The following is a 144,179-nucleotide window of genomic DNA, read 5'->3' as shown; positions in this document are numbered from 1 at the left end:
AGGGTGTTGAAAATGTAAAACTTAAGAGTAGAAAAAATGTTAAGATGAGGGTAAAACACTTGAGGGATAATAAACGAAGGCTCGTATCTACAGATTACGAGATGGCTGGATTATTAAATTATGTTTTGTTTTCAGTTTTTATTGATGAAGAATTAAGCAGTGCATTTGGACAGTTGATAGTTAGAAATAATGTCGAAGAAGTTGACTGAATTAATTCTGAGCTGGTTAAAAAACATTTGTTAAGTTTAAAGAACGACAAGGCTTCTGGGCCAGATAATATTTCGCCAAGAGTTTTTAAGGGGGTCGAAGATTGGTTATGTGAACCACTTGCTACTATCTTTTGCAAGTCCTTGAATAGTGGGTAGGAACCAGATAATTGAAAGTTAATTAATACCACTTTTCTTTTAAATGAAGGGGATAAATTTTTTTTTCAGTAACTATAGGCTCATTTAGTCTTACATGAGCTGTCGGAAAAGTTTTAGAAAGTCTGATAAAAGATGCATTGTAAAGTCCTTTAACAAAGTTTAGAATTTTATTGGACAGTGAACATGGTTTCGCCAAGGGAAAGCCTTGGCTTACAATTTTTTTGACATTCTTTGAAAAGGTTACTGCTTATATAGATTACGGTAAGGGTGTAGATATGGTCTATTTGAATTATCAGAATGCATTTTGCAAGGTATCACATGAAAAGCTTGTAAAATAATAATCTCTAGAGTTGTGAGGAATGAGTTAGTAAATTGGATAAAAGAATGACTGAATGGAAGAAAATAGAGTTGTTACAAATAGAGTTCAGTTAAACTGGATTAATGTTGTATGTGAAGTACCTCAGGGCTCATTTTTAGGACCTTTGCTCTTTTTCGTGATCATGAGAAACCCACTTAAAGTAAAAAAATATCTTAAAACGGCTGGCATGTGTATTAAAACATTTATTAAATAAAGTAGAGAACAACGTTTCGACCTTCTTAATTCATCTGGAGTAGGTACATCCTGTTTAGACACTATCGACCACCTGATATGTGACCAGCTAGATAAGCAGCTATTTCAAGATGCTGCACAAGAGCAGTTTGCATTAGAGGGATTTTTTTGTCCTGTTCCATTATTCACTGGGCAAGTGCAGCTTTACATTATCACAGTTAGACATTTTACCAATGTAAAATAATTTCTTGTGATATTTTTGAAAGGCTTGCAAATGCTGTGATCATATCAGAGTACGCCTTCCACGTCTTAAATTAAGTTTTCTTTTGTCATTCAGGGAAGACTGACATGGTAATGAAGCACATAAAGGTGTAAAGAAGATAAGAGCCTTGAGTGTACTTGGAATAAAACAATGTATCTGGTAACTCCAAAAGTCATCTATAACTCCTGGATGTGTAACTTGTGCACAAGAACAATTACCAAAATTACAACATTACTGTCCATTTCAATTTATACGTGTGAGAGAAAGTACACCAAAATAGCCTTTCTGAAGTAATTCACTGGTGTTTGCTACCTCGTAAATTTAAAATATAATTCAGATATATAAGTTAGAGCTTTCAAACAGTATTATCATTTTGAATTAAGAAACAATCACATAAATGAAACTTAAAAAATAATTAGAAAACATGTTTTCAATTTTAACCACACGTTTGTTGTCTTCCACTTGATTTTCAGGTGCAGTAGCAAACTAATATTGGATAGCAGCTGTTTTATAATAATAATGACACCCCATAGTAACTCTGCGGCATGTCTTTAAATTTCCAACGCTAAAAACCGGGTTTCGATACCCGTGGTGGGTAGAGCACAGATAGCCCATTGTGTAGCTTTGTGATTAATTCAATACAGCAATAAAAATGGCTTATATATTTAGTTACATGTTACAAACAAACCGATTACAAAATACAACAAGTGTTTAAACATTTAGATAACATTTATATGAACATTTAGAGCAAACAGATATTCTCTTTCTTTATGGTGGCCATGGGGAAATCCTAGGTGTTGTTTAGGGCGTGATCTACTATACATTATATCTTTAAATGAATCTCCATATGAAAAGTATACACCTATGCCAATTGCAGATATTTAGATGATATTTATCTATACATTAAAAGCATATAGTTTGAATAATTCTGGTTGCTGATAGTGGCTTTATTGAAATTCAAGATAGTGGCCGGTGAGGGCAAAGTACACAACGGATTTTGCTTTCATATGGAGTTTCATATAAATAAAATGCATGTATGCCAGTGTTTATGTTTTCTTCGTAATGTGAATAATTTGTATAATTTTGGGTACTTAGCCACTGAATTATTTATGGAAAGGAGTTAATCAACGACATCCACCTCCATTTCTTGGGCTACTGTAATTGAATGGTGGGATTTTACCATTACTCCTTTAACATACCTACAGTTTCAATTTGTGGACGATTTTGCAGCTACGAGAGGCGAAACATAGACTCTTGAATTCACAATCGAATACGCTAAATGCTACATCACGACCTACCCAAAATAGAACAAAAAGTTGGCAGGTATTTTGTTGGAACGAAAGGCTCCAGTTGAAAAACTGTTGATCTACTTTGAATTTAAACAGTGTAAAAAGTTAAAATATGAATAATAAACTTTTATTTCACACGGCTGGTGGATAGGTAAAAATATTACACAAAGCTTACACTTAATCTAGTATTGTTTGAAGAGAGCAAGGTCTAAATCTAGACACTGCTACACCCCATAAACTAAATAAAATTCAGAAATCATAGAAGAAGTGTTTATTTGTTTGTTTATTTTTAAAGTTTGCATTAAGCTACACAAGGGCTATCTGCGCTAGCCGTTCCTAATTTAGGCGTGTAAGACTAGAGAGAAGGCAGCTAGTCATCGCCACGGCTAGAAGGATGAGCATGTTTTGGTGCGACAGGGATTCGAACCCGCGACTCTCGGATTAGTATTCGAAGGTGTTAACCACGGTGGGAAAAGAGGGACTATATGGGAGAAGGTACAATTATATTTTGAACTTTACTGAAGGATTTCCCACTTAATGAAATAAAGCTGTATTTGAATGATTGAATGCTGTACTTTCTGTAATTATTCAAAAAGGTGAAAGAAAATACGAATTACACAGTTTTAGATTTTTTTTATTGTTTAGAAGACAGGCAGTACAGTTTGGTCTCAGAACCATATCACATCAACAAACAAACAAAAATAATCTTTTGTTTAAAATTCCTAAGAGTAAACTGTAAATGGTTATGTGCGAATACTCTTCATACCGTTAATGTTCACTTTATAAATCAAAATGGGGAATAGAATACGCTTACTATGCTTCCAAACTATATCCTTTTTTTTCTCCTTTGCCTTTAGGTCATCATTGGCCATCCTTCATTTTAAAGTTTGAAATACCTTTAAATAAATTCATATATTAGTCAAGATATCAGTGTAATTTACTCTTGACCCTATAAAACCTTTACATATATCATTAAAACCAATAACATAATTCTAGCCTATCACGTTTTTTTCACTACACTCTGGTTCTTACACGGAAGAAATAGGTGTCCATACGTGAAGAAAACAGACCAATGTTTTGTCGAAGTATGTTGTATGTTCTACCATGAATAAAAAAAATATTGTGCTCATAAGTCGTTGTGTTCTTATCCACTAATATTTTGTGTTATACAACACTGAGGAATGGCTTTGTTCAATGCCCATACACTTGCGTAACCTATCACAGAAGTATATATTCACGACTGTATATTGTCAAGTATTCCACATCTCAAAATTACACGTCGTCACATACGTTAGTTAGTTGCTTTGGATAGAATGCTTCCAGTTCACATATGATTACCATGGTGACTCTCTCGGGAACTCTAACCAGCGGTCTCGAAAGCTTCAGTACCTATACCTTAGTGTGCTGCTATCTATGATACATTAAACTTAACACGTCTTTTTTTTTTTCTGAAATAGAAATGCAACAATCACAAACAGAAATTAGTTAAACTCAGATTTTTGAAGAAAAAAAATCTTTTAGTTGTCACAACAGTGTAAAAGCGTATAAACATACACTGAAACAACATTCTACATAAAAGAGCGTTTTCTCTTAGATAGTTTTCAACATCAACACCAGTAGTTAAACTGTCATGATATTATATTTCCAACTTCGAGACAATCCATTTACTTAAGTTAAGATTAAAAGAAAAAACAAATCCAAGCAAAATCTATTCTGTGTTGAGACAGAACACAGCTTCTTGGATGTACATCAAAAGCTATGCTTACACACTTAAGTGTACTGAAGAGATTCAATGACTAATGCTTCTTTTAAATATTGCATTTTATACCCTTAACAAAACATTTCCCGAATAACTAAATAGATAATTTCAGGCCTCAGTTTGTGCGTTAAAATGTCCTCTTACAAGGAAGACTTATTCATTATTGGCTATTCCAAAATGGTTAAACGAGTTAGGGTAAGCACAGTACCCTAAAATTAACGTGACGTTTGATCGCTTATTAAGTTACGGCTCAGCGTCATTTTACGCAAGTGGACTCGAACTAAAGCTTTTTTTGGGGGAATGGTATTAAGTACCATATGTAATATATCAATCATATTTAAATTTAGCATTAAGTGCTTTAAAATAAGGTAATTTTTTATTCATATAATTACAATTCAAATGTCCTGATGGCCTCCTGAAGTTCATAAGAATCATGATTGTACTTCTATTGTCAAACGGTTTGACATACAGTCATAATATTTGGCATACAACTTCTCTGTGAATAACTCTACGGTTTTAGCATAAGAGATCCAATATGTATTCAACTCTCATATTTCATTTTACCAAATATCTGTTTCGAAGTTCATAATTTTTGGAATACAATGCCTTATTGGCAAATGAACTAACGTTTGTGTAAATTCTTTATATGATAATCATAGATCTGATTGTCTGAATTCGACCAAAACAAAAATCTTCGCCACCAGATGGCATTAATGTGAAAACTTTGTGCGAAAACAATGATTAAAAATCAAACAATCACCATAAGCTTTTAAAAGACCAAGTTCGGGAATACACTGAGCCGAGGGAACTATTAATTTTAACAACAAAATTTGTAAAACATGTATGTAACTAAAGACAGATTTCCTATGGTATGTACTTGTTTCACGTATTTTTCCAAAGCAATGTTTACAATTTTGTTTTTTCTTGTTTCACAATGTCTAAAAATACCGTCATTTGACGAAATTGTAGCGTTTATTAATCACAACTTTTAACATAGGCAGAATGAATAGATAAAAAGAAGTAAATAAACTCCAGGTTATTAACCCTTATCTTTCAGTTTACGCCATTTTTTTTTCCATTAACGTGCCTTGTGGTTAAATCGATAAACTCGAAATCTCCGTGCAGAGGAATGACATCTGTCACCGAACATGTTTACCCTCTCAGCCCTGGAGGCGTTATAATCTAACGGTCAAATGTACTGTTTATTGGTAAAGAGTAGTCCATGAGTTGCAGTGGGCAGGCTTTGGAACGCTGTCCTCCCTCTTGTCTATCACGATATCAAATTAGTAACTAATACCACAAGTTTTTGTTTCCTTCATTGATTAAAAAAAGATTAAAGCATATTTAATATGGCTACATGAGCACTGTACGTATAAATTGTCTTTACTTAGGTTTCAAAAGGTTTGAATATATGAAACGCAGACGTTAAACCTACAGCATATAAGTTAACAGTTTTAAATGTTTGTTTAAACCTACAGCATATAAGTTAACAGTTTTAAATGTTTGTTTATAAAGGAAAGAAAAACTTGTAATTTAAAGATGATTTAAAATCGGCACCTGCATTATAAATTATAATTATTCAAGGGAATTCTTGCTTTTTGTTTGTTATCAAGCACAAAGCTGTAGAATAGGCTGGCTCTTTGTGCTTTGCTTGCCAAGGGTATTGAAACCTGATTTTTAGTGTTCTAAGCCACTAAGCTAACAAGGACATGGGAATAGAATTATTAAAGCATGTACTACGTATAACTATATATTTGATAAATTAGATGTGCTATAATATGATCCCCCGTTGGGACAGCGGTATGTCTACGGATTTACAACTCTAAAATCAGAGGTTTGATTCCCTCGTTTGATACAGTAGATAGCCTGATGTGGCTTTGCTTTTAGAAAAGAATACACATACACATTTGCTATAATATGCAAGTAGAATATTTTGTTAGCAATTCATTGTTTAAATCTCAAAGATTTGTGATAAAACTTACATTAACTGCAAATGTATTTTCACTACTTTTTCACATGCTCATGGTTTTGAATCTGTAATTGACAAATTATGAGAATTAACAGTTAACATTCTTTTGTACACATATCTGACATAAAATATATATATATATCAGTCCTTTTTGTTTTTTAAGTCAGCAGGAAGAAACTAATACAAAAAAGTCGAGATGTCACTAGTGATATTTTGACTTTAGAATATCAAAATTGACAGTCAAAGTGCTAATAGTTGAAGCAAACTTTCGCACAAGTGTTGAGTTTTCTTAAGCGACGCAAATAAAAAAACAATGCATCTCCACCTCGCTCCATAACTTTACGCCTACTGAAAATCTACAGGGAAAGAAAAACTACAGCTTCATATTACGATGCACGTGAATTCCAGATACACATCATCACCGAAAATAACTCTCAGCCAATTCAACCCGAAACAGTGAGTGGTATTTTCGAAAACATTCTGATGTGGAATTGGATTTAAAATATATTACTTGTGGTGTTTCTTCAGATTTGCGGATTTTTTAATCAAACATTAGTTCCAGCCGTCATCTAGAATTTACGTTAATTTATATAATCAGAGCACAATGTAATTTCTTAAGAATATTCAAATACAAAAGATTGCTTCTAACATCTAAATAAGTTTTACAATGTTCATAAACCTAGATTATTATAAAGTCCACTGCTTCTTAGTGGATCAACAGTAAGTTTTGTGAGTTTATAACGTTAAATCAGGTTTTGATATCAATGGTGGGTTTGGCACAAACAGCTCATTGTGTAGCTTTGTGCTTAATTATAAAAACAACAAAAACAACTAAACCAAAAGCATTTTAAACCCTTTCAGTCTGTGTGTAACTATCTGGACAAAAAAATAAAATACGTTTACCAGTTTAGAAAGACTAGAACTATCAATACCAGTCTTCACTGAAGAAAGGTTACTAAGTTAGAAAGGCTAAAACCACCAACATCAATCTTTTCTGAAGAAACGACACTAATCAAGAAAGAATAGAACCTTCAGTACCAGACTTCAGTGTAAAAAAATCACTAATTTAGAACAGCTAAAACGACCAGCATCAATCTTTTCTGAAGAAACGACACTAGTTTAAAAAGGCTACATCTATCAGTTCTAGTTTTCTTTGAATAAAGGTCATTAACTTAGGAGGGCGAGAACCACTACCTTTAATCTTTAGTGAAGAAACGACACTAGTCAAAAAAGACTAGAACCATCAGTACTATTCTTTTCCGAAGAAAGGTCACTAACTTTGAAGGGCTAGACCACCACGATCAATCTTTACTGAAGAAACGACACTAGTCAAAAAAGACTAGAACCATCAATACTGTTCTTTACCGAAGAAAGATCACTAACTTAGAAGGACTAGAAATACCACCATCAATCGTTACTGAAAAAACGACACTAGTAAAGAAAGACTAGAACTATCAGTACCAGACTTCAGTGTAAAAAAATCACTAATTAAGAACAGCTAAAACAGCTAAATCAATTTTTCTGAAGAAACGACACTAGTTTAAAAAGGCTACATCTATCAGTTCTAGTTTTCTTTGAATAAATGTCATTAACTTAGGAGGGCGAAAACCACTACCTTTAATCTTTACTGAAGAAACGACACTAGTCAAAAAAGACTAGAACCATCAGTACTATTCTTTTCTGAAGAAAGGTCACTAACTTAGAAGGGCTAGACCACCACGATCAATCTTTACTGAAGAAACGACACTAGTCAAAAAAGACTAGAACCATCAATACTGTTCTTTACCGAAGAAAGATCACTAACTTAGAAGGACTAGAAATACCACCATCAATCGTTACTGAAAAAACGACACTAGTAAAGAAAGACCAGAACTATCAGTACCAGACTTCACTGAATAAAGGTCACTAAATTATCAGGTCTAGAACCACCACCATCAATCTTTACCCAAAAAAAAACACTGGAAAACAAAGACTACACCTATCAGTACCAGTTTTCACTGAATAAAGATCACTAACTTAGATGGGCTAGAACCACCACCATCAATCTTTACAGAAGAAACGACACTAGTCAAGAAAGACTAGAACCATCAGTACCAGTCTTCCCTGATAAAGGCCACTAAGTTAGAATGGCTAGAATATCCACCATCAATCTTTACTGAAAAAACGACACTAGTCAATAAAGAGTAGAAACATCAGTACCAGTCTTCACTGGAAAAAGGTCACTAATTTAGAACAGCTAAAACGACCATCATCAATCTTTACTGAAGAAACGACACTAGTCAAAAAAGACTAGAACCATCAGTTCCAGTATTTACTGAATGAAGGTAAGTAAATTAGAAGGGCTAGAATCACCACCATTAATTTTTACTGCAGAAACGAAACTAGTCAGGAAAGAATAGAACCATTGGTACTGTTCTTTACCGTAGAATGGTCACTAACTTAGAAGAGCTAAAACCACCACCATCAATCTTTACTGAAGAAACGACACAAGTCAAAATAGACAAGAACCATCAAAACCAGACTTCACTGAATAAAGGTCACTAATTTCTCATGGGCTAGAATTACTACCATCAATTTTTACTGAAGTAACGACACTAGTCAAGAAAGACTAGAACCATCAGTACCAGTCTTCCCTGATAAAGGCCACTAAGTTAGAATGGCTAGAATATCCACCATCAATCTTTACTGAAAAAACGACACTAGTCAATAAAGAGTAGAAACATCAGTACCAGTCTTCACTGGAAAAAGGTCACTAATTTAGAACAGCTAAAACGACCATCATCAATCTTTACTGAAGAAACGACACTAGTCAAAAAAGACTAGAACCATCAGTTCCAGTATTTACTGAATGAAGGTCAGTAAATTAGAAGGGCTAGAATCACCACCATTAATTTTTACTGCAGAAACGAAACTAGTCAGGAAAGAATAGAACCATTAGTACTGTTCTTTACCGTAGAATGGTCACTAACTTAGAAGAGCTAAAACCACCACCATCAATCTTTACTGAAGAAACGACACAAGTCAAAATAGACAAGAACCATCAAAACCAGACTTCACTGAATAAAGGTCACTAATTTCTCATGGGCTAGAATTACTACCATCAATTATTACTGAAGTAACGACACTTGACAAGAAAGACAAAAACCATCAATACTGTTCTTTACAGAAGAAAGGTCACTAACTTTGAAAGACTAAAAATGCCACCATCAATCTTTAGTGAAGAAACCACACTTGACATAAAAGACCAGAACTATCAGTACTAGACTTCACTGAATAAAGGTCACTAAATTATCAGGTCTAGAACCACCACCATCAATCTTTACCCAAGAAACGACACTGGAAAACAAAGACTACCCCTATCAGTACCAGTTTTCACTGAATAAAGGTCACTAACTTAGATGGGTTAGAACCACCACCATCAATCTTTACAGAAAAAACGACACTAGTGAAGAAAGACAAGAACCATCAGTACCAGTCTTTTCTGAAAAAGGCCACTAACTTAGAATGGCTAGAACATCCACCATCAATCTTTACTGAAGAAACGACACTAGTCAATAAAGAGTAGAAACATCAGTACCAGTCTTCACTGAATAAAGGTCATTAGCTTAAAAGGGCTAGAACCACCGCCATCAATATTTACTGAAGAAACGACATTAGTCAAGAAAGACAAGTACCATCAGTATTGTTCTTTACCAAAGAAAGGTCAGTAACGCAGAAGGGCTAGAACCACTACCATCAATCTTTACCCAAAAAACGACACTGGAAAACAAAGACTACCCCTATCAGTACCAGTTTTCACTGAATAAAGGTCACTAACTTAGATGGGCTAGAACCACCACCATCAATCTTTACAGAAGAAACGACACTAGTCAAGAAAGACTAGAACCATCAGTACCAGTCTTCCCTGATACAGGCCACTAAGTTAGAATGGCTAGAATATCCACCATCAATCTTTACTGAAGAAACGACACTAGTCAATAAAGAGTAGAAACATCAGTACCAGTCTTCACTGAATAAAGGTCATTAGCTTAAAAGGGCTAGAACCACCGCCATCAATATTTACTGAAGAAACGACATTAGTCAAGAAAGACAAGTACCATCAGTATTGTTCTTTACCAAAGAAAGGTCAGTAACGCAGAAGGGCTAGAACCACTACCATCAATCTTTACCCAAAAAACGACACTGGAAAACAAAGACTACACCTATCAGTACCAGTTTTCACTGAATAAAGATCACTAACTTAGATGGGCTAGAACCACCACCATCAATCTTTACAGAAGAAACGACACTAGTCAAGAAAGACTAGAACCATCAGTACCAGTCTTCCCTGATACAGGCCACTAAGTTAGAATGGCTAGAATATCCACCATCAATCTTTACTGAAGAAACGACACTAGTCAATAAAGAGTAGAAACATCAGTACCAGTCTTCACTGAAAAAAGGTCACTAACTTAGAAGGGCTAGAGCCACCACCATTAATCTTCAGTGAAGAAACGACAGTAGTCAAGAAAGACTAGAACCATCAATACCGTTCTTTACCGAAGAAAGATCACTAACTTAGAAGGACTAAAAATACCACAATCAATCGTTACTGAAAAAACGACACTAGTCAAAAAGACTAGAACTATCAATACCAGACTTTACTGAATAAAGGTCACTAAATTATCAGGTCTAGAACAAACACCATCAATCTTTACTGAAGAAACGTCACAAATCAAGAAAGACGAGAACCATCACTACTGTCTTTACTTAAGAAAGGACACAAACTTAGAAGGGTTAGAACCACCACCATCAATCCTTACTGAAGAAACGACACTAGTCAAGAAAGAATAGAACCATCAGTACCAGACTTCACTGAATGAAGGTCACTAATTTCTCAGGGCTAGAACCACTACCATCAATGTTTACTGAGGATACGACACTTAACAAGAAAGACAAAAACAATCAATACTGTTCTTTACCGAAGAAAGGCCACTAACTTTGAAGAGATAGAGCCACAACCATTAATCTTTACTGAAGAAACGACACTAGTCAATAAAGAGTAAAACCATCAGTACCAGACTTCACTGAAAAGAGTTTGGTAACTTAGAATGGCTAGAATCGTCACCATTATTCTTTACTGAAAACACGACACTGGTCAAGAAAGACTATAACCATCAGTGCCAGTCTTCACTGAATAAAGGTCACTAACGTATAAGAGCTAGAACCACTACCATCAATCTTTACTGAAGAAACGACACTAGTCAAGAAAGACTAGAACCATCAGTACCAGTCTTCCGTGATAAAGGCCACTAAGTTAGAATGGCTAGAATATCCACCATCAATCTTTACTGAAGAAACGACACTAGTCATTAAAGAGTAGAAACATCAGTACCCGTCTTCACTGAAAAAAGGTCACTAACTTAGATGGGCTAGAACCACCACCATCAATCTTTACAGGAGAAACGACACTAGTCAAGAAAGACTAGAACCATCAGTAGCAGTCTTCTCTGACTAAAGGTCATTAGCTTAAAAGGGCTAGAGCCACCGCCATCAATATTTACTGAAGAAACGACATCAGTCAAGAAAGACAAGAACCATCAGTATTGTTCTTTACCAAAGAAAGGTCAGTAACGCAGAAGGGCTAGAACCACTACCATCAATCTTTACTGAAGAAACAACACTAGTAAAGAAAGACTAGAACTATCAGTACCAGACTTCACTGAATAAAGGTCATTAACTTAGATGGGCTAGAACCACCACCATCAATCTTTACTGAAGAAACGACACTAGTCAATAAAGAGTAGAAACATCAGTACCAGGCTTCACTGAAAAAAGGTCACTAACTTAGAAGGGCTAGAACCACCACCATCAATCCTTACTGAAGAAACGACACTAGTCAAGAAAGACTAGAACCATCAGTACCAGACTTCACTGAATGAAGGTCACTAATTTCTCAGGGCTAGAACCACTACCATCAATGTTTACTGAGGATACGACACTTGACAAGAAAGACAAAAACCATCAATACTGTTCTTTACCGAAGAAAGGCCACTAACTTTGAAGGGATAGAGCCACAACCATTAATCTTTACTGAAGAAACGACACTAGTTAATAAAGAGTAAAACCACCAGTACCAGTCTTCACTGAAAAAGGGTCACTGACTTATAAGGAGTAAAGCCACAACCATTAATCTTCACTGAAGAAACGAAAGTAGTCAAGAAAGACTAGAACCATCAGTACCAGTCTTCACTGAATAATGTTTGGTAACTTAGAAGGGCTAGAGTCACCGCCATCAATCTTTACTGAAGAAAAGACACTAGTCAAGAATGACTAGAACCTACAGCCCCAGTCTTCACTGAATAAAGGTCATTAACTTAGAAGGGCTAGAGCCACCGCCATCAATCTTTACTGAAGAAACGACACTAGTCAATTAAGAGTAGAAACATCAGTACCAGTATTCACTGAAAAAAGGTCACTAACTTAGAAGGGGTAGAACCACCATCATCAATCGTTACTGAAGAAACGACACTCGTCAAGAAAGACTAGAACAATCAGTACCAGTCTTCACTGAATAAAGGACATTACTTAGAAGGGCTAGAAATACCACCCTCAATCTTTACTGAAGAAACGACACTAGTCAAGAAAGACAAGAACCATCAAAACTATTCTTTACCGAAGATAGGTAACTAACTTAGAAGAGCTAGAATCACCAATATCAATCTTTCTTGAAAATACGACACTAATCAAGAAAGAATAGAACCTTCAGTACCATTCTTCACTGTAAAAAAATCACTAATTTAGAACAGCTAAAACGACCATCATCAATCTTTACTGAAGACACGACACTAGTCAAAAAAGACTAGAACCATCAGTTCCAGTATTTACTGAATGAAGGTCAGTAAATTAGAAGGGCTAGAATCACCACCATTAATTTTTACTGCAGAAACGAAACTAGTCAGGAAAGAATAGAACCATTAGTACTGTTCTTTACCGTAGAATGGCCACTAACTTAGAAAAGCTAAAACCACCACCATCAATCTTTACTGAAGAAACGACACTAGTCAAAAAAGACTAGAACCATCAGTTCCAGTATTTATTGAATGAAGGTCAGTAAATTAGAAGGGCTAGAATCGCCACCATTATTCTTTACTGAAAACACGACACTGGTCAAGAAAGACTAGAACCATCAGTGCCAGTCTTTACTGAATAAAGGTCATTAGCTTAGAAGGGCTAGAGCCACCGCTATCAATCTTTACTGAAGAAACGACACTAATCAAGAAAGACTAGAACCATCAGTATTGTTTTTTACCGAAGAAAGGTCACTAACGTGGAAGGGCTAGAGCCACCACCATCAATCTTTACTGAAGAAAGAACACTAGTCCAGAAAGACGAGAACCATCAGTTTCACTCTTTACTGATTAAAGGTCACTAAGGCAGAAGGGGTAGAACCACTACCATCAATCTTTACTGAAGAAACGACACAAGTCAAAAAAGACTAGAACCATCAGTACCAGTCTTCACTGAATAAAGGTCGCTATCTTAGAAGAGCTCGAGCCACCACAATCAATCTTTAGTGAAGAAACGACACTAGTCAAGTAAAAGTAAAACCAACAGCCCCAGTTTTCACTGAATAAAGGTTAGTAACTTAGGAGAGCTAGAATAACTACCATCAATCTTTACTGAAGAAACGACACTGGTCAAGAAAGACGAGAACCATCAGTAGTGTCTTTACTTAAGAAATGTCACTAACGCAGAAGGGCTAGTACCACTACCATCAATCTTTACTTAAGAAACGTCGCAAATCAAGAAAGACGAGAACCATCAGTACTGTCTTTACTTAAGAAAGGTCACAAACTTAGAAGGGTTAGAACCACCACCATCAATCCTTACTGAAGAAACGACACTAGTCAAAAAAGACTAGAACCATCAGTACCAGACTTCACTGAATGAAGGTCACTAATTTATCAGGGCTAGAACCACTACTATCAATGTTTACTGAAGATACGACACTTGACAAGAAAGACAAAATCCATCAATACTGTTCTTTACCGAAGAAAGGTCACTAACTTAGAAAGACTAGAAATACCATCATCAATCTTTACTGAAGAAACCACACTTGTCAGTAAAGACTAGAACCATGAGTACTGTACTTTACTGAAGAAAGGTCACTAACTTAAAAGGGCTAGAACCACCATCATCAATCGTTACTGAAGAATCGACACTTATCAAGAAAGACTAGAACCATCAGTACCGTATTCAATGAAAAAAGGTCACAGAATTAAAAATGGCTAAAGCCACCACTATTAATCTTCACTGAAGAAACGAAAGTAGTCAAGAAAGACTAGAACCATCAGTACCAGTCTTCACTGAATAAAGTTTAGTAACTTAGAAGGTCTAGAGCCACCGCCATCAATCTTTACTGAAGAAACGACACTAGTCAAGAATGACTAGAACCAACAGCCCCATTTTTCACTGAATAAAGGTCATTAACTTAGAAGGGCTAGAGTCACTGCCATCAATTTTTACTGAAGAAACAACACTAGTCAATAAAGAATAGAAACATCAGTACCAGTATTCACTGAAAAAAGGCCACTAACTTTGAAGGGATAGAGCCACAACCATTAATCTTTACTGAAGAAACGACACTAGTCAATAAAGAGTAGAACCATCAGTACCAGTATTCACTGAAAAAAGGTCACTGACTTATAAGGGCTAAAGCCACAACCATTAATCTTCACTGAAGAAACGAAAGTAGTCAAGAAAGACTAGAACCATCAGTATCAGTCTTCACTGAATAAAGTTTAGTAACTTAGAAGGGCTAGAACCACCATCATCAATCGTTACTGAAGAAACGACACTCGTCAAGAAAGACTAGAACAATCAGTACCAGTCTTCACTGAATAAAGGTCATTAGTTAGAAGGGCTAGAAATACCACCCTCAATCTTTACTGAAGAAACGACACTAGTCAAGAAAGATTAGAACCATCAGAACTATTCTTTACCGAAGATAGGTAACTAACTTAGAAGCGCTAGAAACATCAATATCAATCTTTCTTGAAGATACGACATTAATCAAGAAAGAATAGAACCTTCAGTACCAGTCTTCACTGTAAAAAAATCACTAATTTAGAACAGCTAAAACGACCATCATCAATCTTTACTGAAGAAGCGACACTAGTCAAAAAAGACTAGAACCATCAGTTCCAGTATTTACTGAACAAAGGTCAATAAATTAAAAGGGCTAGAATCACCACCAATAATTTTTACTGCAGAAACGACACTAGTCAGGAAAGAATAGTACCATTAGTACTGTTCTTTACCGTAGAATGGTCACTAACTTAGGAGAGCTAAAACCACCCCCATCAATCTTTACTGAAGAAACGACACTAGTTAAGAAAGGCTAGATCTATCAGTTCTAGTTTTCTTTGAATAAAGGCCATTAACTTAGGAGGGCGAAAACCACTACCTTTAATCTTTACTGAAGAAACGACACTAGTCAAAAAAGACTAGTACCATCAGTACTATTCTTTTCTGAAGAAAGGTCACTAAATTAGAATGGCTAGAACATCCACCATCAATCTTTACTAAAGAAACGACAGTAGTCAAGAAAGACTAGAACCATCAATACTGTTCTTTACCGAAGAAAGATCACTAACTTAGAAGGACTAGAAATACCACCATCAATCGTTACTGAAAATACGACACTAGTTAAGAAAGACTAGAACTATCAGTATCAGACTTCACTGAATAAAGGTCACTTAATTATCAGATTTAGAACAACCACCATCAATCTTTACTGAAGAAACGACACTTGTCAAGATAGACTAGAACCTTCAGTAGCAGTCTTCACTAAATAATGGTCATTAGCTTAAAAGGGCTAGAGCCACCGCTATCAATATTTACTGAAGAAACGACATTAGTCAAGAAAGACAAGAACCATCAGTATTGTTTTTTACCAAAGAAAGGTCAGTAACGCAGAAGAACTAGAACCACTACCATCAATCTTTACTGAAGAAACAACACTAGTAAAGAAAGACTAGAACTATCAGTACCAGACTTCACTGAATAAAGGTCACTAAATTATCAGGTCTAGAACTACCACCATCAATCTTTACCCAAAAAACGACACTGGAAAACAAAGACTACACCTATCAGTACAATTTTTTACTGAATAAAGGTCACTAACTTAGATGGGCTAGAACCACCACCATCAATCTTTACAGAAGAAACGACACTTGTCAAGAAAGACTAGAACAATCAGTAGCAGTCTTCACTGAATAAAGGTCATTAGCTTAAAAGGGCTAGAGCCACCGCCATCAATATTTACTGAAGAAACGACATTAGTCAAGAAAGACAAGAACCATCAGTATTGTTCTTTACCAAAGAAAGGTCAGTAACGCAGAAGGGCTAGAACCACTAGCATCAATCTTTACCCAAAAAACGACACTGGAAAACAAAGACTACACCTATCAGTACCAGTTTTCACTGAATAAAGGTCACTAACTTAGATGGGCTAGAACCACCACCATCAATCTTTACAGAAGAAACGACACTAGTCAAGAAAGACTAGAACCATCAGTACCAGACTTCACTGAATGAAGGTCACTAATTTCTCAGGGCTAGAACCACTACCATCAATGTTTACTGAGGATACGACACTTGACAAGAAAGACAAAAACCATCAATACTGTTCTTTACCGAAGAAAGGTCACTAACTTAGAAAGACTAGAAATACCACCATCAATCTTTACTGAAGAAACCACACTTGTCAGGGAAGACTAGAACCATGAGTACTGTACTTTATTGAAGAAAGGTCACTAACTTAAAAGGGCTAGAACCACTATCATCAATCGTTACTGAAGAATCGACACTTATCAAGAAAGTCTAGAACCATCAGTACCAGTCTTCAATGAAAAAAGGTCACTGACTTAGAAGGGCTAAAGCCACCACTATTAATCTTCAGTGAAGAAACGAAAGTAGTCAAGAAAGACTAGAACCATCAGTACCAGTCTTGACTGAATAAAGTTTAGTAACTTAGAAGGGCTAGAGCCACCGCCATCAATCTTTACTGAAGAAACGACACTACTCAAGAATGACTAGAACCAACAGCCCCAGTCTTCACTGAATAAAGGTCATTAACTTAGAATGGCTAGAGCCACTGCCATCAATCTTTACTGAAGAAACGACACTAGTCAATTAAGAGTAGAAACATCACTACCAGTATTCACTGAAAAAAGGTCACTAACTTAGAAGGTCTAGAGCCACAACCATTAATCTTTACTGAAGAAACGACACTAGTCAAGAATAACTAAAAACATCACTACTGTTATTTACCGAAGAGAGGTCACTAACTTAGAAGGGGTAGAACCACCATCATCAATCTTTTCTGAAGAAACGACACTCGTCAAGAAAGACTAGAACAATCAGTACCAGTCTTAACTGAATAAAGGTCATTACTTAGAAGGGCTAGAAATACCGCCCTCAATCTTTACTGAAGATATGACACTAATCAAGAAAGAATAGAACCTTCAGTACCAGTCTTAACTGTTAAAAAATCACTAATTTAGAACAGCTAAAACGACCATCATCAATCTTTACTGAAGAAAAGACACTAGTTTATAAGGTATAGAATCATCAGTACGAGTCTTCACTTTATACATGTCAATAAATTAGAAGCGCTAGAACAACAACCATCAATCTTTGCTGTAGAAACGACACTAGTCAAGAAAGACTAGAACCATTTGTCCCATAATTTACTGAATGAAGGTCACTAACGTAGAAGGGCTGGAACCACTACCATCAATCTTTACCGGAGAAACGACACTAGTCAAGAGAGACTAAAAACATCACTACTCTTATTTACCGAAGAAAGATCACTAACTTTGAAGGGCTAGAACCACCATCATCAATCGTTACTGAAGAAACGACACGAGTCAAGAATGGCTAGAAATATCAGTACTGTTCTTTTCAAAGAAAGGTATCTAACTTAGAATGGCTAGAACCACCATCATCAATCGTTACTGAAGAAACGACACGAGTCAAGAATGGCTAGAAATATCAGTACTGTTCTTTTCAAAGAAAGGTATCTAACTTAGAAGGGCTAGAACCACCACCATCAATCTTTATTGAAGAAACGACACTAGGCAAGAAAGACTAGAACCAACAGCACCAGTCTTTACTGAATAAAGGTCACTAACTTGGAAGGGCTAGAACCACTACCATTAATCTTTTCTGAAGAAACGACACTAGTCAAGAAAGACTAGAACCATCAGTACCAGTCTTCACTGAATAAAGGTCAGTAGCTTAGAAGGGCTATAGCCACCACTATGAGTCTTTACTGAAGGAACGCCATTAGTGTAGAAGGGCTAGAACTACCATTATCAATCTTTATTGGCATTGGTTTAAAGAACGAATATTGAAGCTGTTGAAGATTGTTATAGGTCATATAAAATCCTATGTATAATTCTCCTGTTATGAAGCCAGTGGCTCTGAAGAAGAAAAATTAAAATACAACAATAGTGACACACAACCAATGCAACGAATTCACAAGCTACTATATCTGTGAATCCGTTTTAGAAGCCTTTACCATTATTCTCTATACTTCACGGTTGGGTTCTCGGCTCACAGTATTCAGTGTCGCGAGTTCGAATTTACGTTACCGACCTCGGTCGTTTTGACTCTGCTAAATGTAATTATAGATAACGGCATGAAACCAAAATAGAGGCTTATGGTTTGAACAAATAATATCTATAGTATCTCCAGCCTTGTTTCCTTATTATTGTGTAACAGTCTGTAGTTGCAGGTTTTTAAATTCCCATTTTGTTTATTTATCTTATTTACTGGTCTTTTTATGCTCAACTATGTGCAAGGAATTACGTGATGTGGTAGTTAACTTTATACAATAAACGTAGCCTGTAGCTAGCTGTCGCAGTCCATGATAATTTACTGTATCTATTGGCCTCTGATCGCATTACTTCTAGATATAAATCATTAAGCTGCAGCTGAAGACTGTCATGGAGATGTTTTGAGAGTATACTGAGCACTTACAGTTTTTCTGTAACTAACTTATATATATATATATATATATGTATATATATATATTTATATATATAATGCACAGCAATGAGTAACTATGTGCTTGGACTAAGACACAACCTCCACTAAGCGAATATAAAATTCTATCAGTAGAAAAGCAGTTTTTTCTAATAAAACACATATTTCTAAAAATTGCTTTGAATAAACTTCTGTATATTTTAAAGTAATTATTTTATAAATGTGTGTAATAAAATTTAATATTTGTGTGTTGACTTTTTTTACTTTTTCACTTATTCGTAGTGATGAATTACCTCCTTAAATACACCAGTCGTACAATGTACAAAATTGAATATTTACGTGTTACAGTCGTCTAATATTCGTATATTATGAGCTGGGAATTGCTGTACTTAAGCTTTTCGAAGGAATATTAGATATCTGTATGATAGTTTCCATTAATGTTGTCATCAGAATGTTGAATAAAAGTAGAATCACCAGCCTCATCTTAATATAAATTTTACGGTTATATAACAAAAAGAAGTGTTTGTTTTTTAATTTCGCGCAAAGCTACACGAGGGCTATTTGCGTTAGACGTCCTTACTTTAGCAGTGTAAGACTAGAGGGAAGGCGACTAGTCATTACCACACACCGCCAACTCTTGGGCTACTATTTTACCAACGAATAGTGGGATTGACCGTCACATTATAACGCCATCACGGCTGAAAGGATGAGCATGTTTGTTTCGACCAGACATCGAACCCGCGCCCCTCTGATTACGAGTGGAACGCCTGAACCCACCTGGGCATGTCGGGCCAACTAAAAGAAATACGTACTTTAACAGAATGGTTACAATGTATCGAAACTCTAGCTTTTGGACTGATATCGGCCTTTCATTAAAAATAATTGGTCGAATGTTACATAACAAACACCAAGTTTTTATTTTATCATCAATGTTTTTATGGTAAATGCCACTCTTTCCAAGTGCTGTGTTTTTAAAGGAGCAACAATAAAGCATTTTCTTCATGCTCTTTACTGTAACTTATGTAATCTTCAATCGTCAAGTTATTCCCTTTGTGCCTCTGATGAAAAGTCATCATCAGTTTGAAAACTAATGTATAAAACGCATTTTTAGCATAGACTATGTAATACTATAACCAGATAACCCTATGTAATACTATAACCAGATAACCCTATGTAATACTACAATCAGGTAACACTATGTAATACTATAACCAGACAACCCTATGTAATACTACAACCAGACAACCCTATGTAATACTACAATCAGGTAACCCTATGTAATACTATAACCAGATAACCCTATGTAATACGACAACCAGACAACCCTATGTAATACTACAATCAGGTAACCCTATGTAATACTATAACCAGATAACCCTATGTAATACTACAACCAGACAACCCTATGTAATACTATAACCAGATAACCCTATGTAATACTATAACCAGATAACCCTATGTAATACTACAACCAGACAACCCTATGTAATACTACAACCAGACAACCCTATGTAATACTACAATCAGGTAACCATATGAAGTCATACTTTGGAAAATCAACACTCTATATACATAGCATTATGAAGTTATTACAAAATTAACATAAAACTTTCAGAAAACAACAACAGTATCTTTATATTTACTGATTACATCACAATGTGGGCGACTGTCGTTAACTTCAGTGCTCCCAGTTTCACATATTTCTTCAAAATGTTCTTTAACAATACAACGGCATTTCCATAATTTCACATCAAACTTTGAATTCTTAAGAATTACAATGCGTGTTTGCTGACAACGGTTCATTTGAATTCTCTCATGTGCCACCATACGGATTTCCCGTGGATCAAATATATAGGGTCCACGGGAGGCCCAACGAATATCATTTCGCCGAGTATAGGTTTCATTATTTTCTAAATCAGATTTAGTTTGTAACAAAGAAGGAATCAAGATAAAATTATATGTAACCATATCTGAGCTTTTAATGTGTGTTATTCATTCTGCAAGCATGGAACGAAACAAGGACAACTCTTTGCTGTGGCTGTGTTGGATTGGCAAAATAATGTATAGAGAAACCGTTATTGGTTCTTTCACAACATAAACTATAAAAGTAAAAAAAAAAGTATAATTAAATTATGAAATTTAAATAATCCTACAATACCATGTTGAAGCAAAGTACAGCGTTACACTTAAATAACAGCTTCAATAAAAAATATAAAATTCACGAAATATCTACCGCAACTTACTAAAATACTAGATCTAAAGTTCAGCACCATATATCGCGGGTTTGAACCTTAGACTTTCTGATTCACAGCTCTACATGCTAAATGTATAAAGACGCAACGTACTAATGAAGCTCTTTTTGTTCCAGAAGAGCGGCATATGTATGAAAGAATTAACAAGTAAATGTTGATTATTGTAAAGTGTTATAAATTGTTCAAGTTTGTTTTGTTATAAACTAACTTTTCACACATACTTCGTTATATTATTTTGTTTGAACTCTGTTGAAAGCACCAACTAACAGATCAAACAGAAAACGTTTTCTTTTTATAAGTTTACTTTTACTTGTCTTGATTTTCTTGACGAAAACAGTAAGGGTTTTACCTTTTCAGTGACTTATCAAATGTTTTCATTTTTACTAGCTATCTTTTCGCTATCATGAAGAATAATGTATTTTATACTGATAACGATAAGTTTGGTTTGAATTTCGCGCAAAGCTACGTAAGGGCTACCTGCGCTAGCCGTCCCTAACTTAGCAGTGTAAGACTAGAGGGAAGGCTGCTAGTTATCACCACCCACCGCCAACTTTTGAGTTGCTCTTTTACCAACGGATAGTGGGGTTGATCGTCACATTATAACGCTCCCGCGGCTGAAAGGGCGAGCATGTTTGGTGCGACGGGGATTCGAATCCGCGACCCTCGAATTACGAGTCGAGTGCCTTAACCACCTGGCCATGCCGGGCCATAAGGATAAGAAACATCTGTTATGGATTATTTAGAGAGAGTACTGTTTATACTACAATTTCTACTCTATTTTTCCTCTCCTGATGGGATAGTGGTTAGCTTACAGATAGCCTGTTGTGTCCGTCCTTTTTTTAAAACGTACGATTCCCACAGTGGCTCAGTGGTAAGTCCGAAGGCTTATAATACTAAAATCTGACCTTTGAAACCCGTGGTAGACACAACAGAGATGGTTCATTGCAAAGCTTTATGTTTATCATCAAAACAAACTGCCAGAAGTTCACAGAAAGCTGGTAAGAAGACTAATTCGCGCTATACTGTTCGGCAACCGTTCGAATCAACAAACATATTTGCAGCATAGTCAGCGAGCTATAATGCCTTAACCCTGATTGGCTGTCGGCGTCACGTGACTTTCTTTATTGACACAGATAAAGCGCATGGATACAATTTTAGTTCATGTGACTTGAGATTATTTCATAAGTTATCACCTTACGACTGAAACGATGATTATTCCAAGACTAGCGACGTATAAACTACAGTAGTCTTATTTCATCGTGTGTGTCTTGAATAACTTTATGTGTGATTATTGATTTTCGTGAAGTGTGTACAATCCTGAATATACTTGAAATTTTGCATGTGGGACATTGAACCACACAGAGAAGAAAAGAATATCAGAGTAATTTGGAGGTAGAGTTCAGAAAATAGGTGAACCAAGCAATCTCTGGGTTCTCAGGTGTGACTTTGGGTTCTCAGATGTGACTTTGATAGATGGTATTAAAATGCAAGAAATTGTTAAAAACAATAATTTAAAATCAGATTTCGGACATTTACAAACACAGGCTCCTATATTAAATCAAAGAGGGTTTTCTTTAGCTCTAGTGTATGAGGTCCTCCGATTTATATGAAAATTAGCATGAATATGTAAGGGATAGTTATATTTTTAAACTTTTCGTATTAGTGCTAACAAGTGAGATCTCAATGGTGTTTGGGTGACTCTTAGGATTATCTGCAGGGATTCAGCTAAAAATTGACATGATTATGTTCAATGAAAGTATGCTTTGATCAATAAATCAGTTTTACACATTCATTGATTGTTTGTTTGTTTTTGAATTTCGCACAAAGCTACTCGAGGGCTATCTGTGCTAGCCATCCCTAAGTTAGCAGTGTAAGACTAGAGGGAAGGCAGCTAGTCATCACCACCCGCCGCCAACTCTTGGGCTACTCTTTTACCAACGAATAGTGGGATTGACCGTCACATTATAACGCCCCCACGGCTGAAAGGGCGAGCATGTTTCGCGCGATGGGGATGCGAACCCGCGACCCTCAGATTACGAGTCGCACGCCTTAACGCGGTTGGCCATGCCGGGCCTTACACATTAATTTTAATAACTTGGATAAATGGTTATATTTGTTTCTATATCGATGGCATTTTTTACTTCTAATGCAGTTGCGCTATGCAGGTGTACCAATTCTTCTACGATCTGTATTATTGGAGTACTTTTCTTTTTATAAATTGTTGATTATTTGGATTTTGCGACAACACCTGGTTCAAGGTGTCTAATGGTATCTTGTTCCAGCCACCTAAGCCTTACGTTTTTCAGTTAGATGACGTCTTTTTTCCCCAGGGATATTTCAGTATATTTTGATCCTGGGTTAAAACTAGTTAGTAGTGGAACATACTTTGCTAGACGAAGTATGACGTCAACCGAATTTGATAATCGATCCATGCTGTCATGGAGCAGATGTCACGAGGTGACGTTGTTCACTGGACAAAGAAAGCGAGTTGAGGTTTGAAATACAGACGCTGTATTTCTGTCAATTTTATTCTCAGTTTTACAGTGAGACTTTTTAGAGCACTTTCTTGTGAGAAGGGAGACTTCAAGACTAGCTGTTATATAAATCTGAGTGACAGCTGTCGTCACACGTGTTCTGAGTATTCTTTTGTTTATCGAATAAGCTTTACTAAAAGTATGCCCAGCCCGTTCACTTTCACACAGAACGATCACTTTTAATCCCAATAACATTTGTAACTTTTTTCTGATCGGGTTCTGTTGTTATTTCGAATAATTCTATCTGATACTTGTCAGAAAATCAGTTTATAACTACAAAAACAACACAGTTATGTTATGAGTGATGACACTTTGATTTACCTTCAGTTATCAAATATTTAGCTCTCTATGGTCATAACCTCACGCGGACTTTCCTGAAATATGGTGATTGTGTTTTATTAGCACAAACCTCCTCAATAGTATTTGACCTTTAGCTGAAACATGAAATAATGTATTTATTTTATTTCCTTTACGAATCATACACATGAAAGGTTTTACACATAAAAGCGGTTAACCTCATTTTGTATTTTATTTGGATTCGTGCAAATGTAAAATACATACATTCCTATAAGTTTCTCTAGTTTCATCAGTATTAAAAAATTAATAATTATTTTTCACTAACAATTAAAATATTGGTATTTTGTCTGTAAAATAATTACTTTTCTTATAATTCTATCCTCAACTCTACATATCGAATTTTATCTTTCATATCAACAAAAAAAACGTTATAATACAAGGTATGATTAATAATCTATTGCTGGTTACATTATGGTTTTCAAACATTTAATTAAATTGTATGCCCTCTCTGTGGCACAGCAGTATGTCTGCTAACTCACAATGCTAAAATCCAGGTTTCGACACCAGTGGTGGGCATAGCACAGATAGCCCGTTGTGTACTTAATTACAACCAACCAATTCAACCATTCACTTCGTAATGTCCACTTACTGTAAAACAGAGAGTTGACTATGTCCAGCGCACCGCCCCTAGTGGCCCAGTAATGAATTTGAAAAATCATAACGCTAAAAACCGGACTTTGATACCTGTAGGGAGCACAGTACAACCAGTCTTCTGTCTAGCTTTGTGTCTAACAAGAAACATGCAGTATTTATTACATTTAGAATTTATTACATTTACCAAACAGGTAAGTTTCAGACTCTTTTAAGTAAAAAATACACATTAGTAATGGACAGCCCCCCAGTGACACAGCGATACAAACCATAAGTATACAATAATGTTTAATTCCGAACAAACAAATAATGGATATTTGGAGGATTGGTTCTTCGTATTTGAAAATTATGCTTGTACTATATAAGTTATACACAATCTTTAAAAATCATAACTTTCCCACAGTTTTGATTTATACTCATAGGCTGATATAAATATAAGTTAGAGTGGTTACTATGATCATTATGATAAAACCTGAAGCTTGTACAAATATACAGGTCAGCGTACATCTGAAGCCTAGTGAGCTATGTTCATCTAATCAAGGTTGCTTACCTCTAAGAAGAGGTCAAGTGAGTCTATATGAACAACTTGTCCAACTGTTGACAAGGGTGAAATGTGTGAACCTAAACAGCTCATCCTACTTCTGTTAAGAGAATATGTGTCCACACAACAACTAATCCTAATGTTAACGAGGGATGAAATGTGTGAACCTAAACAGCTCATCCTACTTCTGTTAAGAGAATATGTGTCTGCATAACAACTAATCCTAATGTTAACAAGGAATGAAATGTGTGAACCTAAGCAGCTCATCCTACTTCTGTTAAGAGAATATGTGTCTGCATAACAACTAATCCTAATGTTAACAAGGAATGAAATGTGTGAACCTAAGCAGCTCATCCTACTTCTGTTAAGAGAATATGTGTCCACACAACAACTAATCCTAATGTTAACAAGGGATGAAATGTGTGAACCTAAACAGCTCATCCTATTTGTGTTAAGAGAAAATGTGTCTACATAACAACTAATCCTAATGTTGACAAGGAATGAAATGTGTGAACCTAAGCAGCTCATCCTACTTCTGTTAAGAGAATATGTGTCCACACAACAACTAATCCTAATGTTAACGAGGGATGAAATGTGTGAACCTAAGCAGCTCATCCTACTTCTGTTAAGAGAATATGTGTCCACACAACAGCTAATCCTAATGCTAACGAGGGATGAAATGTGTGAACCTAAACAGCTCATCTTACTTTTAATAATGAAATGTGTATCTATTTAATAACTCATCCTGCTGCTTATAAGAAATGGTATCTCTCTTCGTAAGCAACTGATTCTACTTCTGATGAGAACACAGAGTACTAATCCTACCTATAGTAAGGGGTGACGTTGGTGACATAGACAACTTATCCTACCTCTGATAAGGAGTGAAGTGTGTGTACGTATAACATAATAATCTATTTCAAAGTGGTTAGCTTGAATACAAGCCAGCATAGTGACAGCACAAAAGTGAACAGTTCTTTCACTAAAGACAATACAATATCGAGAGATGTGAGTTCTTTTTTGAAATTACTCGTACAAAAGAAGGCTGTATAAAGTTCTATATTTATAAACACTTGTAGAGCTGCATGAAATACGTGTAAGGTTTCACATGAAATAGACACGCAGAAAAATTACATGGTAAATAAAAATATTTTTGAGCACACATATGTATACTTTTTCGAGCGAAGTATAATGTTAATCGTACCTCCTAAACTTTCTGATCGGACACATCGTTTACACATTTTATTACACAATTAAATAGTTCAGTTTTTGATTATACTTCTGCGAAAAGTTTTTGAATTATTAAATAATGCTTTATTTAATTATTTATGTATATTAAATTGGCAAATAAATGAGCATTCTAAATGAGTTATCATGAAATTTGACGAAGTCTTAACATATAAATTTGTGAATTTCTAAACCAAAGAACCAGTAATTCGTTACACACTGGTTGTATTGTTATACTGATTTTACTGATGGTTACTTATGAAAAATAAGTAAATGTTAATTCCTTTAATAAAATTGATATCTTATATTCTGAAATCAAATCATCCTTTAAACTTGAAATGAATAAATAATTATCATCTTTAATAACATCTTTTACAGCGAGAGATATTTCTTCACGCGCATTGAAGTGTACTTTTAAAAATGTAGCTGAAAATGCAAGAAGGAAATAATATCAAGAGATATCTGAAAACACATTAATGTGTTGTAACTGACATTAACTTTGCATATAGACATGTCAGAGATGTATTATTTTAAACAAAGGACGAGCAGCTCAACACAAAAACTACACTGAATAGACATTTTATTATCCATTTCTGGATCATATAGTGAAACAATAAAGTATGAATTTTAGCTAAAGGATGTTTTAAACATAGCAGGACTCTATTATTTCATTCTGTACTAAAATAAAACAACCTTTAAACATGTAACTCAAATCACTCAAAAAACATTAATCTCAGAAACAAACTGAAAAAATGCGGTTACGCGTTTCGTCATGCGAAACGAATGGCTTTGATGTCTTCTCATAAATCACGTTTCACTATCTTTTTTTTTTTTTTTTTTGCAATGGTGTAACATAAAGTTTTGTGAAAATTGCATCAGCTACTTGTTCTTGGTCGGGTTGTTCCAGCAATCCGCTGGAGGTTGTGTTACGGTGCCAAGAATGGTTTGGAACAAGAGTTGAGCTCTTTGATTAGTTTTAAAAGAACTAGGCAGATTGGGTTACAACATACAAATACTCAGTTAAAACGCTATTTGTTTAGGAAGTTTATGTAACAGCTCATCCGGCTTGATATTGATCGAAGGGCCTCATTGAAAATGAGGTAGAATAGATCTTTTATAGAAGGAATGTTATTACCGACTTTACTTACCGGAAAATTAATCCCATGTCTAACCAGTAAAGCATAATGTAGACTAACTTATTATAAGGCTAATGAGATTTAGCTTCACACCTATTAACAGCTAACGAATCGTGTTTTACCACATTAGATGCTATTCGCTAGTTTTAAGGAAAATGACTTTGGAACAAAAGAGAAAATACTATTTCAAGAAATGACACTAATCAAAATGGTATAAAGCAGGTGATTGAAACATAATGCATAAATCATAACGCAACATTTTATTAAGTTAACTCGATATCTTCAGCTCTAAGAGTTTTATTTCTCCACTTGAGGACACCTAGTTAACTTGTTTAAAGGCTGTGTTATACTTAGTTACTCTTTTAGAATTAGTCGGTTTAAACCACTTTTACACTTTCAGCTTTTTCAAATACAAATAGAAAACATTCTAATTATAATTTTATATTATTCTTAGACTTAAATTGTTAAATTATTTTTAATATTACGTCGTAGTTCTATTTTTATTTTAAACGCTGTTTGACTTTTTTTTGGTATTTCTTGTTTACGAAAACTTAAACTGAGTCTCTTGTGTTAGCGATATGTCTGCGGAATTACAACACTAAAATCCGGAGTTTGATGTTAACGAAATTATAATTACGGGGTAATTAAGTTTAAGTTGTATACATTAGAAAATGTTAAAACCAAATCATGAGGGAGACAAGTTTTTAAAAATTGTTCGGGGTGGTTTTCTTCACCAATTGATCAGTGGTCCTACTAGGAATAATGCTATTTCAGTTTCATTGTTAACTTCTAATGTAGAAGTGGTTGATAAGGTTTGGATTGTGAAACAACTACATGTAAGTGAAAGTGGTCATTGCTGAATTAGGTTTGATTACTTGGAGATAAGGAGTAACGAAATGTTTCAAGTTTTAAAAAAGGAATGAGATAAGATTTATCTTGTGAATTGGACAACTAAGTCAACTGGAGGTACCTATCAAGTGTAGAAAACTTGTACAAAATAAGCATGTTCTTCACAGCAAAAAAAAAGAGATGTCTACAAGTAAAATATTCCAGATAAAGAGCAGAAAAGACGAAACTAATAAAAACATGAATTTAAGAACGTTAACTTGACTGCAATGACGAGGGATTTTGAGAATTATAAAAGATTAAGAGAGTTGGTTAAATTGCAAATAAGAAATCGAGAACTACATGAAAAAAGTTGTCTGAAAGCGTGAAAATTAATAGTTATGATTCCTTTACACACGTTAAAGGTAAACAATATGTTAAGATGGTAACAGGCCTTTGAAGAATGATAGAAGAATCAACATACCTTATGATCATGAGATGGCCTGATCTTGAAATTCTACTTTATCGTCAGCTTTTGTTAATGAAGATTTAAAAAAATATTTCTGATCCTGAATAGTTGCTGGATGGAAGCAAGATTCAACAAGATGATCACATGAATTCTGAGCTTATTGAGAAAACAATGGGAAATTTAAGCAATGATACTATTATTTGGACAGATGATATTATTTGGACAGATGATATTTTCCTAAGGGCTTCGAAGGAGGTTAAGCATTAAACATGTGAACCACTTGTTTTCTAAATCCTTGAATAATGGACAGGAAATTGAAAGTTGGCTAATGTTACTCGTTTTTTCAAGGAAGGTGTTAACCTTCTTCCCAGTAATTATAGGCCTGTTACTCTTATGTCGGTGATGGGAAAAAATTGTGAAAGTCAGATATAAGATGCTATGCCGAGCCATTTAACAAAGTTCAAAATTTTGTCGGATACTCGACATGGTTTCAATAGAGAAAAATATTGCTTTACTAATCTTTTTGGCATCCTTTGAAGATATTACTGCTTGTGTAGTTCAGGGTAAGGATGTAGGTTTGATGCAACCGGATTTTCAAAAAACAATATACGAGATGCTGTTTGTAAAAAAAAATGTCTTTGTAGTTGTTGAGGATAAGTTAGTAAATTGGATGGACGGAAGACAGCAAAAGGTTGTAACAAATGGAATTCAGTCAAACTGAATTAATGCTATAAGTGGAGTACGTAAGGGCTTAGAGTTAGGACCTTTGCTCTTATTTGATTTGAATGAATGATATAGATAAAGGAAGAGTCAATGAATTATTTAAATTTCCTGATGATATTAAGGTCTTGAGGATTGGTATATGTGAAGATGCTGCTGCTTTAATAAAAGATATGAATTATTTGATGAGTTGAGCGAATAAATGGCAGATGGCTTTTAATAAAAGGTAATGCATATGGATTATCATAATTTGAATTATAAATATAATTTGTATGGGAATAATTTTAACAGCGTCATGAAAGAAAAATATTTTGGTGTAATAGTTGATCAGTCTCTAAAGCCATCCAAGCAGTTTGTTATTGCTAGTGGTAGAGGAAATAGGATTTCAGGCTGTTTCATCAGGAATATTGAATATAATAGGTTGTTGGTGATATCACATTTGGAGTATCTTTTTCAGTGTTAAGCTCCTTACTTCAGAAAGGACATCGAATTTTGGAAAAGGTTCAGAGGAGGGTTATTAGAATAATACTTGAAAAGAAAAGATTGTCATAATAGAACACGTTAAGATCTTTGAAACCGTTTTCTCTTAAAAACGAATATAAAAATTGGAGGTGATCTGATTGAGGTGTTTAATGGTGTGGATCGAACTGATAGTGTTGAGGAAGAATCTTCCTTCGTATTTAATGGGCGATTATTTGCACATTTGTTATATTGGTGTACAGCAAATATGTAAACAGCTTCACATGATTTACAAGTTAGTCTAGAGCTTATGAAAAAATATTCTCTCTCCAGTAAGATCTGTAATAAGTTTGATATATGTAATATAGCTTTTCCCTCAAATATAACAATTTGGTTTCTTACAAGAAAAATAATTTCATTAGATTTCTTTGTTTAACTTTTCTGATTTAAGACACTGTATGAAATTTTGGTTTATGGTCATTATAGTATGGTTTCCTTATTTTAGCACTTTGCTTTTAAAACTGTATCGAAATTCTTTCCATTTGTTAGTCACAACATAATAGCTTACAGCTCCGTGACTTCTTGACCGATTTAAAATCTAATTGCAGTTTTAGACTCGGCAAGTCAAAGACTTTCATATGATATATTCGATCATGCCACGGTCTCACAGGTTAATTTACTCTATTCCTTCCTAAAATAAGTTCAATTCAAGGGTAGGCTGGTAGAGATCCCGATGAGTAATAAAATTGAAACGGGTATACGTGCACCCCACACTTGGTATTGCTGACGCACAAAAAAATAACTAATAAAAGGAAAAATAAAAGTCTCATAGATTAAGTTACTCTAACCTTACTTAAAGAATGTCAAGTCTCGCAGCTACTGAGGATTCCCTCTTGTTTTTTGAATTGTTTTTTTTTGATATTAATAATATTATTCTCAACTCGAGGATAATGGATAACTAAGTTTATTTGTTTGTTTTGAATTTCGCGCAAAGCTACTCAAGGACTATCTGCGCTAGCCGTCCCTAATTTAGCAGTGTAAGACGAGAGGGAAGACTAGTCATCACCACCCACCGCCAACTCTTGGGCTACTCTTATACCAATGAATTATAGTTGGATTGACCGTCATATTGTAACGCCCCCACGGCTGAAAGGGTGAGCATGGTTGGTGTGACGGTGATTCGAATTCGCAACCCTCAGATTACGAGTCCACTGCCTGAACCCACCTGATCATGCCAGGATAATTATGAAGGGAATAACTTAACCCACCTGGTCGTGCCAGGATGATTAAGAAGGGAATAACTTAACCCACCTGGTCATGCCAGGATAATTAAGAAGGGAATAATTTAACCCACATGGTCATGCCAGGATAATTAAGAAGGGAATAATTTGTTTTTCTTGTATCATCTTTATGATAATTGTTAATGCTCGTTTTAAGTTTAAACCTCTATTTATTAAAATTTCTGGACACTTTGCAATAAGATTTTACTTCAATTATTCCTCGTTGTTGAACCTACGGCTTAGAAACAATTGATAAAATTATTTGAGCTAAACAAAGTGTAATATTTAATTTAGTTTGGACAGGACAATTACTAGAAAAATCTAAATACTATCGTAAATTAGTATGTTTGTAACATAAATTTGTTTATAATCCATATATCAAGAAAAGATAAACCTAAATTAGTCATTTTAAAATTTAAATTAATATCAGGGTTCATTTGATTCAATTTACAAAAAAATGCTTCAATATCAAAGGATTTGGTTATTTAAAAGTATTTTATGATTTTAAATAATTAATAGGACTACCTTCAAAATAATCTAATAACCCATAAACATTTCGATTTCAAAACATCCTATCGCTAAAGTGGCATAAGTTGGAACCCATTTTTGTTCTTAATGACATTGCCCGGCATGCTCAGGTGGTTAGAGGGCTCGACTCCTAATCTGAGGATCGCGGGTTCAAATTCCCTTCACACCAAACATGCTCGCCCTTTCAGCAGTGGGGGTTTTATAACGTTACGGCCAATTCCATTATTTGTTGGTGAAAGAGTAGCCCAAAATTTGGCTATGGATGGTAATGACTATTTGTGTTTCATTTAATCTTTCACTGCTAAATTGGCGACGACTAGTGCAGATAGCCCTCGCGTGGCTTTGTGCGAAATTAAAAAACAAACAAACTGACGGTTAGAAGATTTGTTGATATATATATATATATGCATTTAAAATTTCCCGAAGAAAATATTTAAACCTATGACTATCGGTTGTGGAGTGCCCGAAGCAAATATACATAAGTCAATTAAAAGGAATTTTTGTAATTATTATAATTATTAAGTCTTTGTACATAAATTACAAAAACAAAAATAGCAGTGCAAGCTTACAATATTTAAGAAGCTTAATCAGGCTATAAATCATTCACCACTGGTGTTTGTGAATCTTAAACCTGTTTATGAGCGTTATTGATTCCAACCGTTAGTAAACTGTAAGTGTTAATTACAACGCGCATGCTTGTGATATTAGCACGTGTTTTCAAGTATAGTGGATTTGTTCCTTTTTATTGTTGTTGGTCTAATTTTAGTTTGCCTTTTATTCTTATTCAATAAGGAAAAGAGAAACTGTGAGCTTATTCAATTAAAGAGAGGCCCACAAAGAGGTAAGTGAATGCCACGTGATAACGGAATTCTTTCAATTATATGCGTGTTAATCTATAATTTGATATCACGTTAAGATAACTAACAAAGCTTGTTCTTGTTACTAAGCGGATTAAAAATGAGATTCAAACACTATTGGAGCCTTTTTTGTGAATGTGCTTTCTGTAATGAAGTGGACTTGTTGTTTTGTACAGTATATCCTCTATGTACTCTACAGACAAATAATATATTGGTATACCTAAACATTTTCTTAGAACATATTAGTACGGAAAGAGTTTTTACGAACATTCTGGAATATGGTGCATTTTATTCGAATATTCTGGTGAGTGTTTTTTTTTTCAGAAAAGTTTGATATATCTCACATGTTTCTTCTTAAAACGTATTTGTATCTCTAAATGTTTTCTTAAGAACATACTGGTATAGTAAGAGTTAAAAACAACGTGCAGCATACAGTGTTAGCTTAACATGTATAGATACTATCGTATGTGCTAGCCTTGATGATAGTAACCAGTAATAAACATTTTATTTTTCATTGCGTCAGAAAACGTCAGATTTCGTGTTTTTAACTCATAATATATAAATATAATTATGCTCGATTCGTTTGTTTCGAATTTCGCGCAAAGCTACACGCGGGCTATCTGTACTAGTTGTCCCTAATTTAGCAGTGTAAGACTAGAGGGAAGGTGGCTAGTCATCACCACCCACGTCAACTCTTGGACTACTCTTTCACCAACAAATAGTGGGATTGACCGTACATTATAACGCCCCCACGGCTGAAAGGGCGAACATGTTTGGTCTGACGGGGATTCGAACCAGCGACCCTCGAACAATGTGCTCGACAAAACGTTATAACATATTGGTATACCTAAATGTCTTCTTGCATCTCAAGACGGCTGGTATGGGTATTAATTTTTTTATTAAAATAGAGAACAACGTTTTGACTTCTAAGGTCATCTTCAGGTTAACAAAAAGATTAACTTGAAGATGACCTAAGAAGATCGAAACGTTGTTTCCTTCTTTATTTTAATAAAAGTTTTAATATCCATAGCAGCCGTCTTGAGTCACGTTCTTACTTCAAATGGGTTTTTCGTCATCACGAATGACTGTTTTCTCACACAATTTTGACATATCTAAGTGTTCATTTAGCAGATTGATAAGAATTATTGTTTGCGTTTTCAAAATAAAATTTCATGATTTGTAATATTGCTTACTGTGTTTGTTTTACACCTTATCATTTCTTATATAGTTTTAAAATGGAGGATTTTCTTAAATCATATAAAAGTTGCCAAATTAGGGACGGATAGCGCGTAGCTTTGCGCGAAATCCAAAACATACCACAACAAATCAAAACGTGGAACTGTGAACGACATAATCCACACGAGTGTAGGTTACAAAAACTAGACAAGAACAACACTCACCACCTTTTCGAAAGCATGTTGATGAACAGAGGGAGAACTGGTGACAGCTATGCAAGAGGTATTTGGCGTGTGACAAATTGACGTATCATGTAACACTCGATGAACCATATCGTTACAACTAGTTGCAGGCTATGTCTTTAATAGTTAGTTAAATACCCGTACAGTCAAATAAAGTACATGTTATCAGATTCATGTGTTGCTTCACTAATATCGCAAAGAAATAACAGCATTATATGGACTCGTTCTCAATAATATACTTCCTTCAAGACAAAACATTCACACTATACTATTCGAAGACATATGCCGTTTGCTTCTCAGTCTTTGGTTTGTTCAAACAGGCCCTTGGTGATCTTTTTTGCAAGGTTTGTTTGATTTCGGAAAGCATGTATATAGGTGGAAGACAACGTTAATCTGGATGTATTGCGGAAAAGCCTCATGCCATGCAGAGTGACTGGCATTCTATAACCATGGCTGTCACACAGAATACCATTAGTTGTAGAATGACTTGTGAGGCTTAGGTATACATCCTTGTGCTATTATCATAGACCGTAAACAGTTTTCTGTATTTAATTTCTACAAATAATTTCACTATGTGGAGGAAGAAACGTTATGTAAATGATTATATATTTAAAATGTAATAACGTTGGGCAAGTTTGTTTGTATATTTGTTTTTTGAATTTCGCCAATAGCTACATAAGGGCTATCTGCGCTAACCGTCCATAATTTAGCAGTGTATGACTAAAGGGAAGGCAGCTAGTCATCACCACCCACCGCCAACTCTTGGGCTACTCTTTTACCAACGAATAGTGAAATTGACCGTAAGATTATAACGCCATCACGGCTGAAAGGGCGAGTATGTCTGGTGCGACTGAGATTCGAACCCACGACCCTCATATTACGAGCCGAACGCCTTAACCCACGTGGCAATGTCGGGCTCGTTGGGAAGGAAATCAGGGTTTTGGTAATAAATAGTTACTCCTCAGAGCAGCACAGAAAGTGGGGCCTAATTACTATCTTTTAACATATTTCAATACTCGATGTTACACTTCATTAAAGGTTGTGAGACATGAATGTTGCCAGCTAATTTTCTGAATAAAGAATTTTATTCACGTAAGAGATGAAATTATCTATCAAGATTACTTTTTGCTGAAACGTTGTTTTTTTTAACAAAAACAGCATTGCTTTAAGTATCCATTCCTATAGATGAAGAATAAATAACATAAAGTTAGTGTTTGCTTCAGAGTAACATCACATTAGGCTAGCTATCTGCTGCGTCCGCCGTGGGAAACTGAACCCCGGATTTTAAAGTTGTAAGTCAGTTTAGACCTATTGCTGACCCACTGGGGGGAAAATACTTAAAACCTATAATAATTAATACATACATTTTGTAATAATTAATATATACATTTTGTAATAATTAATTGTACCAAAAGAAAAAAAAATGTAAAAGAATGCATGTTATTATGTATAGTTTCTACGTAAGTTTTTAAAGTAACGTTTTAAATATGTACCTGTACCTAATTTTATTTTCTTGAAAAAGAAAAACGTAATGTTTGAAATAGCTAGTATTCTTCTGTTTGTTTATAGTTAAGCACAAAGCTATACAATGAGCTATCTGTGCTTTGCCAACCACGGTATCGAAACTTGCTTTCTAGCGTTATATGCCCGGCATGGCCAGGTGATTAAGGTACTCGACTCGCAACCCAAGGGTCGCGGGTTCGCATCCCGGTCGCACCAAACATGCTCGCCCTTTCAGCCGTGGGGACATTATAATGTGACGATCAATCCCACTATTCGTTGGTAAAAGGATAGCCCAAGAGTTGGCGGTGGGTGGTGATGACTAGCTGCCTTCCCTCTAGTCTCACACTGCAAAATGAAGGACGGCTAGCGCAGATAGCCCTCGTGTAGTTTTGCGCGAAATTCAAAACAAACCATTCTAGCGTTTTGAGTTCTCAGGCATTACGCTGTGCCTCTGGAGAGGAAAATAACAAGCTTATTTATATCTCAGAACGGCTAGTATGGGTACTAACACTTTTAATGATAAGCAGAGAACAACTTTACCAGATCAGCTTCAGGTTAACAACTAGCTTATTTGTAGTTGCACAATGGGCTAACTGTGTTGTGACCACCACAGTTTAGCAGTAAACAAGTCAGCATGTTTAGAAGGCGATGCTCACTGAGAAATATGTATGTTTATGACCATCGTATCATTACTGTTTTTAACAAGTATGAAAAGCTTACGAAATCCGAAAAATTCAGATCCTTAACAGCCAATAAGGGAAGTGTAACCATACAAGATTTGTTTAATGCAAACAAAATCTAAAAAACAAAAATATCGAGCTAATATGACTAGAATAACAGTGGAACGCGATCGAAAGCTGAATTTCTCCTAGCAACAACAGTAAAACATTATAATATGTTGACTCATTCGGTCATCGTCCTCTATCAGCGAATGCCTTCATTGCACTTTTCTTATCATTATTATGGGAAGGAGTGGGTGAGGGGGGAGAAAGACATAAATTATAGCGTGTCTTCTGATTGGTAGGTTTAAAGCTTTGTCTCAAAATTATAAGTGCATGTGATACAACAGATAATTAGGTCTTGCATATTTGCTTGGATTATATATGAAATTTCTGATTCGGAATGTATAATATTTTATTGCTGATGATCACCTATCTGTTGGGAAATTTTTCAGAACTAACTTGACTTGGGTTTTAAGTTTAACTTTAAAAGCGAAAGGTTGTTTAAAAATGTGATACTAGCACTGCTTTAGTGAGGATTAGTTCTACATATGTGTCTGTTATAGGTTTTCTGTATTCTGCACCATTTAATGAATCTTAACCTCTACGAACTCAGCACACATTGTATAATTCATCGTTTGATTGTTTGTGTTTCAGGAGAAAAATCACACGATGGGCTTCCTGCATTGTGCCCGCCGCGGTTACTTAAACCTGAGAACTCGCGATGTAAGCTCACAAGTTTACGGCTGAACCATTGAGGGGACTGTCTTATAATCCATAACTTTTTATTAAATTCTAAAATTACAAAATCCTGTTTGGTAGAATAATAGATTTAGCTAAAAAAATCAGTAGATGGCCAATGACAGTAGGATATGTATTATATATTTGCGTGTCTTTGTATGTATATAAAAACTCAGTGAAATATAAATGTAACGTGCACATATACAAACAACGAGATGTAGTTGTTGGAATTGTTAATGCACTATAAATCTTTAAAGATTTAACCTTTGATTCAGTTCTCAGGTTCAAAGCCAAGACAAAAAAATGAAATAAGAACAAGTTACCACGTCAAAATATCACACGATTTCGTGTCTGTTTGTTTTTTCTAACTCATGAAGTGTATCTCTGTTAAAGATGTTTTCTCTCAGAGAAACATCCCTATATTATCAGGTTTCAACGGCATTTGTCCATTTTTAGTACATGAATGTAGTGACACTAACAATTCCTTTGCTTTCACTTCTTCTTCGAAGTCTGTATGTGTCAACTTTACTCAGTATTCCACAGCTTAACTGTTTACTTGTACATCGAGCAGACTGTTAGCAAACCAACAGTAGTTGAGGGTCTGTCAATAACCTGGGGTTTGTTGTCCAACGACCTCTCGAATCAATACACGAATGAACACTCGAGGGAAAACTATGGGACTGGGAAGATATTAACACTGAAGGTGGTTCTTCCAAGCCTGATTGCAAGATGAATACAGTTTAATGAATAAGCCTAGAATCTCTTTAATCGTTACTGCGAATCACTAAAAGCACTTCAGAATTGTAAATCTTATGGTGTAAATTGATGCATTCGTTTTGGTACACATTAAAAAAATACAACAAACAAATTTACTTAAGACATTTTTCCTGTAAAAACGAAACATTTTGTTGCACACAAAACTTGTGCTAAATAGGAATTTATCGACAGCTTGTGCTTGTTTTAAGTTATGTTAGGGAAGATTATTTGTTTTAATTTTATCCTAGTTGGCCCGGCATGGCCAGGTGGTTAAGTCACTAGACTCCTAACCTGAGGGTCGGGGGCTCAAATCCCCCTTACACCAAAAATGCTCGTCCTTTCAGTCGTGGGGTATTATAATGTGACGGTTAATCCCACTGTGCATTGGTAAAAGAGTAACCAAGAGTTAGCGGTGGGTGGTGATGACTAGTTGCCTTCCTCTTGTTTTACACTGCTAAATTAGGGACGGCTCGCACAGGTAGTCCTCGTGGACCTTTGCGCGAAATTCAAAACAAATCAATTTATTCTAGCACTGATACTGACTTATATTCTCATTATAATTTTGCAGAATTTATGAAAATCTTCAAGAAGAACACGTATCGTCACCCTTCATGATGAAAAAACACTCAGTCTGCTACTTAGAATATATTTGTTTATTTATTTGTTCCAGATACATAATAGATTATCCATGTTTGTTCTGTGTTGAAACCACGGATTTTAGTGTTTAAGTCTACGAATGTAAACTGACACACCACAGAACAGCAGTTCTTGAGCGCTGTGCACAGTTTTAAATATTTTTTTTTGAAATTCATTAATGTAAAATGACAGACATGTAGATTTCTCTCAGTTTTCATATCACATTCACTTTCCAAATCTTTCTATTTCTTTTTTCATTGTTTAATAAAAATGCCCCTTGTGCATCAGAGGTAAGAATGAGGGCTTATCAGGCTAAAAATCGGGTTTTGATACCTGCAGTAGCCACAGAAGTGATAGTCCATTGTGTAGCCTTGTGCCTAATAACAAATGAACGAACTAAAATAAACAATTTATTTATCTATAATTATAAATTATTGAAAAATGTTTTAATGCATTAAGTTAAGAATTACTTTAATGATTATTATTTTATAAGTTACATTCGAAAAAATTTAAGACAAAGTAATTTTTAGTGAGTAAAATAATGCGTGAAAAATGTTTATCTGAATGTTTACTTAACAATAAAAACGTTAACCAGACTTCTCTGAGGCCCGGCATGGCCAGGTGGTTAAGGTACTCGACTTGTAATCCAAGGGGCGCGGGTTGGAATCCCCGGCGCACCAAATATGCTCGCCCTTTCAGCCGTGAGGGCGGTACAATGTTATGGTCAATCCCACTATTCGTTGGTAAAATAGTATCCAAAGAGTTAGCGGTGGGTGGTGATGACTAGCTGCCTTTCCTCTAAGCTTACACTGCTAAATTAGGGACGGCTAGCGCAGATAGCCCCGGAATAGCTTTGTGCGAAAAACAAACATACTTCTCTGTTTTATTAAATACTAAGTGATAACCTTATAAGCAATAATTTATTTCTTTTGTTAAAAACGCCATGACTAAGTAGCTAACATTATTTTTAACTGAGGTATTAAGTAGTAAAAACTTTACAATTCGCACATGTTCCCATAAAGCAACCTTTGGTAAAAACACTAACAGTGCTTATTTCTCATTATGAAATAACCATAAGGAGCCTTAACACGTTTTTCTCTTCTCGTCAAAATACTACAAACTGAAAGCCTCGTTTTGACATTTCTTCTCTGTTTTTAAAGGGTACTTATTTGATTTTGTTTACTTAGTTTGAAAGAGTCAGTGAAGCAGAGTTGTAGAGTTATTTATTGCATTTTAATATTAAAAAAGACACTAAAGATTGAGAAGTGCTCACGTCAGGCAGTGGATGACGTTCATTTCAGCAACTTTCAAAACTGTCAGTGACAGTTTTCAGTGGGAGCGCACTTTACAAGATGCTATATTTTGGAGGTCAACATTGAAGGTTCTATAATCTTTAGGCAACCCTTTACACTGTGACATGTAACACCCCACCTTTTTATGTTTTAATAAGATCATGTCATAACGCTAAAGATACCCTATTATATAACTCATTTGTACCTTGATAGGTTCAGGTCATAATGTTATAAATTATGTATGATTCGTTTTGACGGTCACTCCTATAACACACCCCCGACAATAAAGAAATGAAAGAGGTTTTACGGCATCGTGCCGTGAATCACGAACTATCGCATTTTTCTAGGTAACATAAAAAATGAAACTAATAAAACGGTATTCATTTAGTTGATATATAAAGATGAGACTCGAACCAGACATATTTCATAGTTTCAGATTAGTTGGTTTTCTTAATAACGTATGGCACATATAAACACAACAACGATAACTTCCACATGTAACCGACAGAACAAAATACTTAACGTAATTGTGTACTATTGAAACAATTAAAAGTTCCTTACGTGGAATAACAGTAAGAGGGTTTTTTACCCCACGGTACTTAGAAGTAATTTAGGGTCTAATGATATAGGTACTTATGCGTATATGATTCACCTACTGAACTATTTAGCTCATAGTTTCATTAGTTGTAGTTTCTTTCTTTCAAGGAACAGTACCACGTTACGCAACGACCAATGAGGCTGTTTATCGTGCGTGAATTTCGCCTAATTGTGTGAGTTTTAAAAAATAAAATAATTAGCGTCATAACCCTAGTTTACACGAAGTATCAAATGAGAGAGAAGGTAGATAGGTCTGATGTCTTACACTTTACACGTGATCTTTTAAATGTGCCTAAGACACCAAAACAAAAATGTCGAATTAAAAATACAAATGGCTCAGCATGGTCAGGTTGTTACGACTCGTTGTCTGAGGGTCGCGGGTTCGAATCTCAGTCACATTAAACATGCTCATCATTTCAGCTGTTGGGGCATTATAATATGATAGTCAATCCCACTCTTCGTCGGTAAAAGAGTAGCCCAAGAGCTGGCGATTGGCGGTGATGACTCGTCTTACAGTGTTAAATTAAGTACGATCAGCACAGTTAGCCCTCGTGTAGCTTTGAGCAAAATTCCAAAACAAAGAAAACATAAGGACATCAAATGAAATTTTCACCTTCTTGAAACAAGTAATACGAAAAATACAAAGATAACTGACATGTTGTATTTAGGCAGAGCTGTCTGCTGCTATCCCTAAGTTTGAATTACTGACCATTAAGTGAAGGGATCACCCTATCGATTACCAATACTCTAACAGACTATCTGTCACTTTAATACTACATCCACAGCTGCAAGAAGAAGAGGAGTATGCAGTCGTATTACATGAATTCCAGACTCGCCATTTCCGAAATTCGGAGCTCCAACCCACATCCCATAAACCTTTTGTGCTAGCATGGTTTTTAAGCGCAAAGTCTCACAATGGGCTATCTGCGCGCTGTCCACCGCATGGATTAAAACCCGAAATTTTAGAGTTGTGGGTCCGTAACTTTACTGCCGATCCACCGATGAACGTGCCCTATAATGACCGGAAATGTCTATTCTGTGTTTAAAATAAATGAATAAATAAAAATAATATTTTTCGTTTGTAATTTCTGTTGTTTTTTTCACTTTGATTCCCCAGACCCTTCATAACAAAACGAGAAATTAAAGAACCACCATTTTCTTAAGATCATCAACTTACCTAATATTTTTATTAGAGGTACATTTTTTCGATACAAGCTCAAGAATACATTAACCTCTGTCGTTGATTTGTTAGATCTTAGCTTTAATCTGCATACATTGTTTTTTTTATAAACTTTGTTTATTCGTTAAAATTATATTTTTAATAATGATATTAAAAAAAAAAAATCCTATGGGTCGCTGACTCCTGAAACAGGCTTAGATCTTGAAAAGTGAAATAATTACCAGCTAGCGATCATCCATAAAGATGTTTATTTGACTACAGTCTTAAATCAATAAATATTATTTTTAACCTTGAACGTATATTACTTAGTCGTGCAAGGCATCCAAGAAAGTGCTCGTGTCTTCTTCTATTGTCGTTGTCATGACGACAGATCCGGGTATTTTCTTCAGTAAGCCTGTTGCTAGACCTGAGGCGTGCGACGCTCGTGTGCAACATTAGAATGCTCAGAGCCTTCGTCGTCGCGAGACGTGACTCATACAATGGTCAAAACGTTAGAGCTTTGAGTCATTAGCTAGCAGACGATTTAAAACAAGAAATTAGTCCTTCTTGAGACTAACATAACTAGTTTTACACAACATTCTTCAACAAAGAATAACTAACTCTCAGTTGTAAACCTTAACGACAAGTTGATTGAGCAAGAGAAGGTAAGGTTTCGTGAAATATTTTTATAAATATTAAATTTGAAAATACACCAAGAACAAAAATGTGAAAAGTGGGAGTGAAGTTAAGTTTTCTTGTAAACTAGAAATACATTATATTTAAAAGTGATAGCTAGAGTAGCATTTCTAAAATTTTGAAGTACTTTTATTTACGTTATTATTATTGTCTTTCAACTGCGTTGTGGACTGATAATTTTATATCACTAATTATTTCACCTCCATTCACGATGGAGTAGGGTATGTTTTATTAATAATGTTTATTATTCGTTTTCACCTGATAACCAGCCAAAAGATGCTTGTAGTGTTATGAATTTCATTATTGTTCATCAGACATTGTTTCATGCATGTATGTGAAAAAAAATTGTATTATCATTTCCCAGCATATTACTTATCAGGTCACGAGGCAAACAAGAGAAGTTTTGGGGCTAGTAAAAAACAATATTTTTAAATGTTTCATTTTGAATGAACAGAAAAATGGGATTTATTAGGTGTGAGAGAGAGCAGGCGTTATTAAAAGCCAAAGAAACATCGAATAATATTACAATGTTCATTTTGAATAGACAATGAGATTTTGGGTTCGTTATTTGATGAGTAAAGTTAACATTATTAAACGTTTCCTTAAAGAAACAGAAAACGGTCAATGTCCGTGAATCATGACGACGAAGATTTTAACTATCAACACATTTACTGAAATTTGAAATACAGATTTCAACACAAATATACATACTTGCGTGTACTAATTCTTTATACTTCAGAAGAGTTAAGCCTTTAATAAATGTTACTTACCATGAACACACAGGAATAATGTAAGAATAATAAGATAAATAACATTTTCTGGATGATAGGCAGCTTTAGAATAGCATTCTCTCGAAGTTAGAGCTCATTTAGACCTCGAAGTTAGAGCTCATTTTGACCTCGAAGTTTAGTTGGGGCTGAAGTAGAGGCATACGTTATAACCACTCTTGTGTGTGGCAGTCAAAGTTAGCTTTCCATTTTCCAATTTAGGCTTATCTTATTCCCAAATTGAATCGAGCACATTTTAAATTTAGCCAAGTCAGAGTAAACGAGACTAGATCCTTTTGTCCAGCAAATGAACTTTTGCTTGAATGTTTTTGTTGTTGTTGTTTTTTTGGCGGGTATGAATGTTTTTCCAGCAAAGCAGGTTCAAAAGTTTTAGTACTTTGTAGAATTTCACCGGTAGATTTATTTTGCTAGCTAAAATAAAGATCTAAATTAAAAACGTATGTGAAAATTTCCTTATGCACATACAAACAAATATGTCTATAAAGATCTAATTTTAATATGCACAGGAAATAATGTTATACACAACAGTGTTTACCTACCTTGATATGTTGCACCTAGGTAGAGGGTAGATGGAGATGAGGAGAGTGCAGGTGGGTGTGATTGTACCTCTTGTAAATTGTATCTACATATTTATAAAACATATGTAAATAATATATATCAAAAGTCACTGTTTTGCTGTTTTTTGGCCACACCAGGACTCGCACTTTAAAAGTGTCTTCTTCTCCGTTGCACATTTCTTCCTATACTTTTGAAGTTTTCATATCAAACAGTCAAGCAAGAAAGAAATGAAAGAACGGGAAAATTATTCTATAGATTAAGAATGGTAAAATATATCGTAGAAAAGGAGGCATCTTAAGGGGTAAAACAAGTATCGACTTTCGTGTTTAATACCTGCCGCCAAGCCTTATTTGGGAAATTAAACTAAAAACTAAACGTTGGGAGAAAACGCGAGTACTGAAACCCACAATTAAACAGACATACTATGCACACAAGATAAACAAAATGGAGAACACATCTGTGTTTAATAACATGGTTTATTTCTCCAAGTGTTATTTTAAACGATGTATTATAAATTTGCACTCTACTAGAAATCTCACAGTTGGAACTAAATCAGAAAACTTTTTATTTTAGCCAACATTTTGTTCCAGATTTATCAACCCTGATGAATATTAAATGGCAAAATATTAGCTGAATTGAAGTATTTTATTATTATCTGGAGAGTAATGGTCGCTCTTTTTTCAAGCAAGATACTCTATACATTCTGAAAAACGGTAAAATACGTCAGGAATGTTTTTTTGAGTTAACTGAAATTATCTTTGGTTTAGTCTGATCATTTTAACATAAAATACTAATAACAAATATAATATCGATTGAAATTAACCAGAATTTCATGATAATTTTAAACTTTTTTCGTGAATTTTGAACAGGTCGTATTTAGTATCTGTTTGGATAAGTATTTTAACAGAAACACTTAATTTGACTAATCATAATTCTTCCCAGCATTGAATATTTGAGTTTTTTGTTAAATGATAGCCACAAGTGACGTGAAATTAATGGATGACCTTCAGCAAGCGTCTTTTTACCTTGAACACTGTCAGCCATTAATCATATAATATCATTTCCTTCTGAAAACGTTACATAGTCTGTCGTTGAAGTTTGTGCTTTGGAACACAACGTGAGAAAAATATTTTTAATGATTAAATCGTTACAATCTAAAAATCCCTTTCAACATAGGTAAGATAAATTAATAACAATTTAATTGTCAAAAACTAAACATTTTCAATACAAATCACGTGAAATTTGATCATGTTTTGCTAACTTAACATTCATAGCAATATGTGTAGTTTTTGTGTAAGATACGAATCGTTGAAGTGTTCATTGAATCAATAAATTCAATTTATATTCATAGTGTTCGTATAAGGTTGGAGTTGTTGATGTTTTCTTGGAATCACGAAATTCAACTGAAGTCACTAAGGTACACAACAATCAATAAAGTTTATGTATATATATATAAGACATTAAATCATGTGAAATGTTATTGTAGTCACGTAAACAGAAATCATGAAGGTATACAGAAGTCACATAAACATGCGGAAGTCATTTAACTTATACGAAACTCAACCGTAGTCAATTAAGTTTTTACTCTTCATTGGAACATACGTAAGGCTCATCAAATTATACAAGAAACTTGAACTAATTGTGTAAGACATTACTTCTTTGTTTTCACTTATCGTAGTCAGTTAGAAAGGCACCATTTGCTATTGTAAGTCGATTTTTTTAAAAAGATGCAACAATTAACAGCGATGGTTGTCACTATACGTACAAAAGCTATACAATATTTTTATTCTAGAACAGGTGGATAGCATCTTCTTTCTGCACTTTTGTTGTCGTTTTTAAACACTGAAAGAAATCAGAAGAAGTTCTTTATTTTCTTTATAAATTATTTCGATGCGTCTTGTAAACATTGTTTAATTTCACAATGTTACAGGTAGGCTCACCTAAGTCTAGTCATGGTTTGTTTTTACTGATTTTCAATAACTTTGTTGATAATCTATCAACGCAGTGTTGTATCGACTAGGAGCCACAAATGGTACATAATGCAAGATTATTAAATATTATTAATTTAAAAAGGGAGGATAGGGATCTTCAAAACTTACCAAAGATAGGAGCAACTAAAGATGCAATTGCAGAAAAAGTAAGCAAACAAACATAAAGTTTGAGACATTGTGTTGACATCATTTCTTCAAGCTACAAATCCCTATCTTGACTCTCCTAAGTGCTACAGTTTTTAGACATGGAGTCAAAATAAGGATATGTAGATTGAGGAAATATCAATACGATGTCTCAAAACTTGTTTGTTTGTTTATTTTTTAGCTATTGCATTTTCACTTTAAGCTATACCTTATCTTGTTTCTGTAATTTTTGAAGATCTCTTGTCTTCCCTTTTAAATTAACAATATTTAATAATCGCATTTATTTAATTTTTTTATGTCCATCATTGACATAAATCTGTATACTAGCAATACTGCCCTAGTTGAAATATTTTGGTTTAATGAAATACGGAGCTGGTGTATGATGCTCTCTAACGACAACCTTTGGATTTGTTTCATGCAGATTGGTTGGCTATTGTCACAACGTTATCATTGATTGTGGTACTGTATGTGTGATCATTTTGATACATGGTATTTATATGCTTATAAGGCATATGTATATAGCTGCTATATCTATACCCTGCAGTTATATAGGGAGTCTGTAAACACTGGATTAGTGAACTATACCAGAATGGTTTGTGAATGGATTTTGTAACCACGTGAGTTTTATACATGCATTCACATGCATTGCATGTTGGCTAGTATTTATATTTATATATACATGCAGGTTTTATAGTTTCTTAAGTTGAAAATCTGTACAGTTGGACAGCCACATGAATTTTCCAACTTGTATAGATGCATACGTATGTATTCGATGCGAATATAAGACAGTATGCCATAATATAACAGTATATGTGTACAAATAAGCATTTTAAATATTTCTTGTGGTTTTTACATATTCTTTTTCCTCTTCCCTCTCACCCTCTTTGGCCACAGTAAGGCCGAACATGGTATTAATATATTTGGTCAGATTTCTTTCTCCGAGTGGCATTCCGCACACTCTATAATGTCTAAAACATGTTACTTAATAATTCATTATATTAATATCCCTTTTCTCCCCTCCAATCTGGATGAAGTTAGGGTCGAGACACTTCTACGACCTTCTTCCACTGTGATGACTCTAAACTCTGATGGCTCATCACTGCTGCACACTGTATCTGAAACTAAATAAAATATATAAATACAAAATTTCTGCCTCATTTTCGCCTAAAATCGCCATCGATTCTTCCCATTCCTCTTCGTCAACTTCAAGGATGGATACTCTATGTGTAATATCTATAAAATTCACAATCATACGTAGTGTTGGCTATAATTCAACGCTTACCATTTGGATGCATAAAGGTGATTGCCGTTCTGATGGCCTGGCTTGGCCAAGCGTGTTAAGGCGTGCGACTCGAAATCTGAGGATCGCGGGTTCGCATCCCCGTCGGGCCAAACATGCTCGCTCTCCTATCCGTGGGGGCGTTATAATGTGACGATAAATCCCACTATTCGTTGGTAAAAGAGTAGCCCAAGAGTTGGCGGTGGGTGGTGATGACTAGCTGCCTTTCCTCTAGTCTTACACTGCTAAATTAGGGACGGCTAGCACAGATAGCCCTCGAGTAGCTTTGTGCGAAATTAAAAAAAAACAAAACGTTCTGATGTTCGAAACTGAACTTGGTGATATATTTTAAAAGACGGTTTAGTTATTTCTGTTGTGGGAGACAGCCTAGACGCTTGGGCAACATCGCTGAAATCAATCATGCAAAGCTAAAAACAAAACAAAAACAAATTGTCACCCTGTTAGCAGCGTCGTGTCCGAAGGGTCAGAAACCCTATATATATAAATAAATGATACCTGACATCAATACACTTATAACAATAAGTTAATAATTGCTATGGTATGTGTCATGCCTGCCATATAAACATTAAATTACACCCACGGCCAACACGCAGCTATATATGTATACATATAGCATATTAACAGGCTCCAGATAAACCAAAGACTACATTAAAACTATTCGGTGTCAACGGTTATACAGCCGTCGTTACTTGCTAGGTAACCAAATAAACTTAAAAACCTACCCTACACAATGCGTAACAAAGCTTTAAGTAATACTGTCGAGGTCTTATTACAATAATCATAGCGATTTTTACTGTAGACTGGCGGAACAATATTAAGTAATAATAAAGACCAAATGGGCGATCCATCTTACTAACGTCTCCCGCTGGTACAGCGGTAAGTATACGGATTTACAACGCCAACATCAGGATTCGATTCCTATGATGGACTCAGTATATAGCCTGATGTGGCTTTGATGTAAGAGAGGCACACATTTGTTATTAACCACTATTCTTGTTCACACTTAAGTTACATTATTTTCAGTAAACAGACTCCCCTCTATATTCCATTGTCAGTTATTTTCACTGATTTAATACACTTGTATTTGTATTATAATATACTCATTAGACTGAAATACAAGATAATATAGATATCATAGACCAATAGAAAATAACGTCATGTTTACTGAAAAATAGCTATTGTGACGAAAATAATAGTAAGTTATCATAAATTTATCTGCCTTAAGTTAAAATGATTTGTAGGATAAATTATGTTTAACTAATTTTTGTAAACACTTATTTCTTGATAGTGCTTTATATTCAGATAATCTAATCAGGTGTTCTCTAGAGTACGTGAACGTGATTGATTATAAGCCTGTGTAATTCATTTGTGATTTATGAACTTTAACAATAGTACTTTTGTTGTATTCTTGTTCTTGGAAATAATGACATAATGTAGCATGTTAGAGTTCGTTAGACAGACGCTGGTGTGTTGGTGGACGTCTATCGGTTCCAAGACATTAGTATTAGGCCTATGGCATACACTATAACAACTGTAGTTTGTTAGTCCTGTTCTGTGAAAGTGAACGATGTAGCTGTTGATTAGAAGTGTTGCTTGATTTATCATTATACGGCGGTAGCTTACCCTTTTTCGCTATAGTTCATTACAATTTTAGTTACGTAGAATATATGTTAATATTTAGAGCTCATCAAATTTTAATTCTACTAGCTCAATAAATTCTAAACTACATTAAAAATTTAGTTACGTAGGATGTACATTAATATTTGGGGCTCATCAAATTTTAATTCTATTAGCTCAATAAATTCTAAACTACATTAAAATTTTAGTTACGTAGGATGTACATTAATATTTGGGGCTCATCAAATTTTAATTCTATTAGCTCAATGAAATCTAAACTACATTATAATTTTGGTGATATAGAATATACATTAATATTTGGGGCTCATCAAATTTTAATTCTATTAGCTCAGTAAATTCTAAACTACATTAAAATTTTATTTACGTAGAATATATATTAATATTTAGGGCTCATCAAATTTTAATTCTATTAGCTTAATAAATTCTAAACTACATTAAAATTTTATTTACAAAAAATATATATTAATATTTGGGGCTCATCAAATTTTAATTCTATTATGTCAATAAATACTAAACTACATTAAAATTTTATTTACGTAGGATATATATTAATATTTAGGGCTCATCAAATTTTAATTCTATTAGCTCAATAAATTCTAAACTACATTAAAATTTTAGTTACGTAGGATGTACATTAATATTTGGGGCTCATCAAATTTTAATTCTATTAGCTCAATAAAATCTAAACTACATTATAATTTTGGTGATATAGAATATACATTAATATTTGGGGCTCATCAAATTTTAATTCTATTAGCTCAGTAAATTCTAAACTACATTAAAATTTTATTTACGTAGGATATATATTAATATTTAGGGCTCATCAAATTTTAATTCTATTAGCTCAATAAATTTTAAACTACATTAAAATTTTATTTACAAAAATATATATTAATATTTGGGGCTCATCAAATTTTAATTCTATTATGTCAATAAATACTAAACTACATTATGATTTTTAGTTACGTAGAATATATATTAATATTTGGGGCTCATCTAATTTAAATTCTATTAACTCAATAAATACTAAACTATATTATAATTTTGATCATGTAGAATGTATATTAATATTTGGAGCTCATCAAATTTTATTTCTATTAGCTTAATAAATTCTAAACTACATTAAAATTTTATTTACGTAGGATATATATTAATATTTAGGGCTCATCAAATTTTAATTCTATTAGCTCAATAAATTCTAAACTACATTAAAATTTTAGTTACGTAGGATGTACATTAATATTTGGGGCTCATCAAATTTTAATTCTATTAGCTCAATAAAATCTAAACTACATTATAATTTTGGTGATATAGAATATACATTAATATTTGGGGCTCAACAAATTTTAATTCTATTATGTCAATAAATACTAAACTACATTATGATTTTTAGTTACGTAGAATATATATTAATATTTGGGGCTCATCTAATTTAAATTCTATTAGCTCAATAAATACTAAACTATATTATAATTTTGATCATGTAGAATGTATATTAATATTTGGAGCTCATCAAATTTTATTTCTATTAGCTTAATAAATTCTAAACTACATTAAAATTTTATTTACGTAGGATATATATTAATATTTAGGGCTCATCAAATTTTAATTCTATTAGCTCAATAAATTCTAAACTACATTAAAATTTTAGTTACGTAGGATGTACATTAATATTTGGGGCTCATCAAATTTTAATTCTATTAGCTCAATGAAATCTAAACTACATTATAATTTTGGTGATATAGAATATACATTAATATTTGGGGCTCATCAAATTTTAATTCTATTAGCTCAGTAAATTCTAAACTACATTAAAATTTTATTTACGTAGGATATATATTAATATTTAGGGCTCATCAAATTTTAATTCTATTAGCTCAATAAATTCTAAACTACATTAAAATTTTAGTTACGTAGGATATATATTAATATTTAGGGCTCATCAAATTTTAATTCTATTAGCTCAGTAAATTTTAAACTACATTAAAATTTTATTTACGTAGGATATATATTAATATTTAGGGCTCATCAAATTTTAATTCTATTAGCTCAGTAAATTCTAAACTACATTAAAATTTTATTTACGTAGGATATATATTAATATTTAGGGCTCATCAAATTTTAATTCTATTAGCTTAATAAATTCTAAACTACATTAAAATTTTATTTACGTAGGATATATATTAATATTTAGGGCTCATCAAATTTTAATTCTGTTAGCTCAATAAATTTTAAACTACATTAAAATTTTATTTACGAAAAATATATATTAATATTTGGGGCTCATCAAATTTTAATTCTATTAGCTTAATAAACTTTAACCTAGGAGTGTAATGAACTGACAATTTTTTTATTTCTGTTATCAATTTTTTATTTAAGTTTCAGACTAGGGCAGCTGTAACTGCGTATTGTAGAGCTTTGCTTATGTTTTGTTTACTTGAATTTATTCCATGGTACCCACAATTTATCTTTTGAAATATTCTTTTCATATTCGGTGATATAAACTTCCCGGTAAGAGAAACATTTTACAATATTGTTGTTTTCAATGGCGTTTACCTTGAAACTAAGTGTCTTTATAAAGATATAACGTCGTTGATAATAACAAGTTATTACACTTTCCAGACGTTCTTACACATTTAATGCGGCAAAATGATCGTAAACTTCAAATGTGTAGGTCGTCAAAAGCTGTGGAGATCTTTTAATAGTTTGAAAATATCGTACGCGCACACAGAAATACTACTTTTATATTTTAATTCAAACGAAAGCGAAAACTCTAAGTGCCGGAGGAAATGTTTTTAGTCGTCGTAAGTTATTTTTTGGTGGTGGTGTTTTCATTTCGTGTACAAATTCTTACGTATTTTATTTGAGACGAAGCAAGTAATATAGTTTTGAGTGGATTATTCTTAACAGGTAGCCTATATATTTAGTTGTTTTTAATCTGTAATTAAGAGAGATGTAGATTAATACCTTTGCAGTTATATGATTGGCTTGTGTGTGCAAATAACTGATCTCCTATTTGAGTGATCTGCGGTATCAACCCTCGTGATGTATGTTCCAAGGTTCCAGTGACCATCAAAACTAGATTAAGCGATTTTTGAATATTTTGGCTGTCGTTCTGATTAATTATTCAAACGATTGAAGTTAACGTCAGATTTATTTGTATATAATTAATTCTGTAATTTCAAATATGTAACCTCTTTGGAAGTGAAGCCATTTTAGTAATCTTGAGATTTCATATTTCTACTTTGTGTTATGTATTTTGATTTCCCATTTCAGTATATTATAAACAAAAACAAAATTATTCATAATTCCAAGTAGATGTTTTGTAGTTTTAAAAGAAATCTACACTATCAACAGTAGATTCAACTGTTTGTGTTTTATGTGATGCTATCCAATCTGCATATTCAGGAGTGATTTATCATTTGAAAGACTTTACAAGAAGTTGTATCAACGAATTCTAAGAAAAAACTGAGATTTAGTTTTGTTTGATTTTAAACAACATTACTTAATGACCACCAAACAGATTTATTCGTCCGAGAAATTCCGTCAGTAGTGATTTACTTCTTACCACTAACAAAAAGTGAGGCAAAAAATAACCAATTAAAATAGTGCTTGGCCAGCAGTAAAAAGGTTAATTTAGATTTTTATCATTTTGTTCTTCCAAACTTATCTCTGGTTAAAAGAATCTTTTGTTGAATAAATGGTAAAATCTTTAAGAATTCGATTGGAGGTAATCTGTTCAACGTGTCTGGCATGGCCTGATGGCCAGGGAGCTCGACTTTGTTTGTTTCAAGTTAAGCACAAAACTGTACAATAGGATATCTGTGTTCCGCCCATTACCGATACCGAAACTCACTTTCTAGCATTGTAAGTCTACAGACATTCCGCTGTGCCACTGGGAGTCTGGGGGTTGCGAATACGAGTCCCTGTCAAGGAGCATGCTCGCGCTTTCAGCCGTGGGGTCGTTATAATGTGACGTTCAATCGCACTGTTCGTTGGTAAAAGAGTAGCCCAAGAGTTGATTGTGAGTGGCGATGACTAGCTTCCTTCCCCCTAGTCTTACAGCCTTCGTGTAAGTTTGCGCGAAATTCAAAACAAAAAGCAAAACTATTTCACGTAAAATGCAATATTTACTGATCCTCGTTGTCTTAGCGGCAAGTCTAAGGGGTTATAATGCTCCAAATCGGGATATCGATAGCCGCAGTGAGCAGAGTACAAATAGCCAATTCTGTTGTTTTGCGCTTATTAATAAAGAAAAAAATAGTTGACTCTCATGATATAAAAATACTAACTCAGAACATAAGTATTTCAAACTTATTGATACAAGCTGTCAAATAAATTTGTAAAGCTTTTAATCATCCAGTTTTTATTGATGTTTAAAACAGTTCTTAATTTAGTTAATAGCATTAGAGTTTAAACTGGAATCTCGAGCCATGAGATTATGTTGGGACGATAAAGTTTTATTTCGATTCTGTTTGGTTTGTTTGTTTTAGAGCAAAGCCACATCGGGTTGTTTGTTGTGTTCACCGCGGGAAATCGGTTCTTACATTTTACCTTTGTAAATCTATATGTTTACCGCTGAGGGACGATTACAGTTTATACCAAAAAATTCCTTAAAACGTTCTCACAGTTCACTGATAATATTTCAAACATTTATGGGTCATTATTATTAATATGAAAAATCATCTTTTTCATTAACTTTTCATACCTCTTCTTCAAAACGATTCCTAATCTTTAAATCACATTAATTATATTACATGCTTACGTTGTTTGATTATGGCTATTTTTTATTGATTTAAATATAACAATTACCGGTTTTGAATTCCTTCATTATTTTTGAATAACAAGACCAACAAACATTCAAAATTTGTTCGTGAATCATTCACTGTAATTTTCCTTATTTTAATAAATTTTGTCTATTAATTTAAATTAATTAATTATAGAAAATATAGTTTAAAAAGGTGAAGCAAGCCTCTTAATACCAATGATTCGTATTATTTACTGTGATTCGTTTTTCAGTTAATACGTGTTTCTGTTTTTTATACTTAATTCGTGCATGGCCAGGTGGGTTAAGGCGTTCGACTTGTAATCTGAGGGTCGCGGGTTTGAATCCCCATTGCTCCAAATATGCTCGCCCTTTTAGCCGTGGGGGCGTTATAATGTAACGGTCAATCTTACTATTCGTTGGTAAAAGAGTCGCCCAAGAGATGGCGGTGGGTAGTGATGACAAGTTGCCTTCCCTCTAGTCTTACACTGCTAAATTAGGGATGGCTAGCGCAGATAGCCCTCGAGTAGCTTTGCGCGAAATTCAAAAACAAACAAAGAAGGCGTTGTTGTTGAGCTAGTTAAAGACACATGAAACTCAAATTTACTAAATATAAAGAAAAATACCTTAAGGAGGTTCAAAAAACAAACAAACGAAACAAAAACAAACTTAATCCGTAATGTAAATAGAGAGCTTTTATTGTAAAATAAATTCTGAAATGTTTACATACCCACAGAAAGTAGGTAATAGAAAATTAGCAAAATAATTCCCACGCAGTTTTGTCGCCCTGTACTGACCATTTAATACGAAAAACAATGTAACTTTAAGTTTCAGAAAGAACTATTTCCAAAAGTCACACAATGATTATTGTATTGGAGGAATTATTTAATTTCCAAGATTCATATGCATCGATTTTAAATAAATTGAATAAGATTATCTTTCCAATGCAATGATAATCTAGACTTATTTTTGGACTTAATGTGGCACAGATTTTATAAGATTCTGGAAGATATCCTGTTACACTGTGGCTCAATCTACTAGGAATGTAGCCTTCATTCGATTTGCAAATACTAGCAGATGATTACAGCGATGAACACGCTTTGAAATCCAAGGTTGCTCGATAGAAATAAGAACCAGCCATTGGAATGGCAAAGTAAAATAGCTTATATTACCGTTATACCTTACAAACCACTGTAAGACAATACAATCATGTTGAATTGTCTTGGAAGAACCGTGGCCTTCAGGAGAGGAGAGAAGCATTATGAGTTGGATAGAATGCATGAAACAACGTCCACACTCATCATGTAGGTGGTATTTACCATTCCAAAGAAGTTAAAGGACTCAATCTCACCCATGGAAATGTTTTCGTACCTTTGTAACAGACCCAACAGCTTGTACTGTCGTATCAAGAGCAATCATGGTCAAGTGTCTCATTTGTTTTCCATGTATTATCATAAAATATATCATTGCTTCTGGGCATTAACTGCCCATAGTTTACTCTGCAGCTAACACTGTTTTCTAGTGTTCTTTCAACGATACATTTAAAGATCGGCCATGTGGTAAAGACAGTCGACTCGTAATCTGAAGGTCGCGGGTTCTAATCCCCGTCAAACCAAATATGATCACCCATCAGCCGTGGGGACGTTATAATGTGAAGGTCAATCTCGCTATCCGTGAGTAACTCAAGATATGGCGGTGGGTGGCGATGACTAGCAGCCTTCCCTCTAGTCTTACACTGCTAAATTAGGAACGGCTAGCGTAGATAGCCCTCATGTAACTTTGCGCGAAATTCAAACCAAACCAAACCGTTTAGAGATATTTGACAACGCATATGTAAACATGCATATATAACTGATACATGTTACACATGCGTATACGCTATAGTATACTTTCATTAAAAGCAGTAGAGAAATGACGGATAGAAGAACTATACGTTATACAGAGAAGAAGGAATGGGCTAGTGTAATACATTGTAAGAATGAAATATTAAAGGGATCACATTTATTTTACTGGATACTTCTCTGAACGTATGATTAAAAGTTTCTGGAAGCAATGTTCTTACGTATTTTATTATGCATTATATTGTTTATCTAGGATTTCTAAAACGCTTCCTTAAAAAGTAACAACGATGAAAAATACATGAGCTCTCAGTCAAGGCGTTGTTATCGTAATCTGAAAGTCGCGGGTTCGAATCCCTATCCCACCAAACATGCTCGCCCTTTTAGCCGTGGGGGCGTTATAATGTAACGGTCAATCTTACTATTTGTTGGTAAAAGAGTAGCCCAAGAGTTGGCGGTGGGTGGTGATGACTAGTTGCCTTCCCTCTAGTCTTACACTGCTAAATTAGGGATGGCTAGTGCAGATAGCCCTCGTGTAGCTTTACGCGAAATTCAAAAACAAACAAAGAAGGCGTTGTTGATGAACTAGTTAAAGACACATGAAACTCAAATTCACTAAATATACATGTAAACAAAATTACTTTAAGGAGGTTCAATTTGCAACGCCGTCTTAGTAACGAAATAAGTAGGTAACCTCGTTAAAAACGAAATTTAAGTATACATCTGAGAATAACGAATGATAAGGTATTCAGGGAACAATTAAACTTATTTGCTTCATGTAAAAAGTAACGAAAACATTTAACCTTAACAGCACAAGACATGAAATGAAGTTACTGAGGAAGATTAGAAACATGAAATGCTGGTATTTGCTATATCCTGTGCCGACTAGGCCTTTCGGCCGGTACTAGGACTTATCAGGCAGTCAAAGATACGACAAACACAGTAGTGGTTGACATGCTGTTTACCTTATCATATGTTCCCTCTTAGTCGGGGGGTGGAATACGATTATGAACTTGTAATGCTAAAATCCAGGGTGCGAATCTGCCGGGTAAACAGCGCACATATAAGAGTCATGTTGCGTTAAAACAAATAAATAACATTATCAAATTGGAAGAGCAGTGAGCCCTGTTGTGTGAATTAATTTAACTGAGTGAAATGTGGGTATTATTATAAATCCTCGGAGTAAAGCAAGTAAATAACATGATCAGATTGTGAGAGCACCAAGTGATATTGTGTGAGTTAAGTTAGTTTAGTGAAATCTAATTATTATTATGAGTCCTCGGATTCTATATCGAATATGTTGACCACTATGCCACGCCTGGTCTCGCACTTGCCATAGTTAAAGCGTCATCAGTAAATTGAATAATATGTTATTTCTTCACTGAAATAACGTATTCACAAAAATTCAGTCTATAAATTTAAAGAATAAGTGAGAAACACTGATAACAAGTATAATTATTTATAAGGCTAGAACACAAGTAAACTATAATAACAAGATAACGTTGTTGTATTTTAACCATATACAAAGTAATTAATGACGACAGCACGTAGCGTTACGTAGCTCGAAGAGAGGTAGGCACAAAGAGCGATATGTGTTATGCAGTGTAGACGAAGCCATTTCGTTCGTCATGGGGAACTTCTAGCTATTTCTAACTTACTTTTCAAGTTCGGCCATAAAACGAAACTGATTTTAATATGTTCTTTAAAAAGTAATTAAAATTTAAATTGTTTTACTTGTGTCTTTGAAGCAATGATTTGAGTTTTGAATAATATTTTTTCTCTCTTTTTTTTTATACTTAATATGATGTCGTAGTTTACACCCAAGCTTATAGAAATGTGTGAGAATAAATGGTGTCATGTTGTACAACCAAGCATGTAGAATTATGTAAGGATAAGTAATGTTCTGGTCTCTATTAAAACATGTATAAACGTTGTTAGATACACATTACTGTTTCATTTAAATTTAATACGAGAGGTATGATTTAGATAGTTATAAAGCGCGAGGGTTAAATTCATTATTTTTAGAAGCGTATTTGTTGCAACTTTGCTTACGAAGCTGTTTAGGAATTGTTTGTTGTTGGTTCAATTGCCGTGAATTGACGTAATGTCATTTGAACCCTCAAGATTTTTTCGTTGTTTTAACGTTTCGTGGTTTGTAGAAAGTTACAGGCCTCAGTGTGGAAATACACATCTATGTAGGCGACCAAGTTAATACAAAGAAGTTGAATTAGTGAAGGTAAAAGTGAAGTTAGACTGCATAATTGTCAGTTTTTTTGTAATGGGCCATTTTTGAAGTGAAATTATCTCAGCTTGTATTGTAACAAGAGAGATAAGAATAATTGGTCTTGTCAAAGGGTGTTCTAAAGTAACTGAATCCGTCTGTTGGACTTTGATGAAAAAGAAACACATATTTAGAACTGTGGATATAACTGTGGTAACCAAAAGTTATAGCGCTGGTTTTAAGTGAGATTCACAGCTTGTATTGTAGCAACAGAGGCGGAAAAGGATTCGTCTTGTCAGTTGGATTCAAAAGTAATTGTACTAGCCTATGTAGACGTTGGACAAAAAAAAAGAGAAAATTATTTAGAGCTATATTTATATATACAACTATGGTAATCCACAGGGTAACGTAAGTAAACTGATCTTTGATTGTATTAAGATAACAGAGGAAAGAAGAAACGATTCCTCTTGTCAGTTGGGTTCTAAAGTAATTGAACTAACCTGCGTGGACTTTCTTCGAAAAAGAGAATTCGTAAAAGCTGTGATAACTAATAGTGTAACGATTTTTTTGTACATAATGACTTGTTCCGAATATATTGTTTTAGAACGAGTGCATTGTGTGCTGTCAGTTTATTGTTGAAATATTTATCGCCAACAAGTCACAGGCATTTACTGTGAGGAGTCTGGCCCAATGCGAAACCCGACAATTGTGTAAGCATCCGGGCATGTAGAATCGTGTAAGAATAATTGGCGTATTAACGTACATCAAAGCATGTAGAGTTTTGTAAGGATGAATTGTTTCTGATGAGTATCCAGAAATGTAGAATCATGTAATAGATAAATGATGTTCTAGTGTATATCAAAACATCTAAAATAATGTAAGGATAAATGGTGTCATAATATACATCCAAAGATATAGAACTGTGTAAGGATAAATGGCGTTATAGAGCACAAACAAGCGTGTAGAGTCATTTGTATAAAATAAAAAGTTATTTTGCACCACCCATATTGTTGTATCAGTTATTTTCATAACTCGAAATAATAGAATTGTGTGTGTGTGTGTGTGTGTGTGTGTGTGTGTGTGTGAGACAAAGAGAGAAAAGAGTTTAGTACTGTCCATCTCTAAAGACAGCCAAGATTACATTTAAGAATGGAAATAAAACTGACTGCATCTTATGAATGTATTTACTAAATAACCAACCAGGTGACACGTGAATGATTTATTACTAAATACCCAACCAGGTGACACGTGAATGATTTATTACTAAATAACCAACCAGGTGACACGTGAATGATTTATTACTAAATAACCAGCCAGGTGACACGTGAACGATTTATTACTAAATAACCAGCCAGGTGACACGTGAACGATTTATTACTAAATAACCAGCCAGGTGACACGTGAACGATTTATTTCTAAATAACCAGGTAACACGTGAACGATTTATTTCTAAATAACCACGTGACACGTGAACGATTTATTTCTAAATAACCACGTGACACGTGAACGATTTATCACAATACTCTGTAACACGTTTTTTATTGTTATTTTCTGTTTCATGCGATACCACAGAACAACCCTCACACTTTAAGCTGTTAATGCATTAAAAAAGTGTCGGTCAATCCTTTAGCGTGAACAGTAGATGGTAACGTGACTGGCTACCCCTGCCCAGTGTTGTCAGTTGTCCAAAATTAGGGACAGCAGCGAATACACTAAGTAGCATTGTCAGAAATACAAATCATTTATAAATGCTTTATTTCTGTTATATACAAATTGTTTCCTGACAACGTGTACCACTGTTCGAAACACGCAGTTGAATATTGCCATAAAATTGAAAAAGTTGACTCGCGAAATAATGATTAGACAATGTTTTAGTCTTCTGAGAATATTATATTGAAACATCATTGCATTTCTCGGTCACTGAGTTAACTGTCCTCCACTTCAACCACAACAGTCACACATAGCCGCTTTTGATAACATTCTAAAATAATTCGAAAAAAAACATGAAATCAAATTAATTGCAAAATGTGTTTCGAAAAAATCCGAAAATAATTTGATTAATTAGTTTGTTTTTGAATTTCGCGCAAAGCTACACGAGGGTTATCTGCGCTAGCCTTCCCTAATTTAGCAGTTTAAAACCAGAGGGAAGGCAGCTAGTCATCACCATCCACTGCCCACTTTTGGGCTACTATTTTATCAAGGAATAGTGGAATTTACCGAAAAATTATAACTTTCCCACGACTGCAAGGGCAAACATGTTTAATGTGACGGAGATTCGAACTCGCGACCATAAGACTAGAAGTCGAACGCCTTAACTACCTGGCCATGCCGGGCCAATTTGGTTAGAAAAACCTTACGATTGTTGTTTCTTTGTAATTAAAACAAAGCTACAGATTGGACTCTTTGCGTTCTGCCTACCAGGGATATCGAAACCTGGTTTCTAGTGTTGTAAATCTGCAGACATGCCGCTGTGCCACTGAGGGGCAACCTTTGCGAAACGCGGAAGCTCTGTTTGTTTGGGCACATTTCTATTTCATTATACTAATACTACGATTTTATTTTGATCTAAAAGTTTTGGCATGTAATAAATCATGTAATTATTAGTTCGTTAAAGAGAATAATCGTTAAAACATTTATCCATTTGCATATCAAACTATTCAGTTCAGAAAATATAAAAGAAATACTGAAAACGAGAAAACACATTCGCTAATACAACCATTGTGAGATTTCATTTTCTAGTTCTTAATTTAAGATTACCGGGTGTTACAGTAATTTCTCGACGTTTTGCAGTTATTGGTTTTTGATAACATATGATGTATGTATTTCATTGCGTCAGGTGTGTGGTACAAAAAGGTGGCTTCTGCTATCGACGTACTTTGTTGGAGTTCTGGAATGAAAGGATTATTCCAAGCCTGGTTAATTGGATTTCGATCTTTCCTAAAAAAAAAAGGGACATTGTCTGGATAAGTTTAAGTTCCAATTAATTTATTGATATAACCAGAATTCAAAATATTTTATCTTTGAGTACTTAGATAATTGGAAGAATGATTAATGATTATTAAGAAATCGATCAAGCTTCAACTCCTACCATGTAATCAGTATTTTACTGATTTTTCTGACATACAGTTAGAAGTATTTTTGATTAAAAAACTAAATTATTCTGCAGATTTAATTTCAACTCATTTATTGTACTGTATTCTCGCGTTTTAGGCTTTAATTTCAATGGATATCCGACTTGCAAACAACAAAATGTAGTGACTGTTCCTTCTACAGAATCAAATTTTTCTTACTCAAAACGACGGGCTTACTATCTGAGGTTCGATTTCTCTCTGTGAGCACAACAGCTAACTCAATGCTCTGGAACAAACTTGCTCAAAATTCTTGCTCTGATTTTTACTAAAATTAGTTAAAAGTATTAAGGTTGACGTAATTACCTCGGAGAGAAAGAACTAATTTTATGTTTTTATTTTTATAATAGAGCTTTGACCTCGGATTTTATATATAGAGAAAAAACTCTTCACGGTTTACATATCGCTTGTGTCAGGCCTTGAATAATAAAATGAAAGTAACATCAGTTCACTGTACCTGTAACTTACAGAAACGATTTATTAAATTATACTAGTTTGCACAAACACTCTTCCCCTTTAGGAATATACGCTCAGTTTTCTTTCTATTGTGTGAAAAATATGAAAATAACACACGCTTTCATATTTGCCTCTTAAGAAAAAAGCTAAGTGTCCCTGGCTATCTGAACCACACTGAGGTTAACCATATGACTACTGATAGCTTTTAATATTGAATTGTTCTGAACTATTTACGCACCAACTCGTATGTATAGGTTACAGAGTCCATTAAGATACTGGATACACTGAAAATGTCTGGATATTCCACCAATATTATGTTTAATCTCAGTTAATGTTGCAAGGGTGTGTGGACCACAGCGGTTGTAAGGGGTATGTAAAACAACTACAACACAACGTGACAATTTGAGTGTCAAGATACTAGTAATGTTGTTCCACAACACAATTGGAAAAGATTATAATAAAATGGTTATATAAATTGGCAAAGGGAGCGTTTATAAGAATTTCACGTCTTTAGGATAACGATTACATATTGTACGTTTTAAACTCTGAATTTAGATAAATGATATATCTTCCTACACAGTTCTGTTTAAATGAGGTGAATTTATTGTGTAATAACGTATTGTCATCTCTGAGTAATTTGGCTTACCATAAAAGGTAGTATTACGTAGTATGAATACTTGCTATTTTATAATTGTAACTATATATATTTTTAATCACAGATGTTTGTATTGTTGTCTCGCCAAGCAGATGTTGGTGTCACTCGATGACCTGGTAGCTTAATAGCTCGAGCTTTCTCAAAAAAAGGAAAACGCAAGTTAGGCAAGAATGGGTTGTTGATTTATCAGCGAGTCAGTTTAAAGCTGTAAATTTAAACTTTGTTTTCAACAAAGTACGAGAGATACAAAAAATGCTGTATGTATTAGGAAATTAGCAAGTAGGTGGAATCACTATTGAAGCATTATTTGTTTGTTTTTTGTTTCTTTGTTTTTGTTATGCACAAAGCTACACAAAGGGCTATCTGTGCTCAGCCCACCACGAGTATCAAAACCCTGTTTTTAATAGTATATGTCCTCAGACATACCACTGTGCCATTGGGGAGCATTTATTTATGAAGTTAGGATTATCGACTGTCAGGTGGAACTTGTATAACTGCGTTCAGTGGACTGAACTTTGAATTATTGATTTTTGCAAATAATATGAAAATAACTCACTAATCACAGTTCTGACACCAATATGTAACTGCTTTAATGTTAAGTGAGTTAAGTGAGTAATTAAAGAGAATCAAGATCAAATTTTAAGATGACACGTGCCCGAAGCGAGAATAAAAGTTTGTTATGAATGATGGAATAGTAAAAAGACAATACAATAACCCCCCGCTAGTACAGCGGTATGTCTCCGGATTTACAACGCTAAAATCAGGGGTTCGATTCCCCTCGGTGGGCTGAGCAGATAGCCCGCTGTGGCTTTGCTATAAGAAACAGACAGACAATACAATAAGTAAAAAAGACAAAGAAGAGAGAAATTAGGATTTAAGGAAGAATTAAAAACACGAGCTAATTTATATAGAAGGACATGAACGTCGAATAAACCATCTGAAAACTGGACTGTGAAAGTTCAAACTAGCCACACAATTCTCTCGATAATTTTAACTTTAAACATCATTAGGCCTAAAAACTGATACAAACTTGTATTAGTTTTAGATGTTTTATTTATTTTTTTACATTTTCTTAGTTTTTCTATTAAAGATTCAAATTTAGAGGGGTGTAAAAACTGTATGACAGTGAGTGTGCAAAATAAAAGTTTGTTTTTGAATTTCGGGCAAAGCTACACAAGGGCTATCTGCGCTAGCCGTCCCTAATTTAGCAGTGTAAGACTAGAGAGAATGCAGATAGTAATCACTACCCACCGCCAACTCTTTGGCTATATTTTTACCAACGAATAGTGGGATTCGACCGTAACATTATAACGCCCGTATGGTTGAAAGGGCGAGAATGTTTGGTGCTATTGGGATTCGAACCCGCGACCCTGAGATTACGAGTCAAACGTCTTAACCACCTGGCCATGTCGGGCCGAAATAAAAGTAAGAGATGAAATGCTATTTTCATACGTTTCCAATTTTGGATTCACAATGGACAAATTAAGAAGAATATGGAAAAATATATATAAAATATACGTGATTTATATCACAGTTTTCAGTCCTATTGGTTTCTAACGCTTCACTAGTTTTTTTTTTGGCTTTTGAAACTCCTTCTGTGCCAGTTCTTTTGGAAATGAGTTAAAAAACAAACATGCGAATAAATTCAGGTAAATAATAAAAATATGGCGAGAAATGGTTTACCTGAATTAATTGAGGAAACATGAGGCGCCCGAGTTATCTCTGGCAAACCACGAAAGGGGTTAAACTGCAACTTTCAAATATCACAAACTATGAAATATGGAGTAGGAAAACTCATGTAGTATGTAGCTGTTACTTACTGTTACACCATTTATGACTCTAGGACCTTCCTGGTGTTTTCCAGTGACTTTGCTACCTCATCAAATTACACACTTTAGAAGGTCAGCTCATCAACGTCACATTATCCAAAAACATATAGGAATATCAAGCACAGTTTGAAATATTTTTCAAAGTGATAGGGTAGAATATTGAACAATAAACTGTTCACATTTAATAACCATCGCACTAAACATACTCGCCCTTTTAGCCTTAAAAGCTTTAGAATGTGATGGCCATTTCAATTATTCGTTGGTAAAAAATAGCTCAAGTGCCTTACGCTGCTAAATTAGGAACGGCTAAAGCAGATAGCTCTCATGTAGCTATGCGTGAAATTCAAAAACGAACAAACAAACAAATATTTAATAAAGCCAACATTAACAACATCAAGAAACGTTCAAATTAAGTGTTGTGACAACCAACAGACTTGGAGTGTCTGTTGTATCATCAGGAAGCTTCCAAAACAAAGCCCCTCGGTGAGGATTCCTGTACGTGGTGAGAGGACCTCCCAGGGAAGGTTCTGTTCTTATAGTTTACCTCCTCTGGGATCTAAACATCCACCCACGTGTTTGCCATGTGTGTCGACCCGTGAAGGAGAAGAGAAGATCCTGGTGGCTGAGGAGTCCAACTCTAACACACCACTTTGGCCTTGAATTCCTGTAAACGGGTGGCCTTGGGGTGGCCTGCTTTGGTCAATCGGCTGGTCCACTTGGGCTAGGGCCAACCAAGTACCAGTGTTGGATGTTCTCAACAGGTGTTGTGGACATTGTATCTGATGCTGGTGTTTGGGTATAGTGCTTACGAAACCCTGGCATTGCTGCAGCATCCTTGTTTGGCATTGTAGTCCGTCCCCTCGTAGGGCTCAACGGTGGGTGGGGTCAGAAATTTCCTTTTTTATTATAAATCCTCCAAATAAAAACTTATATAAAATAGTGAAAAACAGTCCATAGGTAGACGACCACGTCTTGAAGATACTGATCAGCAATCTTTAACATTTGTAACACCTGTTGTACCTCATTTTCTTATACTAGATTTTCTTTCAGACAAACCTTAAGGGTAAATGTCTCCCTTTTTAATTCAAAAGGGACTGGAGGGACTTGCTGGCTCTCCAAAGTCAGTAAAGAAGCTTTGATATGGTGATATGTTAGTGGAAATATCCACATCTCAACCCAATGAACTCCTCTTGCATTCAAAGGCAATTGGGGATATACCTATTGAGGATACACCTCATGCTACTTTGAATTCATCACGAGGAGTTATTGTTGAGAGGGATTTGAAGAACATCTCTGAGTCAGAGATCTTCGCTGGTTTCTCCACTCAAGGAGTTTCTGCAGTGAGACGGATCTCCACTCGCAAAGATGGGAATACGATGCCGACCAACATCCTCATTCTGGCATTTACGTCACCACGTCCAGCATTTATTCTACCACCAGTTCTAAAGTCATATGGGACAAGATTCGAAACGTCATTGGACAATATAATTCTTTCTCCCTCTCGATCTTGCTCTCTGATGGCCAGGAAGTAGCTGATACCCAGAGCATCACCGATACTCCAGGTGAAAGCTTTTGCTGGGTATCTAGCACTACTGCTTCTTCCTACACCTTCTTAGCCATCAAGACTCGGGAAGAGCGGTCAACTCTTTCCTTCGCGAGCCGATTGTCTTTATGACTATAATCTTCCCTTCACACTGGTGGAACTCAAATGGGCCCTTCATTGGTCTGGCAGTACATCGATTACACCTGATGATGTACACTATGAAATACTCTGCCATCTATCTCATGCTTCTCTTGCTATTCTTTTTATTGTTTTTAACTGGATCTTGAGGAGAATGTTTTTCCTGATGCTTGACGCCAAGCTATGCCCTACCTTTCTCTGAGCCTGAAAAGGATTCCAACATTCCTTCAAACTACCGTTCAATTACTTTGACGAGCTGTCTCTGTAAGACCTCATAGAGGATAGTTAATGCTCATCTTGTTTGGTTCCTCGAATCAAACAATCTCCTCTCGCTCGCCCAGTGTGGGTTCCGAAGATAGCGCGCCACCGTAGACCACGTGATTTGACTTGAAACATCGATCAAAGAAGCCTTTCTCAAACGACATCTTGTATCAATATTCTTGAGAAGGCTTGTGATACAACATGGAGGTATGGTCTTTTACGAGACCTCTATATGTATGGGTTACGTGGCAATTTGCCCATTTTTATTAAACATTTTTTAATGGACAGGATATTCCAAATTCATGTGGGTTCGATACTTTCTCATTCTTTTCTACAGGAACTTGGAGTCCTCAGGGCTGTGTTTTGAGTGTTAAACGTTTCAGTATAAAGATTAATGCCATCACTGAACAACTCCCTCTTACTGTAGCAAACGGGCTCTATGTTGATGACTTTCACATCTCATGTCAGTCGTCGAACATGAGGTATATTGAGCAGCAGCTACACACTGCCCTCAATCGTTTACTGAAGTGGACCACAGCAAACGGCTTCAACTTCTCTCTCTAAAACCGTTTGCATGCAAACGGCATCACTTTTGCTGCCAACGGGGTATTCACCATGATCCTGAACTCCGTATCGGTGAAGTTGTGATGTTTGTGGTCCCTGAACTGGTCTGTGGCTCTGCCAGAACCTCGGCCTTAAAAATGCTAGACCCCATTCATCATCAAGGACTTCGACTCTGCACTGGGGCTTTCTGCACCTCTCCAGTTCAGAGCTTATACATAGAATCTCATGAACCTTCTCTGCATCTCTGCCGTTTGCAACTCTCTTTAATATATGCTTCGAAACTTTATTCCTGACCAAAGCATCTCACCTGGGGTTGTGTTTTCCTTCTTCGATACGCCATACGTTTTCAGAACAGACAGCCTGCCATTGCTCCTTTTGGCCTTCGTATCCAGGTGAAGTTGGATGAAGTGGGTCTGTCCTTGGATAACATTGCTGTATCCTCTGGTCAGCCCATCCCACCATGGTTTCTTCAGTCCTCAAATGTGATCTATCTTTAAGTCATCTAAGAAAAGCAGACACTCCCAATTGGAAATACTGCCTGTTATTTATTAAACAACTTTCAAAGTATCCTTCCATTCCTATTTATACAGATAGTTCGAAATCATGTAACTGTATGGGCTCTGCCATGGTTTGTTGTGGTTCGGTGATTGCACGCAGAATCTCCTCTACAGCTTCTGTGGTCACTGCTGAACTTTACGCTATTTTTTTTGCCCTGGATTACATAGAAGTTAAGCAGTACTCAAACTGCTCTATTTATACTGACTCAGTTCTCTACTGGCCCTGGTATCGCTTTACGTTAGTTCACACTCTGTTCTCGCCGATATTCAAAACCGACTGGCTCATTTCTTTTTAACGTCTACTTCTATCCAGTTTTTCTGAATACCGGGCCACGTTGATATTCACGGGAACGAGCTCGCCGACACCGCAGATAAATCTATCTGCTCTGGCATTATCACCATTCTGCCTGTTCCATACATGGACTATGGTCCTGTATTCAAGACTCGACTCCGTGTCAGCTGGCAGCCGACTTGGAGTGAGCAACGCGAAAACAAACTTTTCCAAATAAAACCCTATATTGGACTTTGGCCGTCCTGCTTCCATAAGGATCGGAAAGAGGAAGTTGTTCTAACTAGACTACGCATTGGTCACAGTTTTTTAACTCATCGTTTTCTTTTATCTTAAACTGACGCATTATTGTGTAGTATGTGCAACACTCAGATCACAATAAGCCACATTTTACTTTCTTGTCGTCGTTACGACTCTTAGCGACGGCACCACTTTATAGATGTTTTGTCCCAAGGTTTGTCCATAATGTTAGACAGTGTTATTGGTGATGGTGGCACTGTCCGCCTTGGTAATGTTTTTAGTTTTTTAAAGGCCATTAATCTTTTTAATGCCATTTAATTTTTTTTAATTTATACATTCGACCTTTTTAATGTGATTCCCTTTTAAGAATGACAGTTCATCAAGTTTGATTTGAAATAGGAAAATGGCCGTAACATCAAATAACTCAGAACCAGGACTGGAAAGGTCAACTTCAGGTGACTGACGGTGGTTTTTGTACTTCCTGTTGGTCTTCCTGGCGAGTTATGATAATTACAATTATGCTACAGAAAGTCCTTTACAGCTTGTATTACTGTAGCTTTTCTCTTGACGTTGTAGACTAGATGTAAATATTGGTTTTATGCAATTTATGTTTTTTTTTAACTTTGTTTTGTTTTACCTTAATTTCCTTTTATGAATTTTACTAAACTTACTTTAATTTTAACTTTTTTTCGGATGTTTGGCGCAGATGGCCCAGCTGCTTTGTGTCATAAAACACCAAATCAACCAACCAACCAAAATGAAGTTTAGGACCACTGCTTGGAGGAAATATAATACCTTAGCCAAACTTGTGAAAGATATTGAAAGACTAACACGATTACATTATTGAGCTGCGCAACATGAAATGATGAATTTTTGGCACATGACAAATTCATAGATGTGATAGTTTATAAGAATATTAAGTTATGCTAAAATAGTATAGACGTACGTCTTTAAAGGAAGCATTCCAAATGGTGATGGAATTTTAATCAATTAAATTTCTAGATAAACAATTAACTGCCCTATCGTGGAATTACGTGATCATTGAAGAATTAATTGGACAACTGGTTACTCAACATAGAAGTGGCAAACAACAAGAAAGAGAAATTTCAATTGCATTTAATATGGCATATTACCCAGAACTGTAAACAAAATATTTCAAGATATTGCCTCCAAATGTGAAATAAAAAGGAAATTCGTTTGAGTGTGGAAACATATGCATTATATCTAAGACTTTAATGAAAAAATTGCTTGTAATAAACCACAGAGACGGTATTCATGTGATTGAAATACTTCATCCACTCTATTTGAGATAATTGCATTATTTAAAGAAATCTGTCTACGATATAACTTGTTCATTGATGAAACATGATGATTGGCAATGATTTTGCAGCTACCATTGTTCATCTTAATATGGTAATGAAAGATGATAAACTGCTCCCAGGGATGAAACAGAATAGTGGATTGATGGAAACAGAGAGTGGGCGTTAAGTTTCAGCTGGAGGAAAGATGGAAGACATCCTCTCTGAAAAACTTTCTCTACACAGAATGACGTCGCGAGGAATTGCTGATGAAGAACAGTACATTTTTGGGACAGGTTTGCTTCCAACAATTTCGCAGTCTGTGAATAGGAAATGTCTATGCACTACACGAAAATCAGTGTGTTTGTATATTAACCAACTTTTAGTTGTACGTAAATGTAACCACAGGGAGAGTAGGTCTAGCAAGAATCGTTGTTGGTTTAAAACAGGTCACCTCTTTTTAATAACCAGAAATAAATGACACTAAAAGAAGTTATTGTGTTTCATTTAAAATAAGAAACTGATTTATTCGAAATGTTTTTATGAACCATTAAGGTTTATTTCTAAACACTTTCTAAAGTTATAATTCATAAGTTTGTCCTTAAGAAATATTTTCAATTGAAGACGTACAAGTTTTTAAGCCCTTATACTTTATATAATACAGTGTAAGAAAGACCAGTACTTAATGTCAATATAGCGTGTAAACTAACAATAAATATTGTGCGTGTTCAGCTATAAGTGCAAGGTTCGATCTAGAAATGCAAATTACTTCTTTTAACTTGATGCAACCTCAACTTGATAGAAAATCGTACAGAGAAACTAAAATTCTTAGCTAAATTCAAAATGTTTAGTATCTCTTCAGCTTTTATAATATTGTTAGAATAGTATTACTTTAATATATGTTTGATCGAGATCGGCTTTCGATCCTTAACTATCATCTGTGTAGTTAATGTTTAAACAAAATGTTAAAATGAGTGTTGTGCCAGACGCAGTGATTTGCGTTTCGGGCTGCGGATCGTTGGGCGCTGAGCTCGAGATATGATGTCGACGATCACGCTTCACATCTTCAGCTGTATATATGAAAATGACAATATTCGATTCAAAGAGACCGATGAAGCACTTATGGTGGCTTATACTGTTGACAGATTACCCTCTTCTCTGATGAGTAGTTTGAAAGTAGGGGCGATTAAACCTAAATTCTGGTGCCCTTCTCTCAATGGAATGTCTATCCGCTTGAAAATGAAGTTAAAAATCGAAAGTCCAAAATGTGCCTTTGGTTGCTCATTAACTTGCTTAGTTTGTAACAATTTATGTTCTGTTTTCACTTTCGTTTCATTAGAGTAATATCGAGGCTGGCAATTTGGTATATGTGAACACATGAAGTTTAAATTGTGTATGTGAAAAATAAAGTTCGTTAAGGTCCGTTTACCGAGAGAGATCACCCTTCCTCTCCAGGCCCGGCATGGCCAAGCGTGTTAAGGCGTTCGACTCGTAATCTGAGGGTCGCGGGTTCGAATCCCGGTCGCACCAAACATGCTCGACCTTTCAGCCGTGGGGTGTTATAATGTCACGGTCAATCCCACTATTCGTTGGTGAAAGAGTAGCCCAAGAGTTGGCGGTGGGTGATGATAACTAGCTGTCTTCCCCCTCTTGTCTTACACTGCTAAATTAGGGACGGCTAGCGCAGAGAGCCCTCGAGTAGCTTTGCACGAAATTCTAAAACAGACAAACAAATCCCCTTTCTCCTAAAACAAAAATATGATCTAAGAACTGGTTTAAGAACGCAATATGTGTATCAGTAAGTACAAAGCTAAGTTAGTATGTTGTAGTTGGGTGATAACATATAACTCATTACTTCCTTCTACACTGTATTATCGAAATACCTGTTAACATGGTTGATAGTATTACTGTGCTTAAATGAAATTCTTTAGTATTATCTTATGCAAAGCTCCGACAACATTGTTAGAGAAATTGTAAATCAAGGTTTCTTCAAGTGTTAATGCGCATAATTAGCTCTTAACGTGGCTAGTTAATGTTATCTATATTATCATGACATGTTTTTAAATTATTATGAGATTATGGAAATGTCTGTTAACAATGCTGGTTGACACCATATGTATCATAAATGTCTTTAGCATGATCTTATAGAAACTTACATTAATCTGATTGGTTTTGGTTGGTAAAAATCATGATTTTAATTAACATTGGTCTTTCACCTAGGAAGTTGACATACTGTATATTATTCATAGTTTAATTTGATATTAGCTTACAGAAACGAGATCATGGACATTCCTGCCAACTTACTTAGGTGATATCATGGTATGTTAATCAAGAACTGTCAGGTTTAGTAACTTTCGGAAATTAGATCAGAGACTTTATTACTGTCGTGACCAGGCGGCTGTCATTCGTGTTACATGTGCTTTTAACGAGAGAATATGAGAAATTGAGAGAACGTGGATTTTTACAAAAACGGAAGTCTAGTGTTTAAACATGATGGTTAGATCTATGACACTGATTTGATCAATTTTTTATAAACCTGTGTGTGTATATACTTCGTATTTTATAAACTTTATTATCTATATAACGTAAGAAACAATGTATATTATTTTATGATAGAAAAGTAACCGGTTTACTTCTACAGACTTCAGACTCAATATTTATCGTTGTGGCTAAAAATTTAAACAACGATCGTATTACCACTATTCATGGTTCATTTCCTTCCATTACAACTCAATAACGTGTTTCTGTTCTTTTGTGACAGATTAAGAAAAAAAGAAATAAAAGAGCTTTTCGTTGAAAATCATATGGAAGTTAGAAAGAAATGAAACAAGAGGAAATCCTCAATAGCTGCGGCTGCAATTAATTTCAAATCGACCAAGATATGAAATTATGAGATAAAAATTTGTACTTCAAAAACAAAATGCAACATAGACGTTAACATTTGAAAGCCTGTCGTGTTTTATGTATTAGGATAAAATAATATAAGTACATAACTTGTCTTAAACGTGGTTATTAATTACTTTTTTCAGTTCCCAGAATTTCAATGTTATTAAAATCATGTGACTTCTCCCTCATTCTCCGATTGGACTAAATAATTTTAATTATATTTGCTGATAATCAAACGAAATCATCATTTTGAGTTAAAAAAGACAACCAATACCTTTTACAAACTGAGATGATTTATTTCATTTTTTATTAACTTATCTGTGTTCCTGCCCGGCATGGTCAGGTGGGTTAAGGCACTCGACTCGTAATCTGAGGATCGGGGTTCGAATCTCTGTTACACCAAATCATACTTGCCCTTTCAGCCATGAAGGTGTTATAATGTGACAGTCAATCCCACTATTTATTAGTAAAAAGAGTAGCCCAATACTTGGCGGTGGGTGGTGATGACTAGTTGCCTTCCCTCTAGTCTTACGCTGCTGAATTAGGGATGGCTAGCACAGATAACCCTCGAGTAGCTTTGTGCGAAATTCAGAACAAAACAAACCAATCTAATTAAACCTGTTTTTAATTAAATCAGAGTATTTATAAACGTGTGAGGAAAAAATATACTCTCTTACCTCGTAAATCACGCAACTTAAAACTACTGGATAGAAACTGAGAAAGAACTTAAGATGTTCTTAATTTCGATTGTTAGAAATATACTTGGTCTCGAGAGACACTGGTTCGAAAACGTCAAGTAACTTCGTTTGTTTCATTTTTTCTCTTTCTCACAGTTTTCTTACAGTGACCGAGGTTAAGATCTAATAGAGACTCCTTTACAAGAAGATAATTTTAGGTTCTATTTCTATCGTGACGTCAGAGATGACGAACGTATTTCTTTGTTTTAGACACAAGAAAAACTCACTTAATTTTTTTCTATAAAAGCTAATGTACAAAAACAGATGTTCGTTTCATATAAAATCTGATTTGTGTCGTGCAAAAAATCCATAGATGACTGTTATTCTTTTGTGCTTTTTTTTCGATTAATTTCGCTCAAAGCTGTTTGAGGGCTATCTCTACTTTATCAGTGAAAGACTAGAGAGAAGACAGCTATTCATCATCACCCAAGCCAACGCTTGGGCTACTCTTTTACCAAAGAATAGTGGGATTGACCTTCACATTATATCGCCCCCACGGCCGAAAGAGTGAGTGGTGTGGCGGGGATTCGAACTACCGACCCTCAGATTACAAGTCAAGCGTTCTAACTATCTGTATGGTGAAACTCTTTGTGTACCAACATATGGAGTGATGAAAATACGTATGTTGTATACGTGTTTGTAATCTGTAGCAGATCTATTTAAAACTAAAAAAATGAAACATGGGCTATGGTGGAAATTTTCAGAATTATTTGACAAAACATTAACTTGGCATCAGCGAACTCTGGTGTTTTTCTTTTTCGATCAAAGTTATTTATTCATCTATTCTGCTACTTATTTCCTTTTTTTTCTGACAAGAAAAGGTCGAACGTGGCCCAGTAGCTATTGTGCCGAACTGTGGATCTCAAGTTTTGTGGTTCGTGTCTTGGTATCAAAAAAAAAATTAAAAAAATCGCGTTCCGCACTCTGGTGACACGAAGGTGTTGAACATGATCAAAGCTTTTTATCGGTCAGATAAGAAAAAAAAACAAAAGTTGGTGATGGGTGATGTTTGACTAATCACTTACCCTCTAATCTATCACTTTACTTATGCACGGCTAGCTCGGATTGGGCGAAATACATCAAATAAAGAAACTGATGATAAAAAATTACAAAATGTTTCTCACATTTTTCTTTCACCTAAGTTGTTTGCCCAATCACGCGAGTATCACCCATCTTTTTTCAGCATCAACCTCAGATAACAACAAAACAGAGTAACTGTGGTAAAATTTGATTTAAAATATATAATTTTATTTGTCTAATTTTTTCATAATTCCTTATAAAGCTTAAACGTTGTGTTTTAATCCTAATTTTTCTCCTTTCCTGTAACTTGTTTGTTATTATGCACAAAGCTACACAAAGTGTTATATGAGCTCTGTCCACTACGAGTATCGCAACCTGGTTTCCACAAGCATACCACTGTTTCACTGGGTCGCACCTCATTGGTGTGTATTAGGCTTAAACGTCTTGTCTCGCATATTTCAGAGTTTCTCTTCTACCAATACATTTCTTTGGTAAACGTTCTGTATCACCACCAAATATATATATACAGTCATGTGAAAAGTTAGGACACCCTATAAAAGCTTGTGTATTTGTGTAACATTTTTGGATATATAGATACTAATCTCAATTTCGACAATACTGAGAGATTATAGAAATATAACTAAACAATTAAAACTGAAGAAAATGCTTATTAAGATCTTCTCTAAATGTAATTCTACAAAAATGCACATTTCAGTTACACACGACCCGTTAGGAAAGTGGTAGTGGTAGGTCTTGCATCATGAGCTGACCTTCGGGGGTTCAGTGGTAAGTTTGTGATCCTTCAAGGCTAAACTCCGGAGTTCGAGTTGCTCATGGTGTAATTTTGCGCGGAACAAACAATGAGCATTCAAACAAATGAAAAAACTTGATAAATATACATTTATAGTACTATGCAAAACGTGAGGACTAAGTCAAAAATTAAATGTCAGACTATTTTCAAAGACAATGGAAAGTGAATGACAGTTGAAATATCAAAATTTGATTAATATTCTGTTGTACTTAGTACAACAGAAGTTCTTGAGTTTAGCAAACAGGTAATATTTTGTGTTTGTCACCTTTTGCTTTAATAGCTGTAGACAGTCTTTCAAACATTGTTGCAACATATTTAATTCTATGGGATTTTATTCCAAATATCTTTAATACACTCCCATCAAGTTTCTTTAGGAGAAACTCTTGATTTGTCAAGTTTTTGATATATCAAATCCCAAGTCTGTTAAATTGGGTTGAGATTGGGACTCTTTGGGACCATTTGAATGACTCCAGCTTCTTCTTTCTTAACTAAGTAATTTCCACATAGGTTTAATGAGAGTTTGGGATCATTATCTCCTTGGTAATAGAATCCTTTATCAATAGTATGCAAACCACTGGGTATACCATGACGGATCAGTATTCGATGGTACTTGCGCTGGTCGATTATTCCATCTATTTTGCAAATATCTCCTGTTGCCTCATCAGAGCGTTCCCCCAAATTATGATACTGCCACCATCATGCTTCATGGCAGGTGCTTTGAGGTAAATATAAATCACCTTTCTTCAGCCGGATGTACAACCTACATTTTGAACGAAATATTTCAAACTTGGGATCACCCGTTCATATCATCCTTTTCCAATCACCAAAAGTCCAGTTTTGGAACTTTTTTAGCAAGTTTCATTCTATTCGCAATATTTGGAGATTAAAGTAAAAGATTTTTTTAATTGATACACAACCAAACATTCCATTTTTGTTGGGTCTTCTTGATACTGTAGATCCGGGCACTTTTCTATCATTTGTTACATGACCGTTTATCTCATGCTTGAGATCAGTGGCAGTTTTTCTTCTGTCCTGGAAACTGTATAAACGAAGGTGCTTAACATAAGTATAATTTAATTTATGTGTTCTATTTCTTTCTTTCCTATTTTAAGTTTATCTGTCTCGATCTCACGATCTAGGGTATACTTGATCGTGTTTAAGGAGCATTTCAATCGTCAGCAATTTGTCGGTGAGTCCAGCCAGCATCCTGTAAGGCTTTTATGTCTGTTCTACTGACAGTTCTTTACACTTTTTTGGCCATGACACGACAACAAAACTTAATATATAATGTTAAAACTATTTTTGTTAAGGTTTATTTGTGCAGTGCTATTAAATTGATTTCTTCTAGCATTTATTGGTACCTGGTACCATATGCTGGTTCCTTGCTACCTTCTTTCTATACAGTTAAGACACTGCATGGAATACCAAGTTATTTCAGACCTTGTATTTGATCGGTATGTTCATTCAAGCAGAACCCTCATGAAGATGCTCTTGGTACAAGTACACGGTAATTCTAAAAAATAAGTTTTCTCATCCTGGCTCATTCAGTTAACAACAAGGATCAGTGAAGCATTACCACAGTGTTAAAATTTACATTCTCTAATGACATGGAAGAATTAACCCCACGAAATAGAAAGAATTACAAAAATATTCTCTTGTACTAACACTTTTGCATAGTACTGTATAAATTTGTAACATACTTTGTCGAATCAACCGGGTTTAATTACGTTATCTACTAAGTGTATTTAAGCCATCTTCACGCGAATAAATTTATTATATTCACATAAGTTAAATCCAGAAAAAATGCTGGAATTACGCTATTAAGTATAATAAAGCTGTAGAGTAACATAAGTCAAGATCATAAAACCGATTAAGTAGCATAGAGTATTGGTTAAAGCTGTAGAGTAACATAAGTCAAGATCATAAAACCGATTAAGTAGCATAGAGTATTGGTTAAAGCTGTAGAGTAACATAAGTCAAGATCATAAAACTGATTAAGTAGTATAGAGTATTGGTTAAAGCTGTAGAGTAACATAAGTCAAGATCATAAAACTGATTAAGTAGTATAGAGTATTGGTTAAAGCTGTAGAGTAACATAAGTCAAGATCATAAAACTGATTAAGTAGTATAGAGTATTGGTTAAAGCTGTAGAGTAACATAAGGCAAGATCACAAAACTGATTAAGTAGTATAGAGTATTGGTTAAAGTTGTAGAGTAACGTAAGGCAAGATCACAAAACTGAATAGAGTATTGGTTTAAACTAGTTCATTTTGGCCATATGTCTGTTAACAAACAGACTGTTTGCGCTTTTTCAATAGGATTTTTAGCGTAATAAGTAACTATTTTAGCACAGATAGCTGCTTGTAAGCGTACTGTGAATTATACTAACATGAAAGGTATTAACTTATAAGCAAAATCGAAAGCTTATTTTGCTACAAACAGGAGGTTATATACGATTTTCTGAAGTACGCTGCCATTAAGTATTATATTGCTAACAGTTATTTAAGTATAAACAAATTTAATGCAAAATCTGAAGTATATTTATGAGTGTTACTTAATGTGTGAAAGTAAGCTCTGTACTAAAGTAGCACAAACTCATTAGTTTGTAGATCCATCCTTCAGAACTTGTTAGAAAACATTTTCAAGAGAAATTTAAAAAAAGGAATTTTAAGCTTGAGCTTTGACCTTATGAATATGACTGAAACCTCTATAAGATTCAAACAGTCTTCCGTTATTTTAATCTACTAATTAGAAAGAATGTAGCCATCCACCAGAACTCGCCACCACAAATTTGTTTTTTGAAAGCGATGCGAACGAATTTAGGAGTATTAGATTTCGAAATCTTCAATTTACAACCAACCAATCATATTAACCATTGGGCCACGCCCTACCCAGTTTTTTTGTTTTAGTAGGATGATGTTAATTGTTTGTGTTTGAATTTCGCACAAAGCTACTCGAGGGCTATCTGTGCTAGCCGTCCCTAATTTAGCAGTGTAAGACTAGAGGGAAGGAAGCTAGTCATCACCACCCACCGCCAACTCTTGGGCTACTCTTTTACCAACGAATAGTGGGATTGACCGTAACATTATATCGCCCCCATGGCTGAAAGGGCGAGCATGTTTGGCGCGACGGGGGTGCGAACCCGCTACCCTTAAATTACGAGTCGCACGCCTTAACACGCTTGGCCATGCCGGGCCAGAATGATGTTAAACGAAAATACTTTCATCCTTTAAATGTTTAAAAACAGCTTAATTCATAAAACAGAGTATAAAACGAGTGCCAGTTTCTCTTATAATTTACTGGTTGGAGCACGTGACTGTTTCTTCTGTTTCATCGAGTGATTGAATTTTTAAATAGAACTGTCAACCAAACTGAGCAGCCACTATACGATATCTCTAGGCAATAACGACGATCGGTACGTCACATTTGAGCTTCACGTGGGTGGTGGACTTCTATACCACCTACTACTTTTTTTTTCTGTTGTTTTAAGTTTGTGCAACGCCACGAAAGTAGTCTCATAAAACGATTCTTCTCGTCCAAAGTAGCGTCCCACACAAACCCACTCACATTTCTGTTAGTATTTGTATGACAAGGAAATAAAGGTTAAATGTGTATACGATTTCAAATAATAAATGTGTGTTTTTCGTATAGCAAAGCCACAAAGGGCTATCTGCTCAACCCACCGAGGGGAATCGAACCCCTGATTTTAGCGTTGTAAATCCGGAGACATACCGCTGTACTAGCGGGGGGCTATGATTTCAACCCTTTGTTGTTTAAGTTACGCAGAAGTTCAAATTTTATACCAAACAAAGTTGAAATACTTACATATTCTATACGAGAAAGATAATACAATTACAGTAATAAATTCGTAAGACGATAGGTGATTTCAACGCCTTTTCAATTGAAGCGAAACCCTTTATATGACGAAACTAAACTACATAATTGAACAAATATGATTAACTGATGTAGTTCGTAAACCTAAACTATTTATACCTATATTGATCAGAATCTACTAGCTTCCTATAGCAAAACACTGGAATCGCGTTGTTGAGACACAAAATGGCTCGTTATAACACCATTTAGATCATAAAAAATTAGCTAACAAAATAAATTCAAAACAGGTTACTGTTAAATACGAATTCATTCACTTTTTACCACATTTTCTTCCCTCAGTAGGCTCATATACGTAAATGAAGAGATTAAACAAATTATTTATTTTTCTCATTGTCCTTCTTGTTCAAGATGTTAAAAATAGCCTGGTTAGGATCACACAAAGATATTGATATTTCTCAAATATTTCTTTGAATTTAGTTCTGGTCTGAGACCAATGGTGGTGATAGTCTTCTCTGTGTGATACTGAGAGATCTGTTAAGAATTTGAAAGATATAAATTCGAATAGGAGAGTCACGCTCTACATGCACGTGATGTGCCAGTAAGATTTGTGACATCATGCTGAGCTTTCTGGGGCTAGTTCCAAATAACACTTTTTTAGTTGTCGATTGATTCTTCCGACATTTAAGTGTGTGTGTGTGTGTGTTTCTTATAGCAAAGCTAATCGGGCTATCTGCTATGTCCACCGAGGGGAATCGAACCCCTTGATTTAAGGTTTTACCCAAAGAAGTTGAAAATAACAAAGACAATAAAATGAAATGAAGGTACTAAGTTAAGTTACTGAATATTCAGATGTGACCTAATAACAAAGAAAAAATGCTCTTTTTGGATACGTTTTATTAAACGAAGTGTTAATCAGGGTAAAATTCTACCGGCACTTACTAGCACTGAATACTGTAACTCACTTTTAAGGTGGTACTGCTTTGTCGTTTTTTACGTTTACATGTGGATTTAACTTTTTTTTTTAAATACAGGTCCTCTTCACCCAGCTGTGTACCTCTACTTTTGTTTTGGGACTTTTACTTTTATTATTGTTAATACTTCTTTTAACAAAGGCTTTTGATTAGGTTATTCCTTTAATAACCACTTGTGGTTATAAACAGTTTGTTATAAGGTCTATTAACATCGAATATCTTATAATTGTTATAATTACCAACAGTTTAATTAGTATTATTTTATTTATAACTTATCTCGGTTAAATATCATATAAGTTGCTTTTGTTATTTTCGGAATGAAAATACTTACTCAGAAAAATTAAAAAACCATAAACATGTTTTAAAGAAGCATTGGCTCTGAAATCCCATTGTTATATATATTCATAATTTTTCTAATATACCATTTCTCGCAAGACTACGAAATGCCTATCTATGCGGTTTTAGACAGACTAGGGTGAAGGCAATTTGTTAACAGCACCCTCCGCCAGTTCTTAAGATACTCTTGTTTAATCGAATAGCTTAATTTTACCTTCACTCTTATTACGTATACAGGCCCAAAGAACCGAGACTGTTTCTGCAACAAGTGATCGCGAACCATAAAACTGTAGGTTCACCGTCAGGGCACAGTCATCATAAGGTCACTCACGACCAAAGGTTATTCACAGTTTTAAAAGAACAAAGCTGAGGATAACAAAATGTTATTTGGTATAAACAAGTAAAATCATTAAAAACCTATTTCTATTACTAAGATTCTATATTAATATTATTCCTCATTTTATGGCTGTTTCTTGTTTCAGTTTTAGTTTTCATCTATAATGTCATTTTTGTTTTAATTATAATCATAGTTTTTTTTTAAAAATCTATTCCTTTTTTTAGTGTAACTACTTGTTATAAAGTTTCTAGAGAATTGTTTATTCTGTGTATTATCTCTCGGCTTTTTTTATTTTAACTATAAGTTTATTTTCGATTCAGCCATTATATATGGTTAATATAGCAGTTAAGTGGGTATAAACTCGTCTCCATGGGTAAGTACTAATTATTTTTGTTAGCTACTCTAAAGAAAGAAAACAAAGGGAAAACTTAGTAATAATGAAAGAGTTTTTATGTCTTTTTTTAATAGCTTGTCGCTGCTTGTTTAATGGTACAACATCGGTTTTGTTCTTGTCTTTATGGCCTCTAATAAATAAACCGGAAGAGCTATAGGCATACTCAGTACCTCGTGAGTACATATGTACACATCATGAAAAGCATTAGAACTGTTACCGGCTGTTCAACCTTTTCTACAGTGAGTTGCTTAGCAACTTCTTGTCTCTCTTTCTTCTGTTCTGTCTGTATATTAGGTTCATTCGCTTTCGTTATAAACAGTAATATTACACATTAACTGGTTTATACCTATAGAACTTACATTATTGCTTTCTGACATGCTAAATAAAAGTGTGTGGATGTACATAGTATAACATGCCGTAAATAGCACTATTTAACCTTAGCGTTCCCAATTTTATTAACTACGTATTTTGTGTAATTTTTTGCTTAAAGCCGTCGGGTTTCCATGTACTAGACACTAGAGTATTAAATTTAACTTCCAGCTGAACGATTGACTTTTAACGTCAAGTCGCGATAAATCATAAATAATACTATGTAACACAAATTTTGTTCCTGGATAGTATGTGTTATTTCTTAATTGCTTATGTTGTAAAAGTACAGAAAATGGCCATTATTCCCTTCAAACTTTGCTTTTATGACCTGGATAATGAAATTTAGAAATTAACCTATTTTCTATGTAAAAACGGGCAAATTTGCACATTTTTATTTGCATAAGGTCTGGATAAAACAACATATGAATCAAGATTTACATGTATTTATACTAAAGCTATACAAAAATGTTTATAAGTAAGTAGTTTTTTGAGATTTGTGACTGTAATGTAAATCACTTTCACGTATTAGCCCCCAAATATAGTCTCCATCATATTTTCGTTATACGCTCCTAGGACACAAAAGCAAAGTTTGAAGAGAAAAATAAGTCTTTTCCATTTTCTTTAGGCATAAGCAATTGGGAAATAACACTTTCTGTACAGGAACATGAAAAAAGTAGAAATTTTGTTACACAGTGTTATCAGTTCTCTGCTGGTGCAGCGGTAAGTCTATGGATTTACAAATCAGGGAGTTCGATTCCTCTCGGTGGACACAGCAGATAGCCCGATGAGGCTTTGCTATAAGAAAACACACAAGTATAAAGAATCAAATAAAACACACATTCCCAATACAAGTCCATAAGTTAAAATCACCAAATACTCTCTTTTCTTGGCCGGCAAGGCCAAGCGTGTTAAGGCGTGTGACTCGTAATCTGATGGTCGTGGGTTCGCATCCCCATTGCGCCAAACATGCTCGCCCTTTCAGCCGTAGGGGCGTTATAATGTGACGGTCAATCCCACTATTCGTTGGTAAAAGAGTAGCCCAAGAGTTGGCGGTGGGTGGTGATGACTAGCTGCCTTCCCTTTAGTCATACACTGCTAAATTAGGGACGGCTAGCACAGATAGCCCTCGAGTAGCTTTGTGCGAAATTCAAAAACAACAACAACAACTCTCTCTTCTAAGTATAAGGCTGTCTTTGATTTATATAACGACGTAGTTAGAAAGAAAAACAATGTAACGAAATGCACTTATCATTTAAGAAATATGTTTTTGGAATTTCGCACAAAGCTACTCGAGGGCTATCTGTGCTAGCCGTCCCTAATTTAGCAGTGTATGACTAAAGGGAAGGCAGCTAGTCATCACCACCCACCGCCAACTCTTGGGCTACTCTTTTACCAAAGAATAGTGGGATTGACCGTCACATTATAACGCCCCCACGGCTGGGAGGGCGAGCATGTTTGGGCGCGACGCGGTCGCGAACCCGCGACCCTCGGATTACGAGTCGCACGCCTTATGCGCTAGGCCATGCCAGGCCAAAACAAAGAATACTGGTAAATACGTAGTTCTGTTAAACGGTGAAGGTATAATCACATTTTAATGTATCTTGAGATATATTTCTAAATGTTATTGCTTTGCTAAGTCAAAATACTGGTCTTTTTTTTTTTCAGAAATCTGTGAAATATCCACAAACAACATTTATGAATGTTTATGATCAGTGTAACATAAAACCAACAATATTATTAACGAAAAGGTCCTGATAAAATCTACATTCTGAAAACGTTAGTAATTATTAGAATTTGACAGCATCTAGGCTTACTTTTATTAAACCTGTCATTGTCTGGGTCTGACGTTTGTACCTGTCCAGATTTGAGACTAACTCTGATAATTTTTGTACGCATCAGATCTGAGGCTATCACTCTTGTTGTTTGTACAAGTCTGGGTTCAGTTTAACTCTGGTGACGTTTATATGTGTCAGGTTTGAGGCTAATTCTAGTGATATTTGCATTTGTTAGGTTTGAGGATAACTATGGTGACGTTTGAAGTTGTCCAAATCTGATGCTGATTCTGTCGTTTTTGGTCATTAGGAGTTGTGGCTGACGCTTATACATTTGTAGTTGTTAGGACTTGAGACTAGCTGATCAAATTTAGAAGTGTCGTTTCTTTGACATTTGTGAAATCTACCCGTATTTATTAGAAATTTACGAAATCTCAATATACCTTTTGAAAATTTAAATTCTGTTAAGTTCCGAAGGTTTATTTACCAGTGTTGCTCAGTATGTTCGTCACGAACATATTCGAAATTTACATTTGTGTGTGGGGAGGATTTTTAAGTGGATTTGAAGGTTTACTGTGCATCAGTCTTGATTAGGACGGTTTTAATCTTCAAACCTTTTTACAAACGATAGCGTCATTTGTTTTATTAATATTAGACAGATTTGATAACGTGAAACAAATATGGATACCTGATCGCCGTAAGTTTGACGAACATCGAAATTTTATTAGACATCGCTGTTCTAGACTCTCAACGACATTTGTAAATGTAAAGGTGGTTATATAACATAACCTATGGTCAGACCTATTAAGATTTAAGTCTAACATATATGCAAGTTATCTGAGCTGTTCTGTACCATAGTTTATAAATACACCTTTATTCTTACGTGTTTCAAAATCGCAGTGCCAGTTTCTATATTTTGTTAATTCCGTACTAAAGAATTGTTTCACATATTTGTAGGCTTCTTTCTAGACTTGTCTATTTTCATACTAAGCCAACTTGATAAATTGATCATGTGTTCCACTGATTTGTCTTAATAAATTTTCTGATGTGTTTATTTATAAGTAGAAATATAAGTGTCAGGAGTTATTTGATCATTTTCCTCTTCATAAGGGTCACCCGATGATTCTTGATAATTTGGGAGATCTTCGAGAGTTTAGAATTACAATAAAGTTAGTTCTTGATAAGAGTTGATTTTGTCTTTGTTCTTTACTTTTGCCTCTTGTCTAATAGCCGCATGTAGAATAGTTGACCTGATAAAGAAATAATGTAATTATTAGAATTAACGTTTTCTGCACAACTAATGTTACATGTGGCTTTCGTATTAACAAAAAAATTAGAATGTTTCTTTGTGAAATATTTTCATGTTAATCTCTTTCTACCTCTGGTCAAGTCAAGCTTGTTCACACTTCACATTTCAGATGTTTCGAACCTCCCGTTATTGTAACTTACTGGTTTAGAGAGGCCTTAAAATACTCCAGGTGTTCAACGTTAAATATTCTAACTGTTCTAGATAAAATGTTTCCTGGTATTTCAGTAGACTTTCAGCATTGCACTTTAGTTCTACTTTTAATTTTAGGAACTCAACGTCTTACATAATACTAGTGCATTTTTATTTGCAATTATGTCAATTTATTCTCTGAACATTTTTTAAATTGATAACGTCATGAACTAGCTAGTGTGAAATCTTTACGTATGTTTAATTGATAACGTCATGAACTAGTTAGTGTGAAATCTTTACGTACGTTTAATTGATAACGTCACAAACTAGCTAGTGTGAAATTTTTACGTGCGTTTAATTGATAACGTCATGAACTAGTTAGTGTGAAATCTTTACGTACGTTTAATTGATAACGTCACAAACTAGCTAGTGTGAAATTTTTACGTACGTTTAATTGATAACGTCATGAACTAGCTAGTGTGAAATCTTTACGTACGTTTAATTGATAACGTCACAAACTAGCTAGTGTGAAATTTTTACGTACGTTTAATTGATAACGTCATGAACTAGCTAGTGTGAAATCTTTACGTACGTTTAATTGATAACGTCACAAACTAGCTAGTGTGAAATTTTTACGTGCGTTTAATTGATAACGTCATGAACTAGTTAGTGTGAAATCTTTACGTACGTTTAATTGATAACGTCACAAACTAGCTAGTGTGAAATTTTTACGTACGTTTAATTGATAACGTCATGAACTAGTTAGTGTGAAATCTTTACGTACGTTTAATTGATAACGTCATGAACTAGCTAGTGTGAAATCTTTACGTACGTTTAATTGATAACGTCACAAACTAGCTAGTGTGAAATCTTTACGTACGTTTAATTGATAACGTCACAAACTAGCTAGTGTGAAATTTTTACGTGCGTTTAATTGATAACGTCATGAACTAGTTAGTGTGAAATCTTTACGTACGTTTAATTGATAACGTCACAAACTAGCTAGTGTGAAATTTTTACGTACGTTTAATTGATAACGTCATGAACTAGTTAGTGTGAAATCTTTACGTACGTTTAATTGATAACGTCATGAACTAGCTAGTGTGAAATCTTTACGTATGTTTAATTGATAACGTCATGAACTAGCTAGTGTGAAATTTTTACGTACGTTTAATTGATAACGTCACGAACTAGCTAGTGTGAAATTTTTACGTACGTTTAATTGATAACGTCACGAACTAGCTAGTGTGAAATCTTTACGTACGTTTTTTTAATTTTACCAGAAAACGTGCCGGACATCATCAACAATTTTTTTTACAATTACCTTGGTGAAGATCCTGCCCTGTAAGTACAACCATTGGTTACGAACTTTGAAGGAACAAGAATCGTTATACAACGCAGAATGAAATGTATAAAATTCAAGATCTAAGACTGTCATAATATTTTAGGAACGTACGTGGAAAATACAATAGACTTTCACACAACTTGAAACTTCATTTATATTTCTCAGATGAGGAAAGGAGTGCTGAATTATGTAAAAATATATTGTATTTTATAAATATTTTCCTGATGCTGAAACTTAATATATTTGTTGTAAACACGCACGCAAGTTCACTCGTTCACACATTAATAAAAATATATCTGACTTGTTTTGAATTTCGCGCAAAGCTACACGAGGGCTATTTGCGCTAGCCTTCCCTCATTTAGCAGTGTAAGACTAGAGGGAAGGCAGCTAGTCACCGTTAACTCGTGAGCTACTCTTTTACAAACGAATAGTGGAATTGATCGTAACATTGTAACGCCAGCACGGCTGAAGGGGAAAGCATGTTTAGTGTAACGGGGATTAGACACCACGACAATCGGATCACGAGTAAAATTCCTTAACCACCTGGCCAGGCCGGGCCAAATATATATATGTAATATACAAAAGGAAACCTAATACCAAACTTGAGCAGAGTGTGGTAATTAATTTGCCTTTTTACGTTAGCTAAATTAAGGCAGCATATTAAAAAAATAACCAGGAAGCCGAGCAAACAATCTATATTCAGGTTCTAGCCAATGAGCTTGGAAGTTATTGCATGTTACCCCGACTCCAAAACGAAATTTTATTACATAAACATACCAGTATTAAACTTAATCAACGTCTAGTAATTAATTTGCTATTTAACGATAACTCCGACACACTTTTAATGATCTTGAATGCAAATGTAAACTTGTCTTTTTTTTTTCTCCTAGTTTCACTCTTTTACATGAAAAGTTATATCCGAATCTGAAATGACGAAATCCTGATGTGACGTTGTTGCTAATATTCTTCGTCACGCGACACTTCCGCCTGGTGATGAAAGAAAAAACTATAAACTAATTAAAAAATAATTATAATAAAAGCAGTGCGGTGTTGGTTTGCGTGATCGTATCTTTTATGATTTTAAAGCTTTAAACGTAATGATTAAATAGATACAGTATTTAGAAACAACGAATTATTGTGCTAAAATCGAAAGAGATTTGAATCATTTTTAAAACTTCCATAGTAAGTGGATCAAATTTTAAAGAAATAATTTATTCTCTACTTAGTAATAGGGGTCAGATTCCGTTATTTTTTAACCCTCTTAAATTTATCAAAACCGAAACTCAGTTTAGCTGCCCCTGAGGGATGCAGGCAGTATGCGAGGTAACGCTAAAATATCCACAGTTTCGGTACCTGTGGTGGGCACGGAATAGACAGCCCGCTGTTTAATTCTATGTTAAACTCTAAACAGATATTTTTATTGTTTTGGTTTTCCTGCCTTGCGGGAACAACTTGAAATATTAAACTTTTTAATTGGAGCCTGATTTTCATACTATATCTAATATGTGAAGAAATGCTTTGTGAGCTACAAAACGTAGGGTTTTGACTGAGTTGTGAGATATCCTTAATTATTACATTTTTGTAACTATATTTTTCATAGTGGCTCAGCAGTAAGGTTGAGAGTTTCTAAAGCTAAAATCCGAGTTCTGATACGTGTAGTGGGCACAGCACAGATAGTCCGTAGAAAAGCTTTATGCTTAAAAATAAAATAAACAAGCAAACCTTTTATACTTGAAATACAGTCAAATTAAATTTCAAGTTAGCTTACAAACTAAATTATTGTACGTCACTCACGTACTCAATCAGGTGACGACTTTAGTTTAAGGTTTAAAGTGACTGTTTTCTCTTTGAGATTTGTCAGTTATAAATGTTTATATAGTGAACGCCTATGATTGGGTAATTAGTTCTGACACACATTTAAATCTTCTTAAGTACACTAATGTACGCTATTTTAGTGTACAAATCACGATAAGGTTGAAAGTTTGCTCTCCTACCATAATTCTTAAAATTCTTATGTAAAGGTTTTCTTTGTTACGAGGCATTGTGGATACAAATTCCCATGAAAAGTATCCCATTAAGTTATTCACGGTACATTACATCCTCAGAGCTTATAAAAACAAACAGGTAAACAGTGCAAACAGTTTATATTCAGATTCTTGCCAAATAGCCAGAAAGTTATAATATGTTAGTCCAACTTTAAACTTTAAAACACAAATATGGATCAATTCTAAAAATAAAAAGAGAAAAGAATAAATATTTAAAAAAAAGGTTATTGACTCACTCCTTCTATTATTGTTACCAGTGAGTCAACTACTGGACTTAACACACTCAAGTAACATGCCAACTTTGTAACGGATTTAATATTATTTTAATATATATGTTTATTTCCGTTTAGTATATATGTAATTAGAAATGTATAAAACTTATATTGTTAAATGTGTATTGCTCAAATTCCGCCTGTTCTCTAAATTTATACAAAATTCTTGAGCGTAAGAATCAACAATGTACTAAGTGTATGTGTAGTACCAGTGATTGACAGTATTGTCGCCAAATGAGCTTTCGAGAGCGTCTCCTGAAAGAGTTTATGAATCGATGAACCAAGAGACACTAAAATATTGTTGGTCAGCTACAGTCAGTAAACTATAAGCCTCGGAAGTTGTAATTGTGACAAACGTTTATTAATCGGAAAACTACAGATATTTGACCAGGAACGTTTATAGATTTAGAACATTACGAACCATTCAACTTCAGAAAATTAAGCTAGGACTTTAGTATTTCTACGAAGACATTAGATATCTATCTTCCTCTTTGAAAAGTAAACTTGTAAACCGCGTTAGGCCAAACAAGAATAAAGCTAGCTAGCTAGCATTCCTGTCAGGTGAAGTGTATCTGTGTGTCAACATAGAATTAATTTTGTCGTTGTGGACCTGGACCATCGATAAAATATTCAGTTCTAGATCGGATAGAAAACTCAGTACAGTGTAAGCCTGTAAAACTCTTGTATATAAACCAGTATCTGTGATAACTATTTATAGTAACCGTTATTACAAATTGTATTGTTGTTTGTATATTAAAATATATTTGTGTTAAAATAGAAAATTGTGTGTATCAATCTTCTTCGCAAATATCATAAATTTGATACAAATTAACATTTAATTAACTTATTAATCAAAATTTCGTTATTACATACTATAACTTATCTCGGACCTGTCTCCGATTTATTATGCAACGTACGTTACGTATTACGATGTCAAATAGCCGGAAACTTTAATTCTAATTTTGAAGTTACTTAAATGTTAATATATATCAAATTTAAGATATTTTCCAACAAGATTTAATACATACAATATACTTTCTTAACACAAATATATCTTAATATACAAACAACAATTTGTTTGGTTTATTTTTAGTTTTGCGCAAAGCTACTTGAAAGCTATCTGCGCTAGCCGTTCCTGTACATCATCCGCCGCCAACACTTGGGCTACTCTTTTACCAACGAATAGTGGAATTGACCGTCACATTATAACGTCCCCACGGCTGAAAGGGCGAGAATGTTTGATGCGACGGGGATTCGAACCCGCGATCCTGAGATTAGGAGTCGAGTGCCTAAACAACTGGCCATTCCGGGCCAAACAACAATACAATTTATAATAATGTTTATAACAAACAGCTGTTACTACTATTGGTTCATATATAAGAGTTTTACAAGCTCATAGATTATACTATATCTTCTGTCTGGTCCAGAATTGAATATTCTATCGATGGTCTAGATGAGCGAATTAATTTTGTGTTAATACAATAAACACTTATCTTGCCGGCTTGAAGCACAAGTAAATTTTTCACCGACGACAATATCTAATGTCATCATGGAAATGCTAATGTCTGAAGTCAATTCTCTGAAATTTAACGATTCGTAATGTTCGAAATCTATGAAAGCTCCTGGTCAAATATCTTTAGTTTTTCTGATCAGTAACCATTTTTTACCAAGCGACGATTGGTGGTTATTGAAGCGCTTATCAACTTTTCAATTTTTTTATTGTTGATTTTATTCTATTTTATTTTGTAATCAGTTATTCAGTTTTGAAGAATGGGAGTCTAACGTTTGACACTTGTGTAGTAATTTATAAAAGATGGACGTCAATTCCATTCAAAACTTGAATACATGTTTGCTAATTTCAAAGCATATGGCATTGGGAGTAATTGTAGTAACGCACAGATGATACCTAAACAGAAGTTACAAGCAACGTGTAATTGCAACTAAATGGTCAACTTATCATTATCCCCACCACACCAAACATGCTCATCCTTTCAGCCGTGGGGGCATTATAATTTAACGGTCAATCCCACTATTCGTTGGTAAAAGAGTAGCCCAAGAGGTGGCGGTCGGTGGTGATGATTAGCTGCCTTTCCTCTAGTTTTACACTGCTAAATTAGGGACGGCTAGCCCAGGTAATCCTCGTGTAATTTATCACTAGTACAATACTTTATTACAGAAAATACAAACGAAATGCACATATGTTGTACAACGGTCTGTTATTCTGTGTTTGCTTTACTTCACTATCAAATTGTGCGGTTTATTTTTCAGTTTTCACATGTACCCATACAACCTTAATAATATTCATACTGGGATTTTGTACAGACCACGCCATCTGTACCCATAAGTGTTCCATTGATTTACTATGCTTCCAGGTTTCATTCCACCAGATTTCTTGAATGCATGGAAGATAATTCCCTACCAGACAGGTCTTGATTTAGGGAGAGGGATACGATGGAATATAGTCTGGCTGTACCTGTCAGCAGTCAAGTTGTCATCAATTTTGTCAACATTTCAAACAGTGTACTTCTCTGATTTTACTAATCCCATAGTTTGAAGAGTCTGTTGAACGTCTCCAAGGTTGTTGTTGTTTTTTCCAAGTACAAACTTTTAGCTCAGAGCTCCGTCATTTCTCGACCGATTTGAGATCCAGTTACCGTTTTGTACTCGGGAGGTCAAACCCTTTAGATTGATGTACTTGACCCTGCCCAAGGTCTCATATATTAATTTACTCTAAACCTGCTTAAAGAAATTTCAGTTTGAGGTAAACTGGTAGAGATCCTGAGGAGTAACAACATTGAAATGAACGTACACGCGCCTCACGTTTGTTATTGGTGGCGCACGAAAATATAGCTTATGAAAAGGAAAGATAGGTCTCATAGATTAATCCTGTCTAAAATAATTTCAAGTGCCGCGGCTATTGATGATTCCCTCCTGTTTATGATACATTCGTATAAAATTGATAATTTTCATAGAAATTCTCCGAACTCGTGTTTATTACCGATTACTAAAATAAAGTCATTCCAATACTTACAGCTTGTAGAATTTTTTATACGTCATATATCTCAATTAAACAACCAGGCATACCTTTAAAGCGTCTTACTCGTGGAAGCTTGGACTTATAACTGGGATGCAACTTCCTTCGAGAAGGAAAAAACTGGCCACTATTTTATTACGTTGAGAAATACGTGAGGTCAGCACATACATAGAGAGATACATGGTCTGCTCATTCCGCAGGAATAAGCACCTTTAGTGCTTGTATGTAACTCAATGTGAAATCGTTGTGTCGTTGTTTGTCATTATTTTGCAAGGTATTTGGGCAAAAATAAAATAAGTTATGCTAATAACTAATCTCTTGTTATTAATGAAGTGCAAGTATAGTGAAAGGATAAGTTAACGTTAAATTATATGTAAAGAGTATGTTTGCTAACTTTCTGACTCAGTCATATTTTAAAACATTGTTCCATCCAATGAAACATATTCAATATTTATCACAGCGAGAGAGAGTGAAACCTTACGTTTATTTCCAAGTCCTATGCGGATAATCCTTATCCGAACGTTGTATTTTTTTAGTCACCAGTATAATACCCCCATTATATATATATATATATATATATATGATGTCGAGAAATAATAACAGATTACCTATTTATCAATCATACAGAGTTGATCCCTAGCGCTATATTTCTTTAGTGTCAACAGAGAATTTCTTCCTACAAATCCCATGTTTCTCCGATAATAAGACCTACCCATAAAATAAGACCTAGTGTGATTTTTGGGGATAGTTTTAATATAAGCCCTACCCTTAAAATAAGCCCTAGTTAAGAGTGGCAGGAAGAGGAAAGAAATAAAAAATTAATTTATTAATTAGTTTAATAGTTAGTTAATTAGTTTGTTTAAGTATTAATCAGTTAGTTTAATAGTTTAATAATAGTTTATTTTAAATGGTTAGTTTAATAGTTTTACTTTGTAACTTCATTTTTTTAACATATCAAAATAAGACTTCCCCCGAAAATAAGCCCTAGTGTCATATTTTGAAGTGCAAATTAATATAAGCCCTGTCTTATTTTCGGAGAAACACGGTATATCGAGTGAGTTACAACTTTTCTAAATTATATAGATGGTCCCCAAAGTTCTGTGATGAGTATTGTATTTCCTGAGCGTCAGCAATTCACTAACTCCTACGCATATACTTAACTGTCCATCGATCTAGACCGGTATAGAAGAAGATAAGTTTGGAAATCAACTGACTCATATCATGATTCTGCCGTTGCTAGGGCAGGGAGCATTTTCTTTATTATAATTTATGTTTGAACCAATAAACTAACAGTAAATTGGTGTTATCTCACTGGCATAGTGACAAACAGATTATCCCACATTTGTTAGTAGTAACGGACAAAGCTTGTTTCATTTTAGATAATAGTAACAGCTTATTCACGCTGTGTAGTAGTAACAGACAACATGTTCTCACGTGATGTTGTAACAGTCAGATTGTTATTTCACGTGGTGTAGGAGTAACGGACAGCTTGTTATCTCACTTTACCTGATAGTAACAAAAGGTTTATCACAGGTTTTGTAATAGTAACAAACAGATTGTTATTTCACGTGGTGTAGGAGTAACGGACAGCTTGTTATCTCACTTTTCCTGATAGTAACAAAAGGTTTATCACAGGTTTTGTAATAGTAACAAACAGATTGTTATTTCACGTGGTGTAGGAGTAACGGACAGCTTGTTATCTCACTTTTCCTGATAGTAACAAAAGGTTTATCACAGGTTTTGTGATAGTAACAAACAGATTGTTATTTCACGTGGTGTAGAAGTAACGGACAGCTTGTTATCTTGCTCTATGTAAGAGCAATGTATCTGCAATAACAATAAGTTTCTCTAAAATAAAAATAAAACAGCTTTCAATACAACTTGTAGTTAAGCCAGGTTTCTATATGTTTTTATAAAAAGAAGAAATCTAACTCTTCATAAAAATTAAAATAAAGTTCCTTTAAGTAACTCTTTATAGAAAGAAAATAACTTTAAAATTATGTTAATACAGATCTCTCTCTCTCTCTCTCTATATATATATATATATATATGTATATCTTGTTATTAAGTGTTCCCTGCTACGGATTTGCAACGCGAAAATTAGAGGTTCGATTCCTCTCGGTGAACACAGCGGACACCCCGATGTGGCTTTACCGTACGCATACGTTGATAAGTGTAGAACTACATAATGTAATATATCTGCTGTTTTACCGCTGAGCCACTGAAGGCATATAAAGCGAAGTTTCTCGTCTGCCTGCCTGTCAATCAACACCTGGCCCCGGCATGGCCAGGTGGTTTAAGTCGTTCGACTCGTAATCTGGGGATCGCGGGTTCGAATCCCTGTCTCACCAAACATGCTCGCTCTTTCAGGCGTAGGGGCGTTATAATGTGACGGTCAATTCCACTATTCGTTGGTAAAAGAGTAGCCCAAGAGTTGGCGGTGGGTGATGATGACTAGCTGTCTTCTCTCTAGTCTTACATTGCTAAATTAGGAATGGCTAGTGCGAAATTCAAAACCAAACAAACAATCAACATATAAACATCTAGCTCTTGTGATACTTTCAAATTCATAAGTCATGTGCGGAGCGAAGATAGATTGTTCAATCTACGAGCATCCTAAAGATTAATTATTTATTTAGAAATTATTAATTTTCATCGAAATTACTGCCAGTTAGAGAGATGGGCTGTTCGTCTGTCTGGTATCATAATTCGTTTCGAGGAATTATAAGAACCAATTTCGATGAAATGTCAAAGACAAACTCAGACGAACCCCTATAAAGTCCAGTTTAAATTAATAAATAAGTGGACTAACGGTTCGAGTTTGACAACTGTTTCAGTTTTATCGCCTTGTGTCACGAATTATGATTCAGTTGAGTCATAAGAACGATAGTAAAACACGCGAAGCCGACGTCAAACTAAAGTGACGTTTGACGTGTAATGCAGCGCATAGCATGAGTATTTTTGTACCGCACTAAAAGTTCGTGTACTTAGTCTCAAAATAGTGGAAGAGACGGCCCACGCTCAATTTATGGCATTACTTTTTAACCCTTTGCTAATAGTTTACTAAAGAACAATGCTACTGAGTATACAATTTCTACGACGGATATTAAAGCCTTCTTTAAGTGAGTCCAGCCATAACCAGGTGGTTAGAGTGCTCATTTGGCAAAGTGAGGGTCGCAGGTTCGAGTCCCAGTTCCACTAAAAGACGCTTGCTCTTTCAGCTGTAAGAGCATTACAATTTGACAATCAATTCTACTATTTGTTGGTAAAAGAGTAGCCCAAGAGTTGGCGGTGGGTAGTTATGACTAGTTGCATAGTCTTGTATTACTAAATAAGAGACTTCTAGCGCAGATAGGCATCTTGTAATTTTGCGTGATATTTAAAACAAACCTTCTTCAATTTACGATACTTTAAGAATGGAGTAACGCATATGATTTATCTATGCTTATAGTGTATTGCGTTTCGTCTTCAAAAGTATTTTTTATTTCTTAAAGTAGCCGGAATATCTGAGACTTAGGCATATCTTTGTTAAAATGAAAGAAATTGAAAGCAATTCAAACGTAAACATTGTAACTTCGTGGTTACTCAGCAATGTGTGGTAAGAGTTAATTAAAGTAATGGCAGTTCACAAATGTGTTATCGATTATATTCCTTCGTAACATTTAGCTTCAAGACATCTCCGTTAATCGATCATTTGTGGGTCAGATTTTCTTTTACCCTCGCACTGTGTGCCATTTATATACTTGTAGGCTAGGCGTATAATGTTCGCTCATCGTTTATAGATAGCTAGATGGTGTGTGGTGGTTATAAATATCATCGAATATCTATTTATCTACACAACATGTCACAAGTTATTTATTTTTTCATCTGACATTATTTGGCCCGACAGGGCCAGATGGTTAAGGCACTCAACTCGTAATGTGAAGGTCGCGGGTTCGAATCCCCGTCCTACCAACCATGTTCGCCCTTTAATTCTAATGGGCGTTATAATGTGATGGTCAATCCCACTATTCGTTGGTAAAAGAGAAGCTTAAGAGTTGACGGTAATCTGAGGGTCGCGGGTTCGAATCCCCGTTACACTAAATATACTCGCCTTTTCAGCCGTGGGGCATTGTAATGTGACAGTCAATCCCACTATTCGTTGGTAAAAGAGTAGTCCAAGAGTTGGCTATGGGTGGTGATGACTAACTGTCTTCCTTCTAGTCTTACACTGCTAAATTAGGGACGGCTAGTGCAGATAGCTCTCGTGTAGCTTTGCGCGAAATTTTAAAAACAACCAAATAAACATCTCGTTAAAAATAATTTGTCACAGTGTTTGTGAATGATTATTAAAGCTGAAACAAACACAATCCATCCAATCGAGATTACATCTAAGAAAGTAATATTCACTAGTTTCAGAAATTTGAAACATTCTGACGGTCCATTTTTAACCAATTAAAAAGCATATTTTCCATTGCTTGTTATTGTTTCCATAATAAACTGGGTTGTAATTAGATCATACTGAGGCCCTGTGGAGCCAGCCGGTCAGTGAGTTTAATGAGCAAACATCTAGTACATGCATCCTTACAAACGACAACAGCGCTCCAATCAATTTTATCATCCATAGGTGTACTTCGCACACGCACACACAGAAATAGAATTTTAAATCTAGAAACGGCTTTACATGCAATTTGACTGAATGAAATGTCGTTACGAGTGTAAAATTCAATTTTATTATTTTATATCTAAACATTTTTGTGAGACCTTCTTGTTAGTAACCTCTGAAATAAACTTCAGTAATTAAAAACGTTGCTACAGAATTCCTATGTTTGAATGCAAAGGCGACTCCTTTTACACGGTACGAACGTGTTTACGGTTTTTGAGGCGACAACAAAATGTTAGAAAATACGAACGTTCAAAAGTCAGGAAGTAAATAATGTTTTGTGTAATTGCAAAACGTCCGAAGGATATTGCCTTTTGCACCCTTTTGAAATGGAGAATCAGCCCCAACCCTCCGCCCGTAGTAACACCCTCTTGCGTAGAGTATTTATCTTTGTAGATGTAGGTCAAAGATCGGTGCCATCCATTTGCCATTCGTGTGATACAAAAGTCTTGCAGATGCTTTTTTGTTTTATTGTATGTTTAACAGTCCCCTGGTAACTATCTGGGCGAGGCTATTAGATCTGTCACGCAATTTAATCTAAAATGTAATTACTGTAAATCACCCTTCATTACAGAATCACCTGTGTCTTACACCCAACCTAAAGGCCATAACATCATTTAAAATTAAGTACATGTTTCGTTTAGAACTACTAAGAGTTAAGAAACGCCATTCAGTTCGACAAAGTTTTCCTGTTGTTGTTCCTATCTTATGACCAAATATTTTGGTTATTATTATTATTCAAAGAAAACACCAGTATTGAAGGAGTAACATAGCATGGCCAGGTGGTTAGAGCGGTCGACTCGTAATCTGAGGGTCGCAGCTTCAAATCTTCATCACACTAAACATGCTCGCCCTTTTAGGGATGGGGCGTTAGAATATGACGGTAAATACCACTGTTCGTTGGTAAAAGAATATTTCAAGAATTGGTGGTGGATGATATTGACCAGCTGGCTTTCATTTAGTCTTACACTGATAAATTAGGGACGGCTGGTGCAGATAGCCCTCGTGTAGCTTTACGTGAAATTCAAAACAAACAAACAAACAAACAAACAAACTGCCCTCATCAGATGATTCCATATTTTCTTTCACGCCTTCTTTTATTCCAATCCATTCAACTTTCTTCACTTATTTTCTGACTATAAATGTTTGTTTTTCTTTTTTTAATTCATTTTATCACATTTTTAAGCCTAGTGGCACAGTGGGATGTCTGCAGACTTATACTTCTAAAAACTGGGTTTCGATACCCGTGGTGGGCAGAACACAGATGGCCCTTTATGTATCTCTGTGGATAGAGAAAAAAACAAACACATTTTTAGTCTGTCAGTCGTGGGTCCTAGTTTCGTCATTGAATATGTTCTCTCTCTCACCGGAGGCTGTTTGTGTGTGTGTGTGTGAGAGGAGAGGTTATAATATCACGGTTATTGCCATTATTATTTGGTGAAGAGTAACATAAGAGTAGACGGTGGATGTTGTTCATTAACTGCCCTCCATGTTTTCTATCACTTCACCTTTATGAATGGTTGGCAGAGATAGCCTTCTTTGGGCAGCATTCAACGAACATATTTTTACCTATGAAACTCATCATAATGTCCTTTCTCTCATTATTGTTTTCTAAATATTTTTCTTAATATTTATAGCTTTGCTCGTTTGAGAGCAAAGCAAAATTGGGTTATTTGATGTATCCACCGCGAGAGAATCAAACCCCGAATTTTAGGGTTGTAACTCCATAAACCTTTTCCCAGCTATTCCAAACTCCTCCGCCTTTCCAGATCCATTATTTGTTTTTTCAATACGCCAGTATATTCTTTATATCGCTTTAAGGTTTATTTGTTCTGAATTACGCGCATAAGCTACACGAGGGCTATCTGCGCCAGCCGTTGCTAATTTAGCAGTGTAAGACTACAGGGAAGGCAGCCAGTCATCACCACCCACCGCCAACTCTTGGGCTACTCTTTTACCAACGAATAGTAGGATTGACTGTCACGTTATAACACCCCCATGGCTGAAAGGGAGAACATGTTTGGTGCGATTTGATTCGAACCCGCGACCCTCGGATTACGAGTCGAACGCCTTTACCAACCTGGCCATGCCGGGCCATTGCCTTAAGAAACGCATTTCCTACGTTTTATATTATTCTGAAAAACATTCTATTTCACTTCGCATTTTCCTTTTCCATTTCCTTATCTTTTTTTTACGTTTCATTCTTTTCCTGCCTTCCATGTTTTCTTTGTGTCTGTATTCGTTTTAATTGAATTGAAATTTGGTTTGATATTTAGTCCATCTCTCTCTGCGCTCGGTAAATTATTTTATTGATTCTACATCCTATTTTATAATTATGATTCGCAAGCCACGAAAAAGAAAGTCTTTTTTCTTGTTATTTTTTAGTTTGAGGAAAAAATAATTTTTGTTATTTCATACTGTGTTTATTCTTCGATTTTGCGTCAACCCTCCAAGTTGCACAGCTACTGTTTCATGTTCCCTAAAGGTGTTTACCCATTTCGATTCATGAGTAGAAGAGAAAGGTCTGTACATGACAGCTACTGATTATAGAGGTAATAAGAATAGATTTATCGGGGAACTTCATATCTTTCAACGAAACATGATAATCTGAGATCAGCAATGATGAAAAGAGTTCTGAAGAGATGCGCAAAGGTTCTTCTACGTATATGTAATCTTTTTCACATACGTTTCAGAAGTAAAACTTAAGATAACGTAAACGACGTAGACATGCGAATAAGTACGGATATAAAAACGTTAACACCTGATACATCAGTACCACCAAAGATCAATAATAGATAGAGAGACAGGAAGAATTATAAGTTTTAAACAAGTCATATATTATGGAAGGATCTTTTTTAGGTTTACATTTTATCTCGGAAGTTTCTCCCTTTACTGATTTATAAGAATTTAGATAACATATTCACTCATCATTAAATTACACAAGTGTTCTTAAATACATTATACTCGGCGCTTAATGTCTGCCGAATATTTTCGAACTTGAGATCAGGAACCTGTTTCGGATTTTGTTTTTAAAGTCGGAAACATTAAGTTTTAAGACTAATTCGATTGCATTGCAAATTAAAATTTGACTAATGTATAGAAGGACACTGAATACATTATATTAAAGTGATTTTGGAGCCTTGTCGTATCATTAGTCCTTTTCGCCATCCCGTCGTACTCTATCTGACGATTGTGCATCTTGATAATAGCCCTTCATTGTAGTTTTTTTTATAGTTTTCTTTGCAAAAAGCACCGTCGTAAAATTTTAAATCTCAAGCACACTTTTACTTGCTACAACTGTTCATAATTCAATTAAAGTTTAAGGACAATAGTTTCCCAGGATCCATTTCAACAGTATGGTCGCACAGAAATCCAAAAATGCTACTCCTTCCGACTTGTTCCAGAGGATGACATACTAGGCATCATGGATAATAATTTCATTACCTCAATACTTGAAATATGAGAACGGTTAAACAAATATGTCATTAAAACAACTTGTGTACACGTGATATGAGTCACTTTCTAGTCAGAGATCCTTGTTGATAACGTTGTCCTGTTGCCTTTGGCATATAAACCGCTTTTTACACTGACCTTTTTGGATTATCGTCTGTTGCTAGACAATGCACTTTGCTTTCCACAATTGGAGTATGACGTTTAGAAGGTCTTCCTCTCTTGGCCCTTTTATCCCGAGTTGATCCATATTACTTTATTTTACAATATCATTTAGTTCGAGAGTTATTCGCTTTTTTGGAAATTACAAACCTCCGATATGAGCACATCTTTAAGATCTTAGTTTATGAATATTTTGCATTAGAAAAGACCGTGCATACCTTGATCAAAACCATACAGTTTTTGGTGGCATGGCATTACCCACGTAACGCCAAACCATATCTGGTGTATGACATTACACTGCAACTTTATATCAGCTATGATCGTCATGCAACTTGTTTACTTGATATCGGAATCGTTCTAATATAACGTTACTCAACTCACTGTAGCCAATTGCATTATTTTTCTACAGCTCCCAAGTTTCAGTCTCAATAGCGTTTAAATTAGTTTTTAAAACCTAATTTCCTTCCTCACCTGTCAATAGAATTCCAGACATTTTTCTTTTAAACACTTATTATACTAATACTAAACATCATCTGTATCCTTGTATATCAAACATGTCATAAGGGTTTCGGCTTGCTTTGTTGTAGAGTTTTGGACTTCAGGGCTATGAGTGAAATTATGAGAGTGTCTTTCCCTTTAGTCATTAGTTCGAAAAAATTATTAAAGCAATATGTTTGAAAAAGATGAAAGTAAAAATTATTAATGAACATTTCAAGATTACTGATCGAATCTTTAGACCTCTGTGTGATTACAGTTATTTAATATATTTACAAATGTGTGAAATATCTTTCAAAATGGCAGTTTTAAATCTAACAATAGCCATCTCGTCTTTGAAAATAATTATCATAAATCTATCAATAGACATCACGTCTTTGGAAATAATTGTTATAAATCTAACAATTGTCATCACGTCTTTGGAAATAATTGTTATAAATCTAACAGTATCCACCACGTCTTTAAATATGACGATTATTAATCTTGCAATAATAATTACCCCTTTGAGAATAAATGTTATGTTTGAGTAAAAAGACTATAGGCTCGGCATGGCCAGGTGGTCAAGGCGCTTGACTCGTAATCTGAGGTTCAGGGGTTCGAATCCCCGTTATACCAAACATGCTCGCTCTTTCAGCGGTGGTGGTGTTATAATGTCACGATTAATCCCACTGTTTCTTTGTAAAAGAGGAGCCCAAGAGTTTGCAAAAGAAAATACAATTTTTGTTTTTAGTTTAAGGAACCACTAATCCTGCTTTGTATGGTTAATAGATTTCTATTGCGTTGAAAATTCTTCTAATATACTTTGTGAAAACAATTTCCAGTAACCTAATTGATAAAAATTAAAATATTGGAGGCTACGGATGTGAATCTTTCGTGATGGATGCAAGTTAACATTATTTTTTATTGGTAATTTTCGTAGAACTTGTAACGCTAAATAACTTGACTTTTTACGTAAAGTTCCACTGCCACATGTACTTTTATAAAATACTAAATACAAAGTACGAATTACATTACTAAATCACTGGGGCTTTGCATGTACAAATTACAATACTGAATTTTGAAGATTTTTAGAGACAGCCTATTAATGGTCTTACATTCCATTCTTGGTTTGTTTTCTCGATGCTCTAATTAACAGTGGTCGAGTCTGTTGAGAATAGTAGGGTTTCAAATAAACGTAAACACTCATAGAATACGTCTGCTCTACAAGAACGTGACATTATGCTATTCCAAGAACTTATTATGGCTTTCGGCCTGTGTAACAATAATAGCATAGCTCTTCAAGTGTAAATGGATCATACGAGAAGTTCGGTTTCCAGCTGTTTTCTTCCCAAGGTAACCGCTGATTAAAGAAAATTGCTAGAAGGGACAATACTTATATTACATTAAAAATATATTAAAAATTTCAACTATGTTTCACACACAAAGAACGAGCGAAGAAGGGTTGGCTATAATTGTTCTTTAACTTGTCGTTAAAGAACTTTCAACAACTTTTATGAAGTATCATCATGCGTGACTTTTGGTTACGTTCTTTATACATGACATCTTATTAAAATAAACCGAGTGTACTGGCCAGGATTACATCCACATCCCCAACCACATGTTTCCTTCTCCTAGACTGAGACGTGGCCAAATTGTTAGATGCCCTGGCTGTGAATTTAAGGATTTATGGTTCGTGTCCCATTGCCATAAAAACTCTCCAAATTTTGATTGATATTGATAGTGACTACCTGGTTTTCTTCTCTCTACTCTATTATGAGAAGATTAGAAATAGAAAGCAGAGCTAACCCTTATGTAGCGGTGAATAAATATCGACATATACACTGGCCAAATATTTGCCTGTCTCTCTGTATTATATATATGTATCACAATGCTTCTTTTTTAGCTGTATTTTACAGGAAAATTATTCTATAATTAGTTGCATATCGTAAAATTTCACTTCGATATTAACATTAATCCGTCGGTTTTCGTATGTGCTAAACCGCCAGTCTCAGAAAAAATAGAGCTTATAAAGAGAGAATTTCACAAGAAAAGAGAGTTCCTCTGTTGACTGGTTGAAAGAAATGTGTAAAAGACAAGAGCGTGAATGAAATAAAAAACACATAAAGAGAGAAGTGTTTGAGTATATATTTGTTCTCGTTCTAATTGTATATATATATTCATATCGGTGTTACTGTACCATGTTGAATAAATTGATTTGAATATCTCTCATTTGACTCTGCTTATAGAAATGACCATAGTTAAAAAGCGCTTACACGGTTGCGGTATTTTTTTGCACTCAGTGAAATGACAATGAAAGATGGCATCCTGCGTGGGCGGAACCGGGGCTACTTAGCGAACTTGATCACTCTATAGTGCTGAATGCACCAGTTGCATCAAAATTCCGACGGTACATTGCAGTCAGTAGTCTGAGGGCCGCGGGTTCGAATCCCCGTCGCATCAAACATGCTTGCCCTTTTAGCCGTGAAGGCGTTATAATGTGACAATCAATCCCACTATTCGTTGGTAAAAGAGTAACCTAAGAGTTGGCAGTAGGTGGTGATGACTAGCTGCCTTCCCTCTAGTCTTACACTGCTAAATTAGGGACGGCTAGTGCTGATAGCCCTCATGTAGATTTGCGCGAAATTCAAAAAACAAAACAAGCATTTCTTTTGATCTCTGACAACTTCTGCTCTCAACTAAATGAACAAACTGACCCCAGCAAGTTCTGGCTACACTTGAAATGATTCACAAATGAACCCGCCACAAGAAAATACTCAACACTGGAATATAACAACACCTTAACACATACCAACAAAGAAAAAGCAGAAACCTTCAAACATCATCTACAAAACACATTTAAAACACACAATGATACCGACATGAACAACTACTACTACAATAAAATAAACAACCACGTAATAAATAACATAGAATTATATAAACCACACTTTCCAGTCAACATCAAAAACAGCAACACAAACAAAACATATGACTACAATACCCAACTACTCACCAAAACAATCAAACTAAATGAACTTGAACAAGCAATCAAAAAACAAAGCACCGGGGAATGATGGAATACAAACAATTCTTCTCAAAAAAGGCACTCCAAAATTATTTGACCACATATTAACCATATTTAATTTATCTCTATACTCTGGATACATCTCAGTTTCTTGGAATCAAGCAAATATCTTAATGTTCCACAAAGAAGGAAAACCAGCCAATAAACCAAACAGTTATCGACCAGCTGTGTATGTAAAATTATTGGAAGAATAATAAGCAACAGACTCTCCACATTTTTGGAGAATAATTCAAAATTACCAGAAGAGCAAAACGGATTTAGAAAATATACACAAACAACAGATCACTTAATTAGATTAACTGAAACAATAATAAATAGCTTTAATAATAAAGGATGCACTGCTGCCTGCTTTCTCGATATCGAGAAAGCATTCGACACTGTATGGCACAATGGTCTTCGGTTCCGTATGTATGAAATGGGACTACTGCGTGGAATTATTCGCTGGTTATCAAACTTTTTGGAAAATAGAAAATGTAGAGTAAACGTAGAGGGAACTTTCTCGGAGTTCTTCACTCCAGAAGCTGGAGTCCCTCAAGGAGGGGTGGTTAGCCCTATTCTCTTCATCATGAATGTAAGTAATATGCCACTAAAAGATCCAAACCATGGGTACGCGTCTCAGTTCGCTGATGATGTAGCAATTTGGAAAAGTGCCCCTACACCAGAAATAGCAGCCGCCAACTTACAACCACAACTAAATAGATTATGTGAATACTGCGAAAAATATAGAATTAAAATAAACACAGCGAAGACGCAATTAGTAATATTTTCAAAATCTACGAAATATCAAAAAGTTCAACCCCAAATCTATATGAATGGGGAACGCCTCCAGACTGCTACATCTGCAAATTTTTTAGGGTTAACATATGATTCGAAACTTACATGGATAAAACATGTAAATAACATAAAAAGTAATACTTGGCGAAGAATAAACTATGCTAGGAGTCTAACTGGTAAAAACTACGGAACAACACCAGAAAACATCATTAAAATATACAAGTCATACATTAGACCTGTAATAGGCTATGCAGCTCCTGCATGGATCAATGTAAGTGTAAATCAAATTCAAACCAAACTCCAAACATTACAGAATACACTAATTACATCAGCATACAGAATACCTAAAACCACTTCCTCAAAGTTCATGCATAATTACTTAAATACACAAACAATACCAGATAGACTCCTACAGAGTATAATAAAATATTTTGATAAAAATTGGCGAAAAAATGAGTTGTTATGTGAACTAGACAGATATTACATACATGATGAAGAGAGACCTAAACACCTCTCCCCGTTAAATCTATACATTAGATCATTAAGACAAAATCATTTAAAATAATAATAGTGGTATTAGAATATAGATAAAATAAAACAGGCCACCTACGTTCTAGACTTATTAAATAATAATAATAATAAAATCATAAAGAATATAAATGGACAATGTCCTGAAAAGGACCAGACTAATTTTATGATATCACTCCAGCCATTCTGTATTTAAATCGAAATATATATTAATCTGGCCACTCCAACAAAATCATGGAAGGAGGAAGAGGTCAAGTGTACATGACCCTCCCGTGTATACACATAAATATACCCAAACACCAGAGAGACTAGACTTCGATCTCTAATATCCTGTAGAAGATATGGGGTGGTATTTCTGTTTTTCCATCGAGTTACTGATGTTACTAGTGTACTTAGGCCTTTTTCTCCCTCTGCTCTTCTTGACTGTTATTGCAAGGTTTCCTTTACTCTATGTTCTCATAATGTGTCCTAAAAACCTGTTCTTTATTACTTTCACAACAAACCTCTTAAGTCATAATCTTTTCATCTTCATCTCCAAGATCTTATCAGTTCAGAGTCGGAGATAAATATACGCATATAATTCTTGTACGATTGCGCAAAAAGTCTACAACAAGCATACAAAAAATAAGCTAACGATCGTGGAGGAATATAAGACGAGTTGTGGTGAGAGGAATACTTGAAGAATTAGATGTCACATTCCACTTTTATTGTTGTTTACCTGTCTCCTTAAGCCTCAAATGTGAGTTACTAAAATTCTAACAAGTACAAGCTGATGGATGCTCTTATCAAACACCCTACATCTATATTACCATTTACAGTTCAGAGAAAGTTTCTATACGACATTTTTAAGTAATAGGAATATAATACAAATAACAATAACGAAATAAGCTGCTAAAACAGAACTTTGCGAGTAATAAAGAAAATTTTCTTCGCAAGACGGCGCTCAATTCTCCGAAAATCTTAAAACGTATCGAAATTTAAAATTACATTCAACGAAGCATAAAGAGAGAGAAGGAAACTTTTTGAGAAACTAAATTTTCATTCATTCTATATATAACTTTAGCATCCAGGTTTCATCCTTGACAGAACTGAAATATTAACGTCTACGGTTTCTGATATTTCAATTAATAGGGAAAATATTTAATATTGAGAAGTTATGCTTTACAGCTAACTTTATTTTTATCATATTTCTGATTATATAACGCTTTCAAAATGTGCTTGAAAGGTTTCGTAAGGATTACATACTTGTTAATCATTTGGTTTATTTCAACACCTACTGAATCATTCAGTTAAAAATAACAGTATAAAATATTTTATAAATTATTGCCTATTCGAAACATAGTAAGTTCATTATTTTTCACTATCACTCTCATCAACAGTGCATGGAAATTGCTACTTGTCTCATATTTCTAGCTTATAGTTTTATTTTTGTAAGTTTGATTATGGAGAGAGTGAATCGGATGTATATATTACTTTAACATGGAAATATTACTTGGTAGCTCAGCGGTAATCTTGATGACATATAACGTAAGAAGTAAGAGTTCGATCCTCGCGTATCAGGTAGCCAGTTGTGTAGTTTTTCACGAAATCACGAATTTAAAAATATAATGATGATTCTGTTGCAGTCCTTTGGTGGGACAACAAGTTGTTTGACTTACAATGGTAAAATCAGGGGTTCGATCACTCTAGTTGTGGCTTTGCTACAAGAGAAAAACACAAACACTCGTTAGAACATATTACGCTCGATCAAAATTAAAAAAATACAGGAATTGTTGACATTCGTTTAAATATTTGTTATCAGAAGTTAATATTAATTATTTGATAAAATTAATGTTGTTACTAATGTTTCAACAAAATGCCAGCTATCCAAAATTTTAACCGTTTGTTATAAAGAGTTCTTCGTTCATCGAAGAAGAAACGAGTTGTTAAAGAAAGGGCTCGCACAAATTATAATTATCTAGATAAGTCATAAGTACCTGGAGTACCATACTATTGATATCTGAATAGTACATATTTTAACACTACACTCGTATCGCCTGCAACATGTGTTAACACCACACCGGCACCACTCAGGGCTAGTGCTCTACTCGAAATATGAGGGTCGTGGGTTTAAAACCCTGACCCACTAAACATGCTCGCCCTTTCGTTCTTGTAGATGTTATAATGTTACGGTCAATCTCACTATCCTTTGGTAAAAGAATAGTCCAAGAGTTGGCGGTTGATAGTGGTGACTAGTTGCCTTTTTTCTAGTCTTACACTACTAAATTAGGGACGGCTACAGCAGATAGCCCTCGTGTAGCTTTGCACGAAATTTAAAAAAAAACAAACAGGTACCGCCTAGAATGTGTGTTAACACTACTCCAACCCCGCGAAGGTGAAAAATAAGATTGAAGCAGGACATTGATCCGATTACAACACTGCAAGTGTAGATTTCAAGTGAACCGACGTGCGGATTTAAACAAAACCTGCGCTCCTTGAATGATTTAAGAAACCTTTCAAATATCACTACGTTGGCATTGTTTTAAATTAGATAAGTCTTCCAGTAGGCCCTTGTTATTTATTGTTCAGCACAGACTATGGTGCAAAAAGTTTTGTTGTCCCCTACCATCCATTGAAACTTTTAAAATATTTTCCGTGTTACAGAATATTTTCGTCGCCATTACAGTAGTAAAATTTCAGATACTAATTTTTATGTATCTTTTCGGGGCCCATCTATCGTTACATTACAGGGGTAAGTATTACTACAAGACTGTAGTTACACTATCCCTGGTTATGTATGCTACTCTTCTTACATTTTTCTTTTTCTTACCACAGTTTGTTGTTTAATCTCTTCGAAGAAATCAGCAAGTCTGAGATTTATTTCAAAACAGTCGTTTTCACGTAATTTGAGTTATTCCTCCTTCCAAGACGTTGTTATGTACGCTATGACCCAATCAGTTATCGTAACTTTGAACTTAGTTTTGGAACTGGGATTTTAGAAGTGAATAGAACCTGACTTACAGTATGATAAATCGCCGGTTAGAAACCATAAACATTCAAGTACAAACATACCTAATTCTGAACCGTATATAACCAGACGGAGGGCAACCAACTAGTTGTATCCGTCACTTCATTACGAAAGCATTATCTAGCTCTTCGAACCGAATAATAGGATTGACTATCACTTATTATTTACAGAAATCTTTTGTTACGAAGAAAAACTCGTAGAAAGAGAGGAACTGATTGCAAATACGGGTATATTTATCTGTAATGAATGTGTGTAAACATTTTGATAGCAAGACTTAGCTCTACCCGTTAGTAAGAAAGAGAGGAACTGATTGCAAATACGGGTATATTTATCTGTAATGAATGTGTGTAAACATTTTGATAGCAAGACTTAGCTCTACCCGTTAGTAAGAAAGAGAGGAACTGATTGCAAATACGGGTATATTTATCTGTAATGAATGTGTAAACATTTTGATAGCAAGACTTAGCTCTACCCGTTAGTAAGAAAGAGAGGAACTGATTGCAAATACGGGTATATTTATCTGTAATGAATGTGTGTAAACATTTTGATAGCAAGACTTAGCTCTACCCGTTAGTGAAAATAACTATATATTTTACATTTTCCATGTCCATTATTTAAGATAAAAGGTATTATGAAAAGAAAACAATAAAACTGAAGTGCCCAGTCAAAGGAAAAGGTTATTCAAATATACAAGTTATGTTGAAACATGTAGCGAATTCTATCATTCATATGTTTTATCTCTTCTTGCTAATTTATCAATTTAAACTTTTTTTTTTTAACTCGGGTTGTAAGTGTTGTACAGAGTCTGACACTTATATCTGTTATAATGTATCTATGAATGTAAGTGTTGTACAGAGTCTGACACTTATATCTGTTGTAATGTATCTATGAATGTAAGTATTGTACAGAACCTGGCACTTATATCTGTTGTAATGTATCTATGAATGTAAGTATTGTACAGAACCTGGCACTTATATCTGTTGTAATGTATCTATGAATGTAAGTATTGTACAGAACCTGGCACTTATATCTGTTGTAATGTATCTATGAATGTAAGTATTATACAGAGTCTGACGCATATCTCTTGTAATGTATCAATGAATGCAAGTGTTGCACAGAACCTGGCACTTATATCTATTATAATGTATCTATGAATGCAAGTGTTGCACAGAGTCTGACAATTATATCTATTATAATGTATCTATGAATGCAAGTGTTGTACAGAGTCTGACACTTATATCTGTTATAATGTATCTATGAATGCAAGTGTTGTACAGAGTCTGACACTTATATCTGTTATAATGTATCTATGAATGCAAGTGTTGCACAGAGTCTGACAATTATATCTATTATAATGTATCTATGAATGCAAGTGTTGTACAGAGTCTGACACTTATATCTGTTATAATGTATCTATGAATGCAAGTGTTGTACAGAGTCTGACACTTATATCTGTTATAATGTATCTATGAATGCAAGTGTTGTACAGAGACTGACACTTATATCTGTTATAATGTATCTATGAATGCAAGTGTTGTACAGAGTCTGACAATTATATCTGTTATAATGTATTTATGAATGCAAGTGTTTACAGAGTCTGACACTTATATCTGTTATAATGTATCTATGAATGCAAGTGTTGTACAGAGTCTGACAATTATATCTGTTGTAATGTATCTATGAATGCAAGTGTTGTACAGAGTCTGACACTTATATCTGTTATAATGTATCTATGAATGCAAGTGTTGTACAGAGTCTGACAGTTGTATCTGTTATAATGTATCTATGAATGCAAGTGTTGTACAGAGTCTGACAATTATATCTGTTATAATGTATTTATGAATGCAAGTGTTTACAGAGTCTGACACTTATATCTGTTATAATGTATCTATGAATGCAAGTGTTGTACAGAGTCTGACAATTATATCTGTTGTAATGTATCTATGAATGCAAGTGTTGTACAGAGTCTGACACTTATATCTGTTATAATGTATCTATGAATGCAAGTGTTGTACAGAGTCTGACAGTTGTATGAATTGTTAATGAGTACAAGATGTTATAAATTAACTTAGATGATTTGATGGTATAATGTTGTTGAAAAAAAAAAAAGATCATTTTACAGTAATAAGATGATTAAGTCCGTTAACCACCACTACATTGGCGTGTAATTTTAAATTAAATGTGTTTCTCATGCTGTTCTCACTAATCCCGAAACGTGGGATGTACTCATTTATAGTGAATATAATTTATAATTACACTTTCTTCATCGCTTAGACGACTAACAAAGATGACAAATATTATTATTTTTTGTTAAGCCTAGAAAATTATTTACAGCATCCAGTAACACATCAGGCCACATTTTACACTGTAATAAACGATTTTGTGAACTAGACTGAAATAATAAAGATAGTAAGTAAGAGTGCAGGTTAGTCAGATTTTAACGGTGTTACTGTGCAACAATAAATTTTGAGCAGCCTGATTGGCACATGGTGATAATCAATGCATAAATTTATTTTATCGAACGAAATGTTGAATGAAACGGTTAACATGAAAACCATCTTGTGTTTTCTAAAATGTCTCAATGGTTAACAACATTCATTGATTACTTGTACATAGTCTTGCTTGTGTAACTGGTTTGTTTTTGAATTTCGCCCAAAGCTACACGAAAGCTATCTGTGCTAGCTGTCCTTAATTTAGTAGTGTAAGACTAGAGGGAAAGCAGCTAGTCATTACCATCCACCGCCAACTCTTGGGCTATTTCTTTACCACAAATAGTGGGATTGACCGTAACATTATAACGCCCCCACGGCTGAAAGGACGAACATGTTTGGTGTGACAGGGATTCGAACACACGACCCTCGGATTACAAGTCGAGTGCCTTAACCACCTGGCCATGCTGGGCCTTCTTTTGTAATTGAACTGGAAAATGTGGAATATATTATAGTTTAATTTTTCTGCTATATATACTTTCTTGGACATTTACCGAATGTAATGGATTAGTTTCCAGATTGGAAATGGCTTTAGAAATACACGGAACTTAAAATAGTAAACTTCATGAGCATGCATGGGGGTTGGGGAAGAAATATTCCACTTTATTCTTTTCAATTTTCTATATCTCCAGTGAACGTTTCCACCAGGTGTAAAACTGTGAAATTTTGCGTAGTGCTTGTTAAAAGACATAAAACAAAAATGTTGAAGGTAAAAACAGCAAACAGGTAGCTACATATATATATATATACACATCTATTTACTACTGTCAATACAACGCTTTGGGCATGCTCATCTTCAACTATCCACACCTGAACAGTGAATCAGGTTTCATCAGGTAGACATGTGTTAGTAGCAACTTAAGGCCAGGAAACGTTTTAATCCCAATACGATTGAAATCTAATAGCGTATCTTTGGTATTTTCGAAACTAAAACAATACAAACTCAAATTTTTTTTTGTTCGAGAGGATATTCATAAACAAGAAATATATGAAAAAGACCCTGACACGTTTGTCCCCAACATAAACACAATACTAATCGTTTATTGTTGAAATCTTCAACTTCATACCGGATATACGGATTTTAATCTCACTGTAATTTTATTAAAAAGCAATATTTTCATAAAAACAGACAAATATAAAACACTTGATTATTTTCTCAAGTGTGTGGTATTCTTCAGACTCAATTCTGTCAAAGATTGCGTCATTGGAACTGACATCGTCTGTCAGTCTCAACTTGTTCTTTGTGTAGCTTCGGAAGCTGATATTTGTTTTACTCTTAACACCAGGTCTTTTCTCGATAATCCCTATCGACTTAAATTTCTTTTAAAACAACAACATGTAATGGTTTTCCGTTGTTCATGTAGTTCAGTCGGTTATTTCATCACTTTCTAATTTTCCTACTATCAGGGCGCTCGACTCATAATCTGAAGGTCGCGGATTTGAATTCCCGTCACGTTAAACATGATTGCCCTTCCATCTGTGAGGAATTTATAAATCGACAGTTAATCCCACTGTTCGTTGATAAAAGATTAGCACAAGAGTTGACGGTTGATGGTGATGACTAGATACCTTTTCTCAAGTCTTTCACTACTAAATTAGGGACAACTAGCGCAGATAGTTCTCGTGTAGCTTAGCATGAAAATTCAAAATAAAGAACTTAAAAAAAATGTCCACAATCTGTTCTTGTCTTTCACAGTACTTCACATCTAATTTTCAACATAAAATCTCTTAATCGTGTAATTCTTCTCTACTGGGATAACTTTCAATTGATGTACAAAATAAAATAGAAATGATAAGATCTTACTAGTTTCCGAGATGGTACTGATATTCAACCTCAAGGACTATAAATCTCATGAGTAATGTAAACGATAAAGATAAAAGATTTAACCGATTTACCTTTACTACATTTGGATGATCTATTCATAATATCCTTACAGTGCCATCTAGTGGTCAATAACATATATAGATATATTTTCTATATTTTATTTAAATTTGCAAAATAAACCGTCACCTTCCTCCCAACTATCTCAGTCTCTGGATTTATGAAGCTAAAAAGCGAGTTTCTGTACCCGTTGTTTAGTATTTACACTTAACAACAAAAGAACAAAGCGTCACCATTTGTTAATGGTATGGAAATGTAAGAATTTTAATGCTGTCATATTACTCATGTGCGCATCATATACTTGAGTCTTCGAATGATCGAACGTCACCATACACATATATATGTTCGTGTTTTACATCGATCCAACACAATCAATATACATACTCGAGTTTTACATTGGTCCAACACCATCTGCATACTCAGGTTTTACATTGGTCGAACATAATCAGTATACGCACTCGAGTTTTACATTGGGGCAACAGAATCAATATACTCAGGTTTTACATTGGTCCAGCACAATCATTATACGTACTTGAGTTTTACATTGATCCAACACCATCTGTATACTCGAGTTTTACATTGCTACAATACCATCTGTATATTCGGGTTTTACATTGACTTAATACCAGCTGTATACTCGGATTTTTACATTGATACAATACCATCTGCATACTCAGGTTTTACGTTAGTTTAAAACCGTCTATATATTCGGGTTTCACATCAGTACAACACAATATAGGTACTCGAGTTTTACATTCGCCCAATACCATCTACATTACTCAGGTTTTAGACTGAATTGACACCATCTATATACTCGGGTTTTACGTTGGTCCAATACCGTGAAAACAAATTCAGATGCACTTGATGTCCTTGATTTCGTTTCTCGTTTGTATTGAATTTCGTAGGGAGATATTTTCTCTAGTTGTGATTTTTTTTTTTTTATTACCAAGCTGTTTCACTAAAGCGAGTGATCTGATTGGGCACAACTAACGAAACTGTTCTCAAGCCACATTCCGTATAGGATGAAAAGCAGTCGATTACCAAATCAAACGAAGATAATCACCCAATAACAGAACTACCCCCGTTTCAAGTGTAGAAAATCTTCAAAGTGGCCTAACAATTATTAAACTGTTTAATAGCTTTCTAGGAATCTGAGTTTATGTTTTCGGAATTCTAAGAATCCTTTGCTACTTCAAGCCATTAGAATATTTGTTGAAGTTTCTATCATTGGCGATTCATACTGTGAGTATAAGAGAAGTCCGAAACAGGATGATAAATTAACATTTTAATAATATTGGTGAGAACCTTTGAAAGGTTGAAATGAAATAACCTTGTTTATTCCATCTGTTTTTCTATATGTTTTTATAATTATATATTTTTTATTCGTATTACGTTTTACATATTGCAGATTGCGTGTACATACAATTAAAAGACTTCAGACCAAGCGTTGAACATGACGAGAGTACACAAATATTTCCATCAGTGAAAACCAACAACAGATGATAATTTATACAGTTAGTCACTCATCCTTATATGTACTTCAAAAGACATGCTAGTAATGACACCACGAAAGACTAAGACATGAGACGATGCTATGCTGGTTAAAATAACATGTACGTTAGGATATGAAACAATGTTACACTATTAAAGATAACATAAAGAGCTAGGCATGATATGTGAATATATCATGTTATACTTGTGAAAATGAAACAAAGGACTAGAAGTTATACGATTCAATTCTAGTTAAGACAAAATGAAAGACCAGAAATGATGTTATAGTAGTGAAGATAAAACGGAGTACTAGACATGATACGATGTGATACTAATAAAGATAAAACGAAAGATTAGACATGATACGATATAATGCTGGTACAAATAAAATAAAGAACTGAACCAGATACAGATAACCAATATTGAAACTGTGAGTAGCATAGTGGTTATCGTGCTCTTACTATTAATTGACAAGTTCACGGTTCGCCACTGTGTCCTTAAAACTGCACTCCATACTTTGGTGCCGTGGGGGCGCTACGAAATTTGTATTTGGGTGGTTTTGAATTTCGCGGGAAGCAACACGACGGCTGATATGCGTTACTCGTCCTTAATATACCAGTAATATACGATAGGGAAGGCAGGTAGTCAATACTAATCAGTGATGTCGAGAAACCCACTTGTTGAGAAATTTATATGCAAAAACGGCTCGTTTTGGGTTGAGAAAATATTTTACATAGAAGAGCGAAACGTTGTTCGCTCTTCCATGTAAAATATTTTCTCAACCCAAAACGAGCCGTTTTTACATATAAAAGGTAGTCAATACTGCCCACTGCCAATTATTTTGTATATCAACACATAATAGGATTGAATACCAGCATACCTGAATATATTCACATATTTTAGTAATGGTTTCTATGATTTTAACACAAATTAAGTTTTTTGATTGTCAAGTTTACCTGGTTTTAATTTTTTTTAAATTACTTGTATCCATTTTCTTCGTCATAACATAACCACTAGACTCTAGCGAAAGCTGATAAAGTATATTTCTGAATGTTTCACATCACGTTTCACTGAGTTCGTCAACTTCTTCTTCATCCATATTTGGAAACTTAAAAGTAAAACTCAGACCTGATTGGTTACTGGTTTCGAAAAGTGCGTACAGAACACAGGTAAAAAGTATCTTTTTATTCGTCTCTAATTTTGGTAGCTGATAGTGCTTTAAACGCTATTGATTCTTCCTCAGTACTAATTCGATTCTATACAATCCAGGCGTGGTCTCAGAGGAAGAACTGTCGAGTTGCGAAACGAAAAGTTCAAAGTCTGAGACATGTTCCGCACTTTCAGTTGTGAATTCGTCATAAAAGTGACAGTGAATCACATTAATAGATTCACAAACTCTTTTGGCAGCGGATGCTGCTGGTTTATTCCTTTTATCTGGTCAGTACATCAAAATGAATAATAACTATATCTGAACCTTATTGTATCGTAAAATAAATACATTCATACTGTCCACTGTTTACCAAATATATCATTCAAATTAAAAGAAATTAGTTGTACTATAGCTAACAGTAAATATATATATATATATAATTTTATAAAGTTTTAATTGGCTTTTAGCCAAAGAGCAGAAAATACGCACGTGCACGCGACTATTTTCAACTTTCTTCACGGATCATTAAATTTGGCGATTGACCACACCAGTGACGTGCTTTGTAAAACGTTAGACGTCACATTCAAAAATTACTTATGAAAACATATTATGTCAAAGTGGTTAATGTTGACTCTTCTTTTCAAAAAGCATCGATCATCATTAAATGTTTATTCTTGAGCATCGGTAAAGGAATTTCGTATCTTTTTTTTTTGTACCTATCAATTTGATCACTCCTCGACTCTTGTTTCAGAAGTTTCGACATTTATATTCTCAGCAGAATGTTGTTTTTCAGAACTAGTCTTGTTGCCATTTCTGTGTGCTAAAATATATCATTGGAAGCGTAATGTCAACCCTTAAACGACCAGCAATATAATCAAATAATTTATTTTCTAATTAAGCATAAAGCAGGACAATCGGATTTTTGTGGTCTATCAAAAATAGATTATCGAACTCAGTTATTATCATTATAAATCCGCTGTGTCACTGTGGCGCGTCATATAATAACTTGTACTTGCGATGTTTCTTGGTAACTGACTAGTACTTTGGACTGAGCGTAACCTGGTAGCTAGCGTATCAGAATCATGAATCCAAGAATTCAAATTTATCATCCCATTTCCTCAAAAACGCATTCCTCGTCTTATGGCTGTGGGTGCGTTATAATGATGACAGTCAAACAAGGTTTGCCCAAAAGCTGTTGAATGTTACTGACTGACTGTCCTTCTTATTGTCCATCACCTTAAAATTTTTTAAGCTATCTTGTAGATGGTTTTTCTATAGCTTTGAGTGAAAAGAAGGTAAATAAATGTTTTTGTTGTAGCATAACCATTATAAAAGCAACTTACTGTTAACATTGTAGCACAACCATTAGATAAAACAACTTACTGTTAACATTGTAGCACAACCATTAGATAAAACAACTTACTGTTAACATTGTGACATAATCATTAGATAAAACAACTTACTCTTAAATTGTAGTACAACAATTAGACAAAGCAATTTAATCTTAACATTGTAGCATAACCATTAGATAAAAAAACATACTCTTAACATTGTATCATAACCATTATACAAAGCATCTTACTCTTAACATTGTAGCATAACCATTAAACAAAGCAACTTACTCTTAACATTATAGCATAACCATTAGACAAAGCAACTTACTCTTAACATTGTATCATAACCATTAGACAAAGCATCTTACTCTTAACATTGTAGCATAACCATTAAAGAACGCAACTTACTCTTAACACTGTAGCATAACCATTAGACAAAGCAACTTATTCTTAACATTATAGCGTAACCATTAAAGAAAGCAACTTACTCTTAACACTGTAGCATAACCATTAGACAAAGCAACTTACTCTTAACATTATAGCCTAACCATTAAAGAAAGCAACTTACTCTTAACATTATAGCATAACCATTAAAGAAAGCAACTTACTCTTAACACTGTAGCATAACCATTAGACAAAGCAACTTACTCTTAACACTGTAGCATAACCATTAGACAAAGCAACTTACTCTTAACATTGTAGCATAACCATTAAACAAAGCAACTTACTCTTAGCATTGTAGCGTAACCATTAGATAAAACAACTTACTCTTAACATTGTAGCATAATCATTAAACAAAGCAACTTACTCTTAGCATTGTAGCATAACCAGTAGACAAAGCATCTTACTCTTAATATTGTGGCATAACCATTAGATAAAGCAACGTACTCTTAGCATTGTAGCATAACCAGTAGACAAAGCATCTTACTCTTAGCATTGTAGCGTAACCATTAGATAAAACAACTTACTCTTAACATTGTAGCATAATCATTAAACAAAGCAACTTACTCTTAGCATTGTAGCATAACCAGTAGACAAAGCATCTTACTCTTAACATTGTATCATAACCATTAGACAAAGCAACTTACTCTTAACATTGTAGCATAACCATTAAACAAAGCAACTTACTCTTAACATTATAGCATAACCATTAAAGAAAGCAACTTACTCTTAACATTATAGCATAACCATTAAAGAAAGCAACTTACTTTTAACATTGAAGCATAACCATTAGACAAAGCAACTTACTCTTAACATTATAGCGTAACCATTAAAGAAAGCAACTTACTCTTAACATTATAGCATAACCATTAAAGAAAGCAACTTACTCTTAACACTGTAGCATAACCATTAAACAAAGCAACTTACTCTTAACACTGTAGCATAACCATTAGACAAAGCAACTTACTCTTAACACTGTAGCATAACCATTAGACAAAGCAACTTACTCTTAGCATTGTAGCGTAACCATTAGACAAAGCAACTTACTCTTAACATTGTAGCATAACCAGTAGACAAAGCAACTTACTCTTAGCATTGTAGCATAACCATTAGATAAAGTAACTTACTCCTAATATATTAATAATTACAAAATAAAAACAAAGATGTTTATTGCATATTTTTCATTCTTTCGAGATCCCATTAGAGGCCTTCTACGATCCCACGCGTAGAGTCGCAACCCACATTTTTGGAATACCTAGTTAGAGGGGAAGCAACTAGTCATCAGCATCCACCGTCAACTTTTGGTCTACTTGTGTTGAACAGAATAGTTAACCATCACTCTTATAGCCCAAACTTCGACTTAAGAGGGGATGTGTGAACGTTTTTCGCAACAAAGAGACGTAAGCCGTGATTCCTGTGTTTCAGTCTTGGTACGCAAACTATTAGACCACGCCTAACTCTTATTATTACAATTATTATTCTACATTTCTTGTGGCTGAATGTTTTAAAGCTATTCAATAATTCAAAGATAAATCGTATGGAAAGAAATGTATTATTATATTAGCGTTCTTTAGTGTTGCTTTTTAGGCAGATGACGTAATTGGGGGTTGCTGATCAAAGACCCTCATTAAAACAGATTTTGTACTGAAGAAGTGTAGGAACTTCATTTCTAGAGTATAATTGCAAAATTAGGGACGTGTAGATGTAGCAACAAACACATGACACATATGAACTTGTACGAAGTTTGTTTAATTTGGTTTGTTTGGAATTTCAAGCAAAGCTACACGAGGGCTATTTTCGCTAGACGTCCCTAATGTAAAAGTGATAGATTAGAGGAAAGACAGCTAGTCAACACTATTCACCGCCAACTTTTGGCCTACTATTTTAGCAACGAATAATAGGAATGACCGTCACTTATAACATTCCATGGGTGAAAGGGCGAGCGTGTTTTGAGATAGAAATTCGAACCCACCACAATCAAATTGTGAGACGATCGCCTCAACCATCAGACCATGCCAGGCCCGAATTTACTTTTTTAGTAAGCAAAGTTGTTGGTGTGTTTTCTCCCTACCACAAGCGTTAATTCAGAATGGTGTGGTAATAATACAAGATGTTGATATTTCAAAACTCTAGCGCAAGAAACTTCTGATGTCATAATATAAATAAATCTGATTCTCAAGAAGCCTATTTAAAATCACATCCAACATATCAGTACTTTTCACTTTGATTTTATAGTATTTCTAATATTCTCGAGAGCGGTGTCGCTCACGCGATAATCAAAACGTTTTTATAATACAAGTGGCTCTGGCAGTAAAACTCAGGTTTCGATATTTATGGTAAGCACAGCATTGTTTATTGTTTATTTCTGTTTTTATTAAAGTACAAATCAAATGGTAGTGCTGAGGGCTGGTCAGAGCTGGATTAAGGCGCGGACTATTGAGCCGTCTGACTCTTAATCCGTTTCTGGGGTTGGATCTGTGGTAGATTTCAAATCTAACAAGCTGAGTTCAAAACGTTATGATACCATAAATTAATTCCCATAGTGTAAGCTGAGGGTGTGTTATTAGAGTGACAGTGAATCCCTTTACCAGTGTGTTCGGGTGCTGCCTTCTTTCTCTTGAGTTCAAAATTACTGACAGCGGCAGATAGCTGTAACAGCTTTGTTTTACTCAAGAATATATATATTATTTCAGTAAGTCAAACAAGCAGCGACCATGGCCCTTCGGTGTTTCTATTCTCCATAGAACCATTCCGTTCTACGAGTATACGTTAGCAACTGCTACACAAAGATTGATCGATAAGGTACGTTGTAACGTGATTACATAATGAAATACTACACGTACAGCTTACGTACACTGTCCATTTCTCAACTTATAAATATTAAATATGTTGCTAGGAAGTGGTATTTTGTCACATATTTTAATTTTTAATTTTTTCAAATCCTGCGCATTAAACTTCGCGTTCAGAGTGGCTTTCGTTTTCGTCCACTTCATTAAACCAATACTTTCAAAAAACCTTCTACTTCTTTCTCTTTATTCTTTTTTGTTGTTTGTTTGTTTGTTTTTGAATTTCGTACAAAGCTACACGTGGGCTATCTGCGCTAATTGTACCTAATTTAGCAGTGTAAGACTAGAGGGAAGGCAGCTAGTTATCGCCGCCAGTCTCCAACTCTTGGACTACTCTTTTTCCAACAAATAGTGGGATTGAACGTCACATAATAACGTCTCCACAGCTGAAAGGGCGAACATGTTTGGTGTGAGGGAAATTCGAACTTGCGACTCTAGGATTGCCAGTCGAACGCCCTAACCAGCTGGCCAAGCCGGACCTTTATACTCTCATAGGCAAACATAAACTATTGAAGTCCTTGGAACGAAGAACGAACCTAGGAACCCTCCCTTGCGCCCAGTAGGTGCAAACACAACTAAAGTGTTGCGGTGTGACACATTGATCTTTTATAAAGTCTTTTGTGCGGTAAATACGTATGACCTTCGTTAACTGCGAAACAAGAGCTCCAATATATTAATTACAAATTTCAAAAAAAATGTTGTATGTTTCAGTAGGCGCCATGGTTTGTATTCTTCAGAATTCCCGCCATTAACGTGTCTTCCCAATATTTATATATATGTAAATAAAAGTGGACACAGACATATTTTTGTAAAATAATAGCGTTACTTGCTAGCTTCATTAAACATTTGTAATAATATAAATGTTGAAAATAATGTTGAAAACATTTGCTCACAATTTTCTTTTTCATTAATTAAGCTCCACATGACAAAAACTAGACGTATATTGCAACATGAAGTCAAAGTAAAACGTTAGTTGGTCGCTACTAAACGAGTTGTTTTCCTTTGCAAGTTGGGCCATTGTTGCAAAAGCAGAAACTACTTAGTAATTAACGAGATTTTTAAGCCGAAGGTTTAATTCTCATTTTGACTGCTTTGAAAATCCGACTGTTGGTTATAAAGTGTAGGCTTAAACTCAAATGAACAACAATACCGTAATACTGAGATTGTATCTCAGTACGGCTGGTATGGGTATTATCACTTTTATTGATAAGCAGAGAACAACATTTCGACCTTCCTAGGTCACCTTCAAGTTAAGAAAGAGAGAGTTTGAATGTGACCTTTGACGGACACGTTTTACGGACGAGAGTATAAACGGGTACGAGATTTTAAGGGGCGTTGAAGGTGGATGTTAGGTTATTAATTAGTATAGGTATAAAGGTGTTCCTTTAAATTGTTTTAATTTTGGTTTTAGTTGCTGTATAAGTAGGGATTCTTTGATTTTGCATTTGTTTGTATTTGTTTCCCTACTTAATATCTGGGTGTTTTCTTTGGTTATGTCATGTTTATTTGATTTGCAGTGTCCAAAAACGTGTGAAAGTGTTTTTTGAATCTAGTTTCCATTTCTCTGCATGTTTCTCCAATATAGATTATGTTAGTGTAGTGTTTGTCATTGTAGTTTTACATATTATGGACTTTAGTTTTGTACGTGGGTTTTGTAAAAAAAAAAAAAAAAGGTGTTTACTGGAATGTTGTGTTTTGTAAGGTGTTTACTGGAATGTTGTGTTTTGTTATAAGTTTTTTCACATGTTGGTTATTTTTTCGCTGATGTCTGGAACATGTGGTATACAGCAATATAAGGTTTTGTAGTTTGTTGTATCTTGGGGTTTATTGTTGTTTGTTTGTTGTTGGTCTAAGTGTGTGCGTATATTTTTTTTCTACGGTTTTTCGAGGAAATTTGTTGATACTGATGAAGTGTTGTTTTAAGTGAGTTTCACGTCATTAAATAACACTGAGATTATTTTTAATGAAAGTCAAAATAGAAAAAAACTCCAACTAGAGCATGCACACATTTGCTATTTGAATAATAAAGAAGGCGCTTCATTAGAGTTGCGAGTTATCGATAAATAGTTTAAGATTCTAAAAATCACAAAGTATTAACAAAAATCTCTCACACTCAGTACATACAAATGAACAGCTCTCTGTGACACTCAGTACATACAAATGAACAGCTCTCTGTGACACGAACTACATACAAATGAACAGCTCTCTGTGACACGAACTACATACAAATGAACAGCTCTCTGTGACACGAACTACATACAAATGAACAGCTCTCTGTGACACGAACTACATACAAATGAACAGCTCTCTGTGACACGAACTACATACAAATGAACAGCTCTCTGTGACACGAACTACATACAAATGATCAGCTCTCTGTGACACGAACATGGAGCTTATTGCACTGTGAGATGTTGCGCGCACGAGTATACGCTTTATGCAAATTAAGATCGATAGGTGAATTATATTGCTGAAAAGTTAAAACGGGTGCCTGAATTTTAAGGAACCATAAAGTGCAGCCGAAAAAGTTGAGAGGGGCACATCCCCTCACCTCCTAAGGTTGTACAACCCATGTTCCCCGCCCCCGTACATTAAAAATATTGTAAAAAAAAATCTCATCCAAAAATTTTAACACACTTTATCATTAATGTATGTGTATGTATGTTTTCTTATAGCAAAACCACATCGGGCTCTCTGCTGAGTCCACCGAGGGGAATCGAGCCCCTGGTTTTAGTGTTGTAAATCCGTAGACTTACCGCTGTACCAGCGTGGGACGTATTATTAATAAAGCAAGTAATGCCGCAATATACTGGGGCTCAGTGGAATTGCTTAATTATGTCACGTGTTAAAATAATAATAAGTGTTTGATTTCGGAAAAATATAATGATTACAAACACACAGGTTGCTTGTATGTGTGTCTGATGGAGATTGTCTGCGTCTTAAACAATAATTAATTGAAACCTCATTAAAGATATATTTCTTCTTATTCTAGTGGTTCGTGGAAACTCACTAGATAGTACTTCTAAAGGCTAATATTTTGATCCAACGGTTGTTTACACTTGTTCTACTTTATAGAGGGTTTTACCGGTGGCCTATCTGTTTGACTGGAGACTTTGGGCACGGGCCACCTGCATTAACTCGTCCCCATATCTTGTCACTTATATCAACATTTCCAGCTTCAACCTGATATTATTGTTTTTGTTTTTAACGAATATAATGTTTTAAATTGTAATCTTCGCCTTTCTATTGTTCCTTCTGCATTCAACATGACTTATTTATTCTGACTTTATTTGGTTTATTTTCCTTTGGTCATTCTTCACAAAACTTCTGTTTTCAATATGTTAGACTGACAGTTCTTGTGCATAGATTTAATAAAAATAATAAGTGAACGACACTAATGTTTTGTCATACACAATAATTTATTTGTACAATGTTAAAAGAAAAATATAAAAGCTTAAAAACCTCGACGTTTTTCGATGGATCATGTCTTCAATATATTATTTTTATTAAACTTTCATCCTCCACTAACTCTTTGTCATGATACTTTATTTATCTGTACTTTCACGCGCATTTCAAGTTGTTCGTTTTTTTTTAAATCTAACTCTGCTTTCTGTTACACTAGGTCACTGTTATACCTATTAGATCAACAATAACATGTTTAACAACAACAAAGGTTGTAAAATAACGTATGTATGTGTATATGTATGTATGATATATTTTACAATGATTTGGACTCTCTTAATTTGGAATGCGACATTCACGATTTGTTTTCTTTTCCTTCCAGGTGAAATCCGACAATGGCAGTAAATCTGACAGTGTATCCTCATTTGTCAGGATCACCAACCAACACTCAAGTGGTTAAAACAGGTCTGGACAATGATGACGTAGTCAGTTGGAATGGAGTGTCTAGACTCATCCTTTTTTCGGCTATTGCAACAGGGGGCAGCATGGGGGGTATTTTTGTCATCAGCTCAGTAACCGTAATAGAACCATTACAGGTACGAGGAAACATTTACTTGGTTAACTTGGCTCTTGCTAACTTATTGGTTACCGCCCTTGTGATGCCAGCTTCGTGTGTAGCCATCTTAGCGTCCATTCCAAATGATCCTGCGATCTGTAATTTCCAGTGGCAGGCTACAGTCCTCTGTTTTCTTGTATCAATTAATTCTTTTATGTTTATGGCTGTGGAGAGTTTTCTTGGACTGGGAAATACAGTCAACTACGAGCTCTGTTGTACAAAAAACAGAATTGTTTTTGTTTTAACCCTCATTTGGACGACATCCATTGGTTTCGTGGTGGCTCAAGAGATCACAGGGTTTGGACCATCTTTTTGTGACCCCTCTGCACCAGTCTGGATGCCTTACCATGCTATTACTGGATCTTTCCTTGTTGTTTTACCTGTTCTGATAGCTGTTTGGTATTTTACGAGATCCATCTTTAAGCTGAAGAACTTTAAGCTTCAAGTAGAAATTCTGGAGGATCCAACCGCCTATGTTCTAACGGATGAGTACCTGCTGAAAAGCAACATCGTGGTTTTTACCTTGATGCTGGTGATGTGGATGCCATGTGTAATAGTGGCAACCATCAGCACCGTTCGTCCTGTAGCCCAGCATCTGTTAGACAGCTCCTGGTGGGCAGCCCTCAGCAATTCTTGTATCTACAGTTATTTTTACGCAGCTACTAACCGAGATTTCCGGGAAGCCTTCAACAAACTCTTCTACTACTGCTGTTGCAAGAGTCACGTGAGTTTTTCTAGAAGACAGCGTCCTGATTCTAGACGTGTTAAAGGTGACAGTATAGGCCTTCGGGTGCACATCATTCCTGGTCTGAACATCTACGCGCAGAGAAAAGAGACGTCAAAGGACAACAGTCGGAATTACCAGTCTAAATGTGGAAAAGGCATAAGTGATTTGTGAAAGTTTTTTGTTTTTTTTCAGCTGTATTTTTCTCTAGCCATAATGTTGATTGTCGTTTTCTTGCATGTCGTTAACTGCACCATCAAAAATTTGTGGACCAATCTTGAATGAGACCTGGAAGTGACCTTGCTGTAGCTGCTTGCGTAAAAGTATTGATATCTATAATATATATATATATCTGTATACGAACATATATATACATATATATTTATACTGAACCTAGTTACAAACGACACTAGCTTATTTGTGGCTGCAGAATGATATCAAAGCGGATGTTATGGTTCGTTGCTTAGGGGTTAATAGGAACAAAGTATTTTAGTTTTATTAGACTTCATGTAGCACGTCTTGAAGTCTTTTGATTTTGATGGAAGCCCAGTATGGATGACCTCGTTGTTAGTTAGGTGTAAATCATTTTGCTGTTAAAAAAAAATATATGGGCGATGAAGGATGTTTGACATTTTGGTTGCAACATCTAATTACTGCAATCAAGAGAGAGAGAGAGAGACTCGCCAGTTAACCACACGTTGAAATTATAATAGCAAACATTAGCGTGACAGCATTCCAAAGTTGGATTATCGATATTTAGATTCGGTATGATCTCTTAGTAAGGGTGTTCGACCTGCAATATGTAGGACGCGAGAACGAAACCTGGTTCCGAATTTTTTGTCCTTTCAGCAGTGGGACGTTATCATGTACGGTCGATCCCACCGTTCGTCTGATAAATAGTAACCTGAAAAATGACGGTGGGTGCTGCCATATGGTCACTTTCCCTCTGGTAAACAGCTCAATATTTGGTAAGGCGGATTCACGTAAACAAACATATCGCTCTAGATGAGGTCTACGGTGAGACAGCGATAAGTTTACAGACTTAACAATGCTAAAATTTGAGGCTCGGGTTCCTGCTGTGCACACAAAAGATAGCCCAATGTGGCTATGTTCAAAAACAAAAAATGCTCTAAGCATAGTTGTATACAAGTTAATTTCTCTCAATAGCGGCTGATCATAGGTCAAATAAAATAGGTTCAATAAATGACCTTTTCCCCACCCCTTTTCAACTATTTTAAAACTAACAATAGCTCACAGTTATGGTGAATTGGAAGAAGTTTTTAATCAACTAGATTCACCTTAATCCTTTTCTAACTTAATTTTTCTTTTCTTCTTCACCCTAGTTTGATCGTGTATAGTAGTTACAAATAACAAATATAAATTGGAACTGATATTATGCTACAAGACCAGATCAGTCACATACTCTTAGAATTTAGGTGCAGCAGTCTTCTAGTTTTGAATTATTGAGTGGAGGAGAAAGCAATCAGCCAGCAACACCCACCACCACACGTGCTTTATATGGTAATTTGAACCAAATAATGGAGTTGTTTGCCGACAACATAAGGTCCAAGATGTGTTTTCTGATATCCCGTCTTGTATCCTCGATCCACATCCCGACACGCTAACCACTACAGGCCACGCCCTGCCAAATAACAAATATATCATATCTAAGCATTTCAAATCGACAACTATAACACAAATGAAACTAACGTTTAAAAATATAAATAAGTTAGAAAAATGGCCTTCCCCTTTGCCCCTAGTAGCCCAGCAACGAGTCTGTAGACTTACAACACCAAAATTTGAGTTTCAATACTTCTGGTGGTGAGAGCACAAGTGGCCCATTTTGTTGTTTTGCGCATAATAACTAAAATTTCCACCATTGCCCACCAGTGGCAGAGCGGTATGTTGACGAACTCTGAACGCTAGAAACCGCGTTTCGATACACGTGGTAGGTAGAGTATACATAACACATTAAGTAGCTTTGTGCTTAATTACAAACAAAAACAATAGAGCTTTAGTGAATAGACCGCAGAACTTTTATGTTTTGTTGTTAGTGTTTTTACGACTTTCATTATGACGTTGCTATTATTACGCTGTGTTTCTTAACATACTTATCCGTATTCTTATTAGTTAAGTTCTGATTCCTTAGGTTTTAACACGAACATTCTCTTTAATCATACAAACATCCGTCCTACCTGAGTTAAACGTTTAAAATAACTATTGTTAAGCCATCTATTGCTAGTGTTCTGAACTATTACACAAACTTGAACAAAACAAAAATATATATTTTTTTATTTTAACCATTCGATGTCACATTTGTGATTTCGCTAAGATTTGTCATTTATTATATTAATTAAATAGTTTTATTTTAAATAAGTGAGCTCCCTTAACCAAAATGGTAAAATATCCGTATGGGAATTTGGATAAGAACATAAATATCACGGTTTTAGTTATCTTACAAATAATCACTGGTCCCTTACAATATTGCTTAAGCTCAGTATTGACGTTGTTATGACAACCGTGAAAAGATGTTTTGTTGACAAGATATGTTATTTCTAGTATGTTTCTTTGCCAATTTTCTCGGTTAAATTCGCCATGACAGCTCTCATTCCTTGAATGCATTCTTTGTAATTGCTACAGTCACGTCTTTGCTGATTGTGTGTTGTATTTTCGAACAAGGTGTTATATATATTTGTTTACACGTAATATTATCTATCCAGCGTTAAAAGAAGACGTCAGCTTTGTCTTTATACTTACTGTCAGAAGGAATGTGTTTAAATTAAATAGCCAACTTTTCTCAACACTTTGAAACGTTATTTGAATCGTCCAACTGAGACCGTTAAGCCTTGTGACGGCACAATATTTACTTTTAAATGAAGACTTTTTGAAATTCGCTGGAATGAGTTGTCATCCTCGTTTAGGGCCGTCAACTGCTATCACTCGATGTTTGTTATATGTATGGCGACTATGTGTTGTTACTAAAGTACTGGACCACTACTCGTCCAAGAACACATGTTTTATTAGATATATACGCGGATTACCAGAAATAATATCTTTTAGTACGATGTTGTTTACATCGTTTATAAATGAGGTGTTATGAATGTTACGTCACTTATAAATAAAGTGTTATGAATGTTACATCAGTTATAAATAAAGTGTTATGAATGTTAAAGCCCTTTTTTTGTTGTTGTAAAATTTACTCTTTTTGAAACTTGCTTAATAAACTATTCCCAAAATACGAGTCGCTTAAAAGTCCTTTTATTATACTAATTTCGTTCAACAAGACGGTTTGAAAACTCGAATAAAAATACTCTTCAAGGAATTTGATGTCCTTCTAATTACAAATCATGAGACCAACCATGACTAATACTTAACTGGCAATTCGCTATCATTCATCAGTTGACTTGTGGCATGAATTTAGAACATTAATGAATAGTTTTACCATCTTCTGTAACATTAGCACACAACACCCTTCAACCTCTTTACGTAACATTAGCGTATAACAACTTTCAATCGCTTTACATTTTCGTATAAACATTTTTAACAGTTTGAACACAGTTCATTAGATAATACTTTTACCGTATTTTGTAGCATTAGCGCACAACACTTTTACCCTTTTTTATGTAACACAGCAGTCTTCAACCACTTTACGCTTCCTTACAAAAGTTCTGCACAATCCAAACAGAGCAGTCTATACCAGTTATTGTTTGATTATTTTTAGCACAGAATAAGATAACTTGTATTTATACAGTAACCATATAAATATTCGATGATCGTGTTTGGTTCTTTGCATGCAAATACTGCGAAGACGTCATAATGACTCTCCGATCTAAATACTATGTTAAAAGTACGAAATTTATTAAGGTTTGGTTGGTATAAGTAAGAACAAGTCAATATATTACTGGAATACGAGACTGTCCGAAAGAGATGACTTTATTCAAAGACTTCACGTGTAATGTAGAAAGCTCATTGGTGGAAAGGGAAAAACTGTAACTGAACTGACACCTACAAATCAAAAATAAGAAGCTGAATATTCCATTACTCCCTCTCTCTCTATAGTCAGATTGAGAGAAAAGTGGCATGAGTTACAAATAAAGCTGTCATCGAACAAACACGTCTATTCAGACTTGGGGACATCGTAATGTAACAATCAATCCTACTATTTGTTGGTAATGTGTAGCCAAGAGTCGATGGAAGGTTGTGTTGGCAAGCTGCTCTCGTCTGGTCCATCATTTCAAAATTCGAGTCAGCTGGAGCAAATAGCTCTCGAGTAGGTCAGTGCGAAGTTCTGTAATAACAACAAATAAAATGACCAGAAATTTTTATTCCAGAATCGTTAAACTAATTATGGTTTTACTGCCAGTTTTTACTACTTGATTAAAGATCTGAAACACGATCAGCTTGTGTTACGGTCTGATCTTTTATTTACAAAATTCTCAGAAACAAATCTGGAATAGGCTTAACACAGAGATCCTCTCTTTGTTCTGAACATGAATAATTTTAATAATTACTTATTAAATATTAAATTACTATTACATAGGGTAGTTTAATAATATTTTATAAATTAAAAATCAACCCGATAAATTATTCCACAAATGAATATTATTTTTTTTCAATAAATAAATCATTGTTTCGAGATAAAATAAAAACACACTAAGCATTTACAACAATGTTAAAACTTTCTTATATCATTAATATATCAAGTACCGGTATCGAACCAAAACATGTTGCAAATAATCGGTTAGAAAGCAACAAAAGAGAGAAAAAATCATGACAACAAGAAAACGTTCGCTAAACTAAACGTAAAAAAAAAAGTGGTTTTAATTTTGGTAGACATATTTCATGCATTCAAATACCTCAAGTAACTGAAATTATTGTAATTCATAGAGGTCATGGGTCATGTTGTGGAGCATGTATTTTGTACATAAGGCTAAATGTATGTTGTGTACAATATTCTAATACTATTTAATTCTTTACATAAAAGATCGATCGAATTTGCATCATTGCCTGAATTTCTTGATAAATAAATATAATAACCATTATCTACGATATCCGAATAAATAAATATTATATACCGTTATTTATATCACCAGCAGTCATGACATTTACATTGTAGCTATGTCACCACTAGTCATGACATTTACATCGTAGCCTTTCTCTCTATCAACAGTACAGCCATTAGCTATGCCACCACTAGTCATGACATTTACATTGTAGCTATGTTACCACTAGTCATGACATTTACATCGTAGCCTTTCTCTCTATCAACAGTACAGCCATTAGCTATGCCACCACTAGTCATGACATTTACATTGTAGCTATGTCACCACTAGTCATGACATTTACATCGTAGCCTTTCTCTCTATCAACAGTACAGCCATTAGCTATGCCACCACTAGTCATGACATTTACATCGTAGCCTTTCTCTCTATCAACAGTACAGCCATTAGCTATGCCACCACTAGTCATGACATTTACATCGTAGCCTTTCTCTCTATCAACAGTACAGCCATTAGCTATGCCACCACTAGTCATGACATTTACATCGTAGACTTTCTCTCTATCAACAGTACAGCCATTAGCTATGCCACCACTAGTCATGACATTTACATCGTAGCCTTTCTCTCTATCAACAGTACAGCCATTAGCTATGCCACCACTAGTCATGACATTTACATCGTAGCCTTTCTCTCTATCAACAGTACAGCCATTAGCTATGCCACCACTAGTCATGACATTTACATCGTAGACTTTCTCTCTATCAACAGTACAGCCATTAGCTATGCCACCACTAGTCATGACATTTACATTGTAGCTATGTTACCACTAGTCATGACATTTACATCGTAGCCTTTCTCTCTATCAACAGTACAGCCATTAGCTATGCCACCACTAGTCATGACATTTACATTGTAGCTATGTCACCACTAGTCATGACATTTACATCGTAGCCTTTCTCTCTATCAACAGTACAGCCATTAGCTATGCCACCACTAGTCATGACATTTACATTGTAGCTGTGTTACCACTAGTCATGACATTTACATCGTAGCCTTTCTCTCTATCAACAGTACAGCCATTAGCTATGCCACCACTAGTCATGACATTTACATTGTAGCTATGTTACCACTAGTCATGACATTTACATCGTAGACTTTCTCTCTATCAACAGTACAGCCATTATCTATGTCACCACTAGTCATGACATTTACATTGTAGCCTCTATCTCTATAAATAGGATAGAGAAGAATTATTCTAATTATATAATCATTAGTCATGAAATTTGCACTGCATCCTTTGTTTATCACGAGAATAAATATTACCCAAGTCATGGAAATTCATCTCTTTAGTACTATATTCTCTTTTAAGACTAAATATTAATAATTATTTGTGTTGAAATATACTTACTGTACTTTTAACCAATACTAGTATAATTAACTTATTTGCTATACCTCTTTGGGCTGTTGGTATCTTCAACGACTCGTTCCTAGGATTCCATTTTATGTATTCAGAAAGTTAAGCCCAGAATTTATTCTATGTCTCCAATAAGTCGTGTCTAAAACTTTGTTCTATGCATCCAATGAATTATCTGTTGCTTGTCTAATAACTCACACCCAAGATCCCTTTCTGTGTTTCCAGTAACTCATGCTCATGACTCCTTTCTGTATCTCCAATAACTCACACCCCATTCTTCTGTTCCAGTAACTCACACTAGGACTGTTCCGTGCCTTCAATAATTTACGCCTAGGACTCCATTTGGTTGTTTTTTTTCAAATGTATCATGTCCAGAACTTAAACATTAAAAAAAAAGACAATATAATTGTTATTCGATAGAAGTGGAGGATAAACAACATTTCGATGTTTATTGAACGAGACAACTATAATTAAATAGGATAGAAACAACGATAAATGTTGTTAAGACTAAATATTTACATAATGTTTATTTTTTAAATCACGTTATAATATTCTTTATGTCATACTGGCAATTTATATGGCAGAGTTTTTTCTCCTGACGGATCTCCGAGTAAAACAATTTAAACTAAATTGAAATGTGGACACTTCTCTGTTTGTTTCTTCTTTTACCATTTCTGTAGAAAAGTTGGTACCAAACATTATTTTAACTTTATAACCAGACATGGTGATTAATTTGATAATAAAGTTAAAACATGATTGAAAATACTGTAGTAAAAAATAAGGAGAAACCGAAAGAACTCATCTAAAAGACTGAATTAAGAAATTTAAAATATTCAAAATTAAAATGGGGAAGAAAAGAGAGACAGAACTCACTGGCTAAAAAGTAAATAAATAAGAGTGGAATAAATGCCCAATATATTTGAATAACACTAATTTACCCTCTTGATAAACGTTGACTCAAGTATATTTAAAGTCAAGACAAACACTAACGAATGCAAATAATGTGTGACTTGACAGCTCGTCGAATGTTACAACAAATTATCTGTTTGTCTACGAACAGAGCAGACAGCTGAAAATGTGTCATTCTTTTCTGCATCTTTTAATTGGTTTTAGTCTATATTACTATATTATGATTGATTTCAAGATATAACTCTTAAAAAAACTATTTTTATCTGAATCATCGTGAACTGACGTTAGTTAGAAAACACGACAGATCCTTCCAGAATGTGCACAATTTTAATATTCCTTAGAATTACTTAAGGGGAAAGTAGGCATCGCAATAAAGCACTCAAATCTAGCTCACAAATTAGGTTTTTACGCTCGTCTGAAGAAGCAAAGCGACTTGGAGATCATTGGTAACCCCTTTGTTACTTAGATGTTTTATACGAATTACTTTTATTCAATGTCGGTTCGACATGTCCAGATGGTTAAAACACTCGATTCATCATCTGAGGACCGCGAGTTCGAATCCCTGTTACACCAAATATGCTCGCCCCTTGAGCCGTAGGGACGTTATAATGCAACGTCAATCCCACTATTCGTTGGTAAAAGAGTAGCCCAAGAGTTGACGGTGGGTGATGATGACTAGCTGTCCTCCGTCTAGTCTTATACTGCTAAATTGGGGACGTCTAGCGCAGATAGTCCTGCAGTAGCTTTGCGCGAAATTCAAGAACAAACAAACTTTTATTCAATGTCATAAGTGCCAAGAATCTCACTCACAAATGATACGATTAACACAATTTAAATGTCTAAGAAGAACTGTCACAGATCTGAATCATTTGCAGGTACCTTTAAAAACCTAATGGTTTTGATAAGTTTTAAGTTTTATACAAAAGGGCAAACTTTTAACCCACAAAAGGGGATACTTAAAGTGAAATAATTATATAAACATAATGTTGTGTTGTTAATATTTAAATTTTCCTAGCAAACTGAATGTGTCTACTACTCGGAGTAACATCCCCAAACACAAAACATCTAAAATGCCTTCAATGCCCAGATTTTTATTTGAAACACAGAACATGTAGTGTCTTTAATACCAAGGGTTTCATCTGCAAAAATAAGATACCCAGAATGTTTGTACTGCCGGAGTCTCATATCAAAACTCAAAGCATCAAAAATGGTTATAATGCCCCAAGTGTCATCTCACAACGAGAAACGTAAAGAATTTTTATATAATCCTGAGTTTCTTCTGCTAACACGAAACATAACAAAATCTTCTTCGTCCAAGAGACTTTTCTTCCAAATGAAACATCTAAAACTTGTTTAATACCAGGAGTTCCATCTCCAAACACGACAATCCAACATTTCCTTGCTACTTGGAATTTTATTTCTAAAACGAAACATCCAGGATGTCTCTACTTTCCAAAATTTCATCTTTAAACATAGATTTCTACTTTTTGGAGTCTCATAACCAAATACAATGGATTTAAAATGCTTATAATTCTTGAAGTATTACCTCAAAATATAAAATATCAAGAATATTTTTATGACCGGACTTTTATATCAAACCACGATACAGCCAAAATATTTCTGAAGTGTCGTCTCAAAACACAAAACATCCAGAATATTTCTACTGCCCAGTGTTTTAGTTCAAAACATGAAACATCAAAAATGTTTCTTTTGCTTGGAGTTTCATCTTAAAACACGAAATATTCTACTACCCGAACTCTTAACGAGAAGCATTCAAAATATTTCTGTTACCTAGAGTTTCAGCTTTAAATGTTAAACAAACAGTTTATCTTTCTTTCACCCAATGTATCCATTAGTGATTGACCAGGAAAGAAGACCTAGACTTTACACTGCAGTTTCTGTGTGTAGTAATGAATCTGTGTTTACAGCAAGTTGGAAATGGTCATCCTTTGAAAATAATTAAATTATCAGGAGATACGTTATTTGAAAATTATTAATATTATTAGAGACTTTAATTAGGATTAACATGAAGATGCAATCAGAAAAATTTATAATGTTCTCAGGAACAGTAACATTGCATAAAAAACGTTGACAACTATTTGGAGAACCACAATGTGTAAATTAAAGAAAAAGGACCCAAAACCGTTTTAAAAACAAGTGTGAAAAACAAAGAAAACTACGTCATCGCACAAAAAATATTAACAATATAAAAGTTGTTCTAGATTAATTCATTAAGTCAGTACCAACTTCGTCTACTCAACAAATTCTATGTATTAAGTAAGATGTTAACACAATCTATAAACATATCTACACGTTCACTAAACTTCTCAAAATTATCAAAACCAGTTTTCTGTAATTTAAATCAGATGCAAGTTTTCATCCACTTTTACACGTATAGTTTTGCTGTTAGAAAAAAAAAACTATACCTTAAAAATCCATGTGACATATGCATAAATTAAGCTGTTTCTTAAACACGAATAACCAACTTTCCCATTTCTTAACTATTTTACTAATCGTGTCTTTTGTAGACGCCTCAGTTACTTATAAAGAAAATAACAAATTGGAATTTTCTTAAGGCTAATGCGTATGGTAATAGAAAACAGTTAAACAAAACTTGGTATCTTCTTTAATTAATCTATGTGACACAGTAAAATAGATAAGGAAAACAAAACTTGGAATTTCCTTTAAACTTTGTGACACAGTAAGAGACATAAAAAACAAAACTTGGTATCCCCTTTAAATTTTGTAACATAATAAACTAGATAAAACAAAACTTGGTATCCCCTTTAAATTTTGTGACATAATAAACTAGATAAAACAAAACTTGGGATCTTCTTTAAATTATGTGACACAGTAAAATAGATAAAGAAATGAAAACTTGGTACCTACTTTAAAGTAATCTCTGTGACAAAAGAGATGAAGTAAAAACAAACTTCGAATGTATCTGTTCAGCAGTATTTAGGCTCAAGAAAAACGATTATTAGATTTTTCGATTTTTAAAAATCTTCAGCTGCTAAGTTTGTTTATCTGCGGGTGCTCTCTTAAATTGCAAATGAAAAGATATTTTTGTACATCACGCGACTAAAAACCGTATACAAAAGCTATCCTAAGGCTTACTATTCGAATCATCTTTATATTTTGGTAAATTCTCCATAAAAGGGTTTGTTTTGTTATTTGTTTTCCCAGTTTTCTACGTAACAGTTGGCTGCTTTCGGTGGTAAATAGAACAGAATTTCAGTTCTCTTTTAAACCTTTTGTGAGTTTTTCTTCTAAATTATCTTCAGTGAGAATGTTTGTGTAAACTTGTATTTTATTGTTAGTGAAGCCTTTTCATATCTTTTATTTTTCCATTTCCCATTATGAATTTTACGCGATCGTATTTTTAGTGTTGCAAGAGGACCTTAGGAAAGAAGTTGTCCTCAGTTGACTTAAATAAAAACATCCTCTCCCAATTTTTTATTTTTTTATTTTGCTTGGCGCAGCTTAATGATTAACCTACCCAAAATTAATTCCAGGATTCAAGGTTGAGGTCTCACTGTCACAAGAAAACCATCCGCACTTAAGTGCGCTGTAAGAATGACGGCTGAATCCTGTTAAATGCTCTTGAGTGCGTGCGTTTGTTTTAGTCTATCAGTTCAGGGTTAAAATCTCCTATGCATCAATATGCTTTAGGTAATTTTATAAGAGAAATCTAAAAAAAAAGGTCACCGGCGTGGCCAGGTGGTTAAGGCACTCGACTCATTATCTGAAGATCGCGGATTCGAATCTCCGTCACACTAAACATGCTCACCCTTTCAGTTGTAGGGACGTTATAATGTGACGGTCAATCCCACTATTCGTTGGTAAAAGAGTAGCCCAAGAGTTGGCGGTGTATGGTGATGACTAGCTGCCTTCCCTCTAGTCTTACACTGCTAAATTAGGGACGGCTAGTACAGATAGCCCTCGAGTAGCTTTGCGCGAAATTCAAAAACAAACAAACAAACTCACCAGTCTTAAACTGGTAAATTAGGGACGGCAAGTGCAGAAAGCCCTCGTGTAGCGCGCAAAATTCAAAAACAAACAAACAAACAAGAAATCTAAAAAAACAAACAAATAGCTTCTTTTTTCCTCGTTCTTTCACCCACTCTATTCTTTTGTTCAAACAAAATTTGTTTACAATGAAAAATACACCTCCTTCATATTAAGAGTACAATTTGAATACCAGTATATAAATATCACATCTTGTAAAATATACCCTCAAGCACAACCTGTTTTGTTTTTTTGTGAAAGTCGGTATTTCGTCCGTAAACGTTGCTAATATACTATGTAGCTTTCCGAATTCGTAATTTTCATGCAACGTGCAAAATGTTCGGTATAATCATCTGCTATTCTTATTTTCCTATCAATAAAAACCTTTCTTTCCTCTTCGTTTATTTCGATTTCATAATATCACTAAATGAGTGGAAGGGTTACCACTTCTCAAAATAAGAGAAAGTCTCAAATGTCAGGTAGTAATTATAATTTAAACATTCGTTTGATTCCTCAGCTCGTAGCAGTACTGTAATAATTCAGACATTTTTATTTAAAAACACTTTATGTCATTTATCTCATTTAGTCTTTAAAAAAAATCATTTTTCCATTTGTAGACGTGAGATAGAAATAGGGTTCGAAAAAAAAAAATACGTTGTTTGTGAGGATGTTTCTGCCATCTGTTGTTAAGTGTGATTAATACCGGATGGAACAAGCAAGAAATATCTCGCTGTTGAGAAAAGTAGGAATTATGTGTTACAGTAAAAAATATTATTTTACGTCGACTTATTTCTGCGTGGTTAAAATGGGGACAACTAGCAAGAGAAAAAAAAAAAACATTAACTTTTCCCTTGGACCATTCTGACCTAATGTTCTCATAACTGTTATCTCCAAACAATGACTCATCCACGTTAAAAGATGACAAGTGTGCAACGTCCCTCCTTCCCCTGGCGATATCGATAAAATAAAGAATGGCTGTCTTCTGTGGATCGGTTATCTGTATATTAGCAATACGCTGTACTCCGACATTGAGATTAGACGTGGTGATTCGATTCTCAATGTGATGATGTCACCCGTTGGGACAGCGCTAAGTCTTCGTATTTAAGACTCTGGAATCAGGGGTTCGATTGCCCCCTTGGTGGACACAGCAGATATCCAGATGTGGCTTTACTATAAGAAAAAATATACAATACACTCTCTATGTGATACCATTATTATATTTACCCGAATTTATCCAGCGTGTGCTACAATAACACAGAGGGTTTCAGTCTGTGCACTGAAAACAAAATTGTGCTAATTTGATTCTATTGATAAAACATTTCTAAAAATCTGCAACCTTCCCCACCCCCGAGGAATCTTGTCCAATTACAAATATTATAAATTCCTTTTTGTCTCTCTTTCTTCAAACCATGATAGAACGCTGAGGTAGAGGCACATCCCTTTTAAAGCTAATTGATGATTGGGACAGCTGTCGAGTCTACCTGTGTGTTATTTGTGTTTTTTTCTTCGAGATTCCTCCTCTCTAGGAAGTTTCAGAAATCACAACTTCCTTCGTGTGTTGCTCTTGTGTACTTGTTTATCTTGTTGATTTCACCATCTCTCTAATACTTTACTTCATAACATTCCTTGGGGTCTACGTAACTTTATTATTTTTATATTACTATCATTACTAGTTTTCTTGAATCGTCCCCGTTAGCACCTTATCCTTTGTTTTCAGAGTTACCTCTTGAAAGGGTGTCTCTCCAGTTATGACTTTTTCTGAAATAGCTCTTCAAATATTCGTCTGAACCACCAGTTAGGAGCATGTGTTTTTCTCTGACTTTCTGCAGTTTTTGGTTCTAATTTTGAATCACCGATAAGGCCTATCTAGTCAAAGCTAAAAACTTCCTTGCTTCGATTGTTTGTTTGTTTTGGAATTTCGCACAAAGCTACTAGAGGGCTATCTGTGCTAGCCGTCCCTAATTTTACAGTGTAAGACTAGAGGGAAGGCAGCTAGTCATCATCACCCACTGCCAACTCTTGGGCTACTCTTTTACCAACGAATAGTGGGATTGACCGTAACATTATACACCCCCACCGCTGGGAGGGCGAGCATGTTTAGCGCGACGCGGGCGCGAACCCGCAACCCTCGGATTACGAGTCGCACGCCTTACGCGCTTGGCCAATCCTTGCTTCGAAGGAGAACAGCTATCACAGCCTAGTGATCGTAGTTCACAAGTAATAACCTTTGAATTAATAATTCACACTCTAAATGAATCGCTTTCTAATAACTGTTTATACTCTAACATGTTTATATGACTATAAAATTTATGATCTATTTAAAATTAATTTCTAGGTTTGTTGGTAACTAGACACTTGGTACTCATTTTGAAATGTTTTTAAATAATTTTTCATATTGGAATTAACTATATATTTGATGGACAGATGGCAGTAAGCGCATAAAAAAATTACAGTTCAATGTGTGTTGTAAAGCGCAAAGCTACACAACAGGCACCTATACTCTTCTCACCGTAGATACTGCAGTACAGTTTCTAGCGTTATAAGCCCCCAAAATTACAACTGAACCATTGGGGGTGGGGTGGGGGCGGTGCTACAGCTCAGATTTATTTATACAGAGCATTTATTTGTATTTTGAACCAATAGTAGAACTACTAATATTATATTATATTATATTATATTATATTATATTATATTATATTATATTATATTATATTATATTATATTATATTATATTATATTATAATTACTGACCAGAAAATATGCAGTCAGTCAGTAACAACCTACCGCCCACCACGTACATCAAGGGATTAAGATTCATTGTTGTATATACCACAGCTTATGGAGTAGGGAATATATTTTGTGGTTTCGAAATCCATGACATTAAGTGTAAAACATTCAGAGTTATGTGAAATAAATGACAAGAGCAATGTCTGCCTGTTAGCGGTCTACATTAATGCTAAGCCTATTTTTTTCTTCTAAGATAAACTTTTCACTTTGCTTAGTCTCACCAGAAATCATTATAGAATGGGCGAAACGTGCGACTCTTCAAAATCAGTTTTAACCGACGAACTATTTTTATTTATAAAGAACGTTTTGCTGAGTTGTGTTATTGTTTTTATTTTCTGTCACTTACTTTAGCGAATGTAAGACTGTGATACAGAATAAATAAAAATAAATAGAATAAAAATGAAATATTATGGAAGACAGATAATTTGCCTGAATTTTTATTCAAAATATCCTGCTTTAATCCCAGAGAACTTTACATGACTCAGTTTTGTAAGTCGCTTAACGTTATGTACAAATGTAGTGCCATTACAGTTTAGTATCGTTAATATGAATAGGATATATCATAAAGTCAGGCTCTTAAGTCGTTTTAAACCATTGAAATGGAAATTTTTCTAACGAATCAACATCGCTTAGGTAATTGAGAATAGCTCTATTACTGACGTGAGTGAAGAACTGGTGGCATCAGCTAATTAATCACTCTTCGGAAAATTACGTGATATTATTAAACTTTTGTCATAATATATGATTGGTAGCGCCGTTCTTTAACGTTATTATTGTTGAATGTCGTACGTCATGTAATATTATTACGAAGAAGGCAATCTCAAAACGAATATCAGCGTCGAACGACCTTGCTACGAACGTGCGCGAGAGTATATTTCACGCTCCAAACGCAATTTGCATACATATTTTTCATCTTAGTATTTCTATCATAAATTGCTTACATGACAGTTTATTTGTTTCGAGTCAATGATGAGCTAACGTTTGTAGACACGTTGTGAGATATAAATGCGTCTGGCCTTAACTCCATATAACAATCATACGTGATTGTGTATTGGTTTACTTCAAGTATTTGTTTAAAAGGTGAACCGCTCTTTCCTGAAGGACAAAACACAAAATTTTGACATTTCTCAAAAGGGAACAGACCGGTTGCATTTTGAGTTTTCTTACATAACACTGTGTAACAAAATGTTTACTTTTTCTTGTTCCTGGACAGAAAGTGTTATTTCCCAATTGCTTAGGCCTAAAGTATATGAAAAAGACCTATTTTTCTTTTCAAACTTTGCATTTGTGACCTGGGAGCGTTTGTTTGTTTTTTTTTTTTGGAATTTCGCACAAAGCTACTCGAGGGCTATCTGTGCTAGCCGTCCCTAATTTAGCAGTGTAAGACTAGAGGGAAGGCAGCTAGTCATCACCACCCACCGCCAACTCTTGGGCTACTCTTTTACCAACGAATAGTGGGATTGACCGTCACATTATACACCCCCACGGCTGAGAGGGCGAGCATATTTAGCGCGACCCTCGGATTACGAGTCGCACGCCTTACGCGCTTGGCCATGCCAGGCCAAAAGTGGGATTGACCGTCACATTATAACGTCCCCACGGCTGGGAGGGCGAGCATGTTTGGCGCGACTCGGGAGCGAACCCGCGACCTTCAGATTACAAAGCGCACGCCTTAACGTGCTAGGCCCTGGGAGCGTATAACGAAAACATGATTGGAGACTATATTTGGGGGCTGATATGTGAAAGTAATTTACATTACAGTCGCAAATGTCGAAAAACTACTCACTTCTAAACATTTCTGTATAACTTTAGTATAAATACATATAAATCTTGATTCATATGTTGTTTTATATTATGTAAATGAAAGTGTGTAAATTTGTCCGTTTTTACATAGAAAATAGGTTAATTTCTAAATTTCATTATCCTAATCACAAAAGCAAAGTTTTGAAGGGAATAATGGCCATTTTCTGTGCTTTTACAACTAAGAAATACTTTTAAGCAACTAAGAAATAATACATACTATCCAGAAACAAAATTGGTGTCATATAGTGTAATTAACCCTAAAATTATCGACTATTTTTTTCTTTCACTATCGGTGAGAAAACAACAACTTATTTTTGACTGCCAACAACATTCAGTGTGTAAAACTAATTCAAACGATTGAGTAAAATCACTCGTTTTCTATCTAAAATAAATACGAAATCCCAACATCAATTAATGGAATAAGTTGCTTTATTGATGGATTTTGTGTGTCTTGTATTATTATGGGCATTTGATGCCTAATTAATTGAGAAAATTGTTTTTCAAAATGTGGTGGAATCCATCAGTAACCGTTGGTTAAATACATGGAATTCAAAAGCTTTAAAATGGTGTAAAAATGAAACCACACTTGGAATGTTTTCAGTGACCTCCTTGAAACAAATGAGGCACTGCAAAAGAAATTCAATTACTTTAATAGAATAAATTCACACGAAAGTTTTTTATTCGTATGAATTTTTCTTTCAAACATTTAGTCGTTAGTTTAGTAATCATTAACGAAACGTTGACGTGACAGTGTTTTTATTTAAATAGTTTTAAAAAACGATTTTACTAAAACCTCATGGAGGTATGGTGCTCCATGTACGGTTTGTTTTGTTTTTAAAAAGAATTTTGAACAAAAACAAAAAAACATTCTGCCCTTTCTTAAACAGACAAAGTAAATTTTATGATAATATAAAAAATGTTCGATACTATTCCAAAACCCACAGGTTTCATGAGAGGAAATACATATAAAAATGTAACACCTGGGCCGAACGTTCAAATTAGAGACCTCGAGGCTCGAACCTGATCGTTCATAATTTAAAACTTCTAACCAAATGACGGAAAACCAGTCAGCAGTACCTACCATCTATATGGCTACTTGTAAATGAACAGTAGGTTTAATTGTCGCTTTTATAACGTGCTTAGAGCTGAAAGATCGAATGTTGTTTAGTAGCACAGCTAAATTTCAAACCCAGACATATTAGTTGCAATGGTGCGCTCACCTTAACTTCTATTTAATAAAAAACAGCATTGATGTCTTTCTAAGATTACTAGCCCAAGAGTTGACGGTGGGTGGTGATGACTAGCTGCCTTCCCTCTAGTCTTACACTGCTAAATTAGGGATGGCTAGCACAGATAGCCCTCGAGTAGCTTTGTGCGAAATTCCAAAACAAACAAACAAATTCTAAGATTACTAGCTAACACATAGTATTGAGTGACATATGGTAAAGAGATTTCATTACTCGTTGAACTAGTTCTCTCACAAGAGTCACGGCATGACGTGGCCAGGTGGTTAGGGCACTTGACTCGTAATCTAAAGGTTGCAGGTTCAAATCCCCGTCACACCAAACTTTATCACCCCTTAAGCCGGGGGAAGCGTTATAAGGAGCCAGTCAGTCCCACTATTCGTTAGTAAAATAGTAGCCCAAGAGTTGGCGGTGGGTAGTGATGACTAGCTGCCTTCCCTCTAGTCTTTCACTACTAAATTAGGGACGGTCAACACATATGTCCCTCGTGTAGTGTTGTGCAAACTTCAAAACAAATAAGTATAAATTTACCTAAACACTGTGAAACATATTGTTAATAATCGATTTAAGTCTCTTCTTAAAGTACAGTGTGTGGGGGAACCATCCAAATGTATTACAAAGTACAGTGTGTGGGGGAACCATCCAAATGTATTACTTTTCGAAATATTATATTAACGTTCTCGGTTTTCTTTTATTAACTAATCATGACGTTTCTTTTAAAAGCGTGTCTGGCATCGCCAGGTGGTTAAGACGCTCGACCCATAATCCGAGGATCGCGGATTCGAATCCCCGTCGTACCAAACATGCACGCCGTTTTAGCCGTGGGGGCGTTATAAGGCGCCAGTCAGTCTCCCTATTCGTTAGTAAAGGAGTAGTCCAAGAGTTTGCGGTGGGTAGCGATGACTAGCTACCTTCCCTCTAGTCTTATACTGCTAAATTAGGGACAGCTAGCGCAGATAGCCCTCGTTTAGTTTTGCGCGAATTTCAAAACAAACAAACCCTTAAAAATCTGGTAACATTCAATAAAATTTAACATTCATTCCAAAAGAATTAATTAATTAATTAATTTTTGTAACTCTATAACACGAACGACTGTCATTAAAAGATTCGTTAGTTGTTGTTTGTTTTTTGAATTTCGCACAAAGCTACTCGAGGGCTATCTGTGCTAGCCGTCCCTAATTTAGCAGTGTAAGACTAGAGGGAAGGCAGCTAGTCACCACCACCTACTGCCAATTATTGGGCTACTCTTTTACCAACTAATAGTAGGATTGACCGTAACATTATAAAGCCCCCACGGCTGAAAGGGCGACCATGTTTGGCGACCCTCAGATTACGACTCGCACGCCTTAACACGCTTGACCATGCCGGGCCCGTTAGTTGTTGTCCGGCATTTGTTTTGTTTATTGTTTAAAATATTAGAGGAAACGTCCTGGTTATTTTCTTGTTAAACCTTTATTATTTTGAATTGGTTGGGATAATGTTATTTTCTTGTTAAATCTTTATTATTTTGTATTGGTTGGGATATTGTTATTTTCTTGTTAAATCTTTATTATTTTGAATTGGTTGGGATATTGTTATTTTCTTGTTAAATCTTTATTATTTTGTATTGGTTGGGATATTGTTATTTTCCTGTTAAATCTTTATTATTTTGTATTGGTTGGGATATTGTTATTTTCTTGTTAAATCTTTATTATTTTGTATTGGTTGGGATATTGTTATTTTCTTGTTAAATCTTTATTATTTTGTATTGGTTGGGATATTGTTATTTTCTTGTTAAATCTTTATTATTTTGTATTGGTTGGGATATTGTTATTTTCTTGTTAAATCTTTATTATTTTGTATTGGTTGGAATATTGTTATTTTCTTGTTAAATCTTTATTATTTTGTATTGGTTGGGATATTGTTATTTTCTTGTTAAATCTTTATTATTTTGAATTGGTTGGGATATTGTTATTTTCTTGTTAAATCTTTATTATTTTGTATTGGTTGGGATATTGTTATTTTCTTGTTAAATCTTTATTATTTTGAATTGGTTGGGATATTGTTATTTTCTTGTTAAATCTTTATTATTTTGTATTGGTTGGGATATTGTTATTTTCTTGTTAAATCTTTATTATTTTGTATTGGTTGGGATATTGTTATTTTCTTGTTAAATCTTTATTATTTTGATTGGTTGGGATATTGTTATTTTCTTGTTAAATCTTTATTATTTTGTATTGGTTGGGATATTGTTATTTTCTTGTTAAATCTTTATTATTTTGTATTGGTTGGGATATTGTTATTTTCTTGTTAAATCTTTATTATTTTGTATTGGTTGGGATATTGTTATTTTCTTGTTAAATCTTTATTATTTTGTATTGGTTGGGATATTGTTATTTTCTTGTTAAATCTTTATTATTTTGAATTGGTTGGGATATTGTTATTTTCTTGTTAAATCTTTATTATTTTGTATTGGTTGGGATATTGTTATTTTCTTGTTAAATCTTTATTATTTTGTATTGGTTGGGATATTGTTATTTTCTTGTTAAATCTTTATTATTTTGTATTGGTTGGGATATTGTTATTTTCTTGTTAAATCTTTATTATTTTGTATTGGTTGGGATATTGTTATTTTTTTGTTAAATCTTTATTATTTTGTGTTGGTTGGGATATTGTTATTTTTTTGTTAAATCTTTATTATTTTGTATTGGTTGGGATATTGTTATTTTCTTGTTAAATCTTTATTATTTTGTATTGGTTGGGATATTGTTATTTTCTTGTTAAATCCTTATTATTTTGAATTGGTTGGGATATTGTTATTTTCTTGTTAAATCTTTATTATTTTGTATTGGTTGGGATATTGTTATTTTCTTGTTAAATCTTTATTATTTTGAATTGATTGGGATATTGTTATTTTCTTGTTAAATCTTTATTATTTTGAATTGGTTGGGATATTGTTATTTTCTTGTTAAATCTTTATTATTTTGTATTGGTTGAGATATTGTTATTTTCTTGTTAAATCTTTATTATTTTGAATTGGTTGGGATATTGTTATTTTCTTGTTAAATCTTTATTATTTGAATTGGTTGGGATATTGTTATTTTCTTGTTAAATCTTTATTATTTTGTATTGGTTGGGATATTGTTATTTTCTTGTTAAATCTTTATTATTTTGAATTGGTTGGGATATTGTTATTTTCTTGTTAAATCTTTATTATTTTGTATTGGTTGGGATATTGTTATTTTCTTGTTAAATCTTTATTATTTTGTATTGGTTGGGATATTGTTATTTTCTTGTTAAATCTTTATTATTTTGTATTGGTTGGGATATTGTTATTTTCTTGTTAAATCTTTATTATTTTGTATTGGTTGGGATATTGTTATTTTCTTGTTAAATCTTTATTATTTTGTATTGGTTGGGATATTGTTATTTTCGGAAACGAGAGTTAAAATCTCATATTTATTTGTCTTTTCTGTTGTTACACTAGAAACTTGAATATCCCTGTATCTTATCTTGTTAGTGCTTTAGTGAATAGTTAACGTTTTTTTACAAATCGCTAAAAATGCAATATTCACTCTTCTACGTGTTCACATATTGATCTTTCTGGCTAAAGGATAACACCACAAGTTTCATTTCGAAAGTATAATGTGATATCTTTTTAACAAAAAAATTGTTAATTATTATCTATAAATAAATATTTATATCGTTTCTTTTAGGTATTTAATACCGCGTGCTTTATCATGTATACTGAGAATACGGGTGATAGGTTTATCATGTTGTTAATTTTCCAAGTATTTAATACGCTGTGTTTTATCGTGTCTACTGAGAATAGAGGCGATAGGTTTATCATGTTGTTAATTTTCCAAGTATTTAAACCCTATGAATACAGTGGACAGGTTTACATTTTTGTTAATTTTCCGGGTATTTAATACTTTTTTCTCCACTGACAATACTGGTGAACAATTTGTTTGTTTTATTTAATTATTAACCACAAATCTACATAACAAGCAGTTCTGCTATCGGGAAGCATTGGTGAGAAAATGTTCAACACAGTAGTTAAGATCTACATTTGCACGTTTACTAGAAAATATAGTATTTCACCAGCCTATATATTTCCCTTACCGGGGAAAGTTATTTCAATGTTAACAGCATGCTTAATGATATGAATACCATACACAACGATTATCCTGTCTTGGTGTGTGTTGTTGTAGATACCA

At 34.6% G+C, this 144,179-nt stretch overlaps 1 protein-coding gene across 2 annotated transcripts; it reads left to right on the top strand.

Moving 5' to 3' along the window:
- The first annotated feature begins 42,280 nt into the window (after positions 1-42,280).
- On the top strand, positions 42,281-126,056 carry LOC143250816 (alpha-1A adrenergic receptor-like). Of its 2 annotated transcripts, none has more exons than XM_076501863.1 (2): positions 42,281-42,488; positions 121,861-126,056. In XM_076501863.1, exon 2 carries the CDS (start codon positions 121,874-121,876, stop codon positions 122,990-122,992), a length of 1,119 nt encoding a protein of 372 aa, XP_076357978.1. In that variant the 5' UTR covers positions 42,281-42,488; positions 121,861-121,873; the 3' UTR covers positions 122,993-126,056. The 2 variants fall into 2 exon arrangements, with proteins under 2 accessions (XP_076357978.1, XP_076357979.1); XM_076501864.1 differs by lacking the exon at positions 42,281-42,488 and adding an exon at positions 117,471-117,566.
- Positions 126,057-144,179: the final 18,123 nt, after the last annotated feature.

This window comes from Tachypleus tridentatus, chromosome 5, assembly GCF_004210375.1.
Source record: "Tachypleus tridentatus isolate NWPU-2018 chromosome 5, ASM421037v1, whole genome shotgun sequence".
Classification (NCBI taxonomy): Eukaryota; Metazoa; Arthropoda; class Merostomata; order Xiphosura; family Limulidae; genus Tachypleus; species Tachypleus tridentatus.
The sequence above is the reverse complement of the archived record's forward strand: the minus strand, read 5'-3'. Positions and strand labels throughout refer to the sequence as shown.

Excerpts from the sequence above, each read along its gene's own strand:
- LOC143250816 (XM_076501863.1), top strand. The coding sequence starts at position 121,874 with ATGGCAGTAAATCTGACAGTGTATCCTCATTTGTCAGGATCACCAACC.